We start from the raw sequence: 144,179 nt of genomic DNA, 5'->3' as shown, positions 1-144,179 counted from the left end.
GGTCCAGCACTGGACTCGAGGTGGTGACGGTGGTACTGGTTTTCAATATGGCAGTGACGATAGGGCAGTATCTGCAGTCGGCCAGCGGTCAGCTGCAGTAGACCCAGATTGGTACGCCTGGCAGCTTGACATAAGCAGGGGTTGCATCGCTAATGATGTGGTAGGCCCAGTATAATGGTGGTCCCTGGAATAGATTGTGATGTGGGGGCATTGGTGTGCACAGAGCCCATTGTGGAGACCCTCCTCCACCCCCATGTCAAGCAGAGCACAAGAAAGAGGGAAGAACTCTGTTTTTAGTTATATCTTAATATCTTAAATGGAACTCAAAATGGCGCTGGATTGTGGCAACATATTATACTTGCACTGTATTTATTTGTTAAATACAAGTGACATAAATTGTTTTAATTCAATAAACAGTAAAAAATGAAGAGAATATATACCTATGCCAATGAGATGCAGGTGCACGAGTTGTACGGACACCTCTTTCAGAAAGATAGAATATCCATAATGTTCGGGATTGATGTCACAGTAGGTAACCATTATAGTTAGGGAGGCAAGCACTAGCAATCTTACAATGAAATCACACAATGAAATTCTGCTGAGAAGTACAGGATTAAGAAGTTGCTATTTAATCGAGGATGCAATTGGATAACAATTGGGACAGCATTCATCACATTGTCTGTTTCCATACTTTTATACACGCCTTAGGATTGTGCATCAAGAACCTTCTAGGAGATCCAATATGGCAGCAGTCTGAGTGGTCTGCTGTGCTGGGCTCTGTGCCGTACCCCCAGGCAAGGTGACCTTTACCACCCCCCTCACTCTTATCAACCACCCCCAGGAGAAAAAAAGTATTAATTCAAACTTACTGACTATTTGGAGTTGCTAAATCATCTGGGACTGCTTTATTGCTAGGATGAAGTTGAATAAAGGAAGGGGCCCTAAAGGAGGACAGCAGACAGGGCCTGGTATTGGGGAACGAGCCAGGACAGGTGGTAGAAGTTGTGGTGGGGGATTTCTTTGGGAACAGTGACCACAATTCTGGAAGTTTTAGAATAATCGTAGACAAAGATGAGAGTGGTCCTAAGGGAAGAGTACTACACTGGGCCAAGGCCAATTATATCAAAATTAGGCAGGAGCTGGGAAATGTGGATTGGACACAGCTAATTGAAGGGAAGTCCACATTTGAGATGTGGGAGGCTTTCAAAGATAGGTTAAAGATAGTGCAGGATAGGCATGTCCCATTGAAGGTAAAGGATAGGAAGGGCAAGATTTGTGAACCGTGGATGACAGGAGAAATTGTACGACTAGCCAAGAGGAAAAGGGAAGCATACATAAGGTCCAGGTAGCTAAGAACAGAATGGGCCCTGGAGGAATATCAGAAGATTAGGACAAGTCTTAAACAAGGAATAAAGCGGGCTAAAGGGGGTCATGAAATAACTTTAGTGAGCAGAATTAAGGAGAATCCCAAAACATTTTATTCTGATATAAGAAGCAAGCAGGTAACTAGAGAAAGGATTGGTCCACTAAAGGATAATGAAGGAAGGCTGTGTGTTGAACCCGAGAGAATGAGTGAGATTCTGAATGATTACTTTGCCTCAGTGCTCACTGAGGAGAGGAACATGATGAATGTTGAGATTAGAGATAGAAGTTTGATTATTCTGGATCACACTGACATAAATAGGGAAGATGTGTTGGGTAGGTTAGAGGTTATTAAGGTGGACGAATCCCCAGGACCAGATGGGATCTATCTTCAGGTTGCTGAGGGAGGTGAGAGAGGAAATAGCTGGGGCCCTGACAGATATTTTTGTGGCATAGTTAAACGCAGGTAAGGTGCCAGAGGACTGGAAGGTTGCTCATGTTGTCCCCTGTACAAGAAGGGTAGTAGGGATATTCCAGGTAGCTATAGACCAGTGAGACTAATATCAGTGGTGGGAAAGTTGCTGGAGAAGGTACTGAGGGATAGGATCTATTTATATTTAGAAAAGAATGGGCTTATCAGTGATAGGCATCATGGTTTTGTGCAGGGAAGATCATGCCTTACCAACTTAATAGAGTTCCTTGAAGAAGTGACCAGGTTGATAGATGAAGGAAGGGCTGTAGATGTCATATACATGGACTTTAGTAAGGCATTTGAAAAGGTTCCCCATAGTAAACTAATTGAGAAAGTGAAGTCACATGGTGCGCAGGGTGTTTGAGCTCGGTGGATAAAGAACTGGTTGAGCAACAGGAAACAGAGTGTAGTAGTTGAAGGGAGTTTCTCAAAATGGAGAAAGGTGACCAGTGGTGTTCCACAGGGGTCAGTGTTGGGGGCCACTGTTGTTTGTGATATACGTAAATGATCTGGAAGTGGGCGCTGTTGGTATGATCAACAAGTTTGCAGATGACACAAAGATTGGTGGAGTAGCAGAAAGCATAAGGGACTGTCAAAGAATACGGGGGATATAGATAGACTGGAGAGTTGGGCAGAAAATGTGAGGTGATGCATTTAGGCAAGACTAATTCTAGAGTGAATTATACAATGAAGGGAGGAGCCTTGGGAAAAGTTGATGGGCAGAGAGATCTGGGAGTGCACTCCGTTGTACCTTGAAGGTTGCTGCACAGATGGATAGAGTGGTCAAGAAGGCATATAGTATGCTTGCCTTCATTGGGTGGGGTATTGAGTATAAGAGCTGGCAAGTCATGTTAAAATTGTACAAGACATTGGTTCAGCCGCATTTAGAGTATTGTATATAGTTCTGGTCGCCACATTACCAACAGGATGTGGACGCTTTGGAGAGGGTGCAGAGAAGGTTTACGAGGATGTTGCCTGGTATGGAAGGTGCTAGCTATGACGAGAGGTTGAGTAGGTTAGGATTGTTTCAATTAGAAAAAAGGAGATTGAGGGGGGACCTGATTGAGGTTTACAAAATCATGAAGGGTATAGACAGGGTAGATAGAGACAAGCTTTTTCCCAGGGTGAAGGATTCAATAACGAGAGGTCAGGCTTTCAAGGTGAGAGGTGGAAAGTTTAAGGGGGATACACATGGCAAGTACTTTACACAGAGGGTGGTGGGTGTCTGGAACACGTTGCCAGCAGAGGTGGTAGAGGCAAGCACGGTAGATTAATTTAAGATGTGTCTGGACAGATGCATGAGTAGGTGGGGAGCAGAGGGATACAGATGCTAAGGAATTGGGCGACAGGTTTAGACAGTACATTTGGATCGGCTCAGGCTTGGAGGGCTGAAAGGCCTGTTCCTGGACTGTAAATTTTCTTTGTTCTTTGTATAAAGGAAAACAATTAATAGTTGAAATAGCAAGAGACTGGGAAGGAATTCACAGGATTTAATGTACAAAGGCTCTCAAAGATAATGTTTTTTCAAGACTTTTCAGGAGTCCTAATTAAGAAGAGAAGGATATTTGATGATGTCAAGAAAAAATTAAGGGACCCGAACATTCAGTACTCCTTCAGGTACCTGGCCATGTTGCGTTTCGCTCATGGGGGGACGGTATATAACTTTGACTCCGCAGAAAAGGCGAAAGACTTTGTGAAGTCTTTGAAATGAAGGACCGGAGTCAGGATGGGGGCTTCATTGCGGACAATGGTATGGTTTTTTTTTATTATCCCTTTTTTACTTCCCTTTCCCCCTTTCCTTTTGTGATTATTGGTTTTATATGTACAGTTTTGTTGTAAAGTTGTAAATTTGGAATTATTTTCAATATTGGTCAGTTGGGCTCCTTTTTCTTACTAGTGTCCTCATGATTTTGTATTGGGGTGGCTATATCTATGGTCAAAATGAGTGGGGGGGGGAGGGGAGGGGGAATAGGCATCCATTGTTAACTTTCAGAATGTAAATAACAGGTTTTCTTCATTTGTGAATTGCCTGGGGCTAGAGCACAGCCTCAGCTAGAGGGAGTTAAGATGGTTGTAAGGATTGAGATGGGTGCCCCCAGTAGGCAAGGGGGAAGATCTCAAATAAATTGGGGTTATTTGGGTGTTTGCTTCAGTTAAATGCATTGTTTTTTTTAAGTTGTAGTTGACTTTATAGGAACAGTTTTTAGGTCTCATAGAATTAATATCTTTGTAGCTCATCACGCTTCAATAAGCTCTCTCCACCTGGGAAACCATAGGCTGTCCTAAATAGCAAGGCTAGTGATTTGTTCAGGTGGGGTGCACCTGGAATATAAAAGGGAGGTATTCTCCTCGTAAAAGAAAGAAGGTCTTATCGAGCCTCAGGAAGGAAAGGGTGACATTGCCCTGCTGCAGGAGATGCATCTAACTGATAAGGAACATCTGAAACTGCAACAGGAGTGTTATGACAGGATATTTTTCTCATCCTTCAGCTCTAAAAGTAGAGCAGTGGCTATACTGAAGAAGGAACCTCCCTTTCCAGGTAATGGAGCAGATTAAGGATGAACATGGACGGTTTATCATTCTTAAACTCCTCATACATGGAGAAGAATACAGTGTTTTGAATGTATATTGTCCCCCCGGCGGACCCTCTTAAATTTCTAATTGATGCACTGGCTAAATTAATGAATCTTGGGTATGCCGTACAACTATAGGAGGGGATTTTAATCACCTAATAGATCCAGAGATTGACAGGCTGCCAAAAGGTCTGGCAGGTACACCCACACAGTCTAAACAGTTGGTGGACATGTGTGAGGAGTTGGGACTAGTGGATGTGTGGAGGTATCCCCACCTTGATGGAAGAGACTTCATGTCCTATTCCTACCCACACAAGTGCCATACACAAATTGATATGTTTTTATGGCAACTGACAGTTTGGACAGAATATTGGCATGCAAAATTGGGAATATAGCTGTTTCGGATCATGCGGCTATCCTGTCTATACCTGACATATGCTTCCTTCTTTTTCTTAACCAAAGCCTCAATTTCTTTAGTCATCCAGCATTCCCTATACCTACCAGACTTTCCTTTCACCCTAACAAGAATATACTTTCTCTGGATTCTCGTTATCTCATTTCTGAAGGCTTCCCATTTTCCAGCCGCCCCTTTACCTGCGAACATCTGCCCCCACTCAGCTTTCGAAAGTTCTTGCCTAATACCGTCAAAATTGGCCTTTCTCCAATTTGGAACTTCAACTTTTAGAACTGGTCTATCATTTTCCATCACTATTTTAAATCTAATAGAATTATGATCGCTGGCCCAAAGTGCTCTCCCACTGACACCTGTCACCTGCCCTGCCTTATTTTTAGATTAGATTAGATTACTTACAGTGTGGAAACAGGCCCTTCGGCCCAACAAGTCCACACCGCCCCACCGAAGCGCAACCCACCCATACCCCTACATTTACCCCTTACCTAACACTACGGGCAATTTAGCACGGCCAATTCACCTGACCTGCACATCTTTGGACTGTGGGAGGAAACCGGAGCACCCGGAGGAAACCCACGCAGACACGGGGAGAACGTGCAAACTCCACACAGTCAGTCGCCTGAGGCGGGAATTGAACCGGGTCTCTGGCGCTGTGAGGCAGCAGTGCTAACCACTGTGCCACCGTGCCGCCCACCAAGAGTAGGCCAAATTCTGCTTCTTCTCTAGTAGGTACATCCACATATTGAATCATAAAATTTTCTTGTACGCACTTAACAAATTCCTCTCCATCTAAACCCTTAACACTATGGCAGTCCCAGTCTATGTTTGGAAAGTTAAAATTCCCTATTATAACCACCCTATTATTCTTACAAATAGCTGAGATCCCCTTACAAGTTTGTTTCTCAATTTCCCTCTGACTTTAAATTTTTTCAAAACAAAGGTTTTCAATAAAAATATTTATTAAAAATTTTTTAAAACAACATTCTAAAGACAGAGGTAATTACACAAATCAGTTTGATCTCAATTTTGAAACAAGTCGAAATGTACAAAAACTAATTTTTTATCTGACATGATTTTCTGGGTCATTGGCCTGAGATTGATGAACCTCTTAAAACTGTCTCACTCTGTGACCTGGGCCATCCATAAGATGAAGACTCAATCAGGTTAAAGAGATGCAATTTAAAATTAACTATTGATTTTATCTGAAAGCTTACAAGTTAACTACATTAAGTAAATTAGGTTGTGCTCAATGAAAAAGATGGAATTGAAATTATTTACATGATATATTGCATACATGTCCAAATTGGATATCATATTTGAATCAAAATATGCACATGTACTTAACTATTGTCAAAATTCCAATTATGGAAAGTTCAGAGCTATTCTTTGTGGATGTTTTGAGAGAAATCACACCAAAACGATTAACTAATGTATTTTAGGTCAAAAATCTTCATTATTCTTCAACCTCTTGGGAAAATAAATATTATCCTTGTTACAACAACGGAGATGGCCTGTTTTGGTCCTTCAAAACTCCAAGGTTGGAATTAATGAAGATGAAATGAAAAGTACATTTGCCTGAGCAGCATTCTTCTATCATGAGATAGTATTGAAATCCACAAGGATAATTTGTTAATTCCCGACAAAAAATATTGTACCAAATATTAATCATATGTATAAATCGAGAAGCTTGAATCAAATCAACCCTTTTCTCAATTGTTATTTTGTGTGTTACATGACATCCTTATTTTGTACTAGATTGATTTAATCCATTCACAGATTTATTAATGATGTTTGTACTTGTAGCTATGAATAAGGAGCAAAATTACTATATTGATCAAGCATATTTTGTAGTTGACTACAATAAAATGCAATGTTTGAAGAAATAGTATATGCTTCAGGATAATATGTTCAGAATAATAAAACTGTAGAGTCTGTGGTGGATTAGCATATTTGTGTTTTCAGTTGTAATTATATTTGAGGCCTTTTATTCAAAAATAAGAATTGCTGCATTTCCCCCTCTGTACCCATATTATAATGGCACAGACAGCTAAATTAATTTTATGATGTAATTCAAGTGTGGTAGCATTTTCTAATCAGGAATGGAATATTTAAATAAGTAAGAAAAAGAAAAGGCTATAAGGACCACAGGACAATATTGAGTGAAGTGCAACATAATTTTCATTTTCCAGGGTTTTTTTTTTAGGTACCTCTATAGCAATAGAATTAGTACTATTATACATTAAATATCATTGATTGAAAAACAATAGAACTGTTGATGTTGTAAATCTGAAACAAAAGAGCAGAAACTCAGCAGGTCTGGCAGCATCTGTGGAGAGAAAGCAGAGTTAACGTTTTTGGTTCTGTTAACTCTCTCCAGGATGAGAGGATTCATTCTGAAGGATCACTGGACCTGAAACACTGACTCTGCTTTCACTGCACAGATGCTGCCAAACCTGCTAAGTTTCTCCAGGAATTTCTGTTTAGGTATTGTTAATTATTATTATCATATGAGTTTCATTGTGGAACAGTAAAAAGTAAATTTGTAAAGCTAACAAGTATAATCTAAATCTCCTAATTCATAAGCAAACACACTTCAGCTATGGCTGTATTACACTATGTCAGATATAGCTGAATTTACTTTCTAACATGGTTGTGGATTGGAGTAGTAGGATGATGGTTGGTGTGCCCAGAATATTCAAACACTCCTAAAAATCTTACTTTCATTTGTTGAAAAAAACTGTTCCTTTTGCAATAACACACTTTGGACAACTTCATGTATTCTATCTGAAACTCTCTCCTCTTGAGCTAATCATTTCCATAATTTGACCACTGAAAACTAATCAATTGTGCTTATTCATTGGTGTATTGCGGTGAATAGTAATGAAGTTATTGACAGATGAATGATACTTAACCAACACATGGACATGGTGCTTTATTGCTTCTTTTCCAGTTAATTTATTTTATTCAAAGGTAGTCTAATGAGAGCAATAATGTTTCATTTTGAACATTATAAAATTCCAATTTAAAACGTTGACCTTTTGAAGGAGTTTTGTCAGTTCTACTAAACTGATATCCAAATATCACCCCAATAAAAAAGTCCTGCGTTCACCACTGCTTCGTAATAATACAATAAAGTTATATTTGATGACGAACATTAGAATACAGACTTGGCAAATTAAATTGTAGCCTATATTTAATTCTTCACTAGTGTATAGTTTTGTGATTTCAATGTTACCGTGTTCAATCAGCAATTTGCAGCACAAAAGGGCATTGTCTCACTCATCACATCTATACCTGCTCTTAATTAGAGCAATCCAAATTTAAACACCTCACTCCGTTTTTTTCCCAACTCCTTGAACATTAACTACAACATTAGGAAAGTATTTCATGGTGTGACAACTCTCACCAAAAGATAAGCCTTCTGACATTTCTTCTGAGTCATTAATCATTTTAAACTGATTGCGCCACAGATCGGCCATGAGCTCATTGCATGATAGACAGGCTCAGGGGCTTAATGGTTTAGTCCTGTTCCTATGACTTCATATTACGAACTCACCAACCAGAGAAAACAATACTTCTGTGGCACTCTGTCAAAGCTCTTCCTAGCTTTAAAAACCTAAAGTCTTCCATTGAACTTCACTGATTTATTGGAATTTGTTTAAGGGGCTATTGTTCAGCAGCTTAGCCTTCCCCTGAAATGCCAGAGCTTCATCTCTGCAACACCTTTGGGAGGTACCAACCACATAGAACATAGAATGTTACAGCGCAATACAGGTCCTTCAGCCCGCGATGTTGCATGACCTGTGAAATTAATCTGATGCCCATCTAACCTACACCATTCCAATATTATTCATATGTATGTCCAATGCTTATTTAAATTGCCTTAACATTGGCGAGTCTACTACTGTTGCAGGCAGACCGTTCCATGCCCCTACTACTCTGAGTAAAGAAACTACCCCTCATATCTGTCCTAAATCTATCACCCCTCAATTTAAAGCTAAGTCCCCTTGTGTTAGCCTTCACCATCCGAGGAAAAAGACTCTCACTGTCAACCTATCTAACCCTCTGATTATCTTACACGTCTCAATTAAGTTATCTCTCAACCTTCTTCTCTCCACTGAAAACAGCCTCAGTTCCCTCAGCTTTTCCTCATAAGACCTTCCCTCCACACCAGGCAACATCCTAGTAAATCTCCTCTGAACCCGTTCCAAAGCTTCCACATCTTTCCTATAATGCGGTGACCAGAACTGTACAAAATACTCCAGGTGTGGTCTTACCCGTGTCTTGTACAGCTGAAGCATGAACCAGAATCTTTGCTTTGGTTATCTTTCTTGGTATTATCTAACTTTCATAGGATCAAAATTCTCTCCAACTGAATTTTACAAAACAAGAAGGGAAAAAAAACACCTTCAAAGTCCTTGGGACATAAGTACTGCAAATAAGGGCCAGCACTGAACAAAAACACACTGGGGCAGGCTTGGTGGGGGGTTAACTTCAGACATTATATCATCACAGAATTGATATTAAAAGGTCTGGAATTTGGGGTGTTACCACAACAAGGACAGAGAATAACCACCATTTAATCTAATTTACCCTCTGTGCCAAATGGGGTGGATTTCAAACAGATCTTGTGACTCAAAACTGACATCCACTAGGTGCTGTGAGCCTTCAGTAGCAGACTTGTACTCCAACACAACCTGCACCATGTTGACCCAGTATATCATCACTCTGTCACAGTTTTAAACCGGTGAATCAACCCTGGGACAACAAAGGAGGCAGCAGTGGCAACAGCACAACACAGCACAGCAAACCTGGGGGCGAGCAGCAGCAGGAGATACTAAGGAGCAGGGTCACTCAGAATAGCAGTGATTAGAGTGGAGTGGAAGACACATGCGGAGCTCCACACGTGACATCACCACTCAATTGGTGTCATAGGCTTGGCTGCTCAGAAACTAGCTCTTGAGAGTGAGAGGTGTCCACAGGTAGATGAAGTATAAAGCAGGACCTCTAGGGTTGTATTACTCCCTGTGCTTGGGATGCCAGAAATAGGGAGATAATGCAGTTGAACATGGTACTGGTATAGGAGCGAGGGCTTCAGATATCTGGAGCACTGGGACCTGTTCAAGAAGATGGGGTTGCACCTAATCTCCAAAGGGAACTAATATCCGTGTGTGTGTGCATGTGTGTGTTGGGGTGGGGGGGGGAGTAGGGGATCGGTTTCTTTGTGCCACTTGAGAGACGTTAAACTTGTGTGGGAGTGGTGGGAATCAGAACAGTAGGTCAGCACGTGCAGTGATGGAAGAGGAGAAGGGTGAAATCAAGTCGAGTGGGAATAACAGATAGGGCTAAGTTAATAATCATAACAAAACTGGTAATCTGAAGTGCAACGAGTATAACAGAGGAGCTTACAGCCTGAATTAGTACATGGGATTATGATGGGGTAGCCATTACAGAAACTTGGTTAAGAGAAGGATAGAGTCAAGAGTTTGGTGCTGGAAAAACACAGTAAGTCAGGCAGCATCCAATCAGCAGGAGAATCGACGTTTCAGGCAAGAACACTTCATCACGATGGGCCTTTCCTGATGAAGGGCTCTTGCCCGAAACATCGATTCTCCTGTTCCTCAGATGCTGCTTGACCTGCTGTGCTATTTCTGCACCACTCAACACCGATCTCCAGCATCTGCAGTTCTCACTTTCTCCTAAGAGAAGGACAGGATTGGCAATTCAATGTTCCAGGGTTTCAATGCTTCAGGCATGATCGAGGGACTTAAAAGAGGTGGGGGAGTTGCATTATTGATTAAAGAGAATTCACAGCTGCACTAAGAGGACATCTTGGAGGACTCATCTAGTGAGGCTACATAGATAGAATGTAGAAATAAGAAAGGTGCAATCACTATGACAGTATAACCCAATCAGCCACTGATTAGCCGATGGGAGGTGTTTACCAATAATTGCTCAATGTTCAGCACCATTCACGACTCCTCAGACAGTGTAGTAGTCCATGTCCAAATGCAACAAGATCTGGACAATATCCAGACTTGGGCCGAGAAATGGCAAGTAACGTTCTCACCACAGAAGTGTCAGGATATGACCATCATCAATAAGAGATAGCCTACCCACTGCCCCTTGATATTCAATGATGTTACCATCACTGAATCCCCCACTATCAACATCCTGGAAGTTGTCATTGATCAGAACTGGACTCACCACATAAATGCAGTGGCTACAAGAGCAGGTCAGTGGGCAGGTAAACTGTGGTGAGTAACTCACCTCCTGACTCCTCAAAGCCTGTTCTCCAGCTACAAGGCACAATTCAGGAGTGTGATGGAATACTCCCTACCTGCCTGAATGAGTCAGTCCCAACAACACTCAAGAAGCTTGATATCATCTAGGACAAAACATTCTCTTTGATTGGCATTACATCCACAACCATCCACTTCCTTCACCACCGATGCTCAGTAGCGGTAGTGTCTACAAGATGCACTGCAGAAATTCACCTAAGATCCTCAGACAGCACCTTCCAAACCCATGAACACTTCCATCTGGAAGGTCAAGGACAGCAGACAGCAGACCACCTTCAATTTCCCCTCCAAGCCACTCACCATCCTGACTTGGAAATTTATCGGCGTACCTTCACTATCACTGGGTCAAAATCCTGGAATTCTCTCCCCGATGGCATTGTGCATCAACACGCAGCAGGTGGACTGCAGCAGTTCAAGAAGGCAGTTCATCACCACCTTCTCAAGAGCCATTTGGGACGGGCAATAAATGCTGGCCAGTCAGCGATACCCACATCTCACAAAATGAATAAATTGAAGAGAGGAACAGATATGTAAGCAGATAATGGTAAAATATAAAAACAACACGATTGTTGCAGTGGGTGATTTTAACTTCACTGGGACTCCCTTAGTGTTGAGGGCTTAGACAGGGCAAGATTTGCTTAATGCATCCAACTGGGATTCTTGACACTGCACAGTACATAGGAAGTCCAGATAGTGTAGGGACTGTATTAACCCTGTATTGGAGAATGAGCCTGACCAGATGATCAAAGTTTAATGAGAAGCATTTTGGGAACAGTGATCAAAATTCCAGAAGTTGTAAGAGTTACGGAAAAGGATAGGACTGGTCCTTGGGTGGAAGTGCTAAATTGGGAGAAGGGTAATTACAACAGCATTAGGTAGGAGCTGGAAAAATTGGATTGGGGGCAGCTGCTGGAAAGTAAATCCACAACTGACATGTGGTAGTCTCCTTAAGCACGTGTCTGACAGCATGAAAAATAAGAACGACAAGATTCAGGAACCTTGGATGACAAGGGATGCTGTAAGATTAGTTAAAAAGGAAAAGTATATATAATGTTTAGGGAACAGAAATCAAACAAGGCCCTTGAGGAATATAAAAGCAGAAAAGAATTTAAAATTAAGTGGGCTAGAAATGTCCTTGGCAAGTGGGATTATGGAGATTCTTAAGGCATTTTATATGTGCATTAGGAGCAAGAGAGTAACTAGGGAAAGCATTGCTCCACTCAAGGACAAATGAGAGATTTTTTATGCGGAGCCCTAAAAAGTGCGTGATGACCTTAATAAGTACTTCACATTGGTATTCAGCAAGGAGAAAGACATGGAGAAAAGTAAGGTTAGAGATTTCTTTGTTACTCTAAGACATGTCAATATGAAGAAGGAAGTGATGTTGGGTATCTTGAATGAAAAATCAAAGATTAGTAGGTGTCTGGAACACGCTGCTAGGGAGGTGGTAGAAACAGACAAGATGGCAAAGTTTAGAAGGCATTACAGGTAAGGACCATGTGCGTGCAGATGGAATTAGTTTAGAATAATATCATGGTCGGCATAGACATGGTGGACCGAACAGCCTGTTCTTGTACTGGACTATTCTATGTAAGAGAAGGTCATAAATTCTGTGTGATTACATGTGGTCATGTCAGGAGCAGTACCAAGCATCCATAAAAATGTGTTAAGGTGACATGGGTGAACTATTAAAGAGAGTTAAAAGCTAGCAGTGACAGCACCAAGTATTCTTAATAAGACACAATGTAACATGTGCTCCAGCTACTGGTGTAGCTGGTTGCCTAGAAACATCAAAAAACAGATTTGAATTAGGCCAATCATTTTAAATTATTCTCCCCCCCAAAATACCAATTTCCAATCAAGTTTGAATTGAGTATATTGACAATCTTAAAAGCCAATGACACAATTAGATACTCTGGGTATAAGACCAGGGAAAAATTGAACAGTTGAGAGAAGAACTGCCAATTCCCAGCATGTAAACAGACTGTCTGAAAAATAGTTCTCTTAAAAGGTACCTTTTCCAATCAGTAAGCTGTGATGCAGAATCTCTAAGAAGAAAAAAAGAAGACACAGGAACATCCAAATAGAAAAACCGAAAGCTGAGATAAGAAGTTGCATTTTGTCAATCTTAATCAGGAGTTTTATCAGACTAGTATTATAGAAGGGAAGGTACCAGATAGGTTAGAGTAAGGAATTGTAAATAGTTAATTATTCTCTGTTATACTTTAAAAAATAAATTTGTTAACTTTTACTTTAAATAGCCCTTAGCCACTCAAAGTTTTACAGATTACTGCACAAGATCAATCTTTTCTGTGTTGCTGGTTTTAAATTAAGCAGGAGGATTTGCCCCATGTCATAACACATGAGATGACAACCTGGTGAAACTATACAACAGGACTACTTGTGTCAAACAGCAGAAGCAGCAAGTGACAGACAAAGTAATTCCATAACCAATGGACAAGATCTAAGGTCTGTAGTTCTGCTACATTTAATTGTGAATGGCAGTGGAAAACTAAACAACTCACTGGAAAATTAAACTCACTGCTCAAAGATTTCCATTTTCAAAATGGGGGAACTCAGTACATTTATACAATAAATAAGGCTGAGCATTCATAGTAATCCTCAACTAGATGGGCCAAGTAGATGATATATCTTGACCTCCTCAAGTGGTCCACAGCATTACAGATGCTCGTCTTTAACCAATTCAATTCACTCTATGTGAAATCAAGAAATGGTTGGAGGCACTGGATAATGCAAAGACTGTGGGTCCTGACAACATTTCAGTAACTGTGCACCTGAGCATGCCATGCCCCTAGCCATGTTGCTTCAGTACATTTACAGCACTGATATCAATCTGAATGTGGAAATTTACCCAGGGATGTCCCATACGCTAAAACAGGACTTACCAAGACCAACCTAACTTTTGCCCTCAGTCTACTCTCAATTATCAGTTATGTAATAGAAGGACTTATCAACAGTTCTATCAACCAGCACTTGCTTAGCAACAACCTGCTCACTAATCCTCAGTTTGAGTTCTGCCAGGGCCACTCAGCTCCTGACCTCGCTTCACCCGTCATTCAAACATGGACAAAAGTGCTTAATTAGAGAGGTGAGCTGAGGTGAGAATGACAATTCTTGACATCAAGGCTGCATGTGACCCAGTGTGATATCAAGGAGCCCTAGAAAAAACTAGAATCAATGGAATTCAGGGGGAGAATATTCTGCTAGTTGGAGTCACACCTGACATACAGGAAGATGGTTGAGATCAGAGGTCAGTCATTTCAACTCTAGGATATCACTGCAAGAGTTCCTAAAGGCAGCATCCTAAGCCCAACCACCTTCAGCTGTTTCATCACTGACTTTCCCTCCATCATAAAGGTCCAAAGTAGGCATGTTCCTCAATGTTCAGCACAATTCCTGACTCCCCAGATACTGAGGGTGTCAATGCCTAAATCTAGCAAGGTAGGACAATATCCAAGCTTGGGCTAACAGGTGCTAAGTAACATTTGTGCCATGCAAGTGCCAGGCAATGAACAGCTCCAACAGACAGATTCAAAGGCATTACCATCACAGAATCTCCTACTATTAATATTCTGAGGTCTCACCAGAGACTGAATTGGACCAACTATATAAATACAGTGGCGACAAGAGCAGGTCAGAAGTTTGGAATCTTGGGCTCATTTTCCACACAATGCAACACATTCACTCCCTCCATCCATTGTTCAGTAACAATCCTGAGACAGCACCTTCAAAACCATAGCACCATCATGTAGAAAGACAAGGGCAGCATATACCTGGAAACACTACTACCTGAAAGCATCCTGCCAAGTTCTCATTATCCTGACTTGGAAATACATAATTTAAGATCTCAGCCTTCTATCCAACTTGCTTAAATCTTTTCATTTGTTCTTTGCTCCATTCCCATCTTCTTACTTTCCACTGCTTTATACTAACTTATAAAATGCTAAGTCTCTAACATCTTTCAGTGGTTAACTTGCATCTTCCAGCTTATAATCCAATAAGGAAACATACATGGTCCTTTACAGCCGAATAAAAATAGCAACTGTCTGTCTACATTCTGGGTGCCATTTGGGGGATTCAGATAGTTGCACCTACAATGTGGCATTTCAATTGCTCCAGAGGAGTATCAACACAGACTGCATGAGATAATTTGCAATTGGCCCAGACTGGGAAGCTATATAGGGAGTGATCTGCCAGTAAATGGGTGCAGGAACACAATAGGAGAAGCCACTCCTGACCACAATCAAAATTTTGTGAGAGCCAGAAACAGCTCATCAGCTAAACCTGAAAACTGCAAGAAAAACTTGCAAATTAAAATGCCTGAAGTCACATAAATAATGAAGTCACCCTGCAGTGGGTGATCAGCAAGACAAAGACCGGAAGCAATCCTAATGCAGCAAGGATAACTAGCTGCATTTACATCCAGGGCATTAATGCGAGGAGAACAATTTTACTCCTGGATCCAAACAATGCCTGGCTTGTCTTTGCTCGTGAGCATTTTCAACAATATATATTGAGAAGAGACAAAAAAGTGTACCATTGGTTCTAACCAAAAGTCACTTCAAAGTTTTTACCTCCAATTTACCTCTGGAAAGAATGTCACTCGTTTTAGAAATAGCTGGATGTGACATACATGCAAGGGAAAATTATACATATCGTTGAATGCTATTAAGAGCAGCACACCCAATGAAGAAAAGCAAAAATGCTACAAGAGTGTGTGAAACCTAGATTTAACGTGCAGCAGCAGTTCAACCTGCTTTGGAAGTCACAGACTTTAACAAAGTCATTGAATCTTGGTCAAATCAAGAGAACTACAGACAAAGGTGCAGAATACTCTAAAAGCATGAAGGACACTTGTGGTCACAAGAACATATTGGATATGCAGGGATGAACTGACCGTCTAGGATGGCAGATATATTATTCAAGAAAGTAGATTCATCATCCCTAAAACATTAAGAGACACACAAGGAATGGAATCGAAGGTGAAAGAGATGTTCTACTGGGCAAACATGAGCAATAAAATCAAGGCTGACAGTAGCCAATGCAGTGTTTTTATAATGAGAACACCCAGTTAACAAGCTAAAGACCTGTTGATGGCACACAAAATCCAGGCAAACTGCTGGGGGTAAGCCTCTTCTTTCTCATGGTAACTATTAATCTTGACACGAAGTGACTATTCAGAATATAGGAAAATGGAAATGCTGACTTTAACAAGTACTAGTCAGGCTGCAGAATTAATGAAAAAAATCAGTCATTATGCCAGTAATGAGGGTCACTGTTCTTCAGTCCACAGCTGTAGAATTCATCCTCTTCATAAAAGGATTGGGAAATGTAACATAATACATCACAACAGCATCACCAGTCTAATGGAAAGGGCTAAAGAGGCATTGAAAATCACCAAACGAGGGCCAATCATACACACATTTAATGTTGTCAACAAATGCCAGTCCAAGTATCAATTTGGGACTTGTGCAGAACAGTTGTTATCTTGATTGTAAGTGTTGCAAGTGAATAACAAGATACAGGTCATTCTGCTGTAACGTGTGTTTTGTTAATGCAAATTCACTGTAACGCAGTTGATGAATTGGGGACACTTGCTAAAGTACAAACTTTTAAAAACATGCTTTGGCTGTAACACGATTACATTGCCAATACTTTAAGTAGTTTCGAAAGCCCAATTTTTCCATAATGAGTGGTTGCACAACAACGCAACCATCGCATTCTAGAACTACCTGTATACTATCATAATCACAGATACATGCACACAACTGGAGAAGCAGTTCTTCCACTGCAGTACAGCCATCAATACGGTCTGAATTCATCAACCTACACAAGACCAACCATAGGTCCCAAACCTCCACAGTATCTCAACAATGGGGAGAAAAGTTACCACATGCTGCAGAGAAGAACATCAGCCCAACGAATAGCCAACAATCAGCACTGGCCTCATTAAGAGACTGACACAACTTAAAGACACATGGCATGTATAGAGATTGATGAGAATAACTGCTAATGCATGACAACAACGGTGTACAATGTGGGTAACTATATGGAAAGAAAGATGTTTGGGAACAAAGTTCAATACTATATTAATGTGTAACCTGGATTGTTGTGGTTATGTGACCTCTACCTTGAGCAGCTCACGACAGGTATCCATCTTACAGCCAGTTTAATAAAGATACAATAAAATCCAAATGGTTGTTCTGACAGTTTGTGACAATTGGAACCTTATCATTATTCTCGGATGGAGGGCTCTGTCAACCACACTGGATTGGAATTCTCACTCAAGAAAAACAAATCAGAAGTGTTCGTGTGCAAGGTTGCATCATCAGAACAGATACAGTGGAGATATAAAAACTTAGAGGTAAAACAGAACTATTACAGGTGGCAGGGTGCAAGATAATGTAGTCAAATGCAGCTTTAGGAGTTCATTGGTCTATAGTGAATATTCATCAATGGCCAATTCCAGAGCTTGAGGAACAAAAGGGAAAAGTCATAGACGGACCAAATGGAAGAGAAAGGGGAAACTGGAAACAAAGTCAATGAAATGTTATGGTTAAGGGTTAGAGCTGGAGATGGCACTAACACAGTCATGAAGGTATCAGAGAAAAATGTGGGATGTGATTGGAGTAGGAGTGGAATACTTAATGTTCTATTTTTTCCTCAAAAAAGGGAGGCACGAATAGTATCAGCAGAAACTAGTAACAACAGTTTTTATTTGGAGGAAGTCAGTGAAGTTGATCAGACTGAAAGAAGGTATAGCCAGGTGTTTAGTAACACGCTGCAAGAGGAGGCCTGTTGAATCTTTTCTGACCATGATGAAGGTGTAGTGGAATTATATGTCCATAGTTTAAAACAAACAGTTATGGCTAGGAAACTGTTGAACTGGCATAGGGCATTAGAAGAGTACATTTGGAATCAATATTGAGTTCAAGAATTTTAGATCATGATCTGTTTCCAATTTGTGTTTTACTTTTTGTTGGCTTGTTTCTTCTGTTATCTCTTTAGGATGGTAATAGTTCTGAAGGAGCGCAGACCCACCACTACAAGATAGTATCAATTAAAGGTTGATGAAGCACTGGTGGTGTAGCCTACTTTCTATTTATATGTTTTGGTGGATTGGTGATGTCATTTCCTGTGGTGGTCATTTCCTGTTCCTTTTCTCAGGGGGTGGTAAGTGGGATTCAAGTGTACCTACTAGAGAAGGTACAAAACTTGACCTAGTCTTGGGAAATAAGGCAGGGTGGGTGACTGAGATGTCAGTGGAGGAGCACTTTGGGGTCAGCGACCATAATTCTATTAGATAGAGTCATAGAGATGTACAGCATGCAAACAGACCCTTCGGTCCAACCCATCCATGCCGACCAGATATCCCAACGCAATCTAGCCCCACCTGCCAGCACCCTGCCCATATCCCTCCAAACCCTGCCAATTCATATACCCATCTAAATGCCTTTTAAATGTTGCAATTGTATTAGCGTCCACCATTTCCTCCGGCATATGCGTATATGCCAGAGGCCTCTGCGTAAAAAAGTTGCCTTTATATCTTTCCCCTCTCACCCTAAACCTATGCCCTCTAGCTCTGGACTGCCCGACTCCAGGGAAAAGACTTTGTCTATTTATCCTATCCATGCCCCTCATAACTTTGTAAACCTCAATAAGGTCACCCCTCAGCCTCCGCGCTCCAGGGAAAACAGCCCCAGCCTGTTCAGCCTCTCCCTATAGCTCAAATCCTCCAACCTTAGCAACATCCTTGTAAATCTTTTCTGAACTCTTTCAAGTTTCACAACATCTTTCCGATAGGAAGGAGACCAGAATTGCACACAATATTCCAACAGTGACCTAACCAATGTCCTGTACAGCCGCAACATGACCTCCCAACTCCTGTACTCATGCTCTGACCAATAAAGGAAAGTATGCCAAACGCCTTCTTTACTATCCTATCTACCTCCAACTCTACTTTCAAGGAGCTATGAACCTGCACTCAAAGGTCTCTTTGTTCAGCAACACTCCCTAGGACCTTACCATTATGTGTATAAGTCCTGCTAAGATTTGCTTTCCCAAAATGCAGCATCTCGCATTTATCTGAAGTAAACTCCATCTGCCACTTCTCTGCCCATTGGCCCATCTAGTCAAGAGCCTGTTGTAATCTAAGGTAACCTTCTTCACTGTCCACTACACCTCCAATTTTGGTGTCATCTGCAAACTTACTAACTGTACGTCTTATGCACGCATCCAAAACATTTATGTAAATGACAAAAAGTAGAGGGCCCAGCACCAATCCTTGTGGCACTCCACTGGACACAGGCCTCCAGTCTGCAAAACAACCCTCTGTCTTCTACCTTTGAGCCAGTTCTGTATCCAAATGGCTAGTTCTCCCTTTATTCCATGAGATCTAACCTTACTAATCAGTCTCTCATGGGGAACCTTGTCGAACGCCTTACTGAAGTCCTTATAGATCACATCTATTGGTCTGCCCTCATCAATCCTCTTTGTTACTTCTTCAAAAAACTCAATCAAATTTGTGAGAAATGATTTCCCAAGCACAAAGCCATGTTGACTATCCCTAATCAGTCCTTGCCTTTCCAAATACATGTACATCCTGTCCCGCAGGATTCCCTCTAACAACTTGCCCACCACTGAGGTCAGGTTCACCGGTCTATAGTTCCCTGGCTTGTCTTTACCACCCTTCTTAAACAGTGACACCACGTTTGCCAACCTCCAGTCTTCTGGCACCTCACCTGTGACTATCGATGATACAAATATCTCAGCAAGAGGCCCAGCAATCACTTCTCTAGCTTCCCACAGAGTTCTCGGGTACACCTGATCAGGTCCTGGGGATTTATCCACTTTTAACTGTTTCAAGACATCCAGCACTTCCTTACATAGAACATAGAAAAATACAGCTCCAGTACAGGCCCTTTGGCCCTCGATGTTGCGCCGATCCAAGCCCACCTAACCTACACTAGCCCACTATCCTCCATATGCCTATCCAATGCCCATTTAAATGCCCATAAAGAGGGAGAGTCCACCACTGCTACTGGCAGAACATTCCATGAACTCACGACTCGCTGAATAAAGAATCTACCCCTAACATCTGTCCTATACCTACCACCCCTTAATTTAAAGCTATGCCCCCTCGTAATAGCTGACTCCATACGTGGAAAAAGCTTCTCATGGTCAACCCTATCTAAACCCCTAATCATCTTGTACACCTCTATCAAGTCACCCCTAAACCTTCTTTTCTCCAATGAAAACAGCCCCAAGTGCCTCAGCCTTTCCTCATACGATCTTCCCACCATACCAGACAACATCCTGGTAAACCTCCTCTGCACACGTTCCAGTGCCTCCACATCCTTCCTATAGTATGGCGACCCAAACTGCACACAATACTCCAAATGTGGCCACACCAGAGTCTTATACAACTGCAACATGGCCTCAGGGCTCCGGAACTCAATTCCTCTACCAATAAAAGCCAGTACGCCATATGCCTTCTTCACCGCACTATTTACCTGGGTGGCAACTTTCAGAGATGTGTGTACATGGACACCAAGATCCCTCTGCTCATCCATACTACCAAGTATCCTACCATTAGCCCAGTACCCCGTCTTTTTGTTACTCTTACCAAAGTGAATCACCTCACACTTAGCTACATTGAACTCCATTTGCCACCTTTCTGCCCAGCTCTGCAACTTATCTATATCCCGCTGTAACCTGACACATCCTTCCTCACTGTCAACAATTCCACCGACTTTCGTATCATCTGCAAACTTGCTCACCCAACCTTCTAGCCCCTCCTCCAGGTCATTTATAAAAATGACAAACAGCAATGGTCCCAAAACAGTAACTGCACTCCAAGATGAACCTTTACCATCAACTACTACCCTCTGTCTTCTTCCAGCCAGCCAATTCCTAATCCAAACCTCCAACTCACCCTCAATGCCAAACCTCCGTATTTTTTTGCAGTAGCCTACCATGGGGAACCTTATCAAATGCCTTACTAAAATCCATATACACCACATCTACCGCTTTACCCTCATCTACCTCCTTAGTCACCTTCTCAAAGAATTCAATAAGGTTTGTGAGGCACGACCTACCCTTCACAAAACCATGCTGACTATCCTAGATCACATTATTCCTATCCAGATGTTCATAAATCCTATTCCTTACAATTCTCTCTAAGACTTTGCCCACAACAGAATTGAGACTCACCGGCCTATAGTTACTAGGGTTTTCCCTACTCCCCTCTTGAACAAGGGAACCACATTTGCTATCCTCCAGTCTACTGGCATTATTCCTGTAGACAACGAGGACATAAAAACCAAGGCCAATGGCTCTGCAATCTCCTCCCTTGCTTCCCAGAGAATCCTAGGATAAATGCCATCAGGCCCAGGGGCCTATCTATTTTCACCCTTTCCAGAATTTCCAACACCTCTTCCCTACATACCTTCTCTGTAATCTGGACATTTTGTAAGATGTCACCATCTATTTCCCTACAGTCTATATCTTCCATATTCTTTTCCACAGTAAATACTGATGCAAAATATTCATTTAGTATCTCCCCCATTTTCTGTGGCTCTACACAAAGGCCGCCTTGCTGATCTTTGAGGGGCCCTATTCTCTCCCTAGTTACCCTTTTGTCCTTAATATATTTGTAAAAACCCTTTGGATTCTCCTTAATTCTATTTGCCAACGCTATCTCATGTCCCCTTTTTGCCCTCCTCTTTTCCCTCTTAAGTACACTCCTACTTCCTTTATACTCTTCTAAGGATTCACTCGATCTATCTTGTCTAAACCTGACATATGCTTCCTTCTTTTTCTTAACCAAACCCTCAATTTCTTTAGTCATCCAGCATTTCCTATACCTACCAGCCTTCCCTTTCACTCTGACAGGAATATACTTTCTCTGGATTCTTGTTATCTGATTTCTGAAGGCTTCCCATTTTCCAGCCATCCCTTTACCTGCGAACAACTGCCTCCAATCAGCTTTCGAAAGTTCTTGCCTAATACCGTCAAAATTAGCCTTTCGCCAATTTAGAACTTCAACTTTTAGATCTGGTCTATCCTTTTCCATCACTATTTTAAAACTAATAGAATTATGGTCGCTGGCCCCAAAGTGCTTCATCCGGAGGCTCACTGAAGATGTTAGCTAGTATGGTGATGAAACGTCTGAAAGCTCAGTGAGCAAACCGACATCCATGGATAATAAATGCTGGCTTTATCACCAACAGTCACAGAACAAGTTTAAAAATTAGACAGCATGGTTGCTATTTTTATAGCATTTGAATTTCAAGTAAAAGTAGCAGCAAGGAAGCCCACATTGGTGAAGACTAGAGAAAAGATGGGCCAAACTTGTAGTGAGGTGACAGGCAGATCAAGATTCTATCACAGCAACCAGGTTTTTGATGTGTTTTAATTGATGCATTGGTAATCATATTCCTGCATGAAAAATGTCACACCACTATTTAAGAACCCCCAAAAAAAAACTGCAGCCTCAACGCTCTTACATCAGTAGTAGGAGACAATGAGAGATCCTGGAATGCTTAACATGGGAATAAAAAATATTTCTAAATTTGCAGATGACAAAGCTAAGTAGGAATATGATGCAAGGGGAAAAAAATCAGCTTGGCTCAGTTGGCTGGATTGTTGGTGGACAGAACAGTGTGATGCCAACAGCGTGGGTTCAATTTCCATCACCGTTTTGAGGTTATATGAAAGACTCTCCTTCTCAACCTTTTCCCTTGCCTGAGGTCTGGTGGCCCTCACATTAAATCACCACCAGTTGCTTTTTCTCAAATAAGAGAACAGCCCCTATGGTCTGGTGAGACTACGGCGACATCATTGTGCAAGAAAGATATAAAATGTTTTCAGCAGGATTTGGACAGTCTTGACGATTGAGCAAGAACATGGCAGATGGAATATTTGGAAAATATTATATTTTGGGAGGAAGAATAAATGTGCAGAGTGTTTCTCAAATGGTGAAATGTTGGAAAGTATAGATGTGTAAAGGGACTTGAATGTACTGATCAGTTAGTCACTGAAGCTAACATTCAAATGTAGCAAGCTTTTGGGAAGGCTAATGGAACATTAGTATTTATCACCACAGAATTTGAATACAGAAGCCTTGCTTCAATTGAATAGAAGTCTGGTTAGATCCACACCTATAGTACTGCATGTAGTTTTCGTTGCCTTACCTCAGAAGAGATATTATCATGGAGGGAGAGCACAGAGGTTCGCTAGACTTGCTCTTGGGTTAGTGGGACTGTTCTATGAAGGGAGATCGTGCATCTTGGCTTTGAAGAATAAGAATTGATCTCAGTCAAACTGACAATATACTTAAAGGGATAGTCAAGGTAGATACAGCTCAGATGTTCCCTTTGGTTGGGGAGTCTAGAACCAGGGCATAATTTAAAAATGAGGCAGATGCCTTTAGGACTGAAATGAGCAAAAATTATTCAAAAGCGTAGACAACCTTTTGAATTCTCTACTCTAGATGGTTGTGGAAGCTCTTTTTTTGAGTATACAAAGTTGATAATTTTTTTTATTACCAATGACGTCAAGGGTTGTGGGGATTGTGTGAGTAAAAAGGATTGAACCGCTTGATCAGCCATAATCATGAATGGCCTGCTCCTATTCCTAAATTTCTGAAAGGGTGGGATTTTGAAATTACAGGGCTTTACTTTTGATTGCTATACAAAGATCCAAAAAACAATAACTCTCAAACTTTGCACTGTAGTCATCACAGCTTTAAATGATTATATTCAGTTGCATTCCATTAATGTTCATCTCTGAACACTCAATCAAGGAAACATTCATATGATCAATGTTGAATACAAAAAGAAAACTATTATTGAAGCAGGTTAAGTAAAGTCCCTAGTCTTCTAACCAGCTTATTCACTCAGAACCCATTTGTAACACAAGTACTCCAGTATATATTTTGAATAAAAACTTACAAACTAACAATGTTTTCAGAAACTTTAAATATTTCAGTCTAAGAAAATTCAGATTCCAAACTGCAACTCATCAGACTAATGTAAATCTACAACCATAGACAATAAGAAAAAAAAGGCTCCCATTACTCGGTTACTTATTAAACTTGGTTGAATGCCATGAATCAAATTAGAAAGAAGCTTGTTTGGCCTGTTACCTATTTGATGGATAAATCCTGGAGGAAAATATCAAGACTGGTTAATATCTGGGATCACTCAAAAAGTATACAATATATACATTAATGGGAACATTGATAAAACCTGACATAGAACTGCCCATTATTCAAGCTACTAATGTCATGGAGCTCCTCAAGAAAGATTGGTTTTAGGGAATGTTTGATTGGAATATGTAATTTCTATATAACCAAAACATCATCGACAACAAGAATGGATTTCAACCAGAGATGCATTAGCCTTATTCTGACTTTTAATTTATGATTAAATGAGCAACTTCAATTATTTTAAAACAACAGAAAGAGCCAGAGCTTTATTTTAAGTATAGCTAATCTTTAATCAACCACACTATGTTTTAAATTAAATAGTGTTTTTTTTTAACAGATAATGCAATGAGTAGATAATGCAGAATATAAGAGTTTGCATAATGTTCTATTGATGTGGAAATTATTTGGTCCAGTAATGCTCAATTGGGCTAAAGCATTACTTTGCTATTTGAAATTAGATACTATAATAAAATTACTTTTGTACTTCCAGTAGCTATTGTCACTGATCATATAAATACCCCATTAATATTGATTCACACCTACACTTCTTTCCATTTATATTGAGTTAACGAGAAATTTACCACATATAGAAAAAAAAATAAACCAAATCAGAATATGGTCTTTATTGTTTGATAAATTATAAATATCTTGATCATTACATGATATGAAACATGCAAAACACAAGTAATTAAAACAATGGCTGTTACTTTAATACTATGTAACTAACCACTTTATTACAGAAACAGCTTCTCAAAATACATTTTAGTGCATTGTATCAACAAACGAGAAATTTAAAATGACTATTTATAAGAATTATTTTAAGACATTTATGACCTACCATTTTTATGACAGTATCAAAATGTCCCTGCAGCAAAGCAGTTCCTTTATTTAGGACACTTGTCCAGTGTTCAGCTTTAGTTTTTAATCACTATATATATATATATATATATGCGCATATATAAAAATTATCCACCAGCCAACAGTGCAAACAACCAGAATTATTTTTCTTCCTGTGCCTGGATCAGAAAATTCAATCAACCTTTCTGCAAATATCTCTGCAAAACTGAATGAAACTTATCACTACGAAATACAAAAATACCAGAAAGGTCAATCTCTTATTGCTAGTATAATTAAAGAGGTTATTTTTGACTAGATCTATGGACTTGAAGTCAATTTTGTTAAAATTTTGCCAAACAAAAATATTTATCCACAAAATACTATGATTCCATATGACGCTGGTGTCAAAAAAAGACAATATAATTATAAATCCAACATTTTGTATTTGCTGTTAAACTTTCTTCCTCATTTAAATTCTGACCCTGTGAGATTCACAGATTTTGGACAGATCATTCAGAATATTATGATGTACTGGAATCCAAAGTCAATACCAGATAGACTCTCAATCCGAGCCCAGTATTATTGCCAAGCATGTGCTAGAGACATGGATGCTGCTTTTAATGCTTATTTATTTAAGCTTCACATATTAGAAATACCTCGGCAGCAAACTGCTTTTATAGGTATATTACGCAATTATTTTATGCCACTATTCGGAAACAAAATGTCAAAATTATTCAAGTAAAAAAAAAATCAACGTTATACGGTTCCACACTTTAAGTACTGATCTTAAGAAAACTACAGTGCTGTAAACAATTAAACTTGCAGGTTAGTTTTGCACTCAACAACCTATGACACTGTCTGCTCCAGTTGCTTAAAAGGTCAATACACAAACTCTTTTTCAGAGTGAACTAAAGTGACTGAGTGGCAGATCTGAAGGGAAACTCAGTTCTTAAATAAATGAAGGAATAGTTTACACGACACCAAAAGAACAAAATTTGCAACATGCTCGTTAGAAAAAAAATCTTAAAATCCTGTTCTTTTTGAAGCATGCCAGTGCAGCACTCCCATATTGATGGAGTTTTGTCGAGCATTATTTTAAAGAAGTGGGTCTTTGTGGTTTCCAGCATTAGTAAAATCAAACTTACTTTGGTGATTGATGTCAGCTGTTTACATTCCACACAGTGGGATCCACTAGCATGAAGCTGAAAATGTGTTGCTGGAAAAGCGCAGCAGGTCAGGCAGCATCCAGGGAACAGGAGAATCGACGTTTCGGGCATAAGCCCTTCAGGAATTCCTGAAGAAGGGCTTATGCCCGAAACGTCGATTCTCCTGTTACCTGGATGCTGCCTGACCTGCTGCGCTTTTCCAGCAACACATTTTCAGCTCTGATCTCCAGCATCTGCAGACTTCACTTTCTCCACTAGCATGAACACAGCACAGAAGCAACATGAAAGCAGTCTTATTTACCTGCACAAAAGTGGCTCTATTTACTGCATTATATATACAGTACCCAAGTTGTTGAACCTCACAAATTCAGAGCTGATCATGTCCTGCAAGAGTTTAGCAAAGGGCAATCCTAAAATAACAGTAGTCATAAATCTCTCCAACATTTTGCCTTCAACTAGTCAGATGTACACACTAAACGTTTGTCAAGGGTGATTAAAATGGTTTTGCATCCTCCACTGAGAATATTGAAAGTTTCTGAAACTTCTAGATTAATGTGTTGATGGGACAGAGGTGATTACCATATACATGAAATTTGAGATCACAAAGGAAATCTTTTTCACCTCCTTCCTTCAGCACCAAGTAAAGGCTCAAAGCACAACAACAAATTCACTTTTGTCTTGATCAAATTAATGAAAACCTGTATTGTACTAGTTTGTGAACCTCCAATGAGTTTGATTAGCTACTTCACTTTGATGTTTCATTACTTACTCAAGTAGGATATTGTAGAATGATTCATAAAAAAAGTGGGGAAAGCCCAAAGCTAACATGTTAGGAATTTCTATTCTATTGGGATACAAGGAAATTTTGCACAATAGTGAAATACTGTTTAAAAGGTGCAATTGTAGCAATTAGAAGTCAGTACTTCAGTTTTTAAAAAACTCCATCGGTCCAAATAGATTTGATATTCTCCGACCCTTGTCCCCTTATGGAGTAAATGCATTCATGAGTTCTGTTTGAGAAAATCTTCCATCTTTATTCGAATCAAACTGCTGAAGTTCTTCAGGTTTAGGGGTTTGGATCCCAAATAAATTGTAGAGATCTTGATAAGAGAGTTGGCTATCGTTAGATTTAAGGAAGAGATCTTGTAGAGCTGCAAGAATAAAAAAAAGACTATGAAATTGAAATACACAAGATTTCTTAAACAGCAATACAAAGGCACTTTAAAAAGGTCTTTCACCACAACATCAAACTATTAGAGAAAGCTTAGTTTGAAGGCATACAGACCATAGGCAACATAGGGTTATGTGCTGGTAAACTGTACGGTTTCAACTAATCCATTCTATAAACAGAAGAGTCCTTACACAATTGATGATCTTAATTCACATCCAAACTCACTAGACTTCGATAAGTCTTTACATGGAAGAATTGTGCACCCAGCTGAAAAGAATCTCATGTGGTCTCAGAAATTATTAGTTATTGACAGATGGAACTCCCTCATACAATTATGTAGCAACTTTTACACAATAAAAATGGGTTAAAGGGATATGGCGAGAGGGCAGAAAAGTGGGGATGAGGAGCGTATCAGCCATGATCGAAGGGCGGAGCAGACTTGATTGGCCAAATGGCCTATTTCTGCTCCTATATCTATGAAAAGGCTCCAAAACAGTTGATAGGAGTGGTATAAAGTAAAATGTGACATCAAGCCATAAAAGATAAATAGGTTAGATGAACAACTTGGTCAAAAAGGTAGGTTTTCTTAAAGAAAGACAGGCAGAGAATGGGAAAGGTTTGAGGAGAAAATAACTGAGTTTAGGGTCTTCTTAGTTGAAGTCACAGTAACCAATGGCGGGGCAAGTAAAATTGGGGATGTTTAAGACATGGGAAATAGAACTGCATAAATTATGTAGTTGTGAAGTTGAAATGGATATGATGGGGGTGTGAGAGGCGATGAAGGGATTTGAAAACAAAAGTGATGATTTAAATGAAGCATTGCTTTTTTGGAACAAATATAGCTCAGTGAACACAAGGGTGATGGACAACTGGAGCCTGATGCAAGTGGGCAGAGTTATGGATGACCTCAAGCTTATGGAGGGTATAATGTTGAAGGCTGGCTTGAACTGCCTTGATCAGTTAAGTCTAAAGTTAACAAAAAGCATTAAATGAAAGTTTCGGCAGCTGAGTTGACACAGGGGCAGAGTCAGGTGACGAGTTAGATTAGATTCCCTACAGTATGGAAACGGGCCCTTCGGCCCACACCAACCCTCCAAAGAGTAACCCACCCAGACCCATTCCCCTACCCTATATTTACCCCTGACTAATGCACCTAACACTATGGGCAATTTAGCATGACCAATTCACCTGACCAGCACATCTTTGTATTGTGGGAGGAAACCGGAGCACCCAGAGTAAACCCGCGCAGACACGGAGAGAATGTGCAAACTCCACACAGAGAGTTGCCTGAGGTGGGAATTGAACCTGGGTCCCTGGTGCTGTGAGGCAGCAGTGCTAACCACTGTGCCACCGTGCCACCCATAAATGCTATGTTATGTTGGTTGAAAAGGATAATATTAGTAATGCAACAGATGTAGTTAAAGATCCACTTGGGGTCAAATGTGGAATCAAGGATCGGATTCACATATGATTGGGAATAGGAAACAGTTAAATTGGGCAAATGATGGCAGAAGGACAAAGGATGGCAGAAGGACAAAGGATGAGTGTTAGTTATGGTAAACATTTGATGATCTAATGCTGATAATGTATTCTTTTCCAGCAATGCAAATTAAAGCAGTATGGTGGATGTCCATTGGGTATCAGTGACTCTTAAATATTTCATTGATGATCGATGGTTGGCATTTGGCTGAATGGATGGGACCAGTTTAAAATATGATGGAGAAAAAGCAGCACTTTCTCTAATCCGCACAGAATTAAATCCCAAGTTTTACTATTTTAGGCACTTTCTATTGCCCTCTAAACCTAATGGCACTAACTCAACTTCAGGATTGTGAAATCACACCGATTTTGATTTTTTAAAACTGCGAGCCATTTTCAATTCAATTTTATGATTCACTGAACAGATAAAAATGCAGATGCAGCATTATAGTACAATGGCTGTTTTCAGCTGCCTCACAATGATGCAGGTTTCAATGCTTTTGTTTTCAGTGCTGTTTTACACTAAACAGAGGTAGAATAAATGACTCTTTGGAAGTTACAAGTTGCCTGGTAATATGCGGAACCTAATTTTAAAGCCCAAGCCATCTTCACTAACTTTTACTTAATTTAGTTCTAGTCTTAAAGCTTGTTCTGCCAAATTTTTAAACAAGTATTATCTACTGAGGTATATTTGTGATCTGGGTTTGAGTACACAAATGAGATACAAACATGCAAACACAACATAAAGAGGAGTAGGGCACTTTGTCTGTTGAGTATTCCAACATTCAGTAAGGTCATATTGGATTTAATTACTCCACATGTCTGCCTACCTGATAACCTTTTCCCTATTTCACAGAATCCCTACAGTGTGGAAACAGACCATTTGACCCAACAAATCCATACTGACCCTCGGAAGAGTAACCCACCCAGACCCATTAATGAATGCATCTAACCTAGACATTCCTGAATACTATGGGCAATTTAGCATGGCCAATTCACCTAACCTGCACATCTATGGATTGTGGGAGGAAACCAGAGCACCCGGAGGAATCCTATGCAGACACGGGGAGACTGTACAAACTCCACATAGACAGTCGCCTAAGACTGGAATTGAGCATAGGTCCTTGGTGCTGTGAGACAGCAGTGCTAACCGCTGAGCCACTGTGCCACTATTTAAAGTGTCTTTTTAATAATATTAAACCAACACAGAAAGGCAGAACAAGTGATTCATCTGCAGTCAAAATTGGAAGTAAATTTAATGGTGATCACATGCCCATGCCCAAACTGGTGATCAAGAGGGCCACCTGAAATTGTTTTGCCAATCCAGTGATGATGTTTGTACCCATGGAGTGTGCTAGTTGCAATGAAGACAAGGATCAAGCAGTAATCCATTAACACCAGGCCCATGATGTGTCCCCAGTAGGGACGAGGAAGTGGTTATCGTGTTCGGTGCTCACAAGTCAGCAATCTGGTCACAACAGTGTGCTTATTGAAGATTCACTAGGGTAGAGGTCACATGACCATATCAGCAAATGAAGGATATCTTCTCCTTGCACCTTCTGCATGCCCTTGGCCACACAATATGATTGCTGTCGACACAGGAACAATTTGGGAACAAAATTTACCAAACAGTTAATGAATCTAATAGGTCTATGCACTTCTTTTACATGTCTTGGTCACTGCATCATTGCTGTAGCTCTCACCTTTCCAGGATTTGTGCATAGACCTTTTGCTGTTAGTATATGACCTGTCTACTTGGCTTCAGACATTTTTAATTATAACTTTGTCTTGTTCAGTTTCAAATTCACCTGATGAGTTCTCACGAGCAATCACACTAGATTTTGATTATGGTCAGCAATGATCATGTTCATTGTGTCCCTACATCTATAAATCAACAGGTCCTCCACTATGGTCTCCACTCCAGGTAGAGCACAAACTATCTCAAGTTTTGTGTGTTGATATTTTTCTGGAGCCATTTGCTTTTTAAACTTTTTTTATTCATTCATGGGATGTGGGCTTCGTTTTTCTGGGCCAGGATTTATTGACCATCCAGCATTGCCCTTGCAAAGATGGTGGAAGCTGCCTTCTTGAGCCGCAGCACTCCATTTGGTGCAGGTACACCCACAATGCCATTAGGGAGGGGACTCCAAGACTTTGATCCAGACTCTGAAGGAACAATTTAATCTAATGGGGCAGCACAGTGGCTCACAATGCTGCCTCACAGCACTAGGGTCCCAGGTTCGATTCCAGCCTCAAGTGACTGTCTGTGTGGAGTTTGCACATTCTCCCAGTGTCTCTGTGGGTTTCCTCTGGGTGCTCCGGTTTCCTCCCACAGTCCAAAGATGTGCAGGTCAGGTGAATTGGCCATGCTAAATTGCCCATTGTGTTAGGTTGCATTAGTCAGAGGGAAATGGGTCTGGGTGGATTATTCTTCAGAGGGTTGGTGTGAACTTGTTGGGCTGAAGGGCCTGTTTCCAAACTGTAGGGAATCTAATCTAATCTAATAATGTATTCCAAGTCAGGATAATGAGTGGAACTTGTAGGTGGCTTCCGTTGACATCAGCTGCCCTTGTTCTTCTGGATACTCGTGATTGTGGGTTTGGAAGATGCCTTCAACGGATCTTTGATGAATTTCTGCAGCACATCTTGTGGATAGTACTGGGTTATTTTCTCCATTGCCAAATTGGGACAAACCTTATCGCTACAAGCAGAGATCACTCCTGTGGAAGCAGACTGTTGAGGACAAAGTCAAGCTTGTTCTTCTCTTGTTCACCATCTGCCACTGGCCCAGTCGAACAGCATGTTTGACCTGATTCTATGAGATTTCATGGAATGTTGAATATTCCCAGAGCAACTACCTCCTGACTATATTATTATGACTTCTTTAGAAGTGGTCCTTCTAATGGTACAGAAGAGATCTAAAAAATGTGATGGCAGTGCCTGCGACACCGAATCATGCCCTGCAGACAACGGTTATGAGTATGTCAGGCTGTTTCTTGACTAGTCTATGATCCAGCTCATCGAATATTGGTCCTAGTCTGCAGATATTAGCACTGAGAAATTTGCAAGGTCAACAGGGCTGAGTTTGCCATTGTTCTTTTCAGTGCCTTAGTCAATACCAGGTGTTCCAACTGCATTCCTTTGAGACTCTTTAGCAGTTTGATACAATGAGGTGGCTTGCTAGGCCATGTCAAAAGGCAAATAATTAATCATACTGCTGTTATATTCGCCAGACCAGTTAACAATGGCAGATTTCCTACCTTAAAAGGACTATGGTGAATGAGATAGGTTTTTTCCTATCAATGTCATTTAAACCCAGGTCCTCATATCATTATTTGGGTCTCTGGATCATGAATCAAGCAACATCAATGCTTTGTTGCCTCTATACTCAGCAGCTCCTCTCCCTACTCTCCATTCATTCCTTTGTACATTTGCAAACCAACTCAGACATTAGTACTTGTGAAACCATGGACTACAGAAAGGGTGAGGTGGAGCTTGGAGAAAATCTCTTATACTTGAATATCGATCATTACACAACAAGTGCATTTATATATTCCACTTTAGGAACCCCTAAGCTAGATTATATGTTACAGAAGACATGGGATTGCTCCACAGGTAAACTAGAGGAGGATAGGAGTGGTAGAATGACTGCCCAGAGATCCATTTTCAATCCCCATTTTAGTATCTTATTGTATTTTGAAAAGTAATCTCCACCTGGACCATGACCCTGTGATGATACATTAGGCCGTTGTGTCAACTGTGGTCACCAACACATTTCATATGATGATCTCTCCCGACCACTGCCTCCAAGCTGATAGTACCCCAACCCTATACAGCTTACTTGTACTTCTTCCCCAAAATCCACAAACAGGAGTGCCCACTGTTTCTGCCTGCACATCCAGAGGATCATTAGCCACCATTTCTACCCATCTCCAGCAAGATGCCAACACCAATGCCCTTCCCCTCCCTTGTTAGGTTTGCAGAGGGACCATTCCCTCCGGGACATCCTGGTCCATTCTTCTTTCATTCTCAACACCTCCCTTTGTAATTGCAGAAGGTGTAACACTTGTCAGTTTACTTCCTCTCTCCTCAGTATCCAAAGGCTTAAACATACCTTCCAGGTGAAGCAGCGCTTTACCTGCAATTCACATGATCTGGTGACTGCTTCACAGAACACCTACTGTCAACACACCATCCTGTTCCCTGCCCAACATCTCTGTCTCAGACTTGCTGCAGTGTTCCAGCAAAGCTAAGTGTAAGCTGGAAGACAAGCGCCGCGCCGCATTTTCTGCTTGGGGACCCTGCAGCCTTCTGGACTCAATATGGAGTTCAATAACCTTAGAGCTTGAGATCACCCATGTTCTTACTCCAATCCCTACACACCAAGCCTTGTTATCATGTAGTCAGAGACAAAGAAAAACACAGATGCGAGAATCCAAAGTTGACAAACAGTTCTTAAGAAGGGCTAGATCCGAAATGTTGATTTCTCCACCTTCTCGTGCTGCCTGGTTTGCTATGTTTTCCCAGCCTCCTGTTTATTATCATATAATCTGCTATTACACACAACCATTAACAGTCCGTGTTGATAGCTATTCATTCTCCTAGCCAGATACTCATCCAATGCTTTGTCTTTCCAACTACTTGTTTCTCTCTTTGGGCTCTATCCCTACCTATCATTTACACCTTACCCTTCCACCCACACCTCCTGCACATAAACTGACATTTTCCTAGCCACCATCAATTCTGAGGATGGGTCACTTGACCCAAAGCATTAACTTTGATTTCTCTTCACAGATGCTGCCAGACCTGCTGAGCTTATCCTGCAATTTCTGCTTTTGTTGTTGTTAAAGATTTTTCTATGTTTGCTCTACTCAGCAATGCAGCTTGGCAGTCAGTGTGGTGGGGCAATTTCAGGTAATTTTTAAAACCTAACCTGCATTGTTCTTAGCCTGGAGAGGTTTAATAATAGCACATGGGGCAAAAAAGGTGGTAAAGCATTCAATTTTCCAATTTCAACATTGATCATTTGGACACATATGTAACCCAATTGTTTAGTCATTCTTCTTCTTTACACTAATCTGTCTGAGCAAACATCTGCACCCACAGTAGGGATTTAAGAATCATTTTTAAAACAAAAGACAAAAAGGCCAGCAGAACAAATCTGAAATTAACAATAAAACAGAAGATTTGTGGCATAGGTGGAGATTTTGACCGATCATTAATGTCAGTCAAAACAAAGAGCTATTTTGCTGATTTCACCTTCTAGATCTTGGTCCATAGCCCTGCAGGTGACAATATTTTAAGTGCCTATCCAATTAGTTTAAGAAATGCATTATTAGCTCCTCTCTTTTATGTAGCCAGTTCCAGACACCCACCATTCTTGTGCATGAAAATGTTTCTCAATTCTTCACTAATTCCACTGCTAATTAATTTACAATTATGTCTCTAGTTCCTGATCTCTCCAAAAATAGAAATAGGTTCCTCCTACCCATCCTGTCTAGTGTTATGACACAGTGTGAACTCTCCAGCTTAATTTAAAACCAGCAACACAGAAAAGATTTATCCCAAGCAGTAATCTGTGAAAATTCAAGAGGCCAAGAACTATTTAAAGTAAAAATTAACAACTTTATTTCTTAAAGTATAACAGAGAATAATTAACTAACTATTTACAACTCCATCCTCTAACCTTTCAGTTACCTTCCCCTTCCACAATACTAGACCGATAAAACTCCCAATTAAGATTTACCAAACAAAACTTATCTCAAAATCAGGCAACATTCGGTTTTTCTGTTTCAAACTTCCTTTGTCTTTTCTTCTTAGGGATTCTGCTTCATAGGTTACTGATCGATAAAGGTACTTTTAAGAGAGCTATTTTTCGGTCAGTCTTTTTGTATGCTGGTAGCTGGGCAGTTCTCCCCTCAACTGTTTAATTTTTTCCGGTCTTATACCCCTAAAGCATCGGAATGCAAGATTGGCTTTTAAGATTGTCAATATACTAAATTCAAACTGAATTGGAGTTTAGTATTTTTCAGGGTACAATTTAAACTGATTGGCCGAAACTGGCTTTGTCGTTTACAGGCAACCAGATAATTTAGCTTTCAACCAAGTGTTACATTGTTATCTTATTGAGAACACTTGGTACTGTCAAGTAACTCTACCAGCTTTTAACTCTCTTAAAGGTGCAATTTCATAACACTTCCCCCCTTAAGAAAAAAATGAACCATCGTAATGAAAAGGTGGCTTCATTTTTTCTCTACTTTTTAAACATATTACCCGAACATACAGATAACTTTAATATATGTGCACCATTATTCTTTCCATAGACGTGTATAGATATAAAACATTAAATAAAGACTAAATCTCATCTTAACTTTCAGGTAAATCCGCAATGATGCATCTGCGATTACATTCTTTCGACCCGCAACATATATGATTTTTATATTACAAGTCTGTAACATTAGACACCAACAAAATAGTCTCATTCTTTTCTTTAAAGTGTTCTAAGAGTGTAAGCGGATTGTGATCAGCGTACACAATTGTCTCCAACACGTTGCTGTGACATACACATTAAAAGGTTGCAAGATCAGTACCAAACTCAATAGTTCCTTTTCAATTGTCGAGTATTTCCTCTGGTGGATGCTGATCTTCTTCAAAACCGACTGGCAGTTCAATCCCATCCGCATCTTCCTATAGGAGTACACCTCCAACTCCTATGTCACTAGCATCAATGGCAACTTTAAAAGGTTTTGAAACATTTGGTACAGCTAAAACTGGTTTGGTGATTAATATGGCATTCAAATGGTCGAATGCCTTCTGGCATTGTTCTGCCCACCGAAACAGTGTGTTCTTCTTCAACAAATCGGTTAACGGTGCCACTACAATGTAGAAGTTTGGAACAAACTTCCGATAGAATCCACTGAGTCCCAAGAATCGAAGCACCTCTTTCTTCGTGGTTGGTCGTGGAAATTCCTCGATGCCTTTGTCTTTGTATTCCGTGAGGTCAACCTTCCATGACGGATGTTATTTCCCAATAAGGTCACCTCTGCTTTCGCGAATTCAGTTTTATTTAAGCTTATCACCAACTTTGCTTCTTGTAGTCATTCAAAGAGCTCTGCCAACTGTACTAGGACTTAAAGATCACTACATCGCCCAAATAGACTGCACAGTTTATTAACCCAGCCACAACTCTGTTCATGACTCTGGAATGTGGAGATTCCAAAGGGCATCACTTTAAACTGATATAGCCCAACTGGGATTACAAATGCAGAAATCTCTTTCGCCGTCTCTGATAAAGGTATCTGCCAGTAACCACACATTAAGTCTAACTTGGTGATGTAACTGGCTTGTCCAACTTTCTTGATATCCAATTCCAATCTAGGAATTGGATATGAATCAGATTTTGTGATGCACTGACATTCCGATAATCCACACAGAATTGTTGAGTCCCACCTGGTTTGGGAACTAAGGTGATTGGCGAATTCCACTCGCTCTGGCTTGGTTCGATGACGTCCTTGTCAAACATGACTTCCACCTCCATCTGGACCTGTCTGGTTTTGAAAGGATTAAGCCAATAGGGGTGTTGTTTTATTGGAGCAGTAATCCTTCCATCTACTTCATGTACAATTGCATTAGTCCTCCCTATCTGATTCTTACATATGTCCTTATACTGCAGTACAAATCTTTCAATTGTATTCTATGCTCCTGAGACAGATAGCTTACTAACCTATCCCACTGCTCAAGAACTTCTTCATTTTAAAATCTATTCTGAGGCACATCAAAATCCACATCATTTGGATTTGATTCCTCACTTTTCAGGGCAGCAACCAACACCTGTTTCTACTGTTCTTTCTCTCCAGGATAATATGATTTCAATAAGTTCACATGACATACCCGATACCCCCGCCCCGCCCCACAACTCCCCCCCCCACCCCAATCTGGCATCTTTACTAAATAGTTCATCTGACTCAGCTTTTTCTCAATTTGATAGGGATCACTAAACCTGGCTTTAAAGGGATTTCCTATCACTGGTAACAGTACTAACATGGTATCCCTCGGGAAAACGTTGATTGTCAGAGCTTTTATCTGCCACCTGCTTCATTCTACATTGTGCCCTCTTTAGGTCTGTTTTGCTAACTCAACTACTCGATTTAATCTGTCCTTCATCTCCAATACATCTGACTGTGCTCCTGTCAATTTTTCTTTAATTTCAAAGGGCTTCTCACTTAATGACTGAATATTAACTCAACGGGAGTGAACAGAGTTGATTTATTTGGGGCATCGCTAATGGTAAACAACACAAATGGGATATCTTTACCCCAGTCATTCAGGTAGGCCTGACAGTATGCTCTCAACATGATTTTCAAGGTCTGGTGTCACCTTTCTAAAGCTCCCTGGGATTCAGGATGATAAACACTGGACTTAAAGTGCTATATACCTAAGCTATCCATAACCTCCTTAAACAGCCTAACAGTAAAATTTGACCCTTGATCCGACTGAATCCTCTGGGTAGCCCATACCGTGTGAAGAAAGTTACTAACTTTTCTACCACCCTTTTTTCCTTGATACTCCGTATTGGAATTGCCTCCGGAAATTTGGTATTCACATCCATTATGGTTACCAAGTACTAGTTCCCACTTTTAGTTCTCGGGAGGGGACCTACACAATCAATTATAACCCACATGAAAGGGTCTTCAAATGCAAGAATCGGCAACAAAGGTGATGGTTTTAATACCACTTGTGGCTTACCTATCATTTGGCACGTATGACACGGATGGCAAAAGTTAACCACATCCCTGTGCATTCCAGGCCAATAAAAATGTTTTTGTACCTTAGCCTGAGTCTTTTGTACCCCTAAGTGACCTCCTACAGGTGCTACCCGTAACACTTCCTGTCTGTATGCTACCGGCAACACAGTCTGGTGCACTTGGGCCCATTTCTCCTCTGTACTAACCTGCCGTGGTCTCCATTTCAGTTTTAGGATTTTACCTTTCAGATAATAATCCTCCGGAATAATTGCTGCCTCTGTTTCAGAGTACGCATCCACATATATATCTTTTATTCTCTTAGCCTTTCAGGACTAAGCACTTCTGGCTGACCCTCTGCCTGTTCAGGTTTTTTTCTTCACCATTATCTCAAACAGGGTATCTGCTAATTGAACCTCAACTCCTTCAACTTTTTCTTTACTTTTTGCTTAGTGCTGTGACTTATGATAGTGGGACCTGGTTACCATACAGTCTGGGAAAATATACCAGGATATTTCTGTTTAACTCTTCAGTTTCTTGGTCTTCCTTGGTTTTCTCCAAAATAAGGGGTATCACTTCCACCTTGGATCCTGCCAAATCATTCCAATGACAAACTGAATTCCTGGAACTGACACTTTGTCAATCGCTCCCATGTAACTTCTCCAGTCTTAAGTTGGCACTCCAACCTGATCTTACATACAGGAATGCTAAATTTCTGTCCATTTATCCTACAAATTGCCACACTCTCAGTAACATATGAGAAAGACTTCATGTTCGCTCATCTCTTAATATCAGCGATTGGTTAGATCCTGTATTTCTTAAAATTATAACTTCTTGCCCTTCTCCCCCTGTTCTTTCCGAGTAAACTTTACCCAAAGAGGCAAATTCTTTGTAGAGATCAGGTACCAACCCCATACCCAGCCCCTGCCTAGGCTGTGCACTCTCCTGTAGTTCCTCGGCTGTGGATGGGGTCTCCTCTACTATCTTCACTAATGCCACTGGCTTAGCTTCTTTTACCACATCTTTTCCTACAGCACCTTTCTTTAACAACCAGCACTGTGACTTTATGTGTCCCACTTTCTGGCTGTGAAAACATCTTTTCCCAGTGCCCTTCTGAAATCACCAGCACTGTAATTTTCTATGTCCCACGCTATTATAGTGAAAACACCGGAGGCATTTCTCCTCCTGTCCACCCTCTTGGGCTTCTTTAACCTGTGATAAAAATCTTACCAGTGTGCTCGACTCCTGGTTTCATAATGTAGGACCTCCCTTTCTCTCAACTTCAATCCCTCACAGGACGACATTTTGGTCGGAAGCTTGTCTTATGCAACAAGGTGTACTCGCCCGCTAATTCTGCTGCCCTTCTCACTTCCTGAATTTTCTCTTCCTCCACATCTTACCATCTCTGGAAGTGAGTTTTTAAACTCCTCCAGCAGAATAATCTCTCTTCGAGCCTCAAATGTCCTATTTTCAAAGCACGCACCCATCGATCAAAATGACTATGTTTAATTCTTTCAAACTCAATGTAAACCTGACCTGGTTCCTTCTTTGTGTTTCTGAACTGCTGTCTATATGCCTCTGGTACCAATTCATAAGCACTTAAAATAGCCTGTTTAACCCCTTGATAATCTCTTGACACCTCATCTGACAGCGCAGCAAATACCTCACTAGCTCAGCCTACCAGTTTAATCTGAACTAGCATTACCCATAAATCCTTGGACCACTCCATTTGCCTAGCCATTTTTTCAAATGAAATAAAGAAGGCTTCAACATCTTTCTCATCAAAATATGGCAGAATTTTGACATATTTATCACTACCTATTCATGCTGTATTATTTTCTGACTGCACATTGCAGCAAGGCTGTGAGAACAGAGTAAAAATGTCAGAGTAAATTAACAAGGATGTCACAGGAATGGAGAATTTCACACGAGGCAAGATTCTATAATCTACCACAGAATCAGAAAGCAAGGCACAGAAACAGACCAATGACCCACTTGCTCTAGGACTGAATCAGGGTAAAGCAATTCTATCATAATTCATATAGATTTATAGAAATGCACAGCATGGAAATAGACCCTTCGAAGATTTACAAGGATGTTGCCAGCGTTGGAGGATTTGAGCTATAGGGAGAGGCTGAACAGCCTGGGACTGTTTTCCCTGGAGCGTCGGAGGCTGAGGAGTAACCTTATAGAGGTTTACAAAATTATGAGAGGCATGGATAGGATAAATAGTCTTTTTCCCTGGGTTAGGGGAGTCCAGAACTAGAGGGCATAGGTTTAGTTTGAGAGGGGAAAGATATAGAAGAGACCTAAGGGGCAACTTTTCTATGCAGAGAGTGGCACGTGTATGGAATGAGATGCCAGAGGAAGTGGTGGAGGCTGGTACAATTGCAACATTTAAAAGGCATTTAAGTAGGCACTCTCACTCGTAAGAGAAGCAAACTTTACAACTGGACGGCATGGTGGCTCACTGGTTAGCACTGTTGCCTCAGCACCAAGGACCTGCGTTTGATTCCAGCCTTGGGCCACTGTGTGGAGTTTGCACATTCTCTCAGTGTCTGTGTGGGTTTCCTCCCACAGTCCAAAGATGTGCAGGTTAGGTGAATTGGCCATGCTAAAATGTCCCATAGTGTTCAGCAGTGCGTAGGTTAGGTTCATTAGTCAGGGGACATATAGGGTAATGGGTCTGGTTGGGATACTCTTCGAAGGTGCAGTGTGGACTTGTTGGGCTGAGGGGCCTGTTTCCACACTGTAGGAATTCTAATTCTACAATAATCAACAGATTGGTAGATTAACATAATTTAAATATTGTCCTGTATCTGGGTGAATTGAATCATTATGTAGACAATATGCAAACACTTCGGCAAACAGCTCTAGAGATCATTGATTCTGTATGATCACATCAACTGATACCTCTAAATGTGCATTTAAATTGACATAAAACTTACATCAAATATCACAGCTCGATATCAAGTAAGAATGATATACAACTCACCTTTCAAATTGCTAATTCCAGGTGAAGAAAGATGTTTTAATTTGACATTCCTTTTACTGTTTTTTTTAGGTCCTGCTTTTACTGGAAGTGTGGAAGACAATACAGGTTTCATTGTGGTAACTGAACTTGTATTACCTGTAGAACAAAAGCAGCATTACAAACAGTTCTTTTTTTGTAACTCAAGTCTTCAGGCCTGCGGGGACAAGTTACAGTCTAGAGCATGGAAATGGGCCATTCTACTCACCTGATCCATGAGTACTTATAACTCACAATCTAAATGACCTCTACTCATCCTGCCTTTATATCTCTCTACACTCTTCCTCCCTTGTGTATGCATCAAAGCTTCCGTAAATTTGTTTTCACAATTTTTTGCCTCACCATGCTGTGTGAAGAAATTCCTCAAACTCTTTCTGATCTGCCAATTGTTGCCTTTTACATATAGCAATTTGCTCTACACTCACAAAATAAGTGAAAACAGTTTGCTCATTCATACCCTATTCAGGTCCAACACAACTTTAAAGATTTCATTTTAAGGACCAGATGTTGGCAACACTGGACAATTCAATTTCCAGAGTGAAACTTGGCTCCATAGCAAAGATAAAACTGATGGTCTATTTGTTTATCATGGCGCTCAGAACAGAACATATTCAAGTGCCAATATAATCCAACAAAAGGACATTCACGATACATGAATTCTTTTGCACTATATAAAAGCACTTAAATACAGATTTAAGCATCTTAACATCAACATCACCCTGTTTCACTTTAAGGCTCCATGTTCAGTGGGTAAAGCTGCACTTTGGTTCCACGCTAGCAAAATTCTGCATTCCCTCAATGTGAGTTCTTTGGTCAATGTACCATTCCTTAACCCTTAGGCCACTAACATAGCTCACTTATTTTGTGATGTGGATTCCTAAAACTCCTCTTCCACGCAGTCCTGTGTTCCTGGATTTTTTTCACTTGCTAACATTAAGCCATTCAGGATTATTTTTCTCCTTCCTTGAGATTTTGGAGACTGTAGAACTACACTGCAGCTGGTACAGGGTTCTTGTCTCTGAATGATACTGAAAAAAATTCCTCCCACTCACCAACCTTCTGGATGGTTACGTTTTACTTTCTAAAAAGAGGAGCTTTTGCTTTTGTGTCATAGGGTGCCTTATTAGAGCAACACAGATTTTTTTCCCCCTTTTTCCTGGGTTTCTGAAGTACAGAATAACTAAAGTTTTTTTTAAAACAAAGACTTCAATAAATACACATATAGCCTAGAAATCCAGTATCAGCACCAGAATACAAAATATAAAATAGTTTTAATTTATGTTTTCTTCCCTTCTTAACACAACATAGAAATGTAAATCAAAAGTTATATATGGTTTTGTCTACTTTAAAATCTTAAGTTTCCAAGCCATAAGAAAATAAATACTCATCAAATCACAGTCTCTTCTCCAAAAATATAAAATTACATTTCATTGAAGTAAAATGTCTAAGCATAACATAGGCTTTATGTTAATGGGAAATAGACACTTTAAGAAGTCTGGGGTATATTTTTTAATCTACTAGGTAATATTCATTTAGTTTATTTTAGTAAAAGTCATGACATCCTTTTGTGATTTCTCTATATCAGTTACTTGGAAATCTCTCTTTTCCATTGTTACCGGCTTCAAAGGACTCAATTTCCCGATCTTGTTACTCATCTATTCCATATCATTACTTATACACAGTTGCCTTGTTTCTCCGAACAAAATAAGATATCCCTCATACTTGAACTTCAGTTGCAATTGATCCTACTCTTCGCATGTTGTGCTTTAGAAATTGCTGCCATCTGCCCCCCATCAATCCAGTTTGAGTAACAAAGTTGGACAATGTACGTGAGGCCATTTATGATGGTCAGCAATGATGATCCAAATAAAGCTCCTTGAGATACATCACTTCCTAATTTCTGCCTTTCTCTTAACTTCCACTGTTTTTTTTAAACCATCTTTGCAATCTATTATGTTGCCTGGCCTCTGATTTCACAAATTTTGATCACTAGGAGTTCCCTATTTGACACCTTATTGTAAGTCTGTGCTTAACACATCCATTGTGTTGCTTTCATCTTATGATGAAATGATCCCTGCAGTATAATGTATCCAGAGACTTCAGAGGAAATTTTTAGATTTGTACCTCTAAGTATTTATGATGTTTCTCTTTTGGAGTTTCAATCATAACCATAAAGCTGCACATAAATATCGTATAATCTTGTTATCCTGATGAACTGTCAGTAAAATTGCAACTGGATATTCTGACGCTAAAGGAAAGATAATTTAGCATTTTAATTGAATCTAGTTTGCATGAAAAATATTTCTCCTTTTACATCTGAATTAGGTTCTAGTATTCTAAAAATCAGGTTTTATTTTACTATCAATGTATAGAGAGAACGTAGGGAAATAGATGGTGACATCTTGAAAAATGTCCATATTACAGAAGAGGAAGTGCTGGATGTCTTGAAATGCATAAAGATGGATACATCCCCAGGACCTGATCAGGTGTATACTAGAACTCTGCGGGAAGCTAGGGAGGTGATTGCTGGGCCCTTTGCCGAGATATTTGTATCATCTATAGTCACAGGTGAGGTGCCAGAAGACTGGGGGTTGGCTAACGTGATACCACTATTTAAGAAAGGTGGTAAGGAAAAGCCAGGGAACCATAGACTGGTGAGCTTGACATTGGTGGTGGGCAAGTTGTTGGAGGGAATCTTGAGGCACAGGATGTACATGTATTTGGAAAGGCAAGGATTGATTAGGGATAGTCAACATGACTGTGTGGGGGAAATCATGTCTCACAAACTTCACAGAGTTTCTTCAACAAGAAAGAGTATTTATGAAGACAGAGTTGTAGACATGATCTCAATGGTCTTCAGTCAGGCATCTGACAAGATTCCCCACGGGAGACTGGTTAGCAAGGTTAGATCTCATGGAATACAGAGGGAACTAGCCATTTGGACACAGAACTGGCTCAAAGGTAGAAGACAGATGGTTGTTTTTCAGGTGGAGGGTTGTTTTTTCAGACTGGAGGCCTGTGTGCAGTGGCGTGCCACAAGGATCGGTGCTGGATCCATTACTTTACGTCATTTATTTTAATGATTTGGAAGTGAGCAAAAGAAGTATACTTAGTAAGTTTGCAGATGACACAAAAATTGGAAGCACAGTGGACAGTGAAGAAGGTTACCTCAAATTACAACCGGATCTTGATCAGATGGGCCAATGGGCCGAGAAGTGCCAGATGGAGTTTAATTCAGATAAATGCCAGGTGCTGCATTTTGGGAAAGCAAATCTTAGCAGGACTTATACACTTAATGGTAAGTCCTGGGGAGTGTTGCTGAACAAAGAGACCTTGGAGTGCAGGTTCATAGATCCTTGAAAGTGGTGTCACAGGTAGACAGGATAGTGAAGGTGGTGTATGGTATGCTTGCCTTTATTGGTCAGAGTATTGAGTACAGGTGTTGGGAGGTCATGTTGCGGCTGTATAGGACATTGGTTAAGCCACTGTTGGAATATTGCGTGCAATTCTGGTCTCCTTCCGATCAAAAAGATGTTGTGAAACTTGAAAGGGTTCAGAAAAGATTTATAGGGATGCTGCCACTTTTGGAGGATTTGAGCTATAGGCTATATAGGCTGGGGCTGTTTTACCTGGAGTGTCGGAGGCTGAGGGGTGACCTTATAAAATCATGAGGGGCATAGTTAGGGTAAATAGACAAAGTCTTTTCCCTGGGGTTGGAGAGTCCAGAACGAGAAAGCATAGATTTGGGGTGAGAAGGGAAAAATGTAAAAGAGATCTACGGGGCAACATTTTCATGCAGAGGGTGGTACGTGTATGGCATGAACTGCAAGAGGAAGTGGTGGAGACTAGCACAATTGCAACATTTAAAAAGACATCTGGATGGGTATATGAATAGGAAGGCTTTAGAGAGATATGGGCCGGGGGCCGGGGGAGGGGAGTCAAGTGAGGCTAGATTAGGTTGGGATAGCTGATCGGCATAGAATGGTCTATTTCCATGCTGTACATATATATGATTCTATATCTGCAAAAGGAACTACAGGTCGTTCTACTACAACATGCGTTTCATCAATGCAAATTGGCTGTAACACGACTGACCAATACAGGACGCTGGTTCGAAAACAAACTTTTAAAGTGTATGTTGGCTTTAACACAATTGCATTGCCAACACTAAGTGCTACTTTTACTGCGTGATTTTTATATAGTCAAACATCGCATGATAGAAGATTTGACTGTATTCATAAATACATAACCATGGACCTCAAGGAAAATCAGTGAAGAAAATCCACAACCATAGTCCTTACCCTCTAGCAGAAACAAGTCACTGAAGTCAAGTGAACCGACTTAATCCTCACAAAAGAGGGAAGGAAAGAAACATGAAAATTTACAACTGAACAATGCACACAAATGTAAATTAAAATAAGAACAATTTTGCATGTATTTTTCAAACCTAAATCAAATATTGAGAAGAGTCTGTTCTTAAACATTCACTCAGTTTCCTCTTAATAGAGATGCTGCCTGATCTGCTGTATATTTGTTGTGTGGATTCCAAAATCTAATCACTCCTCCTTCATTACAGCTTACGAGATAGATTTGTCAAAGTAATTGCAGTGTAAATTGAGCTAAGCACACTGATGAGATGGATAGCTTTTTGAACAGTGAAGGAATTAAGGGTTATAGTGAGAGGGCAGGTAAGGCCATGAAAAGATCAGCCACGATCTTATTGAATGGCAGAGCAGGCTCGAAGACCTACTCCTGCTCCTGGTTCTTGCGCTCCTATGTTACATCCTTTTCAAGCAAAGTGTCCCAACCCCAAACGTCCAATTCTAGCTTTGAGCATGCCCAATATTAATCCTTTAACTACCAGCAGTTGTGTGTTCAGAGCTCTGGAATTTCCTCCCCAAAACCTCTCTACCTACCTTTTTTGAGACACTCCTTAAAATTTCCCTCTTTGACCAGTTCTCTCACACACCTTAGTACCTCTTCATAGTTTAGTGTCAAATTTTGTTTGTGGTATCTTGGGATGATTCACCTTGTTAAAGAAGCTATAAAAGTTGCTATTGCTAAAAGCACAGAATTACTGAATTAGTTCAGTTGTTCAAACGATAATCAGTTTAATTGCAATGTTGTTTTCCTGTCAGTTTTTATTTATTTGTGCAACTTTTCCTTTTACCCTTGAATGTATTTGTTCACTTGAAGTTTGTATTAAACTTCAGTGTCTTCTGCCTTTTTCTCGTTACGCATTTCAAGATCAATTTTCCAAAGTTGCATATCAGCATCTGGTTAAATTGAGGATTTCAGTTTGACAATTTATTCTCTCTACCATTTTTTTTGCCATTAATGCTGTTAGTCAATAGGAAATTCAAATCAATAGCAACAATTGTTGTAATATTTTAACCACAATCCAACCTATTCCTAAAAAACTTTCCATTCCTCAGACTGCAAATGCAAAATCATCACACCAGAACAAAAATGCTTAGCCCAAAATGGGTGGAAGAAATTTTCCATACGCAATCAGCATTTTGAATCTAAGTAGCCATAAGAAGCAGATCATTCCTTCAGAATACATTTCGATGAACAAATCCAATTGTCTTTCTATTCTGGATAGATGAACCAAGGTAGACGGAATGATTTTCTGTGTTTACCTTGTTCCCTCTTTCTCATTGAACATCTAAATTCAAGAACTTGGGGAATTACAGAAAAAAAACATGTATTCTATCACCATCCAACTCCACAAAATGTGTCAAAGCATCATTTTAGGGAATGGAACACAGCATGCTACCCTAAGTGTTAACAAATTCATTACACTTTACTTGTTTCAGTCTATTTGCTTTTAAGTATTTTTAAAATCTACGTGGGAACACATTATTACACTTCTGTGGAAGGTGGGTCTACCACTGCACCGCAACAGCATTCATGCTTGCTTTTATATGCAGCTGATTCCTACCTGATGAACCCGTCTGCACTGACAGTATAAATGGCTTAATCAATCCTACATGCTTTCAAAACCTATCAGCTATGAACGTTCCATGTCTTATTTTCAAACATCACCTGCTCTCAATTTAATTAAAGATCAATCTTATAATCTCAGGTTCTGTCATCTGACTCTTGTTATATAGACACCTTTAACCTTAAATTGGTCACATCACTTTACAAAGGATTCAGCTGGGTTCTTTAATTAACCTAGTTGTTCCTTTTCCAAACAAGCTTTTCTTTTGAATGTCAATTGTATGTTCTTTCCTTAAACTAATGTCAATAACAAGGAGGAATCAGTATGCAATTTTCTCATTGCTTAATTGACATTGTATTCTCTTCTAAATAGGGCTTTTATTTCACCCGTATTGAATAGCTGCATTTGTCCATCCTTATACTAGACAGTACAAATGTATGGATGACCAATCCTCATCACTTAATAATACCAGTTCCTTGGGAGACAAGAAAAAAAAAGTTAAGTATTTCAGGAAAGGCACTAGAAAATTAACAAGATTTTACAAGCCATAATTGCACATTACACAAATTCCCTTAAAAAAGGTCCCCTCTGAATATATCCAACATCCATGAAGAACCATTTATTCAGCAGTTGTATTCTTTAAAGTATTTTGTCTGCTAAACCTACTGAATACTCCCGAAAACTATAACATTCTCTATTTCTACTGCCTCACTAGATAGGCTATTCTACTCATTCACTGCCTGTTGTTATGAAATCAGGTCTTAACTGAACATATTTCTGCTAAATGGGACACATGCACGTGCCTGATACCAGACTGAAGCAAATGTTCTATCTGATCTCAACTCAGACTCTGAGAAGAAGAGATAAAACAGTGATGTACTAAAAGAATCCTTGAAAATAAATTCAAACATCGCTGTTGACTCATGGAAGTCCCTGGCATGTGAATAAAATACTCCTGAAATCACTGAATTTCAGTAGATTGGAAATCCATTAATGTGACAAACCTATTGTCAGGGAAAGGGAGACAGGAAGAGGAAAGCAGGAAGCAATAGGTTAATTGCCCTAATACCTGTTGTTGGGAAAATGCTAGAGCTCATTATTAAGGACGTTTAGAAACGTTTAACATAATCAAAAGAGAGGTTAGGCCTTTATTCACTAATGTTTAGAAGATTTGCAGCTATCTTACTGAAATATGTAAGATGCTGAGGAGATTTGATAGGGTGGATGCTGCTAAGATGTTTGCACTCAGAGTCTCAAACAAGGGTACATAGTTACAGATAAGGGGCCACTCGTTTTAAAGTGAGATGCAGAGCATTTTTTTCTCTCAGAGGGTAGTGAATACCTGGAATTTGAGAGAGCTGTAGAGGCTAGATCACTTAAAGTATGTAAAAGGAGATCGATAGTTTAAAAATATTGGGGAGTTGAGCGTTATGCCGAGCTGACATGAAAAAAGTGAGGAGGCAGTTCAGCCGTGATCTTGATGAATGGCAAAGTACACGTGAGGAGTCAAATGGCCTACTCCTCTCCTACTTCTCATGTTATTTGTGTTCTTAATGCTATAGAAATACTCCTCCCTCACCTGAGGCAGTAAGCCTCAGGTTAAACCAACATCTCTAATGATAGTACAGTCCAATGATCTGGAAGGACTGCATTGACTTTTAACTTTTTAACTTCAAAGTTAACTGGACTGAAGTTTAATAAATCCTTTAGATCAGATAAGCTTCATCTCAGTGCATTGAATAATATGGCTAGAAGGATAGTGGATACATTGGTAGTTACCTTTCAAAGTTCTGCAGATTTTTTTTAAAGAGAAAAGGACAAAATAGAAATTTGCAGACCTTTTAGTTTGACAGAGTTCGGAGAATGGTAACATCCATAATAAAGTGTGTGATAGCTTCATATTCAGCACAGACATGGTGGGCCGAATGGCTTGTTCTTGTGTTGTACTATTCTATGTTCTGGATCCAGACATTTAGAAATGAATGGTAAAAATAGACAGACTTAATGTGGATTAATGAAAGGGAAATAACGTGTGATAAATTTTGAGGATATTACTTTAGCTTTGATAAAGAACTAACAGTAGATGTGGTAATATTTACACTTTTGGAAGACTTTTGATAAGGTCCCACGCTGCAAGTTAGTAAATAAAATTAGAATACTTGTGATTGGAGGAAATATAGTTGCTTGAATTGAGAACTGTTTAACAGCCAGAAAGCAGAAAATAACAATACATGGATTATTCTCAAGCCTCAACTAGTGGAATGCTGTGATAATCAGTGCTAGGTTCAGAGTTACTCACAGTCTATGTAAATTTTTTACATGTGGGGGTCAATTGTAGTATTTATAAATTTGCTGACAGCACCAAAGTGGATGGGAACACAGGTTGAGGCTTCAAGATAACCTGAAAAATGTGTTGCTGGAAAAGCGCAGATCAGGTAGCATCAAAGGAGCAGGAGAATCGACATTTCGGGCATAAGCCCTTCTTCAGGAATGAGGAGGGTGTGCCAAGAAGGCTAAGATAAAAGGTAAGGAGGAGGGGCGTTGGGAATGCGACAGGTGGAAGGAGGTTAAGATGAGGGTGATACGCCGGAGAGGGGGTGGGGGCGGAGAGGTCGGGAAGAAGATTGCAGGTCAAGAAGGCAGTGCTGAGTCCGAGGGTTGGGACTGAAATAAGGTGGCGGGAGGGGAAATGAGAAAGCTGGAGAAATCTGCATTCAAGATAACCTGCACAGGCTAAGTGAATGGGCTAGGACATATTCAAATTGTATTCCATCTGACAAGAAAATCAAAGGTATAATATTTTTCAAATGCTGAGGAATTGGCAGCACAGGCGTCCAAAGGGATACAGAAGGATATCTCTGCTTATGAATCACACAAAGCTAGTGTGCAGGTGCAGCAAGCAATTTGGAGGGCATATGGCATGTTGGCCTATACTGCAAGAGGAATTGAGTACAGAAGGAAAGATGCCTTGCTGCAGTTGTTTAGTGGAGAAAGTGAGGACTGCAGATGCTGGAGATCAGAGCTGAAAATGTGTTGCTGAAAATGTGTTCCTGAAGGGCTAATGCCCGAAACGTCGATTCTCCTGTTCCTTGGATGCTGCCTGACCTGCTGCGCTTTTCCAGCAACACATTTTCAGCTCTGCAGTTGTTTAGTGCCTTAATGAGACCTCATCTTGAATGTTCTGTAGTTTTCACTCCCTTACCTAATTTTATCCTTTTTGTTATCATGGAGGGAATCCAATGGAAGTTCATTGGATTTATCCATGGGGTGGCAAGATTGGATTGTTTTACAAAAAGAGATTGAAGTAACTTTGACCTGCATTTTCTAGAGTTTTGAAGAACAAGAGTAACCTCATTGCAACTTATTAAATTTTTTCAGTGAGTGGCAAGGTGGACGTAGATAAGATACATCCCCAAGTGGTCAGTCCAAAAACAGTGGACTTTGATCTCAGGACATAGGGTAGATCATTTAAGACTGAGATCTTTACAGTTCTCTCCATTATTGAGGATGCTTAAGACAGAAATGAATAGATTTCTGGAGACTAATGACAAAGGAATATGGAGGCAATGAAGGCAAATAATGAGGTAGATAGTCATTTGTACAGCACGGAAATAGACCCTTCGGAACAACCCATCCATGCCAACCAGATATTCTAAAATAATCTAATCCCTTTTGCCTGCATTTGGTCCATATCCAGCTAAACCCTTCCTATTCATGTAACCATCCAGACACCTTTTAAATGTTGTATCAGCCGCTGCCATTTCCTCTGGCAGCTTCTTTTATACACACACACACATCCCCTGCATGAAAAGTTGTCTCTTAGGGCCATTTTGTAACTTTCCCCCTCACCTTAAATCTACGCCCTCTAGCTGTGGACTCTCACATCCCAGGGAAAAGACCTTGTTTATTTACTCTATCCATACCTCATAAACCTCTACAAGGTCACCCCCAGCCTCTTCATCCTCTCCCTAAACTCAAACCATTCAACTCCAGCAACATCCTGGTCAATCTTTTCTGCACCCTTTCAAATTTCACAACATCGTTCCTATAGCAGGGAAACCCAAATTGAACACAATGTTCCAAAAACAACCTAACCAATGTCCTGTACAGCTGCAACATGACATCCCAATTCCTATAAAGGCAAGTGTAGCAAATGCCTTCCTCACTAGCCTTTCTGCCTGTAACTCCACCCCTCTTCATTCAGCAACAGTCCCCAGGCACCTACCATTAGGTGTATAAGTCCTGCCTTACCAATATGGAATACCTCACAATTATCTAAATTAAACTTCAGAATCAGTCATGATACAATTAAATGGCAAAGCAAATCTGACGAGTTAAATGGTTTTCTTCTGCTTCTATGCTCGTAATTGGTAATTCAGTGATCCAGTGCAAATTTTAGATCTATCAAAGTAAAAATGCACCAGCTAAGAGCAGAGTAACCTAAGTGTGATCACATTCCTTTTCACTGAAATCTCCAATACCTTTCTGGAATAATTTTCATGCCAAATTAATTATGCAAAATGCAAATACCACTTATAAGACTGAAAGTCTTTAAGTTTGAATATTTACAATAACCTTCCAAACAAAACAAGTATTGATGATGAAAGATGCAGTGATCTAAGATCAAAATTTTCAATTATAATGCATTTTAAGCCAACTAACTTCTTTTTGATTAGACCAAATGTCTATCGATTTGTCTTAAGTTATCAGGCTATGTACCAATCAGCCATCCGTCTTCTAAACTCCAGTGGAAACAAGCCTATCCTATCTATTCTTCTATTAACTTCCTCAGAATCAGCTTCATTATATTTGCATCCTTCCTTAAATAAGGAGATCAAAACTATATACAGTCTTCAAGATATGGTCTGAAGCTATGGGCAATCAGGCTGTAGAATGGGTGTTCACTGTCTCAAACTCAAGTCCAAGAAGTTCAACAATGTTCTGTTGCCATGCTTCTAGCTGAACATGTGATTTATTTGGCACAGTTAAAAGCAAGGTCTCACCTCAGTGCTCATCTTCCTTACTGTCAGTTATGATGTTACACAAATACAGAGTTGAACCAGCATCAACCTCTCAGGCACCTCCGTCTTTGGTATCAGACAGTCAAAACCAGTGCCAAGTGAAATTAGTTTGAGGGTCTCTGCAGCTTTATCCAAGCTCCCTGAGGGGTGCTCAAGAATAGGGAGTGTGTCTTCGGTCCTATGGGGCCCATGTTTCTCAAATAACGCAGCACTTCATGTGTTTACTGAGGCACACACATGCACATTAGAAAAAGAAATTAAATTAAATACACATACATTAAAAGAATAAAACCAAGGATTAGATTTGGTTAGGCAAATATCTTTTCTGTTCAACCAGGACATGTAGTAAATAGGCATACACACTCAAAATAAAGCACAAAGAAACCAGGTTTGAAGCTTCTCAGTGAAGTGGAAGCCATAATGATCTTAGAATCAAAATTGCATTTGGACTTTCAAAAAAAAACTTCAACTTGTCCACATTGTTTATGCTCATGGAATAAAAGGGACAGTGGCAGCCAGGTACAAGATCGGCGGAGTGACAGGAAATTGAGTAGTGCTGAACATCATCTTTTGGACCAGAGGAAAGCATACTTTGATGCTTTCTAGAAGTTAGCGCAAGGACCATTACCTTTATTGATTTATTGTAGTCAATACTGAAGTCACAGATCACACCTCTGCCAGATCTGTGCAAGAGTAGTTTAGTCAATCCCACTCTCTGGCCATTTCTCTATTATCTTGCAATTTAAACTGCCAGACACCCAACTATTACATCAGTCTGTGTGCTTTCAAATTCTGTGAATATCCTCCTCGTATTGCCATATTTCCATAATTGAATTTGCACCCTAGACACCAAAGTCCAAGTGATTAATACAGATCAACAAAGACCATGGTCCTCACACCAACATGTGGGAAACACCAAAATACATTCTCCTTCAGTCCAAAGCAAATGTTCAACTCTACTCAGCTTCCACTCACTCAGCAAATTTTGTATCGTGCTGCCACTGTTCTTTTTATTCCATGGACTTGAACAATGCTGACAAGTCCAAATCTTTTGAAAGCCCATATGCAAAACATCAACCATATTACCTATCAACTTGTTCTACTGTCACATCAAAATGTCAATCAGATTAATTAAACATAATTTGCTCATATGAGCCCAGTTGATGGGATGATAAACATATATACTATATTATCATTCAAGAATTTCAATCTGAAAGTATTGGTAATATTGATTTTCGTTCAGTTTTGTGAGTGACTTTTTTTTAAAAAAAGAGGCTATAAAGTAATTTGGAACAGTGAATTAAAAACATTATTCCCAAGAAAGCATCTGATCCAAGTTAAATACCTTACTTAGAAAACTGTGGAATTAACTACTGAATATTTACAAAGTTCAGTCACAGAAAGACAGACAGACAGAAATCAGAATCAGGCTCATGTTCAAAGGAACAGGTTCATAGCAGCCAAAAGACAGGGTAGTTAGTACAAGCATCTAGAGTGAGAATTTATTTGGTAGAAATCTCCAAGTTGTGAGAATTTTCAAGACGACTCCAGATTATAGAACTAAAAGAAACCCAAACTGATAGGACTGGAAAGAAGCTTCTAGTCCATAAAAACTAGAAACCATTAATTCAGCAAGAAATCTTAAAATTAAAACAAAAGTGATATTTTACCAGGATTAAATATCTATGAAGGATATTGTTGGGAAAAAGTTTGAATCGGTTTTGCTGTTCAGACCGTTCCATAGTTTTTTTTTCCCTCTGTAATAAACTTGTGCCTTCTGTTAAAAGAATACTGGCAGTCTTGTGAGTATATTTAGTGACTAGCTACTATGATAAGCAAGCTGTAAAAAATAAATCTGATTATCTATCAAGTTGGGTTTCACATTGGGAACACAACTCTTAGAGAAACTCAAAGCTCATGGAGGGATCAACCCATCTCTCCTTTACAGCTCCTTTTTCAGTTGGCATAGTGATCACTGGAGGATTGTTTGTCCTCTAAAAATTTTCAGAGCAAGCACATGGGTTTTCTGTACACTAAGTTTCCAACTGCTTTGGCTTCTGAGATTGACTTCTTCAGGACATATTTTTTTATCAACCTTGATCTGTTGGAGACTGCTAAATTAATAGATTCTGGATAAGTATAGAAGGATTGGAATACTACTAATGTAACAGCTCTATACAGCCCTGGTTAAACCACACTTGGAAAAATTGTGTTCAGTTCTGGTTGCCTCATTATAGAAAGGATGTGGAAACTTTAGAGAGCGTACAGAGGAGATTTGTCAGGATACTGCCTGGACTGAAAGGCACATCTTATGAAGAAAGGTTGAAGGAGCTGAGCTTTTCTTAGTGGAGTGAAGAAGTATGAGAAGGTGACTTGATAGAGGTGGACATGATGATGAGAGGCATAGATAGAGTGAATAGTCAAGAGACTTTTTCCCAGAGTAGAAATGGCTATCACAAGGGGGCATAATTTGAAGAAGACCAGAGGAAGGTTTAGGGGAGTTTTGAGGTCAATTGGTTTTACAGAGTTGTGGGTGCGGGGAATGCACTGCCAGTGGTGATGGTAGAGTCAGATACATTAAGAACATTTAAGAAACTCTTGGATAGGCACATGAAAGACAGTAAAATGAAGGGTATGTAGGTTAGTTCGATCTTACAGTAGGATAAAAGGTCAGCACTCCAAGGGCCAAAGGGCTAGTACTTTGCTGTACTCTGTTCTACATAACACCCCTATTTAAAAAAAGGGAGGCAAAAAACAGGTTGATAGGCCGATTAGCCGAATAGGTATTATTGACAAAACGTTGGAATCAATTAAGCAAGTAATAGCAGTGTATTTGGAAAATCATAAACTACTCAAGCAGAGCTTGGCTTCATGAAAAGAAAATCATGTCTGACTAGCATTACAGTTTTTCAAGGAAGTCTCAACCAGCGTTGAAAGGGGAGAACCAGTAGATGTGTGGTGTTGGGACTACTAAAAGGTGTTTCACAAGGTACCTTACAAAAGGTAAAGTTAAGAGGCCATGGGGTTCGGCATGAAACAGCAAGTGGGCATAAGAGGTTCTTTTGTAGGTTAGCAACCTTTAACCAGTGGGAGTCCATAGGAATCAGTGTTGGGACTTCAACTCTTTCCAACGTATATGAAATACTTGGAGGAAGGAAGCAGATGTACTGTAACTAAATTTGCAGATGACAAAAATAGGTGGAAAGGCAAGTTGCAAGATGGGTACAAATAGTTTAGAGGGGTTGATTGATTAAGTGAACAAAAAGATGGCAGTTGGAGTGTAATGTGGGAAAGTGAAAAGTTATTCATTTTGGAACTGAAAACAAAACTGCAGAAAGCTACAACACAAGGCAACCGGGGATTCTTGTGCACAGAACATAGAGCAAGAACAGTCGCACAAGATAATTACAAAGGTTAATGGAATGCTGGCCCTTATTTGAAGGGGCAGGGAAATTTTGTAACTGTCCAAACTGCCAGTGAGACAATATCTGGAACACAAACTAGTTTTGTTCCCTTATTTAAGGAAAGATATCACTTCATTTGAGGCAGTTCAGAGAATGCTGATTAGGATGGTATGAACTGTCCATAAGCCAAGGCTAAACAGGTTAGGATTCAGAAGAGTTGATTCTGTTGAAACATAGAGGATTCTTAAAGGGTTTGACATGATAAATGTTGGGAGGATGTCTCCCTTCAGGGGAATGTCTAGGTCCAGATGGCATAGTCTCAGAATAAAATGGGAATTTCTTCTCTCAGAGGGTTAAGTATCTTTGAAACACCTTTCTACAGAGACCTGTGGAGGCCAGAGTCCTTGTCTATATTTAAGCCTGAGATACATAGATTTTTGATCAGGGAGGGGAATGAAGAGTTTTGAGGAAAGGGCAGTAAAGTGGATTGAAGAATGTGAAATCAGCCATGATCCCATTGAATGGTGGAGCGGGATAGAACGGGGTACTTGTGTTCCGATTTCTTAAAAACTTATGGTCTTACAGCACCTTTTGTTCCGACTAAACCTGCACATACTGCCTGGCCTTCTGGATGGCTTTGTCTTTCTGTGAACTGGACTTGTATTACGAGGCAACAGCAATTTTTTCTTCTTTCTTCTACCCATGTTTTGAATGTGCACGGAACTGCTCATCTCCAGAACTACTCAAAGGCTCTAAACCGCCATGAAAAAGTGCATCTGTCAACACCTGAGCACCACTGTCAACAATTCTGAAACTTTATCACATTGCCCTTATCTAATATTTATCAAACGTTGTTCTTTGATTCATCCACATTTGTCCAAGCAGCTATTGTATCCTAACTATTTCTGGAAGCTTTTCTATCATTCAGGTTAAACTGATTGGTTAGCAATTACTGGGTTCATCCTTAAAAAACAGTTTAAACATCTGTAATCCAATAGTCCTACCATCCAAGGAGGATGAAAACATTATTGCTAGATGTAGTTTGCTTGCTGAGCTGGAAGGTTCGTTTTCAGATGTTTCTTCACCATAGTAGGTAACATCATCAGCGAGCCTTTGGACGAAGCATTGGTGGCATGGTGGGTTTGTATTTACATGCTTAGGTTTCCTTGGGTTGATGATATAATTCCCTGTAGCAGTGTCATTCCCTGTGGTGGCATCATTTCCTGTTCTTTTTCTCAGGGGGTGGTAAATGGGATCCATTACCACCCGCCCTCCCCCAAGAAAAACAGGAAATGACATCACCACAGAAAATGACATCACCAATTCAAGGAAATCTAAACACACAAAGAAAAAGCAGGCCATGCCACTAGTACTTCATTCGGTGGCTCACCGATGATATTACCTCGTATGGTGATGAAACGTCTGAAAATGAACCTTCCAGCTCAGCGAGCAAACCTACATCCAGAACCTCAACCTGAGCTACAATTCTTCTTAAAAGCATGGTGCTATTACTTCTTCAATTTCTATCTTCACTTCTCTCAGCATTCTTTGGTGCACCCCAACCAGTCTTGGTGGCTTACCAAAGTAATATAGCCAGCCAGATATATCAGAAATATACACATAGACAAAGAAGAAACCATGGTCTCATTCGATGTAACGGCACTGTTCACCTCTATCGACAAAACTCTAGCCAGAGAAACAATAGCCAACCTGCTGGACATACAGAACAGACAACAGGATGGTGAACCTATCAACAAAGACGGCATACTCAAACTACTGGACCCGTGCCTCACAACACACTTCACATTCAACAACCAAATATACGAACAAATCAACGGCACACCCACGGGCTCACCCATCTCTGGACTCATAGCAGAAGTGGTAATGCAAAGATTAGAACAAACAGTCTTACTGCAAATTCAACCCAAACTCTGGGTCAGATATGTGGATGACACTTTTCTAATCATTAAAAACACAGAAACAGAGAACACACACCGGATCATCAACGCCACACTCACAGGAATCCGATTCACTAGAGAGGAAGAAAAGGACAACCAACTCCCATTCCTAGACGTGATGGTACAGAGAACACCGAACGGAGAATTCACTACAAAGGTATACAGAAAAGCCACACACACAGACCAAGTCCTGAACTACGAAAGCAACCACCCAACACACACAAAAGAAGTTGCATCAAGGCACTATTCAAAAGGGCCACAACACACTGCAGCACACCAGAACTGCAAAAAGAGGAACACCACCTCTACAATGTATTCGCCAAAAACAGATACCCGCGAAATTTCATCAACAGATGCCTAAGGGAAAGACAACGGAACAAAGACATGCCGCAATCCAAAGGACTAGCCGCACTACCATCCATCAAGAGCATTTCCGAACAGACAGCCAGACTACTGCGACCACTAGGACTTATAACAGCACACAAACCAACAGCCACTCTCAGACAACAACTCACCAGAATGAAGGACCCGATATCCAGCATGAGCAAAACCAATGTAGTGTACAAAATCCCATGCAAGGACTGCACAAAACACTACATAGGACTAACAGGAAGACAGCTAACGATCCATATCCATGAACACCAACTAGCCACAAAACTACACGACCAGCTATCCTTAGTAGCCACACACGCAGATGACAAGCAACATGAATTCAACTGGGACAACACTACTATTATAGACAAGCCAAACAGAGAACAGCCAGGGAATTCCTAGAGTCGTGGCACTCATCCACAGATTCAATCAATAAGCACACCGACCTGGACCCAATATACCAACCACTGCAACGGACAGCTGGAACTGACAACCGGAAGCGGCAGATTCAAACTACTACAAATGCCGGAGGAAAGATCACAGAAGCGCTTCACAGGAGGCTCCCAAGCACTGAGGATGTCACCTAGACAGGGGATGAAACATCTGCAACACAAATTCCCAGCTCGGCGAACAGAACCACAACAATGAGCACCCGAGCTACAAATCTTCTCACAAACATTGAATCTTACTTAGCTTCCCTAAATGCCTTGATCCAGGATGTTTCAGGAGTAAGATGTCCCCCCCTTTTCTGAACAGCACTTTCTCAAGTCTCTTGCCACACCTGCAGCTCACCCACCTTATCTACCAGGCTGTGTGTTTGCATCTAGATTAGATCCGGGCCCAACAAGTCCACACCGACCCTCCGAAGAGCAACCTACCCTGACCCATTCCCCTACATTCACCCCTGACTAAGCACCTAACACTACAGGCAATTTAGCATAGCCAATTCACCTAACCTGTACATCTTTGGACTGTGGGAGGAAACCGGAGCACCCAGAGGAAACCCACGCAGACATGGGGAAAATGTGCAAACTCCACACAGACAGTTGCCCGAGGCAGGAACTGAACCCAGGTCCCTGGCGCTGAGGCAGCAGTGCTAACCACTGAGCCACCGTGCTGCCCTCTATGTATTGCAAAACTCAATTACATCTTAGTGCTTTCTCTAAACCTTACTCCAGAAAATGTATTTCCCTTGCTCCAGCAACAGATCTCATCTAATCCTTTGTGCGCTTAATTTCTCTTCTCTAATGCTACATCCTGGTCCCTATCCAAGTGCTTAGTTTAAATTCTCTCCCACAGCACTAACAAACCACTCCACAAGAACACTGACCCTGTCTTTGTTAACATGCAAATTGATTATGGCTTGTTCAAGTTCCACCTTGTCCAGAACCAGTCACAATACTCCAGGACTATAAGCCTATCCTCAAGCACCAACTTTCCAGCCACACATTCACCAGTTTTATCATCCTATTTTGCTATTTCTAGCATGGGGCACAAGCAGCCAATGTCAAATTACAAGTCATAAAATTCCAAACTCATATTGCATGTTTCTCCAAGTCAAGAACATTTTGTACTTAAAGTGAACATATTTAATAACTATAATCTAATCAACTTAACTTCCTTTCATATATTTATGGTTTAAAAACCAGAAATCAACTCAATTCAAAACAATTGCACGCTTTCAACTATATCTGATGCAATCTAATATTTAGTGCAGTTCTGGTACGTTAAGAACCACTGTAATTTAAACCAATGGCTGCCATTATTGAAATCATAACACAAACCAATATATTCAGCAAGCTGAAAATGCTCCAATAACAGCACCATTTCAAAAACATGCACACACAACTACAGTGAAGGAAAACAATTTTTCCCCTCAACAATATCGAACCTCTCAGATGCACAAATATACTGTAAATCGAAGCATTATATACTGTACTTAGAGAATATTCTTATTACACTTCTAAAAATGATTGACAAACAGAAACCTGTGATACATACACAGCTGAATTGGTAGTAAAGTCACAATCAATAAGTTATAAATTTTGGTATACACTATAGTGATTTTATACCTCAATATCTTACAGCTGACATAAAATGTCTTGCAAAAGGAAAATTCAAATTAAAAATTAGATAGTGATACATCAACTTAGTAGTTTGGCATTCCCATAATTTAAATAATGCAAAAATTGCCATTAGCTTCTAAATTAAAGCAAATTGCAATTTAAGTTGACAAAATAATAATACACGTTCAAGGTTTGCATCAGGATTTGTAGCTCGCGAGCCAGTTGTCATAATTGTGGGTATGTGCACCGAGCTGGGAAGTTGATTTGCAGACATTTCGTCCTCTGTCTAGCTGACATCTTCAATGCTTTGAAGCCTCCTGTAAAGTGATGTTGTGTTGTGTCTTCTGGAATTTATTTGGTTCCGTTCCTGCTACTTTCGGTTGCTCATTGTAGTGGCCAGTATATTGAGTCTAGGTCTATGTGCTTGTTGATGGAGTCCGTGGATGAGCGCCATGCTTCTAGAAATTCTCTGGCTGTCCTCTGATTGGCTTGTCCTCTGATGGTTGTTATCGCAGTCGAATTTGTGGTCCATATCATGTGTATATGGCTGCTAGGGACAGCTGGTCGTGGCATTTAATGGAGAGCTGGTGTTCGTGGATGCAGGTTGCTAGGTGTCTGCCTGTTTGTCCTATATAATGTTTGGATGGCACTCATCCACGGACTCCATCAACAAGCACATAGATCGAGACCCAATATACCAGCTACTACAGTGAACAACCTGAGCCAGCAACCGGAACCAAATAAATTCCAGAAGTTGGAGTACAGAAGCACTTCACAGAAGGCTCTAAAGCACTGAAGATGTCACCTAGACAGGGGACAAAACACCTGCAAATCAACTTCATAGCTCGACAAACATACCCACAACTACGATTAATACACGTGCCAGTATCAAAAACGTAAAAAAACAACTGAAATCAACGTAAACAACTGAAACTGAACTATGTAATGTAGAAAATGTGCCATTCGCCTTCCTTAATTTCCCTAGAAATACCTCCATGGCTGCTCGAAAGCCTGTATGATTAGATTCCCTACAGTGCGGAAACAGGCCCTCCAGCCCAACAAGTCCACACCGACCCTCCGAAGAGTAACCCACCCAAATCCATTCACCAACTCCCCTACTAATGCACTTATCACTATGGGCAATTTAGCATGGCCATGTCACCTGACCCACACATCTTTGGACTGTGGGAGGAAACTGGAGCACCCAGAGGAAACCCATGCAGACACGGGGAGAATGTGCAAACTCCACACAGACAGTCGCCAGAGGTTGGAATCGAACCCGGGTCCCTGGTGCTGCGAGGCAGCAGTGCTAACCACTGAGCCACTGTGCCGTATGAAACATCTTACAACTTCAGCCAAAACAGTAAAAATGATTGCCTTGATTACTATCAGATAGCCTGTAAATATAAATCAAGCCTACAACTAACAACAGGAGGAAGAGACATACCAATTATCAAATTATTTACCAACCAGATGATGGCACTATATTAATATTCAGAAAAAGAATCCGGAGATAGAGAAAAATAGAATTTACAAATCTGGTTGGGCTGTTCATAGAAGTAGCTCGAAAGGGATGCTGCCATAAAATTAATACAAATTGTACTAAGTTATAAAAGTAGCATAATTTCGGTAATGATTACTTCCACTACTTCATTTCAATCCTATGCAACTCTAAGAATGTAGACTGCTCCCTTTAATGGAAAGCACATCATAAGAGGTATCAGAGATTAAAGAAAGAACAGTGTGCAACAGATTTTAAAAAAAAACATCACCACTGACACCTGCTGGTGTTTTTGCAGTTGAAGCAACCATATTTTTTTTTGCTTTGAAACAAACCTAAGATCAATTTAGGAGAAAGTGAGGTCTGCAGATGCTGGAGATCAAAGTTGAAACTTTATTGCTGGAACAGCACAGCAGGTCAGGCAGCATCCCGGGAACAGGAGATTCGACGTTTCGGGCACAGGCCCTTCTTCAGGAATGAGCAGAGAGTGTTCAGCAGGAGAAGATAAAAGGTAGGGAGGAGGGACTTGGAGGAGGGGCGTTGGAAATTTGATAGGTGGAAAGAGGTCAAGGTGAGGGTGATAGGTCGGAGTAGGATGGAGGCGGAGAGGTCAAGAAGAAGACTGCAGGTCAGGAAGGCGGTGCCGGGCTGGAGGGATCCGGCTGAGACAAGGTGGGGGGAGGGGGGATGAAGAAACTGGTGAAGTCCAAGTTCATCCCCTGCGGTTGGAGGGTTCCCAGTCGGAAGATAAGACGCTCCTCCTCCGACCGTCGGGTTGTTGTGGTTTGGCGGTGGATGAGTCCAATGACCTGCATATCCTCGGTGGAGTGGGAGGGGGAGTTGAAATGCTGTGCTACAGGTTGGTTGGGTTGGTTCGTCCGGGTGGCCCAGAGGTGCTCTCTGAATCGCTCCGCAAGTAGGCGGCCTGTCTCCCCAATATAGAGGAGGCCACACCGGCTGCAGCGGATGCAGTAGATGATGTGGGTGGAGGTGCAGGTGAATCTGTGGCGGATATGGAAGTTTCCTTTGGGGCCTTGGAGAGAAGTGAGGGGGGAGGTGTGGGCGCAAGTGTTGCACCTCCTGCGGTTGCAAGGGAAGGTGCCGGGAGTGGAGGTTGGGTCGGTGGGGGGTGTGGATCTGACAAGGGAGTCGCGGAGGGAGTGGTCTCTACGGAAAGCTGATAGGGGAGGGGAGGGAAATATATCCTTGGTGCTGGGGTCTGTTTGGAGGTGGCGGAAGTGACGGCGGATGATGCGCTGTACATGGAGATTGGTGGGGTGGTAGGTGATGACCAGTGGGGTTCTGTCCTGGGGGCGGTTGGAGCGGCGGGGCTCAAGGGCGGAGGAGCGGGAAGTGGAGGAGATGCCGAGACGAAGGAATTGGGAGAATGGGATGGCGTTTTTACAGGGGGCAGGATGGGAGGAGGTGTAGTCCAGGTAGCTGTGGGAGTTGGCGCTACCTTGTGCTCCCACGAGGAGGTTGAACAGTTCATCCACTACACTAACACCTTCCACCCCAACCTCAAATTCACCTGGACAGTCTCGGACTCCTCCCTCCCCTTCCTAGACCTTTCTGTTTCTATCTCAGGCGACCGAATCAACATGGACATCTACTACAAACCAACTGACTCCCACAGCTACCTGGACTACACCTCCTCCCATCCTGCCCCCTGTAAAAACGCCATCCCATTCTCCCAATTCCTTCGTCTCCGCCGCATCTGCTCCCAGGAGGACCAGTTCAAAATACGTACAACACAGATGGCCTCCTTCTTCAAGGACCGCAATTTCCCCCCCGACGTGGTCGACGGTGCCCTCCACCGCATCTCCTCCACTTCCCGCTCCTCCGCCCTTGAGCCCCGCCCCTCCAACCGCCACCAGGACAGAACCCCACTGGTCCTCACCTACCACCCCACCAATCTCCATGTACAGCGCATCATCCGCCGTCACTTCCGCCACCTCCAAACAGACCCCAGCACCAAGGATATATTTCCCTCCCCTCCCCTATCAGCTTTCCGTAGAGACCACTCCCTCCGCGACTCCCTTGTCAGATCCACACCCCCCACCGACCCAACCTCCACTCCCGGCACCTTCCCTTGCAACCGCAGGAGGTGCAACACTTGCGCCCACACCTCCCCCCTCACTTCTCTCCAAGGCCCCAAAGGAAACTTCCATATCCGCCACAGATTCACCTGCACCTCCACCCACATCATCTACTGCATCCGCTGCAGCCGGTGTGGCCTCCTCTATATTGGGGAGACAGGCCGCCTACTTGCGGAGCGATTCAGAGAGCACCTCTGGGCCACCCGGACGAACCAACCCAACCAACCTGTAGCACAGCATTTCAACTCCCCCTCCCACTCCACCGAGGATATGCAGGTCATTGGACTCATCCACCGCCAAACCACAACAACCCGACGGTCGGAGGAGGAGCGTCTTATCTTCCGACTGGGAACCCTCCAACCGCAGGGGATGAACTTGGACTTCACCAGTTTCTTCATCCCCCCTCCCCCCACCTTGTCTCAGCCGGATCCCTCCAGCCCGGCACCGCCTTCCTGACCTGCAGTCTTCTTCTTGACCTCTCCGCCTCCATCCTACTCCGACCTATCACCCTCACCTTGACCTCTTTCCACCTATCAAATTTCCAACGCCCCTCCTCCAAGTCCCTCCTCCCTACCTTTTATCTTCTCCTGCTGAACACTCTCTGCTCATTCCTGAAGAAGGGCCTGTGCCCGAAACGTCGAATCTCCTGTTCCCGGGATGCTGCCTGACCTGCTGTGCTGTTCCAGCAATAAAGTTTCAACTAAGATCAATTTAGAATGATTTTATACATACTCTAAAAACCAAGTTCAACTGTCTTCCCTTCCATAACCACTCTCCCTTAACTTCCCTCACCCATTTCCTTAATTCTTCATCCACTACATTCCTATTCCATTTTTTCTTGCAATTAATTCTGTTTTTTCCCAATTTTATGACCTTCCCCTTTTTATGTTCTTCTCCCCGTGTCTGGCTGCCATCCTCTGATCCTTCATTGTCTCCTCCTGCTCCACCCTCAGCTCCCCTCATTCTAAAATATTAAATGAGAATACCTTGACAATTCTCAACCTACACCAAGGGAAAACTGGAAAATCCAAAGTATGAATTGCTGTTACACTATGAAGCCTTGGTCTTTCTTAAGTAAACAAGGGAGACGTTAGAAGCTTTTGTATAATGATGGGCAAAGACCCTGTGCTCCCTTGAGTGTCAGTGAGGGAAGTTGCAGCAAAATGTTTAATTACTTCGATGTACAGTAGCTCCTTGCGTGCTACTTCAAATAATTGTCTCTGTAAAGAGGTAAGTGTACATCCAGGCAAATCAGTCCTCATACAGTGTCAGGATAGAATGCTTATAGATACTAACACTTTATATTTGTACTATCCAGATTAAGGCAGAAGTAAACACACAGTTACCAGAAATCAGGGAAAAGTGAAATTTAAGCCCAAATTCACCCCTCTTTCTTTCATCCAATCTCAGTCAAGGACAGTATTACTCCAAACATCCCAGTTCACTTGTATTTTAACTTGTTCTATCCATTTTACACAGTCCTTGTCTATACGTTTCTTTAAAACTTATCCTTCTAAAGATCCTTTTCTACCTGTTCCAGCACAGACTGATATTTTTTCACAAGTTCAAAACATTATTTAAATAATAAACAAGTTAATATTTATACATTGGAATCTACATTTAAAGCTCATGCATCAATTGTATTCTAAAACATGTGATAGGAAGTAGCATTATTCTATGACAAAGGTTAAACAACATACTTTCAAAAAAAAAACAATTCAGCATTAGAAAGGAGTAGATATATAAATTGGTGAATAATACAGCTTTAAGTCTCTTTTCTTAGCATAAGTTTGACAAGCCACACACTTGTGTTTTTTTAAAAGAATAAAAGGTGGATTGATTACAAATCCTATTGCAATATCTTTAATGTTTAGAATGGCGTTTTGGCAAGAAAATAAATTACTGTTTCTCTCTATTTTGAGATAGAAATGCATTCAAAGTTTTCTTTAAAATAATTTTATTAATAATAGTTAGTCACTTTAATATTGTTCAAAAGAATCCTAGGGTCAAGCAATTTCAGGTTAGCCCTTAGACTTGTTCACAATCATATCTTCTGGTGCTTTCATGATACTCCCCACATCAGATGCGCCAGAGTGACCCAACAGAGAAGGAAACTCTCAGATATAGAAAAAGGGTCAAAAATAAAACTGCCTTTTAAGAAAAACACTGAATATAAATATGCTGATCAAATATTCCTAAAACTGAAGAGTTTTAAGAAAATATATATTATTCTCTTTATTTTTATCATTTATCTATTTCCTTACCTTGACCACTGATTGCATTTGTATCACCTACATTTTCTGGTTTGCTAGTCAAGGCATTCACCATAACCTTCAACCTCTCCCTAAGGTTTGACACTTGACTGCTATGATTCTGCCGAGAGAAAAAGAAACACAATGTTAGCAAAAGCTATTTAAGACTATCAGCAATTAACTGACATGAATCATTAATTTTTGGAAGCTGTTTAAGGAATTCATGAAGTGTCGTGATAAAAACGTGCACTTTGAAGCAGAATACAATACTTTGGAATCTCACCTACACAGGTAAATTGGGCTATTATAGGATACCTAATCTCAGGGTGACCCTGATGTCAAATCAATATTCAGCATATTCTTCTTCTTGGACCTTGAAAACTCTGAAAAGTACTGCAGAAAGTCACAAAGGCTTTTTATATAGAAACTATCAAACCCATGACGACCACCATCTGGAAGGACAAGAGAAGCAGACTTATGAAAATACCACCACCTGAAAAAGGTCCTCACCAATGTGGCTTAGAAATGAATCACGGTTCCTTCACTGTTGCTCAGTTAAAATCTTGGAACTCCTTCCCTAACATCATTTTGGATCTATCTACACCAAATGAACTACAGTAATTTAAGAAGGCAGCTCATCACCACCTTCTTTCGGGCTACATAGCTAGCAAGGCCCACATTCCTTTAATGACTATTTTTAAAAGTGGTAAAAGAAACAAAGGCATCAGAAGTTATAAAAAATGAACACATCTGGGTGGGGAAATCCAAAAATCCTGGAAGATCCCAGAAAAACTTGTGTGCAGGATCTTCAACATTATTTTAATTACATTTCCCACCAATAGCCAGCCAAACTGAAACAGCAGCAAGGACAGACCACAATTAGCAGCAGGTTTGCAAAATACGGCCATGCAGCCCATTCCTGCTTCTTCTAGTTTGTAAGCAGTCTTATGAAAAGTACTCAGCTGCTCAATTTGGTTGCTATAGTCTCCATTTAACAGTCAGCCAACATTAATTATAAACGAGGATTTCAAATGCACGGTGGGAGCCTGATTTAAATATCAAATGAACTCTCCACATCTTGAGAGGTATGCAAACATGCAAAGCCAACTTAATGCCATAAAAGTGGCAGCAAACACAAATGTAGGAGGTTGGGGTTTCAATTTTTTTTTTAAAGTTGAGGGAGGGATAATTTTACTATTATAACCATAAATTGTAATTTTACTACAATAAAACTTGAAAAATATCTTACGTATATAGAGGTGTAGCATTTGCTGTAATCACAGTAGAATCTATTCCACAATAGTTGAAACCTCAAATGTATATAATATATATTACACACAGACACACAAACATATATATCTCTGAACTACAGTGATATTCCTTCAGGAAAGCAAAAAGTCTTAGGCTATAAAAGCATCATCTACACCATAAGCTTTGTAAAATTGTCTTTGGTGGAACAGCAATAGCAAGTCGTAGGGAACCTGTGAAGCTGGAGGATCCAGCAGCAGACAGACAGAACCTGTGATTGGAGGAGCAGTTATTTTCAATTTGATTCTCTCCCATACTTGTTGCTCCACAAATTACAGCTCTTATGGTCACTTCCTGCTCTCATTGACTGATAGAATTACGATGATTCTTATTTCAAAACCCATACCGTGAACTAGCTTCGAAGGCTGGAACATATATTTAAAATGGAAAATTTGCAAAACATCAATGCCAGAATTCCACTAAATGGTGGAAATTGCTCATCCTTGATAATATTGTGCTCTACCATTTTGTCCTGTGGAAAATCGGTACTTCATCCGTCTGTAGAAATGCAATCTCTGAATGGGTACCCAGAATTTAGAGAAGTTTCCCAATTAAACGTTAGTGAAACGAAGGACTACTTTTAAGAATTAACTATCTGTAAAAAAGTGCAAAATGTCATTCTTTAATTTAATGGGTCATTGCTGGGGGTGGCACGGTGGCTCAGTGGTTAGCACTGCCGCCTCACAGCGCCAGGAACCCGGGTTCAATTCCAGCCTTGGGTGATTGTGTGGAGTTTGCACATTCTCCCCATGTCTGTGCAGGCTTCCTCCAGGTGCTCCGTATCCTCCCACAGTCCAAAGATGTGCAAGTTAGTCAACACATCCCATAATCTTGACTCTTAAAGCAACTTATCAGCGGCACGGTGGCTCAGTGGTCAGTACTGCTGCCTCACAATGTCACAAACACAGGTTAGATTCAGGCGACTGTCTTTATGGAGTTTGCACATTCTCCCTGAGTCTGCATGGGTTTCCTCTAGGTGGCTCAGTTTCCTCCCACAGTCAGAAAACGTGCAGGCTAGATGAACTGGCTATGCTAAGTTGTCCCATAATGTTCAGGGACGTGTAGGTTAGGTGCATTAATCATGGGAAATGTAGAGTAATAGGGTAGGGGAATGGGTCTGGGTGGGTTACTCTTCGGAGGGTCAGTATGGACCTGTTGGGCCAAAATCGCCTGCTTCCACACTGTCGGGATTCTATGATGATTCTATAAACCACACTCTCTAATCTTCCCTATGTATACAAGCTTAGAATATCTTCATCTCTGCTTGTTGCTATACTAAATATTTTAGTGAAGTACAGTACAAAAGATGTTCTAGGAAGTTAAGGTACTATAATAATGAAATAAAGAGAGAACTTTATATACACGTTGAAGCTACGTACACATAGCAAGCTAGTATACTGGTTGATTTCAATTATCTCAAAATAAATTAAGCTGGAATAAAGATAATATACCAGTTTATGGTTGGGTTTTCTTTTAGGAATACATCCAAAACTGTCCCCAAGATCTGCAGTTTACCTAGACATTAAGAAACACTACTTAATTTTGCTCAGTTATGCTGGTAGAATAAAGAGGAAATAATCACAACAGAAATGCATTCAATACAAAAATAGAAAAGTCCTTCATCGCCGACAAAGCTCTTGGAATGTTCTATGTGGCAAAAGGCTCCTTATAAATGCAGGATTTCAGTTCCTTTTTCTGAAGAATCAAACAAAAGGTAAAGCGCAGTCTCCATGATAACAGGGAAAAAAAAGTTAGCAAAGCAAACATCAGACCAGCAGTGATTTTTTTTTAAAACAAAGAGGCTAAGGTTTTTTATAAAACCAAAAGATGAAAAATCATGCATGAAATACAGTCCTCTCGTTTATGTTTGAAATAAGATTTAAAAAGACCAGTCAAAGAGTTAAGAAACTTCATTTATGAGGATAGAGTACGTAGGAAGAAACTATTCACACCGATAAGAGGATTGAGAGTTTGTGAGAAGATTTGTAGCTCGGGTGCTCGTTGTTGTGGTTCTGTTCGCCGAGCTGGGAATTTGTGTTGCAGACGTTTGTCCCCTGTCTAGGTGACATCCTCAGTGCTTGGGAGCCTCCTGTGAAACGCTTCTGTGTTGTTTCCTCCGGCATTTATACTGGTTTGTATCTGCCGCTTCCGGTTGTCTGTTCCAGCTGTCTGCTGCAGTGACCGGTATATTGGGTCCAGGTCGATGTGTTTGTTGATAGAATCTGTGGATGAGTGCCATGCCTCTAGGAATTCCCTGGCTGTTCTCTGTTTGGCTTGTCCTATAATAGTAGTGTTGTCCCAGTCGAACTCATGTTGCTTGTCATCTGTGTGTGTGGCTATGAAGGATAGCTGGTCGTGTCGTTTCGTGGCTAGTTGGTGTTCATGGATATGGATCGTTAGCTGTCTTCCTGTGTGTCCTATTTAGTGTTTTGTGCAGTCCTTGCATGGGATTTTGTACACTACGTTGGTTTTGCTCATGCTGGGTATCGGGTCCTTTGTCCTGGTGAGTTGTTGTCGGAGAATGGCTGTTGGTTTGTGAGCGGTTATGAGTCCTAGTGGTCGTAGTAGTCTGGCTGTCAGTTCAGAAATATTCTTAATGTATGGTAACGTGGCTAGTCCTTGGGGTTGTGGCATGTCCTCATTCTGTTGTCTTTCCCTTAGGCATCTGTTGATGAAATTGCAAGGGTATTGGTTTTTGCCAAATACATTGTAGAGGTGTTCTTCTTCCGCTTTTTGCAGTTCAAGTGTGCTGCAGTGTGTTGTGGCCCTTTTGAACAGTGTCTTGATGCAACTTCTTTTGTGTGTGTTGGGTGGTTGCTTTCGTAGTTCAGGACTTGGTCTGTGTGTGTGGCTTTCCTATATACCTTTGTGGTGAATTCTCTGTTAGGTGTTCTCTGTACCATCACGTCTAGGAATGGGAGTTGGTTGTCCTTTTTGAGGATTGAGAACCAGAGGACACAGATTTCAAATGTTTTGCAAAAGAATCAAATAAGAAACCAAACAAAAACTTCTTCAGTGCCTTGCTTGATGACAACATGGAATACACAACCTGAAAATGTGGAGACAACTTGAGTTCAGGAATTCAAGAGGGCATTAGGTGATTATTTAAATAGAAACAAAGTGTAGGTTTACAGGAAAAAGGTATGGATTAATACAAAGCCAAAATCATCAGAGAGCGAGTACCAACACAATGGGCAGAATGGTCTCATTTCTGCACAGTAACAATTTTGTGATTCTATAATAACAATTAGGAAAAACAAGACAAATTAATTCAGCTAATATCAAAATAAATATTTTTTAAAAGTGTATCACAAAGTTAAAAAATAGGTTACAGAAGATCAGATTTATAAACTGATAAGGGGATAATTTAGATCAAGACTGCTATATGGATGAGAAATTAATAACAATATAAAAGATAAAAACTGGTGTTAGGAAAAAGGTATCAAGGTATACAGGTATATGGTGTTAGGCCACAGATCGGCACAATATGGTGGAACAGGCCTGAGGGCCTGAATGGTCAACTCCTGTTCCCATGTTCTGAAATAGAGGAATATCAAACCCCTCAAAATGCTTCAATCCATCTTAAATTTCCAATTCATATTAACTGGAGGAAAACCAAGGCTACACCCCCATTCAAGGAAGGAGAAGGAACAACCAGGTAATAACGGGTCAATTAGATAGACATTTGGCTCAGAAATGATTATCATCCAAAAATTGAAATCAAATTAGTTGGCATATAGACTTATGCTGAATAATCAACAGCACTCATAAAAATTTATATTTCAGAATGAAAATCAGCATGGATTTTATGTTTTAAAAGCTTAAGCAATTAGACCAAATACAGAAGTCAAGTAAATTATACAAAAGGTGGGGAAAAAGTTGGTGGCATACGAAAATTAATGCGTAGATTGTAAAGAAACATTAGACAGCCCCAAATGTAGTAAAGGGAGACTTCATATGTTACACAAGCCTTTAGTTGCATTTCAAGCATTCATCTTCTTTTGGATAAGACATTCCATGATTTGAATTTGCCTAGTCAAATGTATATGCACCACAAGGTCAGTCTTCTACTTTTTCAGATTCTCAAACCAGTTTCTTTTTGAAAAAGTGATCTTAACATTTTTTTTGGTAAATCTGCAACATTACAATACTCAAAATTTATAGACAGCTCATCAAGAATGGTTTGCCTAGAGTCAACAGATGTGCACAAATACTTATTTCACCTCGAAAGGGCTTTAAATCCATTCCGATTCAAACTCAAACAAGCCATGTGGATTTTATGGGTAAGTGCAGGACTTGCACACCAAAAGAACACTTTGGGAAATCAGCCACAAAGGTCATTAACAAATATTTTGGAACACAGACAGGTTTATCCAAATTCCTAATAAACATGCCTGTCTCAAAGTTCTACACAAGGTTTTAATTCATCAAAGCAATCTCAGATTCACAATCACCAATGCTTTGCATCAATAAGACAATAAGTTAGACACATCAAGGCACATTATGGTTTTTCTGAAGATGGGATAAACAAATCAGATTTCTGCTGGATAGTCAGCTAACAGATCTTGTTCTGGTATTGGAGACTAAAGCTTAATACCATAATTAAGAAATATGCAGTTGATAAATTCAAGTGTAGAGACAAAAATACTGAGCCCAATTAACATTACTTCTGGAAATTGAGATTGGTTCTTTTAAATATTCTCTTGCTTTAAAATACCGCCATTAAATTATTTTTTGGTCAGCATCCATGTTCAGTTATTTTTTTTCTCAGCCAAGTCTTTGAAATCTCAAATTTAGATATATTTGAGAGACACAGGTGGTGCAATAAATCTAGTTTCATTTTGTATTTGACCTTCAGCATAGCTATCTAGAAGTTAACAGCCTATTGCTGCTGGGCAAGCAATAAATGTCAACTGGATGTAGTTGAGAAGCCTTTGTGGAAACAACTACTGGCAGTAATTCCCTCTTATGAGCTACAAGTGTTCTAATTAGCATATCTACAAGCAGCATAGCTTGACATTTCCAAAGTCCATTAAGTGTATTTGTTCTGCTAGCTCATTATACTTTTTTAATAAATTGATGCTGGAAAAGCCACCTTAAATAGCTTACATAAATGTCAAGTTAGCTGTTCTTGTTAAAATGCGTGATGACTATTTGGTTTGTTTTGTAACTAAAATTACTGTGAACTGTGACAATTTTAAAAGATGGACAAGAGATAAAGCATATCCTCTCCCAACTATAACAAATTAAACTACTGGTTTGAAAGCGTACCAACAGAAACACCTAATGGCCCAGGTCAAACTAAGGTTTATCTGATCTACTGAAGGCACTGTTCAAAATGAAAGATACTTATAGAGAAATATACCTCAGAAGATAAAGATAATTGAATTTACATGTGTAAATAATCCCACAGAAAATCAACTACTGATAGAAAAACCTCCGTTCATTATGTGAAAATATATTTTAAACATTTCAAAGCATCAGAATATTAAACAAGCCTTCAGTTTTACTGAATTCAATTATCAGTTAATTCCTTTTATGAAATAATCAAATTCACTCAAAGCAGGAAATTAACAACCACTTGGTAATCTGCAAACTTCTGTCACTAACATAAATAATCTCTAATTAACTCAAGCACCTTATTTCCACAGGAAATTAACTATTCAGTGCCTTTAAAGAAAAGGCTAGATTAGCAAAGATCACAACTTTGCTCCAAATCCTAGACTGCAAGATCAGTCTGCTTTCATAGTCACAATGGCACAGGAGGTGGTCGTTTGGTCAGCCTTACTATTCCTGGCATAAATTAGAAGAGACTAATACCAAAAAGAAATTTACTTACGTTTAATCCTGAAGGTTTCTGTACTTTGACAGTAATCTGGTGATCTGAATCCACTATCTCTTGAGAGTTATTCATCTGAGCCACCTGCAATTCACAACAAAAGGCTCATTAATGCACCAGTTATTGGTGTCAAGGTGAACAGTGACAAACTCACTGAAAATCCAATAAAATATTACCTACGCATAGCTACATTTTGGATAAATTAATTCATCACATTACTTCAAATGCATTAACTATCTGCTAACATCAAGCCAGAGTCTTGTTTTAAAATTGGATGAACAAAACAGAAAAATGAATATGAGATTGGTTTTAAATTGGACACATAAAAATATTTCCAGACATGGGGTGGGTCACCATTCTTCATTATTTCTAAGGAATACACTGTCTATCTGCCAACAAGCTTCATTCATAATATTATCGCCAAACATCATGATCTTCCAACCAACCATTCATCCTAAACCAACATCAGCTCATCAATAATTCTGTTATTTGCATTTTATTGCACATTTTCACTGCAAATCTTGTTCTTTTTTATGAAAAGGATTATGAAATCTCACCTTGACCAAACACAAACCTCTTTCAATCATACAATTCCACGCATCCAATATTTGTTCATCAAACTCCAGCATCTTATAGAAGACCACTCATTCACTTTATCACCTGATAGCTGTGGTCTAAGTAGGTCCCATTTATTGAAACTCCCTCCCTAAAGCTGGTCGCTGGTCTCTCTCTTTTTAGATATTTTCTGACCATCCTGTTCAGAGATATCATCAGACAACTCTGAAGTAAGTGGGGCTTTAACCTAGGGCCTCCAGACCCAGAGGTAAGGACACTATACCACAACAGCCACCCAAACTTTTTGAAGTTTCTTCCCTTTGACCAGAATCATGCTCTCACAGCTTGAAATCAGCTTCCTTTATACCACTAAAGCACTTTGAAACATTTCATTGCGTTAAAGGAGTTTATATACATCAAATAAAAGTTGTCATCCATTCGCATTTTGAATTTATTTGAACACTTACTATCAGCACTAAAATTCAGATACTTGGAAATATTAAAAGTGGCAATACTGAAATATACATGTAATTTCTTTCTTAAATATACTGAAAATATTAACATTAAAAAAACTGTTTTTCATCATTAATATCACCATTGGAATTTTTCTTTTAATAAATGAGTACATATGACTCAAATTGGTGGGAATGAATTGGCTAGAATTCATTGCAAAAGAGTCAGTTCTCAGACATTAAATCAAAGAATATTAAACAAAGTTTGAGGTAATCAACGGGTCTCTGATCTTGGGTACCAGCATTAGTTTTGCACACATGCTACTAAATCAGCATTCAGGCTCCCTAATTTGTTTTTAAAAATGACAGTGGCTTTCTAGTCCACAGCACTTGTAATTGTACAGCCTTCTTTCAGCAAACATTTTGTGTCAGCTGTTTAGGTCCAATGAAGGTAGCTTAAAATACATCATAATTTCAAGCAGGAAACTATACGCTTATTTGCAGGCTGCCTTGAAGTTACCGAATAGTTGCTTATCCAGTAAGCTGTCGTGAGCATATTATGTTTTACCTTGCACTTAATCTAGATGATTATGACCAAAATTAATTTGATACTAGCATCTATTCCAAAAGAAAAATATTCACGTCATAGCTGAAACAATACTCATCTTAAGGTTTACAAATCTAGTGCTATAATAGTTAAGGTGCAGCACCAGAGCTAAATGAAATTCCAATCTAATCGTCCAATAGCTTTTTATAGCCATTTGTGGGCTACTGTGTTTAAATTTGCTCCGTATTATTGTTCACTGAAGACAAATAACAATTAGGGTTTAATGCAAGTTTTCATTTATAAACAAACAATTTTAAAAGCTTAAAAAATAATGCACTAAGTCGATGAGTGATGGTTCCTTGAATTACAAATACATTTGGTGAGATCTTCTCCAACATTTCAATGGAAGGATCCATCAATTCTGGAGTTTACCTGTTCTGCAACTTCATATATTCTACCCCAGTACAGAATCATGGATTCTTTGGTTAACAAACCAACCTCACAATCTTTGATATTTGAAACAGATTTGTTATTAACTGCTAGTTAACCAATAGTTATTAAATATGATGGGTTCAGAATAAAGGCTAGTTTATGATTTAAATTATTCTAAATTATAGACTTTATTTTAAGAAAGCATACAATCTTGCATTCAGAAGGCATACCTCGTTAACAAGCCTCAATACAAATAACCTGAAACAACAGTTCTCATTCAGAATTCAAAATGATTATACTTACTACGGTGCCATTTACATTCTCGATTTTAGTCACATTACTAGTAATTAGTAATTTTTTTTCCAGTAGCGTAACTCTCTGGCTGAGATTACCAACTTCAAAATCTATGTGATGCAGCTTTTCATCATTGTGTGCATGGTAAAATAGGAGGGTGGCATTCACCTCATCTACTTCATCATGCAGGTCCAAGATATCCTGAAACAGAAAAGTAAGAAATGCAATCAAAATCAGTTATGGATAGGATATTTAAAAATGTATTGCTTTAAAACATAAATTTCATTTATGTTAAAATGTACATTTTCTAGATTGACCGCACCACTTCTACTCTCAAATAACAAAAAAGATCTAGAACACCACCTGCAAAACAGACTGAGCCTCACCTGGAAGTAGAAATAACCTTTGCCAACAGACAGGGTTTCAGAGGACAGTAAATGATCCATACAGGTCCTATCACTGGCCTTTCGCACCGAGGCCAACTTCCGAAAAGGTCTGAAGGCAGGTACCATTTTTGTTGACTCGGCCTGTGCTTCTGACAGGATGGCACACAGGTTCACTGAAGCTCTGAAAACATCTGTTTTGTGAAAGCCTAACAATTATTCAATTTGATGACCAGCAACTAATAGTCCTGTGTTCACTTTGGAGATCAAATCAGCCCCCCACAATATAATCAACAATCGGGTTCCCACAGGAAGCAGTGTTCACACCAATTCTCTTCACATACATAGCAGTATCCTCCCTCCAAATTCTCATACTTCATATATGCTGGCAAATTAGACCTAGCTTTAAGGACTTTGAGAAAATGATCTATGTTTTCTGGAAATCAATAATAGAATATAGAAGCTTCGACCAAACACGACAAAGACTGTTGCTTTAGCCTTCCATTTGGACAACTTGAAGACAGAAAGGATTTCATGCACAGCTCTACGGCCGAAAACTCCTTGCCTACAGTAAGTAGTCGTAGTGTACCTAGGATGCAGACAGTTCAGTACTGAATTTTGATTTGTGCTGACAAAGCACACATATTATGTTACAACAAAATAGTGACAAATTTAAAAAAAGGCAAACAAACATCAAAACATAATAAAGTTAATTATCACTCTGTATGCCATTTTGAGATATTACATGTAACTTGACATCATATAGAAAAGCACTGATGTGAAAGAGACAAATTGACAGTCAACAAATCTGCTGTGATTGCACTGAAAACTTCCATGGGATGGAGGTTAGCTGCCATCATGATTAAATGGTGGGCTTAGGGAAAAAAAAGACACTTCAAGGAACCTACCAAAGCCTTAGTCACAAAGAATGAACATTTTGATGAAGAAAAAAAAAGTCAGTGCAGTTTAAATAGAAATGGAGAAATAAGTACTCGACATTGCTGCACAGTGGGGTTTTTTTGGGTGTTGAAATGTTAGCATGGATACAGGATTGGGAAACAAAGTTGGGAGAAATGGGTAACTTTCAGGTTGGTAAACTAAGTGGTGGAGTCCTAACAGACCTGGCGTTACATGATTGTTTAATAATTTGTTGATAATACAAATCTATTTAAACAAAGTGGAGGATGACTCCATGAGTCCGCAAACAAGTCCAGATTGGTTATATAAGAGGCCAAAAATTTGCTATATGCAGTATAATTTGGGAAATGTGAGATTGTCCACATTGGTAGGAAGAATAAGGAAGTAAAGTATTATTTAAATGAAGATAGCTAGGTATTGGTCAGGAAATAGAATTAAAGACAACAATCAGTTCAGCCATGACATTATTGAATGATGGTCCAAGCTTGATGGACCGAAGGGACACTACTTATCTGAATGGTCTTTGCAAAGGGTCAGTGGCTAGAACGTCTAGGCCACAAGGTATCAGTATCTTAACTTTCCTATGGAGCCTGCTTTCAGATCAAGGATCACCAGATCTCATGGGCAAGTTGTTTTTTTAATTATTCAAGAAAATTGCAATTTTTTTATGACTAATGCAAACATTTCGAAGTCCTTTTTCAACTATTCTTAAAAAACTATTACAGATCCTGAACAATTTAAAGAAAATATCAATTTTGCTTTGCATTACTTCCAACTCAAAGGTCAGCACATCAAAATTCAAATGAGTACAATTTCAGTCAAACAAAAACAAATGATGGATCGGTCTGATAAGGCACTGCTGGCAGGAGGACTGCATCCAGATCACGGTATAAGGAATCTGCCTAAAATTATTCAAGTGATAATGGCGCCAGAAGGCCATGAATGTAGATGCACAGATATTGGCCAATATTTCTTTCAAAATAATGCCTCAGAATATTTTACATCTGCATCATGTCTGATGTGAAATATAGAATCTGTGACAATGCAATATCCCATTGGTGGATGGAACTATTAGCCTGCGATGCTGTGCTCAAGACTGGGAAAGAGCTTGATGCAGTTACAACCCTTTTAAAGGCAAACATGCTACCACCTAAGGTAACAAATGTGGAGAGTGAAAGATCTTCAGGCAGCTGATGTCTCTGTGGGTAAGGGCCTGTATTTGAATCTAAAAAGCCAACATGTCTACTACCTGTTCTCATTTCGTTCCACACTCCCTTTTTCATTTTGTTTAATGTACTAGAAAGCTTATTTTCCAAACCTATGAGCCCTGGCTTTAGATTCACCAGCCTGGGGAAAACATCCTATCAACATCCAACTTCCCATGTCTTGTTCCAAATAAAAATCAGCTCTCAACACACTAATGAATACGAAATCAGTTTCTTCATTCTCAATTGCCAAAGACACAATCCCAGGTATCAGTCTGGTGAACATCTGTTGCGCTCCCTCTATGAAGAGTTTACCTTCCTTAGATAAGTAGTCAAAACTGTATAAATATTCAGATGTGGTCTCTCACCAAGGCTCTATACATTTGTTGCAAGATATCTTTACTTCTGTATACAAATCCCTTTACAGTGAAGGCCAAACACTATCTGCTTTTCTTACTGCTTATGGCACATGTATGCCAGCTCAAAGTAACTCATCAATAGGGACACTGTTGGACAAACATTTCCCAAGCTTCCAAAATTGAAAAATACTGCCTTTTATTTCTTTCCCTACCAAAGTAGATAACTTAATACATTCACAATAATGTTCCACTTGTCACATCATTCACCCAATCTTTAGTCTGCACAAATCCCCTTGAGTCTTAATGGCATCCTCAACTTACACAGCAATAGTACTTTAGGAGGACTTCAGTGGTTGCAAAATACATGGAGATATCCTGATAAAGAGGCTGCATATGTGCATGCAAGTGTGACAAATACCAAATATGTGCATGTTGTTCCAGAAAAATATTGGACAGGATCACAGGGAGAACTCCCTGAAGAATGCCATAGAGATAGTGCAGTAGTACTGTCATTGGACGAGTAATTCATACTCTTGGCACATGGGTTCAAACTCATCCTAACTGTTAAATTAAAATTCAATTACTAAATCTGGAATCAAAAGCAGTAGCCGCAGTGTAATTAAACTATCAATTGTCGTACAAACCTTGTAGGGAAGGAAATTTGCCATCCTTACCCAATTTGCCTATGCGAGACTCCAGACACACTGCAATGTGACTGATTCTTAACTGACCTCTGAAATGGCTTGGTTTGGTCTCACAACTGAAACAATCCTTGAGATCCTCTAAAGTTTTTGCATGTTAAAATCTGAAACTTGTGATTTAAACCATTCAATTAATAAGTACGAGTCAAATTTTCTTTCAAGAGTTAATGGTTTCCCATTAGGTTACAATAATAGGTTATGCGATTTCAGTATGACAGTATTCCCACCAACCTTCACTCCTCCATCAGAACTAAATGATTGCAGAAGATCATGGCATAGAAATCAGGGACAATGCTGTGTTTACTTTTTTGCCAACCAGAACTATAAGGACCCATTGTAACACTTCTCTTAGTGTAACCTAAGTTACCTAAATCAACAGATGAGAAACTGATCCTAGCTGTTTCTTTTCCAGTAGCATTTAATACAATGGAATGACAGACCTATTAGAATATTAAGCTCCATTTGCAAATTATTTTCTATTCCTAAACTACCAAAACACTTCTTTACATTTGTTATGCAAAGGAGTAAACAAACAACATTTCAGTATTCTTTTTGTTGATCATCCTATTTGCATGATCATTCAACATCACTAGAAATTATGTTCAATAAAGTTGTTGTTAACTGAGAAAATTATAGATGACTGTCAAACAATAATATTTCAACGTGTTCAGAAGAGAATAAAATTATAAATTTACTCATATGAGTTATATAACGGTTGCAGTAGTTCTGCCAACTCATTAATATTTCAGTCTCATCAAATTTGGGTTGGACCGAAGGGTCTTTTCCATGCTGTACAACTCTATGAAATTATAGATGTAAAATTAGGTACGTACACACTTTTCTAGGATATTGCAATTATCATAAGAGATGTTCTTGCAGTATGAAACATTTTGACCTTCATTCCTTTTCATTGCAGCACTCACCTTATTTTGCTGAAGAGTCTCCACTACCTTCTTTTGATCCTCAAAAGCAGTCTGTATTGTATCAACATCATGTTGGACACTGGTTAGAGTGCTTCCAATTGTTGCGACACTCTTGGGGTGGGGTGGGGGAGAGAAAAGGAAATTCAATGCAATTCAAAAATTATTTCTCTTCCGCAATTATGTATTAGTGCAAACTTTTATTTTGTATAAATCAAAAACATTTGCCTTTAGAAGTTAGTGTATTAATACAACCAGATCAATTTATTTTGATATCAATTCTCTGGATAGGAGCATCACGACTTGGACAGAATTTACTGCCTATCCTTGCTGCCTTTGACATGACAATTGTAGTCTCTCTCTTTAAACCGGTGCAAGCCATTTGAATACAGAACTGACTCAAAGGAAGAAGACTGAGGGTGGTGATGGAGGGTTGCTTTTTAGACTGGAAGCCTGTGACAAGTAGTGTTTCACAAGGATTGGTGCTTGGTCCACTGCTTTTCATCATTTTGATAAATCATTTGGATGTGAACATATGAGGTATAGTTAGTAAATTTGCAGATGACACTAAAATTGGAGGTGTAGTGTACAGCTAAGAAGATTACCTCAGGGTACAATGGGATCTTGATCAGATGGGCCAATGGGCCAAGGTGTAGGGGATGGAGTTCAATTTAGATAAACGTGAAGTGCTGCATTTTCGAAAGGCAAATCAGGGCAGGACTTATCCACTTAATGGTAAGGTCCTGGGAGTGTTGCTGGACAAAGAGACCTTGGAGTACAGGTTCATAGCGCCTTGAAAGTGGAGTTGCAGGTAGATAGGATAGTGAAGGAGGCATTTGGTATGCTTTCTTTTATTGGTCAGTGCATTGAGTATAGGAGTTGGGAGGTCATGTTGCAGCTGTAAAGGACATTGGTTAGGCCACTTTTGGAATATTGCATGCAATTCTGATCTCCTTCATATCGAAGGATGTTGTGAAACTTGAAAGGGTTCAGAAAAGTTTTACAAGGGTGTTGCCAGAATTGAAGGGTTTGAGCCAAAAGGAGAGGCTGAAGAGATTGGGTCCATTCTCCCTGGAGTGTTGGAGCCTGACGGGTGACCTTCTAGAGGTTTATAATATCATCAGGGGCATGGATAGGGTAAACAGAAAAGTGTTCTGCCTCGGAACACTTCAACCCCATGGCATCAATGTGGATTTCACCAGTTTCCTCATTTCCCCCTCCCCCACCTCACTCCAGCTCCAACCTACCAACTCAGCACTGCCCTCATGACTTGTCCTACCTGCCTATCTTCCTTCCCACCTATCCACTCCACCCTCCTCTCTGACCTATCACCTCCATCCCCACCCCCATTCACATATTGTACTCTATGCTACTTTCTCCGCACCCTACCCCCCTCTTATTTCTCTCTCCACTCTGCAGGCACCCTGCCCCTGTATTCCTGATGAAGGGCTTTTGCCCGAAACGTTGATTTTCCTGCTCCTTGGATGCTGCCTGACCTGCTGTGCTTTTCCAGCACAACTCTAATCTAGGCTCTGTTTTCCAGTATCTGCAGTCCTTGTTTTTACCTAAATAGAAAATGTCTTTTGCCTGGGGTGAGGAGAGTCCAACTAGAGGGCATAGGTTTAAGATGAAAGGGGAAAGATTTAAAAGGGAGCTGAGAGGCAATTTCTTCACACAGAGGCTGCTGTATGTATGGAATGAGCTACCAGAGGAAGTAGCGGAGGCTGATACAATTACAACATTTAAAAGGCATCTGGATGGTTATATGAAAAGTAAGGGTTTACAATGATATGGGCCAAATGCTGGCAAATGGGACTAAGTCAAATTGTGGCATATGGTCAGTGTGGATGAGTTGGACCGAAGGGTCTGTTTCTGTGCTGTATATCTCTATGACTCTAAGGAGTGTGGTGAAAATTTTCCCTCAATGCTGTTTGGTCAAGACTGGATCTTAAGACCTTAAGAGATAGAAACAGAAGCATGTGACATGGTCCTCTAGCCTGCTGTTCCATTCAAGAAGGTGAATTTTACATCATATCATTTCCTGTTATTCTCTCTGCACAAAAAATGACATGGATTTTCATGCCTTCACCTGCGTTGAGACAGTTGAACTTAAAAGTGGTGGCAAGACTCAATTGCAGGATTCCTCTCCCCATTCCCACATGTGGCATTTTATGGCAACTGAACAAACTTGTAGGTAGAAGAGGCTGCACTCAGCAACTGGCCTTTGCCTATTCCATCACAGGAGTAGTCATAGGGCCATACAGCATGGAAAAAGTCTGTTTGGTCCAATTCATCCACACTGAACCTCAATCATCCGAATATTGGATTATCTGAATGAGATCTCGAGGTCCCGATAGTAACATTACGTCAAAGACATGTTTCGTGTCTTTTGTTTACAGTGATTAAACAGGCACTGTTTCCAATTGACTGACCTCCCGCCCTCTCTCTCTCCACACACTTTCGCTGGAGTTCTACAGAGGGGTGTATCCTAAATCCTCCTTCCCCAGATAGTCTCGCCAACATTGTCCTATACAGGGCAAAGGTGGAACCTGTCAAAAGATTATAGTAAAAAGGTGTGTGTGTGTGTTTAGTTCAATTTAGATAAACGTGAAGTGCTGCATGTTCGAAAGGCAAATCAGGGCAGGACTTATCCACTTAATGGTAAGGTCCTGTGGAGTGTTGCTGAACAAAGAGACCTTGGAGTACAGCACACCCAGAAAGGCAGCAGCAGCAGCCTTGTTGTTAGTGTCCAATCTGGCTGCCCCAGAGAGGGCGCGGAGGCGGGCAGGGAGGCACTGTTGGGTGGGGCTGGGGCACTGTTTAATGTCCAATGGTATTGGACAGTCTGGGGGATGGGCAGGGGATGGTCTTGGGTGGGCGAGGGCTGCATTGGGTGCGGGCTGGTGTTGAGGGGGAGGGTGGGCAGGGAGCGATGTTGGATGGGGCGGGGGTGAAGGGGCGAGGGGGGGCAGGGGCCATATTGGACAGAGCTTTGGGGGGAGGAGGGGAACGAGGGTGGTGTTGAATGGGGTTTGTGGGGCGGGCAGGTTGGGGGGGGGGGGGCTCATGCGATGCTGCTGCTGCCTCGTCTCCTGAACAGGGAACAGACTTAAAAAAGCTCTGAGCCCCAGAGGAAAGGCATTTAAATCGATTATCCAAACGAAATAGTGCCCATCCATCTCATTCGGATAATCGAGGTTCCTCTGCACCCCAATGTGACCTAGTCCCATTTGCCAGCATTTTGCCCATATCCCTCTAAACCTTTCCTATTCATGTACCTATCTAGATGCCTTTTAAAATGTTGTAATTGTACCCGTCTGCACCACTTTCTCTGGCCGCTCCTTCCAAACACACACCACCCATTGCGTAAAAAAATTACCCCTTGGGTCCTTTTTAACTCTTTTCTCTCTCATTTTAAACTTATGCCCTCTAGTTTTGGACTCACCCACCCTAACAAAGACTTTGGCTCTTCACCATATCCATGCCCATCATTACTTTATAAGCCTCTTGTCAGGTCATCCCTCAGCCTCCGACACTCCAGGGGAAGAAAAGCCCCAGCCTATTCAACCTCTCCTTATAACTCAAACTCTCAGTCCCAGCAACATCGTTGTAAATCTTTTCTGAGCCCTCTCAGGGATAACAACATTTTTTCCTATAGAAGGATGACATCAGCTTATTCTATGTTTCATTTTTCTCTTTGGCTTTGCTGGTTTATTCTTGTCTGATTTCTTTCCTTATTCTTCATGATGCATTCAGATGGTTGCCTCATCTGGACACAACCTTTGTTTCTGCACTATACGCCTTACCTCTCTGCTGCTGTTGTATCATGAAATCATTTGGTAGTTAATCTCCCCTGGTCTCCAACCCTATCTTGGACCACATATTTTATTTTTCCTGCCCCCTTCACTCTTTCACTAGCTTAAAAATTCTTTCCATTCATTTACAGCATGTAGATGTCAAAGGCTAGGCTGGATCTACACCCCATCCCTAACTGCCCCGGATTCTGTGCTTCTTTCTTGAACCACTGCAGTCCACATGGAAGGAGCAGTGATATAGTCTCAAATTAAGATGGTGTGTAGCTTGATGGGAAACTTGCAGGTGGTCCCAGAGTACTGGAGAACAGCTAATGTGGTACTGATATTTAAGAATTAAAGAGATAAGCCACAAAACCAGACACCAGTGAATCTCATGTCAGTGGTAGGGGAACTATTGGAGAAAATTCTGAAGAACAGCCCCTATCTTCACTTGGAAAAGCGAGGCGCAATCAGGGATAGACAGCATGACATTGTCAGAGGGAGGTCATGCCGAACAAGTTTGACTGAATTTTCTGAGGTGACGATCAGGTGTGTAGCAAAGGGTATCGCAGTTGATGCAGTTCATATGAATTTCAGCAAAGCCTTTGACACAGCCCCACATAGGAGTCATCTCAAGAACACAAATGCACATGAGATACAGGATAACTTGATAAAGTGTCTTCAAAAGTGGCTCAGTTGTATGTGACGGGGGTGACGACAGAAGGCTGCTTCAGTAAAATTTTAGATCCACCACTCCACCATTTTCATGGAGTCACGTCTTTTTCAGAAAGAAATGGGCTTGTCTAGTTTTGGGAATCTTTTGACAAGCAAGTTTTAAAAGGTTTTATCCATGCATTCTCATATCCTTCATGACCCTTCCACTCTCCTCATTTCCCTCTGCCCACTCACCCAGTATGCACCATTTGCAGAATCAACAAAGCATAAGAGAATTAGTTGAAAGTTGTGTAAAAGCAGCCATTTAAAAATCTCCTTGGAAAATACTATTGCCTTACAACCTTATAGAAGTGCCTATCAGATCAAAGTCACATGATCAATATCAAAAGAATAACCCAAATTCACACTTTTTAATCTTGCCCAAATAAACAAGACAATACTGAAAAATCATGAATAAACAGTAACAGAGGAGTCTCAAAGATGTAGACTTTAATATAGGAAGTATGACTGAGAAATTTGTAAACAATACAAAATCTGGCTGGGTAGCTGATAGTGAAGTGGATGGCCATTAATTGCACAATGATATCAATGAATTCTACAACTCTGTTTAGTTGAGTTGGAGGAAAAGGGCCCATTGAATTTCAATCTGGAAAAGTAAACAATTTTGCATCAAGGAAGACAAAAATAGCAAAAGAATAAACAATAAATGGGAGAATATTGAGAGGGGTACAAGAAAGCCAAGTCATGTAAGATGAGGCAACAAAGAAGGAAAGTGGGGTGCTTTTCCTTGACTGCACCAAGTACTGAATGCAAAGGTTGGGGTGTTCTACAGGAATTAAGGCACGGCTTAGGCCATTTCTATATCTTTGTACACAGAACAATGGGAGGCATTCAAATGAGGTAAGTTTTTTTGGGGGGGTGGGGGGAAGGAGGATGAGTACAGGCCCAAAATGTTACCTTAACGGTGAAATGTAGGAGAAAAAGTGCTGAGAATTCTGAATATCTAGGAGTATTCAGTACAGGATAAAAAGATGTCATTTATATGGACTTTCATAAGGTGCCAAACTAATAAAGAAAGCAAAATCTCGTGAGATTTAAGATATCTTGGCAAGATGGATCTAAGATTGGATTAAGGATAGGAGACAGTGATGGAGCCCAAGTGTGTACTGACAGATCATAGGGATCAGTGCTAGGTCCCTTCTTATTTGTGATATTCATAAATGAAATAGTAGAGAATGTGGAAGGGATGATAACTAAGTTTGCAGATGACACAAAATTTGGCCAGGTACTTGATAAAGATAGCTTCAAACATCAGATGTGAAAAAGACGACTATGGCACATTAGAGCATTTTCAGTCAACTATGGCAATCCACAGCAATCTACAGAATCATACCTTCTGGAGTTGTTCCACAGTGACTGGAAGGTTGATCAAGTCAGATGCTGATTTAACATTGGCTTTGAGATGGGCAACAGCTAAATTCAGTTGGCTAATCTGTTTACAAAACAAGAATGCACATTAAAATTTGAAAATCCAATGAGGTCAAGTAAACAACTTTAAAGGCCAATACAAAATTTCAGCTACATCTGAAATATGACTAACCTTGTGCTAGAATGTCTCTGACAAGCCATCGCATCCAACTCACTTTTATTCATTCCACATATCTTAATAAATTTCTGTAAGCAGTTTATTCCCATATTAAAAAAAAGGATGAACCAGCAGTAAAATGCAATAGAAACTTACACATTCTAACCATCCTCACTGAAGACTCCAAACCCACATCCCCTCCTCCCATCCTCAAATTTCTCCTTTAAAATCAGATTCATTTAAATTTGAGCTTTGCTTTATTGCATTAACTTGCACTGCCATCTTAAGCAGTGTCTCGCTCCCTCAACCAAAGTCACTGATTCTTTATGCCAATAAATATCAGCATTTATTTCTAAATTGTTAATTCCAAAATATTTTCTGCTGCACCTACTACTTACACATGCTGCTAGTGTATTCATCAACACAGAAGTCTTTCATGGTTTATTACCTACCACCCAGCAACTACAGATACCCTTGCTGAAACAACTGAGTCATCAGCAAACTTGGACACCATTCACAATTTCTAAAACTATATTATGCATGCATACAGTAAAAATCTAATATAGTTCCTAGGACTGACATCATACATAACATTTTACCAGTTACAGAAACTTCCTATATCTATGACCGCCTTCTTTCTAGACTCTCTTTCTATTTCAATATTTCTTGGAGTTCAATGTCATATAATTTTTAAGCAAATTTCCTCAGCATGACTTGAAGTAATGTTATGGACCCTATTCATTGCATATTTAATAGAGAATGCTATAGAAAAATTGTAAGATAAAAAAAGGCACTAGACTTTAGATGCCCAATATGATGGTGTTTATTTACTTGTATTTAAATGATGAATAATTTAATCATGCATGAGGAGTCTTTTTTCAGCTGAAGCAAAATCATACTTTCCAATTTATATCCATCTCCTTTTAACCATTTTCCTATTTTCTTGGCAAAATGCTGCTTTTCTTTTTTCACAGAAATAGGTTCAAGTAATTTTCAACATTAATATGAATAATTTCAGTATCTCTTCTGTTTGAATGATTACTGCTCACAAGGACCTCTACATAATACCTGATTGTGCTATATTAAATAGGTCACCCATAAAAACTGAGGTTAATCTACCTCCTCTGTGAGCAACAGAGGCAAATTATTTTACTTCATAACTCTGCCATTAGTTCACACTCATCTTTTATCAACACCTTCCACTCGCTGTACAGACAAGTACGTTAATAGAATTTTTAAAAATTATCTCAACAGATTTTCTAGTCTCCTCTGCATGTGATACCAGGTAAGCAGAACACATCCAAAATGCATGCCCTATATAATAGCCTACCAACTTTGCTGCTGCTTGTGCTTTCTGAATGCAGTCCATAATGCCAGTCTGAAGACATCGCATACAAATTGCTGTCAGCCAACAACAGGATCCAAACATTCACACTAGTGCTTATGAGCAATTTCTTAAACAAAAAGGCACCACTGGATAAAAATGAAGAATGATAGTTATGCAAGTCCCAACCTCCCGTTTCGAATAAGGTGGGCAGTTTAATCTCCTTATTTAAGCAAGGATGCAAATGTGTTGGAGGCAATTCAAAGGTAGTTTACTAGATTTTAACCTGAAACTATTATGTTTCTTTTTGACCCATACGTTATGGGTCTTTCCATTGCAGTTTAGAAAAGTGAGGGCTGCATTGATTGAAATGCACAAGATCCTAAGTGATTTTGACAAGATCAATGTAGAAAGGATCCTCTTATCCTGAGTCCAGAGCTAGGCGGCATTTCAACATCTGTACTGTGCTCTCAGAACAGAAACAAGGACAAATTGTTTCTCTGAGGCTTTTGAGATGTTGGAACTCTGCCTCGGTAGGTCCGAAAGAAATGGTGACAGAAAGGGATACATTCTGGTTAGGCAGGGGAAATCAAGGGTTAGTAGGGTAAATGGGAGTAAGAAATTTGAAACAAACAGATCAGTTATCATTTTGAAAGGCACAGGAGGCTGAAGGACAATGTTCCTTCTAAGCTGTGCAACCACATAGCCACTCGGAGGAGCTGCGCAAGCTGAGTGACACATGGACACATTGATGCCTGATTAAGAAGTCACTAATTTGCACAGAGTTCAGAGGCAGACTCAGCAGTACGAACATAACTCAAGGGGACAATGATCTATATCTTTATTAATATCCATAATCTCAACAGCTGACTTTGGCTTCCCACTGTAAACCGCTAGGAAACACAAAGAGCAGTAGATTTAACATCACAACTCTTCATCCCTCATTACATTGCTTTACACCCACAGAATGTGAATTCTGCTGCAGCACAACACAAAGATTGTTTTTGGACTTGCTATTGGCCTTCGTTTTTATATACTCTTTTTGTACCTTTATTTTAATACTTGAATTTGTCTCAAGTTTTAACTTGCGACTATTTGTCTGGTTATTTTTGTTCAAAAATTTCTACAATTACAACCATATCATTAATGCACACTTTTTTTCTACAAATCATTAATTTCATTTCCGATGTTTGACAATTTATAGTATACTCGCAATGAAATTCATGAATTTTCTAAACAAACTAACTGAATTTATTTCTCTATTTAATTCTTTAGTGAATACCATTCTAACATCACTAACTCTGTTGTTCCCCTTCCCTTCTCTACATCTGAAACTCAGCATTAATTGCTGATTTTAACAGATCTACAATCATGTTAATTACTATTTTATACTTCAGTTCAATTTAACATTCAGCTATTGCGTTTCAGATACATTTTCTAGACTGACTTTTTTAAAGAACGAGAACCTTGGATTGATCATTTCTGAGCTTTACACATCAAAATTATATTACTTGGTGCTTATTCTCTAACGCTCTGAACAACACCCTTCCACCCAGATTAATTTAAGCCCTTTCCTGCACATTTTACAAGTCTATATAAATTACAAAACAGGGAAAAAGATTCAGCAGCAAGGGAAGCATTTGGCCTCTGCTTTAGTTAACCAAGATCAAACATCCAATAGCTGGTTTAATAATCCACATGTTATGCCCTAAGTATAGAATACAAGCACACTAACATGCTACATATCTTATCTCAGCAATGCATAAAATCAATAATTATTTATTGATGATTTTTAATCTCATCAGATTTTCAGACTTTTTAAACTGTACAATAACTTTAAAAGGATAGAGTGGCAAAATTAAATTACTTGAGTACATAATAACACCTGCTCTAGAAGAGGATAGTGAAGATCAATCCAAATGTAGAAGCATATTAGGATATTTTCTAATCAACCTATTCATAAATATCATTACACACCTCTAGACCAGATGAGACTTGAACCAGGCCTCCTGGTTCAGAGGTAAGGAAACTACCACTGGACAATAAGAGCCCAAATAATAATACTATATATTTTCAAATCAACCTGTTAAAAAAAATGCTACTACATACTTCTGGAGCAGATGGAATTTAAACCTAGGCCTCAGTGCTCCAAGACCACTACAACTGTAACACAAGAGCCCTGAGCACCAAAGTGCAAGTGTCATATTTCCACAAAAACAGCAATCTTTTGAATCACAGAATCCCTACAGTGTGAAAGAGGGTCATTCAGCCCATCAAGGCCACATTAACACTCCCAAGAGCATCCGAACTAGAAATCTCACCCCTCTCTCCCACCGACCCTAACCCTGTAACCTTTCGTTTTCCCATGGCTAATCCACCTAGCCTGCACATCCCTGGCCAGTATGGGCAAATGATCACAGCCAAACCACCTAACTTGTGTATCTTTGGACTGTGGGAAGAAACCAGACCACCTGGAGGAAACCCATACAGAAAGGGGAAGAACATGCAAACTCCATACAGACAGTCAGACAATCACCTAATGGTGGAATCAAACTCAGGTCCCTCGTACTGTAAAACAGCAGTGTTAACTACTGAGCCACTATGCCAAACCGCATTTATATTTTTTTCTATTCCTTATTTTGATTCCAAATACAAGATCAGGGAAGGTATAGGAATATTTTATTTTTTAAAAAATGTCAAATTTAAAACCTTTTAAAATCAGAACAAGTGAACAAATGAACAGTTTCACTAAATTATTTAAAACTGAAATTCACGATGAATCATTCCAAGTCCATGATGCTCACCATTTGATTCTTATTTGCAAACCAAATAAAAATGAGATGGATCTGAGGCACAGAACACTGAAACATGGTTGATTTCTGTTAACTGACTACAGCAACAATAAAAATACAATATGGAGTCAGTATCTTTAAGCAGAAGAGGTAGTTGTGAGGGAACTATCTGGCTGATTATTGGAGGACGAACAAGCATGCAAGGATAGGATTAGCTTCCGTTGTTCTAGTTGAATAACTTGTCAATGTTAAATGCAAAACATTATTTGAAAAAGGCAATCAGAATTGTACTGAAGGCTTTCTGGCACCTGTAGCACTAGTAATGGACAAGAGAGGTTGGTAAAAAGAAACCTGACAGATAATAATAAAAGTTAAAACATTAGTCTACTGATGTTTAAACAAGAATTATAAAGTTTACTGCCAAATCTAACATTTTAATACCTGATCCATTTGAATGGTCAAATTAATACTAGCTCAACTGCAAGAACAATTTAGCTAGTCCTACTCTGCCACCCTTTTTCTGCAGCCCCACAAATATTTTTTCTGCAAGCACCCAATCCTCTTTTGGAAAATCATGATTGAATCTGCCTCAACCACACCTTAAGATTGTTGTTTCAGGTCATAATCTTTCAGACTGTAAGATGCTTTGCCTCATGCTGCCTTTGAATCTTTTCAATTACTTTGTTTCTCAACCCTACTGCCAAAACAACCGTCTCTCTCTCTCTACACCATCTCAGCCTCCTAATGTGCATTCCATAATTTTCAAACATCACTTTGTTATTCCACTGTACATAAGTTGGTGAGTTTATTCATATAATCTGCAGGAGTGAACACATCTAGGCACTGCGCCTTTTTCGAATTAAACAAAACCCTAAAGAACAATCGTTCTCGAGTGCATCTTCTATTGCACTTCCGTGACCAGAGTTGATCAGCCAATCAGATTGCAACTTTTTCTCATACAGTGCAAATTGTTGCTCCCATTGAATTATCACGCTCTTGCATCTGTGCCGAGACATGCATAACAGCATATTTGTTTTCAGAAATAAGTGATACTTTTGCCAGAAACCTAACCTTTTAAAAAGCAGAATAAGTAAAGCAAGCCTTGCAAGCGAAACACTGCGATAGGGTTAGGGTTGAAATGCACCACAATGAGTGCGAAATTAGGAACTTTCATTGTCCTGGGCCTTAATTATTGGATACAAGGAGTAACCGTTAAGTGAGGTGGTAATGGCTAATGATTAAAGCAGAAAGATAGATTTTGGGAACTATAGAAATAAAATCGGCATCGCAAAGAGATACAACCAAGGTGCACGACCTAAAATGCATTGTGTCATAGTGGGAAGCATCCCTGCGTCTAGGCCAGACCTTCATGCTCAAACTCCACTGTACAGTCTTGATGACTGAGGAAAAGGCTTAATGTAGCCAAACTGGATGAGTATCAAATTCTTGCAATGCATACCAATTACAGGTGATAACATTGGGAGAGGTTCCTGATTAGGCATGTGACAGAAATAATGTTGGAGCCGCTGCCACGACCGTATGTAGATACACTGCACCATTTTCATAAAAAGGGTCAGAGACAGCCTAATCTGACTCATTCCCATAGCACAGGAAAAAGGCATTTGTGCCAACCATGCCTCCTCTTATACTGCCCTCAACAACCTAATGTGAAACATATTTCCTTTGGATCCTTTATACTAGTCTCTCGGCTTGCTTTCTCTCCCTCTTGCTTCTCAATGTTTAATACCTCCTCAACAAAAACCTGAAAGAGCTGCAGATGCTGCAAATCAGAAACAAACACAGAAATTCAGAACTCTGAGAAAGGGACATCGGACGCAAAATGTTAATCGATTTCTCTCCACAGATGCTGCCAGACCTGCTGAGCTTTTTCAACAACTTCTGTTTTTGTTTCTAATACCTCCTTAATGATTAGCATCTCCCTCAGCAGACATCGCTTCTCCTGTTAACATACCTGAGCAAACCCATCTTTTTTTTTTGCTGATGTCAGGCAACCTACTGACGAGCAACATATAAACATGGAACATTACAGCGCAGTACAGGCCCTTCGGCCCTCGATGTTGCGCCGACCTGTCATACCAATCTGAAGCCCATCTAACCTGCACTATTCCATGTACGTCCATATGCTTGTCCAATTACGACTTAAAATGTACTTAAACTTGGCGAAGCTACTACCGTTGCAGGCAAAGCATTCCATACCCTTACTACTCTCTGAGTAAAGAAACTACCTCTGACATCTGTCCTATATCTATCACCCCTCGATTTAAAGCTATGCCCCCTCGTGCTCGCCATCACCATTCTTGGAAAAAGGCTCTCCCTGTCCACCCTATCTAACCCTTTGATTATCTTATATGTCTCTATTAACTCACCTTTCAACCTTCTTCTAACGAAAACAACCTCAAGTCCCTCAGCCTTTCCTCATAAGACCTTCCCTCCATACCAGGCAACATCCTAGTAAATCTCCTCTGCACCCTTTCCAAAGCTTCCACATCCTTCTTATAAAGCGGTGACCAGAACTGTACATAATACTCCAAGTGCGGCCGCACTAGAGTTTTGAACCTCGGATGCTGCCTGAACTGCTGTGCTCTTCCAGCACCATTGATCCAGAATCTGGTTTCCAGCACCTGCAGTCATTGTTTTTACCCTTTTGTACAGCTGTAGCCTAACCGCATGGTTCCAGAGCTTGATCTCTCTGTTAATAAAAGCTAAAACACTGTATGCCTTTGTAACAACCCTGTCAACCTGGGTGGCAACTTTCAAGGATCTGTACCTGGACACCGAGATCTCTCTGCTCATCTACACTACCAAGGATCTTAACATTAACCCAGTACTTTGCATTTCGGTTACTCCAACCAAAGTGAATCACCTCACACTTGTCCGCATTAACTCCATTTGCCACCTCTCAGCCTAGCTCTGCAGCTTATCTATGTCTCTCTGTAGCTGAAAATGTGTTGCTGGAAAAGCACAGCAGGTCAGGCAGCATCCAGAGAACAGGAGAATCGACGTTTCGGGCATAAGCCCTTCTTCAGGAATGAAGAAAGTTTGTCCAGCAGGCTAAGATAAAAGGTAGGGAGGAGGGACTTGGGGAGGGGCGTCGGAAATGCGATAGGTGGAAAGAGGTCAAGGTGAGGGTGATAGGTCAGACTGGGGTGGGGGCGGAGAGGTCAGGAAGAAGATTGCAGGTTAGGAAGGCGGTGCTGAGTTCGATGGATTTGACTGAGACAAGGTGGGGGGAGGGGAAATGAGGAAACTGGTGAAATCCGAGTTCATCCCTTGTGGTTGGAGGGTTCCTAGGAGGAAGATGAGGCGCTCTTCCTCCAACCGTCATGTTGTTGTGGTCTGGCGATGGAGGAGTCCAAAGACCTGCATATCCTTGGTGGAGTGGGAGGGGGAGTTGAAGTGTTGAGCCACAGGGTGGTTGGGTTGGTTGGTCCGGGTGTCCCAGAGGTGTTCTCTGAAACGCTCTGCAAGTAGGCGGCCTGTCTCCCCAATATAGAGGAGGCCACATCGGGTGCAGAGAATGCAATAGATGATGTGTGTGGAGGTGCAGGTGAATCTGTGGCAGATATGGAAGTTTCCTTTGGGGCCTTGGAGGGAGGTGAGGGGGGAGGTGTGGGCGCAAGTCTTGCACTCCTGCGGTTGCAGGGGAAGGTGCCGGGAGTGGAGGTTGGGTTGGTGGGGGGTGTGGATCTGACGAGGGAGTCACGGAGGGAGTGGTCTTTACGGAATGCTGATAGGGGAGGGGAGAGAAATATATCCTTGGTGGTGGGGTCAGTTTGGAGGTGGCGGAAATGACGGCGGATGATGCGCTGTACATGGAGATTGGTGGGGTGGTAGGTGAGGACCAGTGGGGTTCTGTCCTGATGGCGGTTGGAGGGGCGGGGCTCAAGGGCGGAGGAGCGGGAAGTGGAAGAGATGCGGTGGAGGGCATCGTCGACCACGTCGGGGGGGGAAATTGCGGTCCTTGAAGAAGGAGGCCATCTGGGTTGTACGTTTTTGGAACTGGTCCTCCTGGGAGCAGATGCGGCGGAGACGAAGGAATTGGGAGAATGGGATGGCGTTTTTACAGGGGGCAGGGTGGGATGAGGTGTAGTCCAGGTAGCTGTGGGAGTCGGTCGGGTTGTAGTAGATGTCCGTGTTGATTCGGTGGCCTGAGATAGAAATAGAAAGGTCAAGGAAGGGGAGGGAGGAATCCGAGACTGTCCAGGTGAATTTGAGGTCGGGGTGGAAGGTGTTGGTGAAGTGGATGAACTGTTCAACCTCCTCGTGGGAGCACGAGGCGGCGCCGATACAGTCATCGATGTAGCGGAGGTAAAGGTGGGGGGTAGGGCCAGTGTAGTTGCGGAAGATGGACTGTTCCACATATCCTACGAAGAGGCAGGCATAGCTGGGGCCCATGAGGGTGCCCATGGCTACTCCTTTCGTTTGGAGGAAGTGGGAGGATTGGAAAGAGAAGTTGTTCAGGGGGAGGACCAGTTCAGGTCAGGTGAAGGAGGGTGTCAGTGGAAGGGTACTGGTTGGTACAGCGGGAAAGGAAGAAGCAGAGGGCTTTGAGTCCTTCGTGATGGGGGATGGAAGTGTACAGGGACTGGATGTCCATGGTGAAGATAAGGCGTTGGGGACCGTGGAAGCGAAAATCATGGAGGAGGTGGAGGGCATGGGTGGTGTCCCGAACGTAGGTGGGGAGTTCTTGGACTAAGGGGGACAGGACCATGTCGAGGTATGCGGAGATGAGTTCGGTGGGGCAGGAACAGGCGGAGACAATGGGTCGGCCGGGGCAGTCAGGTTTGTGGATTTTGGGCAGGAGGTAGAAGCGGGCGGTGCGGGGTTGTGGGACTATGAGGTTGGAGGCAGTGGATGGGAGATCCCCCGAGGTGATGAGGTTATGGATGGTCTGGGAGATGATGGTTTGGTGGTGGGGGGTGGGGTCATGGTCAAGGGGGCAGTAGGAGGAGGTATCTGCGAGCTGGCGTTTGGCCTCAGCGGTGTAAAGGTCGGTGCGCCAAACTACTGCGCCTCCCTTGTCTGCTGGTTTGATAGTGAGGTTGGGGTTGCAACGGAGGGAGTGGAGGGCTGCGTGTTCCGAGGGTGAGAGGTTGGAGTGGGTGAGAGGGGTCGGGGAGTTCAGGTGGCGGTTAATATCGCGGCGGCAGTTGGCTATGAAGAGGTCGAGGGCAGGTAGGAGGCCAGCACGGGGTGTCCAGGTGGATGGGGTGCGTTGGAGGCGTGAGAAGGGGTCGTCAGAGGGTGGGCGAGAGTCTTGGTTGAAGAAGTAGGCACGGAGGCGAAGGCGGCGGAAGAATTGTTCGATGTCACGCCGTGTGTTGAACTCATTAATCCGAGAGCATAGAGGAATGAAGGTGAGGCCTCTGCTGAGGACTGATCTTTCATCCTCAGAGAGGGGTAGGTCTGGAGGGATGGTGAAAACACGGCAGGGCTGGGAGCTAGGACCAGGTGTGGGGCTGGAGCTGGGTGTGGGGGCGGGGTTAGGCCTGGGGGCGGGGACGGAGATCAGCGTGGGGGCGGGGTTGGGCATGGTATTGGAGATCGACGAAGAGGCGGGGTTAGACGTGGTGACGGATATAGGCGTGGGGGTGGGGTTAGGCATGCAGTCGGAGATCGGCGAAGGGGCGGGGTTAGGCGTGGTGACAGAGATCGTCGTGTGGGGGGGTTTAGGCGTGGTGACGGAACTTGGCGGGGGTCGGGGTTAGGCGTGGAGATCAGCATGGGGGCGGAGACACATGCGGCGTTGTGGTTGTGTAGGTTAGTAACATCACTGGGGGCGGAAGTGGCTGCGGCGACCACAGAGACAGAGTTATTCCCCATAGCCGCGGAGGTCGCGAATCTGTTGGTGATTGTCTTCATGGCGAACATGGAGGAGGTTGTCTGAGCGGCGATCTACTGGGAGCAACTACACTGGCCCTGCCCCCACATTTTCCTCCGCTACATCGATGACTGTATCGGCGCCGCCTCGTGCTCCCACGAGGAGGTTGAACAGTTCATCCACTTCACCAACACCTTCCACCCCGACCTCAAATTCACCTGGACAGTCTCAGATTCCTCCCTGCCCTTCCTCGACCTTTCTATTTCTATCTCAGGCCACCGAATCAACACGGACATCTACTACAAACCGACTGACTCCCACAGCTACCTGGACTACACCTCATCCCACCCTGTCCCCTGTAAAAACGCCATCCCATTCTCCCAATTCCTTCGTCTCCGCCGCATCTGCTCCCAGGAGGACCAGTTCCAAAAACGTACAACCCAGATGGCCTCCTTCTTCAAGGACCGCAATATCCCCCCCGACGTGGTCGACGATACCCTCCACCGCATCTCTTCCACTTCCCGCTCCACCGCCCTTGAGCCCCGCCCCTCCAACCGCCACCAGGACAGAACCCCACTGGTCCTCACCTACTACCCCACCAATCTCCATGTACAGCGCATCATCCGCCGTCATTTCCGCCATCTCCAAACTGACCCCACCACCAAGGATATATTTCCCTCCCCTCCCCTATCAGCATTCCGTAAAGACCACTCCCTCCGTGACTCCCTCGTCAGATCCACACCCCCCACCAACCCAACCTCCACTCCCGGCACCTTCCCATGCAACCGCAGGAGGTGCAAGACTTGCGCCCACACCTTCCCCCTCACCTCCCTCCAAGGCCCCAAAGGAAACTTCCATATCCGCCACAGATTCACCTGCACCTCCACACACATCATCTATTGCATCCTCTGCACCCGATGTGGCCTCCTCTATATTGGGGAGACAGGCCGCCTACTTGCGGAGCGTTTCAGAGAACACCTCTGGGACACCTGGACCAACCAACCCAACCACCCTGTGGCTCAACACTTCAACTCCCCCTCCCACTCCACCAAGGATATGCAGGTCTTTGGACTCCTCCATCACCAGACCACAACAACACGACAGTTGGAGGAAGAGCGTCTCATCTTCCGCCTAAGAATACTCCAACCACAAGGGATGAACTCGGATTTCACCAGTTTCCTCATTTCCCCTCCCCCCACCTTGTCTCAGTCAAATCCATCGAACTCAGCACCGCCTTCCTAACCTGCAATCTTCTTCCTGACCTCTCCGCCCCCATCCCAGTCTGACCTATCACCCTCACCTTGACCTCTTTCCACCTATCACATTTCCGACGCCCCTCCCCCAAGTCCCTCCTCTCTACCTTTTATCTTAGCCTGCTGGACAAACTTTCTTCATTCCTGAAGAAGGGCTTATGCCCGAAACGTCGATTCTCCTGTTCCCTGGATGCTGCCTGACCTGCTGCGCTTTTCCAGCAACACATTTTCAGCTCTGATCTCCAGCATCTGCAGACCTCACTTTCTCCTATGTCTCCCTGTAACCTACTACATCCTTCGGCACTATCCACAACGACACCGACCTTAGTGTCGTCTGCAAATTTACTAACCCACCCTTCTACGCCCTCATCCAGGTCATTCATAAAAATGATGAACAGCAGTGGACCCAACACCAACCCTTGCAGTACACCACTGGTAACTGGACTCCAGGATGAACATTTCCCATCAACCACCACCCTCTGTCTTCTTTCAGCAAGCCAATTACTGATCCAAACTGCTATGTCTCCCACAATCCCATTCTTCCGCATTTTGTACAATAGCCTACTGTGGGGAACATATACATCACATCAACCGGTTTACTCTCATCTATCTGTTTGGTCACCTTCTCAAAGAACTCAATAAGGTTTGTGAGGCACTACCTACCCTTCACAAAACCATGCTGACTATCCCAAATCAAATTATTCTTTTTCAGATGATTATAAATCTTTTCTCTTATAGCCTTTTCCAACACCTTACCAACAACTGAAGTAAGGCTCACTGGTCTATAATTACCAGGATTGTCTCTACTCCCCTTCTTGAACAGGGGAACCACATTTGCTATCCTCCAGTCTTCTGGCACTATTCCTGTAGACAATGACGATTCAAAAATCAATGCCAAAGGCTTGGCAATCTCCTCCCTGGCTTCCCAGAGGATCCTAGGATAAATCCCATCCGGCCCAGGGGACATCTATTTTCACACTCTGCAGGATTTCTAATACCTCCTCCTTGTGAACCTCAATCCCACCTAGTCTAGTAACCTGTATCTCAGTATTCTCCTCGACATCACTGTCGTTTTCTAAAGTGAATACTGTTGAAAAGTATTCATTTAGTGCTTCCCCTATCTCCTCTGACTCCACACACAACTTCCCACTACTATCCTTGATTGCCCCAAATCTTACTCTCGTCATTCTTTTATTCCTTAAATACCTATAGAAAGCCTTAGGGTTTACCCTGATCCTATCCGCCAACAACTTCTCATGTTTCCTCCTGGCTCTTCTGAGCTCTCTCTTTAGGAATTTCCTGGCTACCTTGTACCCCTCAAGTGCCCTAACTGAGCCTTCACATCTCATCCTAACATAAGCCTTCTCCTTCATCTTGACCAGAGATTCCACTTCCTTCGTAAACCATGGCTCCCGCGCTCTACAGCTTCCTCCCTGCCTGACAGGTACATACTTATCTAGGACACTCAGTAGCTTTTCCTTGAATAAGCTCCACATCTCTAATGTGCCTATCCCCTGCAGTTTCCTTCTCCATACTATGCTTCCTAAATCTTGCCTAATTGCATCGTAATTGCCTTTTCCCCCAGCTGTAACTCTTGCCCAGTGGTATACACCTATCCCTTTCTATCACTAAACATAACAGAATTGTGATTGCTATCACCAAAGTGCTCACCTACTTCCAAGTCTAACACCTGGCCGGGCTCATTACGCAGTACCAAATCTAATGTGGCTTCACCCCTTGTTAGCCTGTCGACATACTGTGTCAGGAAGCCCTCCTGCACATACTGGACAAAAACTGACCCATCTATAGTACTCGTACTATAGTGTTCCCAGTCAATATTTGGAAAGTTGAAGTCCCCCATGATAACTACCCCGTCTCTTTCACTCCTATCGAGAATCATCTTTGCTATCCTTTCCTCTACATCTCTGGAACTATTTGGAGGCCTATAGAAAACTCCCAACAGGGTGACCTCTCCTTTCCTGTTTCTAACTTCAGCCCATACTACCTCAGTTGACAAGTCCCCAAACATCCTTTCTGCAACTGTAATACTGTCCTTGACCAACAATGCCACACCTCCCCCCCCTCTTTTACCATCTTCTCTGTTCTTACTGAAACATCTTAATCCTGGAACCTGCAACAACCATTCCTGTCCCTGCTCTATCCATGTCTCCGAAATGGCCACAACATCGAAGGTACCAACCCATGCTGCAAGTTCACCCACCTTATTCCAGATGCTGCTGGCATTGAAGTAGACACACTTCAAACCAACCTATTGCTTGCCGGTGCCATCTTGTGTCCCTGACACTTGATTTTGGACCTCCCTACTCTCAACCTTTTCTATACTCGAACTACAATTTTGGTTCCCATCCCCCTGCTGGATTAGTTTCAACGCACCCCAATAGCCTTAGCAAATTTCTCCCCCAGGATATTGGTACCCCTCTGGTTCAGATGAAGACCATCCTGCTTGTAGAGGTCCCACCTACCCCAGAAAGAGCCCCAATTATCCAAGAATCCAAAACTCTTCCTCCTGCACCATCCCTGTAGCCACGTGTTCAACTAATCTCTCTCCCTATTCCTCGCCTCACTAGCACATGGCACGGGCAACAAACCAGAGACAACAACTCTGTTCATCCTAGCTCTAAGCTTCCATCCTAGCTCCCTGAATTTCTGCCTTAAATCCCCATCTCTCTTCCTACCTATGTCGTTGGTGCCTATGTGGACCACGACTTGGGGCTGCTCCCCTCCCCCTTAAGGATCCCAAAAACACGATCAGAGACATCATGGACTCTGGCACCTGGGAGGCAACACATCAACCACGAGTCTCTCTCGTCCCCACAGAACCTCCGATCTGTCCCCCATGACTACTGCTCTGCTCCTCTTCCCCTTTCCCTACTGAGCAGCAGGGACAGACTCTGTGCCAGAGCCCTGCACCACACTGCTTTTCCCTGGTAAGTCATCCCCCCCAACAGTATCCAAGACGGTGTACTTATTGTTGAGGGGAATGGCAACAGGGGATCCCTGCACTGTCAGCCGGTTCCCTTTCTGTCCCCTGACTGCAACCCATTTGCCTTTGTCTTGTACCTGAGGAGTGACTACCTCCCTGTAACTCCTCTCAATAACCTCCGCTGCCTCCCGAATAATCCAAAGTTCATCCAGCTCCAGTTCCCTAACGCGGTTTTCGAGGAGCTGGAGTTGGGTGCACTTCCTGCAGTGACACTAGTGGTGACCCTTACCTCCCACATTCTGCAGGAGGAACATTCAACTGCCCTAACCTCCATTCCTACTATTCTAAATTCCCAAAGAGATTGATGAAAAAATAAGGAATGAAAAAAAACTCGTTACCTTACCAATCTGGCTTCCAGGTCCTTTTGTTTTGGTTAGAGGAGGAGGATGGGTGGGAGACACTACCCAAGTTGTGTTTCGGGTAACGCAACCACACAAATATATGTCTTCCCAGAAGTCCTTCGCTCCTCCCTCGCCGCTCTGGCAATATGAGGCGCGACTCCCGAGGTAAGTCCCTTTTAATGCGGGAAAACTCACCCTTCCCAGCAGCCCTCACTTCACCTCTCCTCGCCGCTCTGGCAAAATGGAGGCCCGACTCCCGAGATAAGTCCCTTTTAATGCGGGAAATCTCACCCTTCCCAGCAGCCCTCACTTCATCTCTCCTTCTCTCCTCGCCGCTCTGGCAAAACAGATCAAGCCCTCAAACCATATAGAACATGATTAACCAGGTTAGAAGTGGTGGAATGACAGAATTGCCTTAAAAGTAATCAAGACCACACCGACCCTCCGAAGCGCATCCTACCCAGACGCAACACCCCCATCCCATCCCCGTAACCCTGCATTTCCCATGGCTAATTCACCTAGCCTGCACATCCCTGGGCACAATGGACAATTTCGCATAGCCAATCCACATAACCTTCATATCTTTGGACCATGGGATGAAACTAAAGCACCCAGAGGAAACTCGCTCCACACTGTAGGGATTATATGATCAGTTAGAGACAAAGTGATTTGTTAAAAAAGCTTCCCATTGACCTTGCATTTGAAGATGATAGAGCACCAGGCAGTTGGAATAGATTACTGATAAGGAGAGGGCCTTTGAACGTATAGATAACCACAGAACAGGTGAAACAAAGTCATTCAGGAAAAGCTAGAACAAGATGGACTGTATGAGTCACAAAATTACAGAGTCATGGAGATGTACAGCACAGAGACAGAGCCTTTGGTCTAATTCGTCCATGCTAACCAGAAATCCTAAATAAATCTAGTCCCGTTTCCCAGCACTTAGCCCATATCCCTCTAAACCCTTACTATTCATATACCCAACCAGATGCCTTTTAATTGCTGTAATTGTGCCAGCCTCCACCACTTCCTCTGGTAACTCATTCCATACACGCACCACCCTCTGCGTGGAAACGTTGATGCTTAGGTCTCTTAAATCTTTCTGCTCTCACCCTAAACCTATGCCCTCTGGTTCTGGACTCCCACACTCCAGGGAAAAAGCCTTGTATATTTATCCTACCCATGCCCCTGATGATTTTATAAACCTCTATAAAGCCTCCGATGCTCCAGGGAAAATAACCTAGCCTATTCAGCCTCTCCCTATAGCTCAAATCCTCCAACCTTGGCAGTATCCTTGTAAATCTTTTCTGAACCCTTTCAAGTTTCACAACAACCTTCCAATAGGAAGGAGACCAGAACTGCAAGCAGTATTCCAAAAGTGGCCTAACCAATGCTCTGTACAGTCACAACATGACCTCCCAACTCCTGTACTCAATACACTGACCAATGAGGAAAGCATACTAAATGCCTTCTTCACTATCCTATCCAGCTGCTACTCCCCTTTCAAGGAACTATGAACCTGCACTCCAAGGTCTCTATGTTCAGCAAAACTCCCTGGGACCTTACCATTAAATATAAAAGTCCTGCTAAGATTTGCTTTTCCAAAATGCATAACCTCAAATTATTCTAAACTAAACTCCATCTGCCACTCCTCAGCTCTTGGGCCTATCTGATCAAGATCCCATTGTAATCTGAGGTAACCTTCTTCGCTGTCCACTACATCTCTAATTTTGGTGTCATCTGCAAACTATACCTATGTTCACATCCAAATCATTTATATAAATGATGAAAAGCAATGGATTCAGCACTGACCCTGTGACACTCCACTGGTCATAGGCCTCTGGTCTGCAAAGCAACCCTCCACCACTACCCTCTGTCGTCTACTTTCAAACCAGTTCCATATCCAAGTGGCAAGTTCTCCCTTCATTCAATGATATCTAACCTTGCCACCCAGTCAAACGCCTTCCTGAGGTCCATATAGATCATGTCTACCACTCTGCCCTTATCAATCCTCTTTGTTACTTCTTCAAAAAACTCAATCAAGTTCGTGAGACATGATTTCTTGCAAGAACTCTTAAGGAATACTACATTGGACAAACAGGCAGAAAACTAGCCACCAGGTTACAGGAATATCAAATATCCACAAAAGACATGACCCACTCTCACTAATATCTTTACACACAGATGAGAAAGACACCACTTTAGCTGGGACAACACAACCATCCTAGGACAAGCCAAACAGAAACACGCGCGAGAATTCCTAGAAGCATGGCAATCCAACTGGAACTCTATCAACAAACACATTGACTTGGATCTCATTTACCACCCCCTGAGAAAATGGACAGGAAATGACATCACCAACCCAAGGAAACCTAAACACAAGAAGTGGGCCATACCACCAGTGCTTCACCGGAGGTTCACTGATGATGTTACCTAGTATGGTGACAAAACGTCTGAAAACAAACCTTCCAGCTCAGCGAGCAAACTTAAATCCACAACCTCCAGTCTTCTGGCACCTCACCTATGACTTGCAATGATACAAGTATCTCAGCAAGGGAGAAAGTGAGGACTGCAGACGCTGGAGATCAGAGAAGAGTGTGGTGCTGGACTTTTCCAGCTGCTGTGCTTTTCCAGCACCACACTCTTGACTATGTCAGGAAGGGGCTCAGCAATTACTTCCCTTGCTTCCCACAGAATTCAAGGGTACACCTGGTCAGGTCCTGGGTATTCATTTCAAGACATCCAGCACCATCTCCTCTGTAATAAGGACATTTTTCAAGGTGTCACCCATCTATTTCCCCACATTCTATAGCTTCTCTTCCCATTTCCCTAGCCCCGTATCAGTCAAAGCAAACACTCAGAGACACTGCTATACCTCCATCTTTATTCCAGGTCCTTGAGGGAGAGAGAACGATCGCCCAAGTGCACAGAGACATGAGTTCTCTGTCTTCTCTCAAACAGCAAATTCTTAAGGAATTATAGAGTCACTTTCAAGGAGCAGCATCCAAGTAAGGCAACATCTACACTGATTGTAAAGGTCAATAACGGTTACTCAATCAGTGAGCATCAACAGTAAAGATTAAGCCATCTGGCATTATGTAACAGATGTTCTTAACCTTGTTAACCGGCATTACATAATGAATGCTATTCATCTTGTTAACCCACTCTCCTTGCCTCCAGCACCACATTGTTTACTGCAAGTTCTTGTATGGTCAAAGTCATGCTTAGCTGAGCCTTTGTCACACAACTCAAAACTTCACTCTTTCCCAATCTGCTCATACCTTACACACTTTCTCATTCCTTCCTTTTATCATTTCATGATAACCATCTTGATGGCACTACCAGCTTTCATAAGACTCTGACAGCCAGTATTTATTCAAGTTATTGACACACAGTATACAATCATTATAACAACAAAGATTACTAGTCTGTGCAGTAAATAGAAGTTCTAAGATCCTCCATTTGGGAAATACCTCACCACTAAAGTTATTAAGTCCACAGCCATTAGTGACCACTCCATCCCCTCCAAGTCGAGTGGAAACAAGCCAGTTCTTCAAAATCTCCTTCAGTAAAGTCCGACCTGAAAATAAAATGCAGTCTGCCCTTCTGCATCACTCCTCAAGAAATCTGAATTCCTAGAAAAGGGCAATTAAATACTTAACAAAACTGACAAGACTTCCTTTGTTGCAGAGATGCTTCAGATGGAGGATACCAGCACATCCGAGTGCGCAGTGCAGAAGCTACAACTGGAGGCTAGGCGAATGCAGCATTCTTTGCTGCTTCTGCTCCCGCTCTGCTGTTAAATGTAACAAAGCCAACTGGCTGTTGTGATGTAGCTTGATCAGCAAACCTTCACATCCCTTAAATGACCGAAAGGCAAGGTAAAGCTCATGTGGTTTAATGTACATTGGAAGGCCACTGACAACATGTGTACAGACTTTCTCTTCATTGTTGTTAGTTTCTTCACTTTTCATGCTCGTGACTGAGGAGCTGATTGAATCCATTGGATCAGGCTGTGGAGGAGTGGGCAGTGGTCTGAAGGCATGCTTTACCCGTGAATGGAGAAACTCTAGAGAAGATGTTAGCTGCTGAAAGTATCTCTGTATTTCCTCTCTCATTCCTTCCTTGCAAAGGTGGTTATCAGTATGAAGACTGTCCCACATTTAACTATACTAAATTGTGTCTGCCTATTTCAACATTCTCCATAAAATTTAAATTGTACTGCCTAAACAATTCAGGTAAAGGGCTTTAGCCCGAAACGTCGATTTTACTGCTCCTCGGATGCTGCCTGAACTGCTGTGCTCGTCCAGCACCACTAATCCAGAATCCATACCTAAACAATTCAGTCAATTATAAACAACAATCAATGGTCCTAAAATCAAACCCTCAGTTACCTCATTCAGGTTATTCAAACTTTATTTTCCTTTAACAAATTGAGACTTTGCTAATGTGAAAGCTGTCAAGAAAAGTATTTCAAAAGTCTGAAACAGCAAGTTAACAAAATGTTTCCTGTGCTTTAGTAATTGAAGAGGCAGCTTCAGTTCAGATTTAAATCTCAAATATTTGTGGAAAACATATGCAGAATATATTAAAATATGTTCTCCACATGAAACTTCCGAAATAGCACAGTCAGAATTAGAGTGGCAACTTTGGTAGAGATAAACATTCTTTGGATTTGCAATGTGAAGGGGACCAATGAAGTTTTAACAATAATTGAAAGAATTTAAACAACTCAGTCTCAAGTTCTAATATTCTCTAGAAAATCTTAAAACACCAAACTGATAATGCACTCTTCTTTTTGGGAACACATTGCATTAAAAACCCAGTAAAGATATTATTATACAATACTCTCATCCTGGCTAAAGTATGACCACTGACCCAATTGTTTTTTGAAACAGGTATTGTAGAATTTGAAACAAATCAGGGGCTCAAGGCACTCAATCAATTTGTTTTAAGGTTACAAGTTTGATCATTTTAAAAAGGATAATGTTATACAATTTCAATGTCAAAACAAAATCTGCCCCATGACATAGCACACAAAATACATTGAAATGAGACTCTGACTCAAACAAGGCAAAACATTTACTTAAAAGGATCTTCTAAATCAGTATTTTAACAAATCAAAATTTTTAAACATCAAACACACTCAGTATGGCACAATTTACATTGAAACTTCCTTTTCTGACCCAAGTATTAGTACAATCTTAGTTTCAGGGTTTCTCGGTTTTTGTTTAAGAGCCTCTGGTCAGAAATCTTGCCGTTTTAATATGGGGGAAAAACGCGCAAAATTAAGACCGGTGATGATCCATGAAATGGAAAACAAGGAGCCAAAAAGGTGGAGGAGGTGACCCTAAAAGATCCACACCAGAGTTAGACAAAAAAAAAATCACATCCACAGACTCCGAATCAACCGTCAGGAAAAATAAACACAAGCATGTGTCCAAGATTCCCAAAGCTGCGCGAAACCCACAATGCCTGGCACACACACAGAAAAAGATCACTAAAACATCCTCACCTTGTTGGAAACTGGACTAAGGAACACCACCCCACTACCAGACAAGGCCATAAGGAAAGACAGACCAGCCGTACCCTCTCAATGAAATCACACCCATAAAAAACCTCACAGCAGTGCACAAGCCACTGCAGTCCAAACCACTCTCTTCCCCAAGAACAAAGACTCATACAGCCTCAAATTTTGCCATTAACAGACTTAAACCCCTTCTCTTACTCTATATGTCCGGGGACTCGAACCCCTGTTTGTCAGCACATTTACGAAACTGTGTCTCTCGAATGAACTAATTACCATTCAAGGAGTCCGTAGAATAGAAAGCGATTGAACATACAGGAATATTGAGAGGGAGCAAGTTTTGAAACCTTACCCTTTGGGCCCATCCATCTAGAGATACCGGTGTTCCGGGCAATCGCTGACACTGTCCAATCGTAACTATTCATTTGGACACCACCTGGCTCGACATATTATTGTCCCATTTCCCTAGCCCGGTATCAGTCAATGCAAACACTCAGACACAGTACGGCTTTGCCTCCTTCATCTTTATTCCAGGTCCTGGAGGGAGAGAGAACGATCGCCCATGTGCACAGAGACATGAGTTCTCAGTCTTATCTCAAACAGCAAATTCTTAAGGAATTATAGAGTAATTTACAGGGGGCAGCATCCAAATAAGGCAACATCTATATTGATTGGGTGACCATTATTGACCTTTACAATCAGCGAGCATCAACAGTAAAGATTAAGCCATCTGACATTGTGTAATGAATGTTCTTAACCTTGTTAACCAGCATTACATAAATGGATGCTTTTCATCTTGTTAACCCACTACCCTTACCTCCAGCACCTCATTGACCATATAAGAACTTGCAGTAAACAAAGTCATGCTAGCTGAGCCTTGGTCACACAACCCAAAACTTAATTCTTTCCCTACCTGCTTATACTACATAAACTTTCTCACTTCCATGTACTTCTTTACAGTAAACACTGATGCAGAATACTTTTTTAATATTTCCCCCATTTCCTGTGGTTCCACACATAGGCTGCCTTTCTGATCTTTGAGTGGCTCTATTCTCTTCCTAGTTACCTTCTGTCCTTAATGTACAAAGAAGATCCCTTTGGATTCACCTTAACCCAATTTGCCAAAGCTATCTCATGCCCCTTTTTCACCTTCCTGACTTCCCTCTTCAGTATACACCTACTGCCTTTATACTTTAACTGTGAACATCTGTCCCAAATCAGCTTCTGAAAGTTCCTGGCTAATACTGTCAAAATTAGTGTTCTTCCAATTTAGAACTCCAACTTTTAGGTCCAGTCTATCCTTTTCCATCATCTTAGAGGTGAGGAGAAGAGAACCACAAACAGGATTCACTGTAACTTAGCAGTAATCTATTACAGCAGTAATTATGACTGGCTTCATATAAAAGCCATACTTCAGAAACACAAGGAAGATTCACCGTCATCTGCACTATAATCTCCGAACAGTCCAGAGACACATTCGAAAATAAAAGCAGAAAATTTATTAGAACCATGAACTGCTGTCTTCAATTTTAGTTGAAAAAGCCACCAGGATGGAAGACGTCCATTTATAACTGAAAACCCATCAGTATAATATTAAGGGAAGCAAGTGATCAACTTACTCAAATGCACCAATCTTCTGCACAAATCTCTTCACAATCACACTTTTCAATTTTGTGTAACTTCCTCGAAATCTACAAACCCTTTTAATTCAAAGCATGGTGGATAGAGGGGAGCAGGTCGACGTAGCATACTTGGATTTCCAGAAGGCATTTAATAAGGTGCCGCATTAAAGACTCATCCATAAATTAAGAATGTATGATGTTGCAAGCATGTATAAAAGACTGGGAACCAATAGAAAGTAGAGATGGGATAAATGGGTGTTTCTCTGGTTGTGGTGAGCGGGGCGTTGCAGGGGTCGGTGTTGGGCCTGCAACTGCTCATGAAATATATATATAAACGATTTGGAAGAGAAGACTTGCAGTTAACAATGAGGTGCTGGGGACAAGGGTAGTAAGTTAACAAGGTGAAAAGCATCCATTTATATAATGTCAGTTAACAAGGTTAAGAACATCTACTGTATCCAAGTTTGCTGATGACACTAAATTGAGTTGGAAAGGCAAATTGTGCAGGGTTGTGGAGGTTCTGCAGAGAGATTTAGATATGTTAAGTGAATGCACAAGGGTCTGGCAGATGGAGTACAATGTTGGTAAATGTGAGGTTATCCACTTTGGAAGTAAAAATAGTCGGTCAGAATATTATTTAAATGGTGAAAGATTGCAGCATGCTGTTGTGCAGAGGAACTTCGGAGTGCTCGTACATGAATCTTTAAAAGCTGATTTGCAGGTGTAACAGGTAATCAGTAAGGCAAATGGAATATTGGCTTTCATTGCTAGAGGGATTGAGTTTAAGAGTACGGAGGTTTTGCTGCATTGTACGAAGTGTTGGTGAGGCTGCATGTGGAGTATTGCACACAGTTATGGTCTCCTTACTTGGGGAAAGATGTACTGGCTTTGGAGGCGGTGCAGAGGAGGTTGACCAGATTGATTCCGGAGATGAGGTGTTTACCCAGTGAAGAAGTTGAGCCACCTGGGACTGTACTCGTTAGAATTTGGAAGATTGAGAGGGGACCTTATAGAAACATATAAAATTATGAAAGGTACGGATAACATAAAGGCAGGTAAGCTGTTTCCACTGGTGGATGAGACTAGGGGTAGGGGACATGGCCTCAAAATTAGGGAAAGTAGATTTAGGACAAATGAGGAACTGCTTTTTCCAGAGAATCTGTGGAATTCTCTACCCAAGGAAGCAGCTTTGTTAAATATATTCAAGACATAATTGGATGAGTTTTTGCATGGAAGGGGAATTAAGGATAATACAGTTAGGAGGAGCTGAGATGATGGGTGGATCAGCCATGATTTTAACGAATGGCGGAGCAAGCTCATCAGGTCAAGTGGCCTACTCTTGCTTCTATTACTATGAAATCATTCATTCTGGTCTCTTAACCAGAATTGAAATCTTAACCAATTTTAAAGGTACTAAACAGGACAACTGCCTTTGCTAAAGTGCTGTTCAGATATGTTATTACATTCTGTGTGACATTGCTACTCTAATTTCATTACCTACCAAATTAGCCAATAGGGTGATTAATGTGCTACATTTCAAGACGAGTGATGGGATTTTAGATGTATTGCAATTTTCTTGAATTTTGCTGGGAAATGACTGGGGACTTTACAAAGCATTTAATTTTTGATGTATTTGAAATGATTCAATCTTCTAGAGTCCTAACAGTGAAACATTTTGCGCTTCTTTGTTCAATTTTCCAGTTAAGCTTTAATCCTTACAAAACTGAAAGGATCATAATGCTTTAAATTTGGCGCTTTTTGTTTTAAGAAATATACCAGAAATGAGATTTGATGTAATTTATTCCATGTAACTCCTCCTACCACAACTGCTTTTTTTCCACATAGTATATAGATATCTATTGACTAAATACTCTACCACCAGGTATTAAAATTCACTTGGAAAAGGAAAAAAATGCCTGCACGGCAAATAGACTGGAAGTAATCAATAACTGGACACATTCCAATATTGAACTGCAAAACTACTTTTAAAAGTAACAAATTAAGATGCCAGAGAATAGTAGAAAAAGTTTCAAATGTTGACATCAAATCTCATTTCTGGTATATTTCTTAAAACAAAAAGCACCAAATTTAAAGCATTATGATCCTTTCAGTTTCGTAAGGATTAAAGCTTAACTGGAAAATTGAACAAAGAAGCGCAAAATGTTTCACTGTTAGGACTCTAGAAGATTGAATCATTTCAAATACATCAAAAATTAAATGCTTTGTAAAGTCCCCAGTCATTTCCCAGCAAAATTCAAGAAAATTGCAATACATCTAAAATCCCATCACTCGTCTTGAAATGTAGCACATTAATCACCCTATTGGCTAATTTGGTAGGTAATGAAATTAGAGTAGCAATGTCACACAGAATGTAATAACATATCTGAACAGCACTTTAGCAAAGGCAGTTGTCCTGTTTAGTACCTTTAAAATTGGTTAAGATTTCAATTTTGTCCAGGAGATGGGAATATAAACTATAAAGATAACATTTTGTTTTTCTCAGCATTTCTATCTTCAAAAACCACAAAGGAAATAAATGGATCGTTTGTAACAATTGCTTTGGGATATTTGATATTTTAGGTACTAATTACAAATTGATGTTGTAGAGTTCTGGCAAAGCTTTAAAATGTAAAATCAAACTATATTCAATTCTCCTATATAAACATTTGTTTCATTAACTTTATTGCCTTGATATTGACTGGGCAGCTTTATCTATGGTGACACTAGTTTTAGCTGGGTGAACTAAATGTTAGCAGAAAATGCTTTATATACTCTCACAGAATATAAGTAAATGCATATATTTTATGTATATTTACCAAATTTAATATTTAATTTGTGTGTATATCTACCATTAGTCAGTAACCAAAGTACCTGCAATGATCAAAAACACTCAAACTCTGCTTTTCACACGACCATCTTTCCAGCATACAAATAGAACATGCACAACGTTAATATAAGTATCAAGATTATATGCCTAATTATAACATTCATTTCTTATTTTAATTTCCTCTTAAATCTAATTAGCCATATGGTTAAGAACTACTGAATAAGGTTCCATGTAACTGTCACATAATAAACTTAAGAGATAGAAAGAGAGAAATGTTTCAGATCGATGACATTTCATCAGAATAGCTGAGGTGACAGAAACAGTTAAATATTTTGAGTCAACCTCTTCAGATGTTGTCTGATCTGATCATTTTTAACATGATTTGTTTGTTTCAGACCTCCAGCACTTTGCTTGTTCAGATAACTGAATGCTGTACTTCTAACCTGAAGTACAATAAATGGGATGATAATAACCGAACAACAAATTCCACCAGCCCATTTGTTTTCTATTGTGCAAATATTTTGAATAATAAGATTTTCCATTGCTTACTTGCTTATTCAGCTCTGTGATGTTGGTCCATATTTTGCTAATCCCTCTGTCTCCAGCGTCTAAGTTGGCAAGATCTTTTTGGACTGCAAGGAGGTCTTCATTTAGCTTTGGAATGTCACTAAACGAAGTCTTTTGACTAGATTCCACTATAAAGAATTTAAAAAATCTAATTTTAGGACAAAAACACAAAAAGCACAAACATGTAATTGAAATGGACTTGCTTAAATCAATTCACATTCCTAGCTTTGCATAAGCTGTGCATTTAAAAAAAACATATGATGCAATGGGCTAAATGTGGAGGTGCAGCTTCACATCAAACAATGGGGATGAAAATCTCCCTGTTCTTTTGAATGTTTGGGTGGTATCAACTTATGCCAAAAGTAACAGCACCAGTGTAAAAGTGCCAAGTAGGAAGTAACAGTCAATTCTGTTAAATGGGTACATGCCATTTATGTAGGAAATATAAAAATGCCACAGAGGATATTTTTCTGAAGTTGATGCTGAGAAATATAGTTCCGATAGTAGAAGAATCATGTTCTGTAACGTGGTGGAAGGTGTAGAAGTGCTGATCAAGGTGTTTCAGCCAAAATTGATATTTGCTAATCACAATGAAAATTTAGAAGTGTTCCTCCTAGGAACAAGCTAAACCTCATAGCAATAGTCAATCAATCAATCATCCATGGATTTGCACAGCAATAGGCACTATCAAACAGTTCAAAGTTTGTGAGAAGAGCTTGGGTGCTCATTGTTGTGGTTCTGTTCGCCGAGCTGGGAATTTGTGTTGCAGGCGTTTCGTCCCCTGTCTAGGTGACATCCTCAGTGCTTGGGAGCCTCCTGTGAAGCGCTTCTGTGATCTTTCCTCCGCCATTTGTAGTGGTTTGAATCTGCCGCTTCCGGTTGTCAGCTCCAGCTGTCCGTTGCAGTGGTCGTTATATTGGGTCCAGGTCGATGTGCTTATTGATTGAATCTGTGGATCAGTGGATAAGCACAATCAATAAGCACATCGACCTGGACCCAATATAACGACCACTGCAACGGACAGCTGGAACTGACAACCGGAAGCGGCAGATTCAAACCACTACAAATGGCGGAGGAAAGATCACAGAAGCGCTTCACAGGAGGCTCCCAATCACTGAGGATGTCACCTAGACAGGGGACGAAACGCCTGCAACACAAATTCCCAGCTCGGCGAACAGAACCACAACAACTATCAAACAGTTTTACAAGTAAGGTGGGAAATGAGCAGAATAGGGTGTGCATATTTAATTGTGTCCTCTTTCTGAAAATATCAAAAAATTATATAGCATAGAAGAGAGCCATTCAATCCACCATGACACTGCATAAACTCAAATGGAAATACTACTGATTGGAACAGGGGAGTCATACTTTCTTCATAGTCCTGTTATTTTATTCCCTCCCCCTTTGACCTTTATTCCAATTCTCTTTTAGGTAATTGAACTACAAACATTCATTTAGTATCTCAAAAGGTTTTTAAATTAATAAATCAGTTGTATTTCTTGATCTCCCCTTGTTTTTATATCACCAGGTACATTGAAAAGCAAAAGGCTAAGGAGAGGTGGCCTAATGGTATATCGCTAGTCTATTAATCCAGAAATTAAGCTAATGTTCTGGGCATCTGGGTTCGGATCCTGCCATGATAGATTGCAGAATTTGAATTCAATAAAACAAGAAATCTGGAACTAAGAATCTACTAATGATCATGAAAGCATTGTCAAAAGAAAAAAACGAATCTGGCTCACTAATGTACTTCAGGGACAGAAATTTAATCTCAAACCTTGTCTGGTCTACATGCGACTCCAGACCCATGTGTGGTCAACTCTCAACTGCTCTGATACGACTTAGCAATCCACTCAGTTGTATCAATTGATACAAAGTCTCACACGAAGTGCAGTGGTTCAAGAAGGCAGCTCACAACCACCTCAATGGCAACTAGGAACAGGCAATAAGTGCTGGCCAGCCAGCAATGCCCACATCCCAGGAGTGAATTCCGAAAAAAGATGGGAATTTGAGAAGTCAGTTGGAGTTTCACAGTAGTGAAAGCTTAGGAAGTATTTTTTTACAGGACAAGTTTGCATGAGAGTTGAATGATAAATATATTCAAAGTGTTTTATATAAGTCAGTTGGCAAAGACATTTACATTATATTTCATTCATCAGTCAGTTAAATCAACAGGAGACACATGAAGAAGAATGTGTTTCTGTCATAATCCGGTGCCAAAGATTAAAGAATGGAATAACTTCAGTTGGAGTAGTAATGTCTTGTTGAAAAGCACACTCAAAAACAGTCACAGATGAAAGGAGGGGGGAGCCCTACAATCCACATCTCCTGATAAAATTGGATCACTCAGTTCAAATACTGACAAACTCTAGACCTAAATTATACAATAAATATGTCAGAGAGATACCGACTCAAAGGATATTCCAAAAAATTTCCACAATAACAAAGCTTAGCTTGTTAAAACTGAAAAAAAATTGCCAATTTGAAATGGCAAAGCACTGGTGAAAAACAGATCTTATGCCAATAATCTAGACTTTGAACTCAAATATGTACAAAATATTTTTACAGCTAAACACTGGATGGCAAAATGCATGCCTTCTGCTCAACTATTAATATCTCTTCTACACACCAAAAGAACATTGTTAGTTCTGTTTGTTCCCTATTAGGTTTATTGATCAGATTGTGTGTATTGATTACCTCCCATCCACAACCAAAGCTTAATGCAGGAACTCAAATCGGGCCATGACCAGTTTCCTGGAAGGAACAACAATTCGAAAATATTTTAAAAGAACAACTCCACTTTTGCTCTTTGCATTAGTGGAGATATACCACAATGCACAGTTAATAGATGTACAACTGAAATTTTTGCAAGAAAAAAAAGACTAAAATATCAATAGAATAAATTCCTTGCATCAATCTTGCAATTTGATATCCCACTTGTTCTATCTTGAGCAATGCAATAACTAAAGCTGCAGCAATTGTGATTCGGAATTCAAGGTTGTGTACAAAAGCCAGCCTGATTAAATTAATGAGACGAAGGATCAGAATCACCAATGTTGAACATTTATCCAAGAATGACTAAGACTGTTCTGTATTGCTTCTCTGCTATTACATCACTGGCCAGCCAGCTCTCCTTAACGCTGCTTCCTAAGTGATTTTTCATTGCACCTTCCAGGAGGTGGCACGTTTTTGACTGCTGTTCCATTGACAAAATCAAGCAGCAGCACAATCTTCCTCATCAGTGTCTTGATTCTTCAGTTGTATTACATCTCTTCATGGGATGCAAGCAATTCCACCACATTTGCTATATCTACTTCAAAAACCAGGCTTCCTCTCCAAGGTATGATTTTACATTGAAATTCAGGAACAGTGTTGACATTCTTCTTGCCGGGTGACACACGGAGACCATAATTTCAGCCACACAAACATGACAACACGACTTGATCACATGATTCAGTGATATTTTAGATGTATGAAAATCCCATAGCCGATGGAGTATTCTCCCAGCAGTTGTCCAAATATGTTAGAAAGTATGGCTCAGATAGTTGACTTTGAACATTGCTATTGCTCTCTGATCCATGAGCTGTCGCAGAGATGTCATGGTAGATTAGCTCAGTTAGCAACATGGCATTTTGCAATGCAGAGTGATGCCAGCATTGTATGCTCAATTCCTTCACTGGCTAAAGTTACAATGAAGGACTTTTCCTTCTCAACCGCTCCCCTTGCCTGGGATATGACAACCCTCAGGTTAAACTACTAGTCAGTAATCTCTCTAATGAGCAATCAGCCAATGGTCGAATAGGGCTATAGCAACTTTACTTAGTCCCACATTGTGGTTGCTACTAAGAATTCTGGAGTCCACTCCTACAAGAGGCTTCTTTCCCCTACTATAAGCTCCTGAACTAAGGGTAGTTGTACATTTTGCACAAATGTTGTCCTTCATAAATTAGTGCTACACCTCCACCTAGTTTCCTATTCCTCTTGAATATCATTTATCGCTAAATATTCAGAACCCAATCCATGCCATCTTGCAGTCATTTCTCTAATGATTATCAGATCACATTTACTTCAATGTGAACTATTAAATCTAGTCATCTGTAGAGGGAGGAACAGAGTTACCGTTGAATCCAACAGGAGTCTTCTTCAAAATTGAAGAGTTCTGAAGTCCAGTCATAATGGACATGAAATTTTAACTCTGTTTCTCCCTCCACAGATGGTGCCAGATGTGCCGAGTTTCTCCAGCATTCTGTTTGTTTCGAATTTCCACCATCTGCACTATTTTGCTTTTATTGCACTATTGCTTTTAATTCTATGTGCATTCAGATACAGAGTCTTTTGCCACTTTTGTAACATTTAGCCATGCAGATCAACATTCATTTTTTTAAAACTTGTCCCTTCCTATCATTCTCTGACCCTCAGTTTCCATATTACTACTTTCTTCATTTGTCTAGTCCTGCCTCTTTGATATGCTACATCTTTCTTTATTTGATCCCAGTTTACAACCTTTTCCACATCCCGAGTCACTTTTTCTTGCAAGAACACTGGTTCCAGCATGGGTCAAGTATAGATAGCCCTACATTTCTGACCCCACTTTCTAGAATACTGGCATCAATATCCCACGCACCAAAATACACTTTTCTCACACATTTGTCACCCTACATCAATTTGGGTAAAAATCCTGAAATTATAACCTTTATGGTTCTGTATTTCAATTTAGTGCCTTGCTCCTCATTTTCATTTTGCAGAATTTCTTACCAAGTTCTATGTATGACTAGTTCTACATGGATCAAAACCACTGGATCCTCCACCTTCCATTTCAAGTCCCTTTCCAACCCTGAACAGATGTCCTGAACCATGGCAATGGGCAGATAAAGTCGGCTGAACACTCGCTATGTTGCAGAACATAGTGTCAATCTCCCTTGCTCTACACCGCATGACATTCTTGTTACTCCCCCCACTTATATACCTTGCTGTACTATGGTGCCATGGTCTGTTTGTTCATTCACCATGTAACCCCATTCTCAGCCAGAAGAATATCAAACCTATGACACAATTGCAAAGGTTGACAATCCTGCACTCTGGGCCTCCTTACCTACCTCACTCATAGTCACACTCTCACATTCCTGACCAAATCAGAAGACCCAATGCTGAGAAAATCACCTGGCACAAAGAATCCAAGTAACCTTTCTCCTCACTAATGCACCACACTGCCAACAGTTCATTTTCCAATTCAAAGCTCTGAGCTGAAGCTGATCAAATGTCATACACTTATTGAGACAAGTTTGCTCTGCATTACAAAGCATTCAGGAGCTTCCACATGCTGCACTCTAAATATATCACCAAGCTGCTACCCTTCATGAGTTTTAATTAAGTATAAATTATATTATACACAATGTTGTTTTTGCTTTCTTTCAAAAAAAACCCTCTAAATTGGATAATATGTAAAAACCTCAAGTAGAAAATATTTTAACCATTAACCAGAGATCCAAACTCTCCCAAGAACCAATTCAAATCTATTGCAATGAATCAAGCTCCCTCTCTGACAGCCTGTTTGAAGGTCATAGAGATGTACAGCACGGAAACAGATCCTTCGGTCCAACCCGTCCATGCCAACCAGATATCCTAACCCAATTTAGTCATACTGCCAGAACCTGGCCCATATCCCTCCAAACCCTTCCTATTCATATACCCATCCAAATGCCTCTTAAATGTTGCAACTGGACCAGCCTCCACCACTTCCTCTGGCAGCTCATTCTATACCTGTACCACCCTCTGTGTGAAAATGTTGCCCCTTAGGTCTCTTTTATATCTTTCCCCTCTCACCCTAAACCTATGCCCTCTAGTTCTGGACTCCCCGACCCCAGGGAAAAGACTTTGCCTGTTTATCCTATCCATGCCCCTCATAATTTTGTAAATCTCTATAAGGTCACCCCTCAACCTCAGAGGCTCCAGAGAAAACAGCCCCAGCCGATTCAACCTCTCCCTGTAGCTCAGATCCTCCAACCCTGGCAACATCTTTGTAAATCTTTTCTGAACCCTTTCAAATTTCACAACATCTTTCCGATAGGAAGACCAGAATTGTATGCAATATTCCAACAGTGGCCTAACCAATGTCCTGTACAGCCACAACATGACCTCCCAACTCCTGTACTCAATACTCTGACCATTAAAAGAAATCATACCAAATGCCTTCTTCACCATCCTATCTACCTGCGACTCCACTTTCAAGGAGCTATGAATCTGCACTCCAAGGTCTCTTTGCTCAGCAACACTCCCTAGGACCTTACCATTAAGTGTATAAATACTGCTAAGATTTGCTTTCCCAAAATGCAGCACCTCGCATGTATCTGAATTAAACTCCATCTGCCACTTCTCAGCCCACTGGCCCATCTGGTCAAGATCCTGTTGTAATCTGAGGTAACCCTCTTCGCTGTCCACTACACCTCCAATTTTAGTGGCATCTGCAAACTTACTAACTGTACCTCTTATGCTCGCATCCAAATCATTTATGTAAATGACAAAAAGTAGAGGGCCCAGCACCGATCCTTGTGGCACTCCACTGGTCACAGCCGTCCAGTCTGAAAGACTACTCTCCACCACCATCCTTTGTCTTCTAACTTTGAGCTAGTTCTGTATCCAAATGGCTAGTTCTCCCTGTATTCTATGAGATCAAACCTTGCTAATCAGTCTCCCATGGGGAACCTTGAAGAATGCCTTACTGAAGTCCATATAGATCTACGGTCCACATCTACCATTCTGCCCTCATCAATCCTCTTTGTTACCTCTTCAAAAAAGTCAATCAAGTTTGAGAGACATGATTTCCCATGCACAAAGCCATGTTGACAATCCTGAACCAGTCCATGCCTTTCCAAATACATGTACATCCTGTCCCGCAGGATTCCTTCCAACAACTTGCCCACCACCGAGGTCAGGCTCACTAGTCTCTCGTTTCCTGGCTTGTCCTTACCACCCTTCTTAAACAGTGGCACTACATTTGTCAACCCCCAGTCTTCCGACACCTCACCTGTGACTATCGATGATACAAATATCTCAGCAAGAGGCCCAGCAATCACTTCTCTAGCTTCCCACAGAGTTCTCGGGTACACCTGATCAGGTCCTGGGGATTTATCCACTTTTAACCGTTTCAAGGCATCCAGCACTTCCTCCTCTGTAATCTGTACATTTTGCAAGATGTCACCATCTATTTCCCGATAGTCTATATCTTCCATATCCTTTTCCACAGTAAATACAGATGCAAAATACTCATTTACTATCTCCCCCATTTTCTGCGGCTCCACACAAAGATCACCTTGCTGATCTTTAAGGGGCCCTATTCTCTCCATTGTTACCCTTTTGTCCTTAACGTATTTGTAAAAACCGTTTGGATTCTCCTTAATTCTATTTGCCAAAGCTATCTCATATCCCCTTTTTGCCCTCTTAAGTACACTTCTACTTGTGCGAAGATTTGTAGCTCGGGTGCTCGTTGTTGTGGTTCTGTTCGCCGAGCTGGAAGTTTTTGTTGCAAACGTTTCGTCCCCTGGCTAGGCGACATCATCAGTGCTTGGGAGCCTCCTGCGAAGCGCTTCTTTGATGTTTTCTCCGGTGTTTATAGTGGTCTGTCCCTAGATAAATCTGATTACATCCAAAAAGCACAACAACTACTTGAAGATACCAACACCTACCAAAAGAGGGAGTTTGACCCCACCCCACAACTCGCCAATAGGATAAATAACACACTAAGGAATCTACAAAAAAACGGACAGATAACCAGAGCTGACCTACAAAGAATGAAACCGGAAAGCAACAACACCCCCAGATTCTATGGATTACCTAAAGTACACAAACCAGACATCCCACTCAGACCCATAGTATCACTACCAGGGACACCATCATACAAACTGGCCAAAGAACTACAACAGAAACTGCAACACCTGGTCAGCGGATCCAAACACTCTATACAATCAACACAGGAATTCTTGGACATCATCAGAAATATACACATAGACAAAGAAGAAACCATGATATCATTCGACGTGACGGCACTGTTCACTTCGATTGACAAAACCCTAGCCAGAGAAACAATAGCCAACCTACTGGACATACAGAACAGAAAACAGGACGCTGAACCTATCAACAAAGACGGCATACTTAAACTACTGGACTTGTGCCTCACAACACACTTCACATTCAACAACCAGATTTACGAACAAATCAACGGAACACCCATGGGATCACCAATCTCGGGACTCATAGCAGAGGCAGTTATGCAAAGGTTAGAACAAACAGTCCTACCACAAATTCAACCCAAACTCTGGGTCAGATATGTCGATGACACGTTTGTAATCATTAAAAACACGGAAATAGAAAAAACACACCGGATCATCAACGCCACACACACAGGAATCCGATTCACGAGACAAGAAGAAAAGGATAGCCAACTCCCATTCCTAGACGTGATGGTACAGAGAACACCAGACGGAGAATTCACTACAAGAGTATACAGGAAAGCCACACACACAGACCAAGTCCTAAACTATGAAAGTAACCACCCCAACACACACAAACGAAGCTGCATCAGGACACTATTCAAAAGGGCCACAACACACTGCAGTACACCAGAACTGCAAAAAGAAGAAGAGGAACACCTATACAAGGTATTCGCCAAAAACGGATACCCGCGCAACTTCATCAACAGATGCCTAAGAGAAAGACCACAGAACGAGGACACACCACAACCAAAAGGACTAGCCATACATCAGGAGCATCTCGGAACTGACTGCCAGACTACTGCGACTCCTCGGACTCATAACGGCACACAAACCAACAGCCACGCTCAGACAACAACTCACCAGAACGAAGGACCCGATACCCAACATGAGCAAGACGAATGTAGTGTACAAAATACCATGCAAGGACTGCACTAAACACTACATAGGACAAACAGGAAGACAGCTAACAATCCGCATACATGAACATCAACTAGCCACGAAACGACATGACCAGCTATCCTTAGTAGCCACACATGCAGACAACAAGCAACATGAATTCGACTGGGACAACACTACTATCATAGGGCAAGCCAGACAGAGAACAGTCAGGGAATTCCTAGAGGCATGGCATTCATCCACAAACTCCATCAACAAACACATCGACCTGGACCCAATATACCAACCACTACAGCGGACAGCTGAAACTGACAACCGGAAGCGGCAGGGACAGACTACTATAAACACCGGAGGAAACATCAAAGAAGCGCTTCGCAGGAGGCTCCCAAGCACTGATGATGTCGCCTAGCCAGGGGACGAAACGTTTGCAACAAAAACTTCCACCTCGGCAAACAGAACCACAACAACACTTCTACTTCCTATATACTCTTTTAAGGATTTACTCAATCTACCTTGTCTATACCTTACATATGCTTCCCTCTTTTCCTTAACCAAACCCTCAATTTCTTTAGACATCCAGCAGTCCCTATACCTACCAGCCTTCCCTTTCACCCTGACAGGAATATACTTTCTCTGGATTCTCGTTATCTCATTTCTGAAGGCTTTTCATTTTCCAGCCGTCCCTTTACCTACGAACATCTGCCCCCAATCAGCTTTCGAAAGTTCTTGCCTAATACAATCAAAATTGGCCTTTCTCCAATTTAGAACTTCAACTTTTCGATTTGGTCTATCCTTTTCCATCACTATTTTAAAACGAATAGAATTATGGTCGCTGGCCCCAAAGTGCTCTCCCACTGACACCTCAGTCACCTGCCCTGCCTTATTTCCCAAGAGTAGGTCAAGTTTTGCACCTTCTCTAGTAGGTACATCCACATACTGAATCAGAAAATTGTCTTGTACGCACTTAACAAACTCCTCTCCATCTAAACATTTAACACTATGGCAGTCCAAGTCTATGTTTGGAAAATTAAAATCCCCTACCATAACTACTCTATTATTCTTACAGATAGCTGAGATCTCCTTACAAGTTTGTTTCTCAATTTCCCACTGACTATTAGGGGGTCTATAATACAATCCCAATAAGGTGATCACCCCTTTCTTATTTCTCAGTTCCACCCAAATAACATCCCTGGATGTATTTCCGGGAATATCCTCCCTCAGCACAGTTGATTTTTCAAAAGTTGATTGGGGACAGATATTCACAGGTAAAGGGACAGCTGGAAAATGGGAGGCCTTCCGAAATGAGATAACGTGAGTCCAGAGACAGTATATTCCTGTTAGGGTGAAAGGAAAAGCTGGTAGATTCAGGGAATGCTGGATGACGAGAGAAATTGAGGGTTTGGTTAAGGAAAAAAAAGGAAGCTTATGTCAGGTGTGGACAGGATAGATTGAGTGAACCCTTAGAAGAGTATAATGGCAGTAGGAGTATACTTCAGAGAGAAATCAGGAGGGCAAAAAGGGGACATCAGACAGCTTTGGCAAATAGAGTTAAGAAGAATCCAAAGGATTCTTACAAATGCATTAAGGACAAAGGATAACAAGGGAAAGAATAGGGCCCCGCCAAGATCAGCAAGGTAAGCTTTGGTGGAGCCGCAGGAGATGGGGGAGATGCTAAATGAGTATTTTCATCAGTGTTTACTATGGAGTAGGACATGGAAAATATAGAATGTAGGGAAATAGATGGTGACATCTTGAAAAATGTTCATATTACAGAGGAGGTAGTGCTGGATGTCTTGAAATACATGACAGTGGATAAAACCCCAGGACCTATTCAAGCGTACCCTAGAACTCTGTGGGATGTTCAGGAAGCGATTGCTGGGCCTCTTGCTGAGATATTTGTATCATTTGTTATACAGCATTTAAAATTTAAAAAAAAACTTCTCCCATCAAAACCTCAGTCGTGCATTGGAAGGTCAGACTAGTTTTTCAGATTTATCTGTTGAAGCAGCTTTAACATATTAGTGTTTTAACTCTAAAGATGAAGACACATTGTGTAAAGAGGAACTACATTTTAAGCATACATTAATCATGCTTCCATAATTCACACAATAGCCTGGACAATGGTTAGGCAATATCTCTGATGTAGAGTTGTCAAAAGAGGTGTCAGAGGAATGCAATTCTCTGCATTGTAAGTTGTCAATTTAGCCACATTGTTGGATAGGTTAGCTTTCACAGGGATAAGAATCATAAGACCAAAATTATTAGCACTGTTTTCACAAATGTCCAACGTCAGCTCCAACAACATATCTGGAAAGGTCTTCGGAGAGCTCTCTGCCTGCAATTTACTCTGCTGAATGACCTAAATCAAATCGGTCGGAAAAACCATTCAGCACATTACTGACTATTTTTAATCCAACCATCGTATGCAAACTTTGTGCACCAGCACTTTAATACTAATAAAGTATTAATCAGAGTTTCTTAAACATCATACATAAATGTGTATCTGAACAATGCCCTTCCCTCAATCTTTAACTTTCCAATGCAATATAGGATTGACTGCAAGTTACATCTGTTGAAAACATTGTTAGTCACAATACATGATCAGAAATAAGACCCAGAACTGACACTTAGTTCAGGGATTAAAGGTCACAGCTGTGTAATTAAAATCAATACTTTCTGTTTCTATTATCTAGCCAATTCACGACCAGGTTTACAACTCCTTTACTTATCCTATAAATAATCCACAACATCATTCCGAAAAGAAAAATCACCAAATTAGATTTGAGTATCACTGTTAAGAAGGCATTTTTCGTGAAAGATTGCCTTACATTCATCATGATAATTTGCAAGAATACCAAAACAAAAGGAAAATATCATTTATACTGTTGCCTGTAGGAAGAGACTGCTGGCTAGCAAGTGGATTGATTTGTGGAGGCACGGCCATGGGGAATATACCAGTTAACTGATAATTGAAAGTTATCTCCCAAGCTTTTATATTTTAAACTGGACAGTTTAGCTCGGATTTGTCAAGGCATTGCCCTGAGAAATGAAGAACGACCGTCACCTATGTTAGTGAGTTGAAACAGGCAATGCATATACATCTGTCTGTCTGCAAAAGTCAAGACTCAACTTGCATATCTAACTTCCAGTATGAGAACTACCGATCCAACTGATAATATATAAGTGAAATAACTGCTCAGATATTATCTCTAAGTGTTAGGCTTGAGGTATCCAAAAGAACTACTAGCATACAATACAATTGAAAACATGAGATTTTATGTACAGCCTAGAGTCTATTAAGTCACCAGTGTTAAACTCATAATATTTTAAAATCTGTCCATTGAACAAATCCTGAGTCTGCCCACAGGCTACATACAAGTAATCAACAGTCAATTGTACAGGATAGATGAATTTTCACTCAATGCACTTATTCAGAACTTTTCTAACAAAAACTTCTTTATTGCTGATAATATCCTTACAGATCAGATGCACAGATTTAATGCCAAAACACGTAAAACTCCTTCTATATCATGAAGTTATTCATCTTAGCCACAATCGCAATAAAGTTTACTGAGACTTTTCCCACTTCACACTTGAAATACCAACATTGACTGTATTTGAAAAATTAATATACTACTTGCATGTAAGTGAACAATACCATATTCAAATGGCCCACATTTTAAGGAAAGCTTTGTAGCTGTATAGAAAACCTGCACAACACAACACAATTGTTGTATTATTTTACCTTATATCATACTTACAAGTTCTGAACTTTTCCTTCAGTGCATCCAGATCTTCTTTGAGGGCAACTTGCATCCAGACCAAACCAACACATGCCACTACGCAAGCAGCAAGCATAACAAATGCACATAGTGGATAACAAATTTTGCAACATCTTACGTAGCCTCCCCTGTAACAAAGAACAAAGGACTGTGATGAAATAGACTATTTGCATTGCAAATAAAACATGATAATTTCACCACAACTTTAATAAAATTCAGCGAAAGACAAAAATTGAAAAGCAGAAGTATCACCATACCATTCCCACATAAGCCTTGATTATGATCGGCATATTTATGTTTTATCCACTGTTGCTAACCTGTGAACATTTTTGTTCAACCAACAAATATGGAAAGCAGCATTTAGTAAGGTTTTTTAAAATTAGATTCCCTACAGTGAGAAAACAGGTTCTTCGGCCCAACAAGGAGGCTTTGAGCTATACGGAGTGGGTTTCCAGGATCTGCAGTCCGCACTTTTGCCTTGGCTAGAGCTGTTTTCCCTGGAGCATCGGAGGCTGAGGGGTGACCTCATAGAGGTTTATAAAATCATGAGGTGCATGGAAAGGACAAATAGATAAAGTCTGTTCCCTGCGGTGGGGGAGTCCAGAGCTAGAAGACTTAGGTTTAGGGTGAGAGGGGAAAGATATGAAAGAGACCTAAGGGGCAATTTTTTCATGCAGAGGGTGGTACATGTATGAAATGAGCTACCAGAGGAAGTGGTGAAGGTTGGTACAATTGCAATATTTAAAAGGCAAAAGGTAAAAAGGCTTTTGCCCGAAACGTCGATTTTGCCTGTCCTCAGATGCTGCCTGAATTGCTGTGCTCTTCCAGCACCACTAATCCAGAATATTTAAAAGGCATCTGGATGGGTATATGAATAGGAAGGGTTTGGAGGGATATGGGCCAGGTGCTGGCATGTGGGACTAGATTGGGTTGAGATATCTGGTCAGCATGGATGAATTGGACTGAAGGATCTGTTCCTGTGCTGTACATCTCTATGACACTAAGTCCACACCAACCCTCCAAAGAGTAACCCACCCAGACCCACTTCCTTCTGACTAATGCACCTAACACTATGGGCAATTTTGCATGGCCAATTCCCCATGACCTGCACATCTTTGGACTGTGGAAGGAAACCAGAGCACCCGGAACAAACCCATGCAGACACAGGGAGAATGGGCTGGAATTGAACCTGGGACACTGGTGCTGTGAGGCAGCAGTGCTAACCACTGAGCCACCATACCACCCCGTATCTGGTTTTACTAGATACCAAAATGTGTGCGCATGAGAGGCTCCTAATAACCAAAACATATACAGGCTCCCAAGATGTCAGAAGAATTACTCTTTTTTTTTTGTCTGTGTCAATGTCATTTGCCTGGAAATGAAATAACACATTCTTTCCACATTCCAGGCCGTGTTCGATATCAGGATCGAACGTGTCAAGCTTCCCAAATGATGACAAGATGCCAGAAATGCTTACCCCCAACTCAAAGACAACTGTTGAGAGCAAATTTCTTCATGGGTGTAATTTTCTCTCGTCGTTACTGAAATATCTCCATAGACCAGTATCCTGTCACCACGTCACCCTCCATTTACACATGCTTAGTGATAGACACTGGTCTGGCATCCCTCGAGCCTGCTCTCAAAATGAACAGAACCTCTGACACTCCTATTTACATCTGTCAGCCAGGGATCCTGATTGGACCAGATTAACAGCCCAAGAGTATGAGGTCCACCTGACTGATCTTATTTAATGCATGTCTTTGTAGACAAATGTGTTTTAGCCAATTGAGTAGCTGATTATAATTTCATGGACAAGAATATGGAAGTTGCGGTAGACAATATTTAAAAATGTTTATTGTGATCACAGTTGTCAACTTCCATCAACAGTACTGCAAACATATCAGAAACACTGCCTTTGCTCGATCTGCGTTCCTCTGACTTTGCCCAATATAACTCATTTTCTCAATTTACTTTCAGTAACCCTACTTCAGGACTGAACTGAGTTCTGAAGGGTCAATGGACCCAAAACATTAACTGATTTCTCTCCACAGATGCTGCTTGTCAAACCTGCTGAGTTTCTTTTCCCAGCAATTTCTGTATTTGTTGGATTTCCCGCATCCGCAATTTTGTTTTTGTGTCGAGCTTTAACAGAGACCTTGTCTGTTATTATCACAACTAATTCGCAACTAACAACGGATCCGTCGAAACATGCGATTTTATTTTTAATACTGGAGGACGTTAATAATGCTCAATTTTCAAGAATGATTTGTGAACGAAACTCGCCAAAGGCAGGTCACTGTGACATCCTAATGCAGCCTCACCTCGGCTGCTCGCTATAAAATTGCACGGCGCTCCTTCTTCCTCCAACACTAACTGAAGTTTGCCAAACACTTGTGCTTTTTGTATGCAGGCAGAACGATCTTTACTGTACTTTAGAAAGGGAGCCGGGCTTCTCGGCGCTCTCTCTTACTTTGTAAACAGGGAGCCGGAAGCTGGCTGCGCGAACTCGTCAAACTCGGAGGTGGATTCGGAGTCGGAGGCCGTGGCCTCGGTCCGCAGCAGCAGCTGGTGCCCGGAGCCTTTCTTCGACTTCTTCTTCTTGCCATCGCCGGTGAGACCGATAAGGGCGTTCAGCTCCTTCCGCTTCTTCATCTTCTTCTGCGGCGTCGCCGCCTTATACTGAACATCGAGCTGCCCGTGTTTGCTCTCCAGCTTGCAGAGGTTTGTAGGCCAACATATAAACCGACAGGATGAGGCTGGCTGGCTATCCCTCGGTAAAGATCGACACACACCAACCCAACGGTACCAACACCAACAGCAGCCAAACTCCACCTCGTCACAAACCTCTTCTTGATTGGTCAATACGAAAGGCGCTCCAAGCTGCGTCCAACCCCAGTGACCTTGTGACGTAGTACGGAGGAAGAGCGCCTTGGCCGGCTGAGCTATGCCGGGTCGACGATCCACTGGAAGGTAGTGCGGCTGCGCTTCGCCGGGCCCGTGGCAACATTGAGTGTTAGTGCGTCTGCGCTCTGCCGGGTCCGTGATAACATTGGGCGTTAGTGCGGCTGCGCTCTGCCGGGTCCGTGATAACAGTGGGCGTTAGTGCGGCTGCGCTCTGCCGGGTCCGTGATAACAGTGGGCGTTAGTGCGGCTGCGCTCTGCCGGGTCCGTGATAACCGTGGGCGTTAGTGCGGCTGCGCTCTGCTGGGTCCGTGATAACACTGGGCGTTAGTGCGGCTGCGCTCTGCTGGGTCCGTGATAACATTGGGCGTTAGTGCGGCTGCGCTCTGCTGGGTCCGTGATAACAGTGGGCGTTAGTGCGGCTGCCGTAAAAACAACGACTGCAGATGCTGGAAACTAGATTCTGTATTAGTGGTGCTGGAAGAGCACAGCAGGTTAGGCAGCATCCACTGCTCCTCGGATGCTGCCTGAACTGCTGTGCTCTTCCAGCACCACTAATACAGAATGTGCTGTGTCCATGATCCATCGGAAGTGAGTGCGGTTGCGTCGTTCCAGATTCTTGATCCGTTGGACGTTAGTGCTGTGAGAAATAAAGCTCACACACTTCAATAATTGCAGTCCGAGACAAAATCTGAATCAGTAGTGTCCTTTATTTTACTCTTGCAAGAGGGTGTGATGTCCAGTGTCTACAAGGCAAGGGACACACACACCAAATTCAATTAACACATGATATTTATATAATTTGGTTTTTTTTTCATTGCTCTTCCCCTGTTTACATCTTCCACTTCCCTAAGACCGGCAACCATTGCTCCTGTTTATCTCTTGCCTTATCCGGCCTTGTCTGTGACAAAATGCTTATATCTGGCCTCACAAGGCCGTTTGACCTCATCCTGCCGTGGGTCATTGTTAGGCATATTCTTTCTTCACCATTATCTACTCCCTCCATCTGTACCTTCCCTTACCATACTGATCCTTATGACCCTTTTAACTGGGGTTTGTTCCTGTGTTTCTGTAAGTGGGAAACAGATGTTTATACCTACTGTTTGTACAGGCATATCAAGCTTAAATTCCTCCCCTCACAGCATCTTATCTATTCGCCTGTAATATCTACCATTGTTTTGCAGTCATGTTTCATTCTTGCATACAATTTTAGCTAATACAAAAACAATTATGTATTTCCTCCACATAGTTTCCATTCTTGTTGACTCAGCTCTTGGCTAAAACAATTACACACTGGTGTGAGTTCATTTACTTTGTATAAGTAATTAGAATTGCAGAAGTAACACTACTTTTCCTATATCCCACAATGCGGTTGCGCCATGCTGGGTCCGTGAGCCATTGGATATTAGTGCAAAGTTAAAAATCGCACAACACCAGGTTATAGTCCAACAGGTTTAATTGGAAGCACACTAGCTTTCGGAGCGATGCTCCTTCATCAGGTGATTGAATCAGGTGATTTTTAACTTTGTACACTCCAGTCCAACACCCATCTCCAAATCATGGATATTACTGCGGTTGTGCCATGCTGGGTCCGTGAGCCATTGGATATTAATGCGGTTGTGCCATGCTGGGTCCGTGAGCCATTGGATATTAGTGCGGTTGCGCCATGCTGGGTCCGTGAGCCATTGGATATTAGTGCGGTTGCGCCATGCTGGGTCCGTGAGCCATTGGATATTAGTGCGGTTGCGCCATGCTGGGTCCGTGAGCCATTGGATATTAGTGCGGTTGCGCCATGCTAGAACCATGATCAATTGGAAGTTAGTGTGGTTGCGTTTTGCTGGACCCATGGCCAACTGGAAGTTACTGCGGTTGCGCCATGCCGGGTCCGTGGTCCATTGAAAGTTACTGCGGTTGCGCCATGCCGGGTCCGTGGTCCATTGAAAGTTACTGCGGTTGCGCCATGCCGGGTCCGTGGTCCATTTGAAGTTACTGTGGTTGCGCCATGCCGGGTCCGTGGTCAATTGGAAGTTACTGCGGTTGCACCATGCCGGGTCCGTGGTCAATTGGAAGTTACTGCGGTTGCACCATGCCGGGTCCGTGGTCCAGTGACAGTTACTGCGGTTGCGCCATGCCGGAGCAACGGGAAATATTACAATAGTCCAACATAGTCCACTACCTCCGACGCTCCGAAAGCTAACGTGCTACCTGTTGGACTATAACCTGGTGTTGTGTGATTTTTAACTTTATACACCCCAGTCCAACACCGGCATCTCCAAATCAAGGTATAGTCCAACAGGTTTAATTGGAAGCACATGAGCTTTTGGAGTGCATCAGGTGATAGTGGAGGATGCAATCCTAAGGCACAGAATTTATAGCAAAAATTTACAGTGTGATGTAACTGAAATTATACATAGAAAAATACCTTGATTGCCTGTTGAGGCTTTCATCTGTTTGAATACCATGATACTTTCACTTCTTTCATGTGTAAATGACAAGAGCTTTTTAAAAAAGTTGCATTCTCAGGTTAGCTGTTAACAATGGGTGATAGCTTATCAATATGCTGAAGGTGGATTAGTGGTGCTGGAAGAGCACAGCAGTTCAGGCAGCATCCAAGGAGCTTCGAAATCGACGTTTTGGGCAAAAGCCCTTCATCAGGAATAAAGGCAGTGAGCCTGAAGCATGGAGAGATAAGCTAGAGGAGGGTGGGGGTGGGGAGAAAGTAGCATAAAGTACAATGGGTGAGTGGGGGAGGGGATGAAGGTGATACGTCAGGGAGGAGAGGGTGGAGTGGAGAGGTGGAAAATGAGATAGGCAGGTAGGACAAGTCCAAACAGGTCATGGGGACAGCGCTGAGCTAGAAGTTTGGAACTAGGGTGAGGTGGGGGAAGGGGAAATGAGGAAACTGTTGAAGTCCACATTGATGCCCTGGGGTTGAAGTTAGATTACATTACAGTGTGGAAACAGGCCCTTCGGCCCAACAAGTCCACACCGACCCGCCGAAGCGTAACCCACCCATACCCCTACATTTACCCCTTACCTAACACTACGGGCAATTTAGCATGGCCAATTCACCTGACCTGCACATCTTTGGACTGTGGGAGGAAACCGGAGCACCCGGAGGAAACCCACGCAGACACGGAGAGAACGTGCAAACTCCACACAGTCAGTCGCCTGAGGCGGGAATTGAACCCGGGTCTCTGGCACTGTGAGGCAGCAGTGCTAACCACTGTGCCACCGTGGTCCACCCCTAGTGTTCCGAGGCAGAAGATGAGGTGTTCTTCCTCCAGGCGTCTGGTGGTGAGGAAGCGGCGGTGAAGGAGGCCCAGGACCTCCATGTCCTCGGCAGAGTGTAACTTTGTACATCCCTATCCAACACTGGCATCTCTAAATCATGACTCTAAATGATGAAAGACTTAAACTAAATTTGTTTAGTATGACATTCCATGATACTGTAATTATGTTGCTAGAAATCTGTGTCTTATGATTCTGCTCCACAACCACCTGATGAAGAAGCAGCGCTTTGAAAATTAGTGATTTCAGTTAAACCTGTTGGACTATAACCAGGTGTTGTGTGATTTTTAACCATGTTGATATCAGTCATTTCTCCATTTTCCCCAATAGAATCGAGAAGGTTTCCTTATGAACTATTATCATTCACACTTGCACATACACAACATGGGTGCGGGGGAAACATAAGCACTACTACAGCTAGGTGGTAGTGTGGGGGTGAAAAAAATAAACAGAGAGTGTCAGAGGTTCTGTTCACTTTGAGAGCTGGCTCTGGGGGAGTTGGATCAGTGTTGAGGACCCTCCATATGTAAATAAAGGGTGACTTGGTGATGGGATACATGACTCTATGGAGTTATTTCACTATGGGTCCGGAATTGCTCTGCATGGTTTCCTGCATCTCAGGAATTACCTTGGATATGACAAACAAAGAAAGATTGGCACCCCAATTTGCTGACAGGGATCCCGAGGTTCTGTTTGACTAAGTGGTGCAGAGGAAGGCTGGCATTTTTCCTCTGGATTGGCAGAGGAGACTGTGTGCCGTAGTCCCTGCCAGTCTGTCCCGAGATCAACACCTAGGTCAGTGCCATCACCATGGTTCAGAGAGATATGCAGGATGAGCAATGATCTTTTTTTTAAAGAAAAGAACTATTATCATTGATTGTAAAAACCAATACACTTGTTAAAATCAGGAATAACTGGATGCAAACTTGGAACAGGTGTTAGTTGAGTGATTTGTTTTTGTTTAAAAAGCCTCTTACGCTGCAGTGCTAATCTTACAAAGGGACACTTCTAGAGGAGTTGTCAGCAGTAAGCATGATCTGTCCTTCTCGCTCCAAAGATGTACCCAGATCTGCTGAATTTTCTGCTGACCAGACATTCCTTAATCCAGCGTTGATGGGAATTCAAGGTTTGCAGATGACTCAATACTGGGTGAAAGTGTGAGGTGTGCGGGTGATGCAGAGATATTGCAATGTGATTTAGACAGGCTGTGAGTGGGCAGATGCAGTATAATGTGGATAAATATCAGCTTATCCACTTTGGTAGCAAAAATAGGAAGGCAGATTATTGTTTAGAACATAGAATAATACAGCACAGAACAGGCCCTTCAGCCCACGATGTTGTGCCGAACATTTGTCCTAGCTTAAGCACCTATCCATGTACCTATCCAATTGCCGCTTAAAGGTCACCAATGATTCTGACTCTGCCACTCCCACAGGCAGCGCATTCCATGCCCCCACCACTCTCTGGGTAAAGAACCTACCCCTGACATCCCCCTATACCTTCCACCCTTCACCTTAAATTTATGTCCCCTTGTAACACTCTGTTGTACCCGGGGAAAAAGTCTCTGACTGTCTACTCTATCTATTCCCCTGATCATCTTATAAATCTCTATCAAGACATCCCTCATCCTTCGCCTTTCCAATGAGAAAAGGCCTAGCACTCTCAACCTATCCTCGTACGACCTATTCTCCATTCCAGACAACATCCTGGTAAATCTCCTCTGCACCCTCTCCAAAGCTTCCACATCTTTCCTAAAGTGAGGTGACCAGAACTGCACACAGTACTCCAAATGTGGCCTTAACAAGCTCCTGTACAGTTGCAACATCACCTCACGACTCTTGAATTCAATCCCTCTGCTAATGAACGCTAATACACCATAGGCCTTCTTACAAACTCTATCCACCTGAGTGGCAACTTTCAAAGAGCTATGAACATAGACCCAAAGATCCCTCTGCTCCTCCACCTTACGAAGAGCCCTACCGTTAACCCTGTATTCCGCATTCTTATTTGTCCTTCCAAAATGGACAACCTCACACTTGACAGGGTTGAACTCCATCTGCCACTCCTCAGCCCAGCTCTGCATCATATCTAAGTCCCTTTGCAGCCGACAACAGCCCTCCTCACTATCCACAACTCCACCAATCTTCGTATCATCTGCAAATTTGCTGACCCACCCTTCGACTCCCTCTTCCAAGTCATTAATAAAAATTACAAACAGCAGAGCACCCAGAACTGATCCCTGCGGAACTCCACTTGTAACTGGGCTCCAGGCTGAATATTTACCATCTACCACCACTCTCTGACTTCGACCAGTTAGCCAGTTCTCTATCCAACTGGCCAAATTTCCCACTGTCCCATGCCTCCTGACTTTCCGCATAAGCCTACCATGGGGAACCTTATCAAATGCCTTACTAAAATCCATGTACACTACATCCACTGCTCTACCCTCATCCACATGCTTGGTCACCTCCTCAAAGAATTCAATAAGACTTGTAAGGCAAGACCTACCCCTCACAAATCCTGTTTGGATGGCTGTAAATTGAGAGAGGGGAATGTTCAGTGAGACCTGGGTCTCCTTGCACATGCGTTTCTGAAAGTAATCATGCAGGTGCAATAAGAACTTAAGACCTAGAAACATCTGGCCCTTCAAGCCTGCATGCCATTCAATAAGATCTTTTTATGGCCTCAGCTCCACTTACCCACCCTCTCACCATAACCCTTAATTCCTTTTCTGTTCAAAAAATTATCTACCTTACCTTTAAAAACATTTACTGAGGAAGCCTCAACCACTTCAGTGGGCAGGGAATTCCATAGACTCACAACCTTCTGGATGAAGAAGTTCCTTGTCAATTCAGTTCTAAATCTGCTCCCCCCCAATTTTGAGGCTGTGTGCTCTTATCCTACTTTTCCCACCCCCCACCCCCACTGTGGAAACATCCTCTCTACTTCCATCTTATTTATTCCCTTCAAAATGTTATATGTTTCTGTAAGATCCCTCCTCATTCTCCTAATATAAGCAGTAAAGAAAACAAATTGTTGGCCTTCATAACGAGGATTTGAGCACAAGAATAAGGATTTATACAGGGCACTGGTGAGGCCACACCTTGAATATTAACGTGCAGGTTTTGTCTCCTTATCTGAGGAAGGTGTTCTTGCTATAGAGGGAGTGCAGCAAAGATTTACCAAATTGATTTCTGGGATGGTGGGACTGACATACAAAGAGAGATTGAGTCAGTTAGGATTGTACTCATTGGAGCTGAGAAGGATGAAGGGGGTTCTCATAGAAACCTATAAAATTCTCATGGGTCTAGACAAGTTAGAGCATGAAGGGCGTTCCCAATGGTGAGGAATTTCATAATCGGGGTCAGAGTTTACGGAGATGGGATTAATCTTTTGTGACTGAGATGAGAAATTTCTTTGCCCAAAGACTATGGGATTCACTACCACAGGAAGTGGTTGAGGCCAAAACATTGTGTATTCAGAAAGGAGATAGATATGCCTCTTGGGGGCTAAAGAGAAGGGATGGGATTAGGGTTTTCAGCTTGATAACCAATTATACTCATGAGGAATGGAGGAGCAGGCTTGAGAAGTTAAATAGCCTTTTCCTGCTCCTATCATCTACATTGTGCAAGCAGAATTGTCATTGTGGCAGTCTCTAAAGGAATTGCCCAGAAAACAGATTTTTCTACAGAGAATTCCTCAATGCATGGAACCCTATTAAAGTCTGCATTTAAGTCAGAGGCTTCAGAGGAGTCTGATGAAATTAAGTAAAATAGTCACTCAGGAAAAGTTAGCCAATTAAATATAGTGCTTTCCCAGCAACACACTCTCGACTCTGATCTACAGTCCTCACTTTCTCCTGTTAAACATATTGTCTAACTCCTGAGTACCTATTCAACAGAACCAATACTTGCTTTACACACCCCACAACTGCACATTCTCCTTCTCATATTGCACCCTGACACCCTATCCAGCTGGCACTCTGTTTATCTGCCACCCTAACCAGTTGGCACACAATTCTCTGGCACCTTAGTACTTTATCAGTTGGCAACCTCCTCTCACTCTCAAAACCCACCCACCACCACTACCACATTCCCGATACCCTAAACTCACACTTACTTTGGGTGCTGACTTTTTGACAGCAGCTATCAAAGTAGCTTTCTGTGAATCCAGACACCACTCTGATCTCTACTTTAAATAGTACAGACTAACCGCATGGAGCAGCATGGTGGCTCAGTGGTTAGCACTGCTGCCTCACAGCGCCAGAGACCCGGGTTCAATTCCCACCTCAGGCAATTGTCTGTGTGGAGTTTGCACGTTCTCCCCATGTCTGTGTGGGTTTCCTCTGGGTGCTCCGGTTTCCTCCCACAGTCCAAAAATGTGCAGGTTAGGTGAATTGGCCATGGTAAGTTGCCCACAGTGTTAAATGTAGGGGAATGGGTCTAGGTGGGTTGCTCTTCAGAGGGTCAGTGTGGACTTGTTGGGCCGAAGGGCCTGTTTCCACACTATAAGTAATCTAATCTAAGCAAAAAAATCAGAATGTGATTTGCCTTCTCTGTGACATTACTGCATTGTGAAAGAACTGTCAGACTGGAAATACAACTGCATATTTCTGTAAGAGCCCTGATCAGAATCTCCTGCCAGAAATGAAGAACTCATCCCTTTTGCTCAGAAAATCTGGCCCAATTTCTTTTTCAAATTTCGAGCATCTCCATGATTTTGAGCATGTCTGAGGAACTCCTTTGTATCTGTTCTTAGGTTTGGTGAAGGTAGTCATCCCCATATTCACACCTTTAACATGTTATTCACTCTGGCTGTCTGCCTCTCTTCAACCAGAACTGCTGCCTAGAACGGAAGCACACTGTGGCTGCTGTTATGCTTAATCACCCTTAGGCGACAGGGCCTGAGGTGTATTGTCATGGACTATAGTATTCACATTTTACTTCATAAATTTTTTTATGGTGTGCATTTCTAAACTGAGTAGTCAAAACTGTGGCAGATGAAAGTCTGCACAACTCACCTCAGTTTATCCATACATAGAAATTCACAATGGTTCTTTGATTTCTATGATTTTTGTTTTAAAAATGGCTACATTCTTTACTCATCTAAAATAAATGACTATCTAAATCCATTTGTCACATTTTTGTCCATTTACTTTATCATTGTCTCTTTGTAAATTCATGCTCCATCAACCCAACTTAGTGTGCCACCAATCGTTGTGTCATCATAAAATGGAAGCGTGTCTTAATCTATTGTGCAAATTATTCCAGATTTTATTATAAGAATGATGGTAACATTTTAGATGAACTTCATGAGAGCAATTTGGGCAGCAACACTTCCGTATCTGCAGTTATGCAGGTAAACACAGATGGGATGTGGGCATCACTGCCTAGGCCACAATCTATCACCTTCAGTAGCAGATAGTATATCAGTTCCTTGAAGCACTTGTTATCCATGGACTTTAGACACATCCACATTGCTGTTGGGAACATACTTCCATAGACTTTAGCCCAGTGATAGTGAAGGAATGGCAATATAATTCCAAGTCAGAATGGTATACCTCCTACGTTTACATCCAAAACATTTATATAAATGAAGAAAAGTAGTGGACCCAGCACCGATCCTTGTGACAGTCCACTGGTCACAGGCCTCCAGTCTGAAAAACAACCATCCACCACCATCCTCCGTCTTCTACCTTCAAGCCAGTTTTGTATGCAAATTGTTGGTTCATATACCACCTAGGTCCTGGAGGAACGCTGTCTCATTTTTATTGTACCAGCTGTATATAGTAGAATAATAAAGTTACACTATTCGACTTTTTAGTTCTCCCTGTATCTCATGGAATACAGGAAGAAAGTCCCAAGCACGTTCTGCCGATTGTCCCTCAAGGTGGCACTAGACACAAGTTGGGAAGATGCTGTGAAAGGAACCTTGGTGAGGTTTTATTATCCATCTGTAGATGCTACACACATCTGCCACTACTTGTCAGGGTGAAGGGGGGTAGATGGGGTACCAATCAACAGGTTGCTTTTCAGACGCCACAAGCCAACTTATGCTGGAGGTTTGTTAAGACTGAACATTTAGATATGTGAAGTTGCAGTGTGATGTACATATTAGTTACCCACTAACCATAGCAGAAAATGCTACAATTGGCATCTTCAGGTGTAAGTCAATATTTAGTCTTAATTACCAACATATAACCTCTATGATGCTGAACATCTTTTTTTTTAAAGAGTGGAGTGTCAATTCTTTAGGTTTCAATTATTGTTGATGATTTTAAGACATACACTGTTTTACTTTTTGTCTCTTTACCACATTTATTTCCCTTTCTCTATTTCACTGTCAATGCAGCATTTTACATGAAAATTGAATATTTTAATTCATGCTGCATGTCTCAGCGACACTTCTTCAGTCCTATTAATTACCAGCTCACAAACACTTCAGATTGCTAAAAAAAACCCTGTTATCAAGTTGTCTCAGAAGCCAGCAAATGGTCTGTTGGGAGCTGTAAGCATAATGAACAAAGAGGAATATTCTTTGACCACTTACCAGAAAATCCAGGCCATCAATATAAAGTGAATATTTCCGAGTCTATCATAGGTTTTTGTGGAGTATGACTGATCAGTTCCTTCCTATTCAAGTTAACTGTTTTAACATTATTCGCTGACCATTCTGACACTGGACCAATCTCCTAGCCAAATCAATAGTTTGAATTATACTTCATGAGTTTTAATATTAGCTAATAATCTCTTAAGTAAAATCCCACTGAATGTCTTGTGAGAATCCATAGAGATTATAAATTCTTAGTAGCGATTACATCCTCCTACAAATATATATTCCAATTTCTAATCTGCTTCAAACTCTCTTAAGTTCTCCATCATTTTATCCTAACTTGTAAATTTCTATAACTTCCTCCCAATAAATGTAGGACTTACAGTTTTATGATTTACTGATTTTACACTTTTCCCAACCATTTGCATTTTCCAACCTGAAGGGACAATTCTGAGGAGCTTTGGAATATTCCTTATCTCTATATTTTCCAGTGCTTCCTCATATTGCAGGCCCCGACCTTCAGAATCAACACAGGACCACAATTGTGCACAGCCTCTGCTAATGAACCGTTCTCGCTGCCAGCAAGGCAGAACTAAATGCAGTATCCAAAGTGGCTATCTGACGAGGACATTATAAAGTTTCATCACATTCCTTGTCTGATCTATAATCTTCTGATTTTACCACAGGTCAATTGCCTATTTACTTTGTTGATTGCAGATCTGCATTCATGATGTATGTTCATTAGTTTTACTAATCATGAAATTCTCATTGTCTATGTTCCTTTCTAGGTGTAGCATTAAAATCTTTTCTGCATTAAATTTAATCTGCCGTTGTTCTGCTCAATTGGATTTTTTCTGATTTATTATGTAATTTCTGACCTTTTTCTTATGGTTCCACTATCCTAATTTGACGTCAGCAGCAAATTTGATGGTATGTACTGATGCTCTGAGATAATCTATTTAAAATTAGAAACCAGTATTGAGCACTGAGGCATCCACTCAGTTATTCCTTTTCTGAATCAATTTTGATTGTTGCTAACTAAATTCCGATTGAATAGGTAATCCTAAGTTTATATTAGATTACTTACAGTGTGGAAATAGGCCCTTCGGCCCAATAAGTCCACACCGACCATCCGAAGAGCAACCCACCCAGACCCATTCATTTACCCCTTCACTTAACACTACAGGCAATTTAGCATGGCTAATTCACCTAACCTGCACATTTTGGACTGTGGGAGGAAACCGGAGCACCCAGAGGACACCCACGCAGACACTGGGAGAATGTGCAAACTCCACACAGACATTTGCCTGAGGCGGCAATTGAACCTGCGTCTCTGGCGCTGTGAGGCAGCAGTGCTAACCACTGTGCCACTGTGCCGCCCACATGGCAATATTTAGTTCCATTATTTTACATCGAGTGGAAATAAGAAAATGGGTCTGAGTTGCTCGTGTCAGATTGAATACACTTTTTGCATATTGATACATCATTAGCCTGGTTCCAATCTGCTGGTGACTTCCCAGACTCCATTCTAACCATTGTGACTATGTCACAGATATAAAAAGTTACAGAAGCGCAGAAAGTAGGAGGAGGGGTAGACCATTTGGCCCTTTGAGCCTGCTCCACTGCTCATTATGATGAGCTACTTGTGGAGCGTTTCAGGAAACACCTCTGGGACACCCGGACTAACCAACCCAACCACCCTGTAGCTCAACATTTCAATTCCCCCTCCCACTCCACCAAGGATATGCAGGTCTTTGGACTCCTCCATCATCAGACCACAACAAAACGACGGTTGGAGGAAGAACGCCTCATCTTCCGCCTAGGAACCCTCCAACCACAAGGGATGAACTCGGATTTCACCAGTTTCCTCATTTCCCCTCCCCCCACCCTGTCTCAGTCAAATCCATCGAATTCAACACCGCCTTCCTAACCTGCAATCTTCTTCCCGACCTCTCCGCCCCCACCCCAGTCTGACCTATCACCCCCACCTTGACCTCTTTCCACCTATCACATTTCCGACGCCCCTCCCCCAAGTCCCTCCTCCCTACCTTTTATCTTAGCCTGCTGGACAAACTTTCCTCATTCCTGAAGAAGGGCTTATGCCCGAAACGTCGATTCTTCTGTTCCCTGGATGCTGCCTGACCTGCTGCGCTTTTCCAGCAACATATTTCCAGCTCTGATCTCCAGCATCTACAGACCTCACTTTCTCCCCACTGCTCATTATTATCACCCAACTTAGCATCCAATTCCCACTTTCATCTCACACACTTTGATCTCTTTAGCCTAAGAACTGTTTATAACTCCTCCTGCCAAGTTTCTCTCAATATTCTGGAAACATAGATTTCTGAGTATTTATATTAGGAAGTTTGCAGCTTTAAATATTGTCTCTTATTTGTAGGGGAACTCATGAATTTACAAAACATCAGTTAAAATATACTGCATCGAACTTGACTATTTGACCCATCTATTCTCTCCAGATATTTCTGTTCAACATGAGTCTCCTCCCATTCCTTGTATCTCATCTTGATTTTTCAGCATATCCTTCTACACTGTCACATACTTGTCTTATTCCTTTTGAGAGCAACTTGTCTCAATCTCTTGCTAAAATAACGAATTCCAAGTTCTCACCAGTCAAAAATAACTTCTATTTATAGCCTTTGGTTTATGATTCTCCCACATGTTGGAACATTCTAATTCACCATTTCCGACCCATCCATAATTTTAAAAACATCTGTCATTGTTGCCTCTATGTTTTATGCCTCCTAAAGAAATAAGCCCCACTCTGGTGAATTCTTCTGGTTATTTGTAATCACTCAGCTCAGGTATAAAGTTTTTTTTTCACATTCTCCAGTATATGCATGTCTGTTATATGGTATGGAAATCAGAGTGCAAAGGAGCAAAAGACTATTTACGTTTAGCACAGTTTCCCAACCTTGAAGTTCAAATCCCCCTTGTCCTCACTTTGAACCCCACCAGCATCCGCAACCAATGTATCATCCTTAAACACTCCTGCCGACTCCAAATAGACCCCACCACCCAGAACATCTTTCCCTCCCCACGCCTCTCTGCCTTCTGCAAGGACTGTTCCCTTCTCCACTGTTTGGTTCACGCCACATTCCCCACCAACTCCCCTCAAATTACCCTCAAACTGCCACACACACACACACACACAAATCTGGCCCAGAACCCTGCCCCGCAACCATAAAAGGTGCAAAACTTGCCAGCACACCACCTCTGTCCTCTGTCACCTCCATCTAGGGCCCCGAACAGTCCTTCCAGGTGAAACTGAGTACACCTGCCTCTCCTCCGACCTAGTTTACTGCATCTGCTGCTCCCGATGTGGTCTTCTCTACATTGGTGAGACCAAACGTAAATTAAGGCAACGTTTTGCCAATCATCTCGGCTGGGCCCATAATGACCAGCCTCAGTTCCTGGTCACTGCCAATTTCAATTCCCCTTCCCATTCTCTCTCTGACATGTCCATCCTCGGCCTCCTCAATTGCCACAGCAAATCAGACTGCAAATTGGAGGAACAACACCTTTTCTTCTACCTGGGCAGCCTACAGCCTGAAGGACTCAACATTGAGTTTTTCAATTTCAAATAACCTTCCCACCCATCACCTTACTCCCTTTCCAGCCCAATCTTCTGTCTTCCATTCCTCTCACCAACCCTTCCTTACAGCTCCCAACCTTCTGTCTTCCATTCCTCTCACCAACACTTCCTTACAGCTCCCAACCGGATTCATCCCTCCCATCGACCTACCAGGTCGTACCCACCACCTGTTTTCACCTGTCACTACCTCACCATTCTGCCCCTTCCTCCAACCAAAAAGCCCATTCATCTTTATCTGCATCTCCCCGTACCCCCACCTCCATTCCTGAAGAAGGGTTATACCCAAAACATTGACTTCTCCACCTCCTGATGCTGCCTGGCTAGCTGTGTTCTTCCAGCCTCCTGCTTGTCTATTTTGGATTCCAACATTTGCATTTTTTTTCTAGAAATAAATCCCTCAGTTTACTGAGCTTTTTAGGATCTGACCCGTGATGCTACTTTTCATGTTTATTTACCTGTGTCCCTCAGTTTCTTTGCCTAGCAGTTTCATACTTTCTAAACTGCATGTGATGTTTTTATTTCTCATAGCAAAGAGAATCGTTTCACATTTACCTTTATTAAAGCTCATGATTTTACATCAAACATTTTTTCATTCAAAAGGACATCTTATATATGTGAAGTTTTAAAGTCTGCAGTTTGTTAAAAGGGGATTGAATTTGCAACGCCAGACATTGCAAAGCAGCCTTTATCTTGTTATGTCATTTTAGTATTGGATATAAAAGTCAAATTAAGATGAGTGTATTTGGCTGAGTGTCCTTGTTTGTCTGATATTACCTTAACAAGGTGTCATGGAACATTTTTTCTACTTTACAAGTTGCTTGCATATTCAAATTCCTGCCCCTCTACTTACTGTCTTTGTTACCATCCTTTTTCTCCACTTGCCTTTCTTACAGTCTTTCTTCTTCTCCTTCATGACCATATACTTACGAAACATTTCCCCTGTGGCATCCATTCTATCTCTCCCATTGCACTAAATTCTCTACTGACGTCCCTTTACATATTCTCTCAATCACCTTATTCTTGCATTCTATCACACTTTGACTCTTATTCCCACATGTCTCTTTCTATCCATTATCCCTCCACAACTGCTGCAACACAAGAACAAGAACACACCAATCAAATGTGCACGCTGCATTCATGAAGTTCAGGAGTAACAGATCTGATTGTCGCTTCTATAGAACAAAGGCACTCCTTTCTCAGTCTCAGTATTTATAGACAGCACTCGGAGTGCTAATGTGGGGAAGTGGACCTTGATCATGAATTAGTCATCAATCTTCAAAGAACTTGGACATGCATGCAGAAAGTGTCTACTTGTACCGATTGTATCAGCAATTACTGGGCTGTTATGTTAAATTTCCTATTGGGAAGAATGACAGCTTACCATTTTCCTTTCAGTCCTTCAATGGATTTTTGCATGTGTTCATCCTTCATCTTTTATTTTCCATTTGTCTGTTTTTTTTTGTTGTTCCATTCTTCCATGCATCTTCCCTCTAATTTTATAGATTAACATGTAAATTTCTGAATACGAACATGAGAAATAGGACCAGAAATAGGCAGTAGAGCTGTTTGAGCCTGCTTCATCATACAATAAAATCCTCGTTAATTTCCTATTTCTGTTTCACTTCCAGAATTATCCCTTGATTCCTATTATACCCATTCATCTATATCCATTGACCCCTGTCTTCAACAGACTCAGTGATTGAGGATCCAAAGCTCTTGCAGGTAGAGACTATCAAAGACTTACAAGCCCTTGTGATGCAACTTGTCCTTGTTCTCAGTTCTTATTGGCTTTATTCTGAGACAATGACCTTTAACTCCAGACTTCCCAGCGAGTGTAAATGTTATTTAAGCATCTAGCCTGTCAGGACCTTTTTGTATTTTTTATGTTTTTTTAATATGTGTGTATATCAATTGGGAAAATCTGGCAAGTTTGGAAAAATGTAATTCCCGATGTCAAGAAAAAAAGTCCAATTTTCCATAAAAGGTTTCAATAGCAAAATGAGAATCTTGCTAATGAGTTCTGAGGGGCCTTATTGCATGTATGAACATCTTACTGTTAAATAATCTCACTTCATTTATAGCAGAGAGAAACCAGACAATTACCGAAATGAAAGTCTCAGCAAGTTTCTGGTGTCTGCAACTCACTGAACAATTTCCCTGAACAACATCTCCTCCGAACCTCCATCTTGGACAGCATTCCCCAGCACTTCAGGGCATGGTCCATGGATAGTGCTTACATCCTTTGTTCACAGAGGTTAGCATAGCACAGTCAAGGGTGCAGATATATTGTTGTACAGCACCGTGCTATCTAACGCATGTACCACAAGCTTATGTGGCAAACTGTGCTCCAACTAAATGGCTATGTCTCAAAATTCAAGTGAAGTATTCCTCAGCCAAGTCAAGGAGGAACTGTCACCAGATTTGGGAGTGTCATCACAGTTAGTCTGGGCATTGATCCAATCTCAATCCAGATGTTTAAACATAGTTAATCAGCCATTTTGAGCATTCAGGGTCAGAGGTTCCATATCATTACAGCCCAAGGAGTAGACCATGGTCAGTCCTGTAGATCCAGTGCAACTGTTTTAGGAATTAGAAGTATGCCAGTCAGCAAGCTACACAGAGATCATCAGAGGTCTGTTCACTCATTGGTCAGGGGTGGGAGGAGGGCTATGGACAGTCCTGGAGGTCTGTTCCCTGAAAGTCACAGTGAGTTGTCAGGGGCCACTGCTGTGGCAAGCAAGTTGGTGAACTGAAGGCTGTCATGGAGGCCTTGTGCAAGCAGCTGACCAGCAAAGCGAGATCAGCTTGAGCAGTCCAACTCTGTAATTATTTTCTATGTCTTTTGCTGTGCAAAACAGTTTTCTGTCAAAGTGTTTGAATGCACACAGAAATGATAGGAAGACACCCAGCATCCTGCACATGTATCCTGATTAATTCAAAGTCCAAGATGTAAATAGAAAGTGAGCAGAGTTTATAACCTTTGGAATAATTTGTCAATTGTTTTACAGAGTTTTATTAGGTATGAGATATTGGATGTATTCTCAATTTGTATTTAAAGGTATGTTGTTATTTAGGAATGATTTCGTAAATTATTTAAAAAAAAAATGAACTGCAGTTGCTGGAAATCGGAAACAAAACAGTGTTGCTAGAAAATATCAGCAGGTCAATTCCAGTTCTGAAGAAGGGTTACTGGACCTGAAACGTTAACTCTGATCTCCCTCCACAGAGGCTGCCAGACCTGCTGACCTTTTCCAGTAATTTCTGTTTTTGTTTCATTAATTATTTGCTTTAAGTACTCAACTATTAGTTAGCTATAGTGTAATGTAAGTGAAAAGGAGGAAAACTTCAAGTGATGGCAAAAGAAAATGCTGGAAATCGACAAGATTTCATTCTGCACCTGGAAGAAAATGTTTTACCTTTAAGTTTGTAAAGCTTATTCACTTAAGGCTACTATTTAAAACAGAACTCAAGGTAAGTTGATAAAAATCTAGATTTAATTTGTAAGCTTTCACAAATATAAACAATTCATTTTCCAAAATCATAATATTGTTTTCAATGTAACAGCTAATTCATCATTTGGCTGAACAGCTAATCAGTCCCATTCATTATGATGCCTGATCATCACTGACAAACAAAGGCTATCACAGTAACTACAGTGCTTTAGTTTGACTTTGTGCTATAATCAAAATAAGCACTAATAGCTAAAGACGTAGTGCTCTTATCTTACAATTAACTCTTTTTTTCATTAATTATTGAATATCAAGATGTTGAACCGTCTTTTCAATTATCGTTTCATTATTTTCATTTCTACCTGGTTCAGTCACATTTTCTTCAGCTTCCACATGTTCTCTACATTTTGGATTTTTGTAAAAATTGTAACATGTTAATGGCATTTCTGCCAATCATCTCCTGTTTTCACTTAAGCAGCAAAGATAAAATGAATACACCAGTTGGTGGGCAGGGACCTGGAAGTCGTACTGGACTGAAATCTTTAACTATGTTTCTCTCTTCATTGAGATGCCAAATCGCCTGGGTTTCTCCAGCATTTTCTGTTTTTTTATTGCAGATTTTCAGCATCTGCAATATTTTGCTTTTGTAAGAGTAATTTGATAGCAGATGTATGCCATTATCAAATAAATCTATCAATGCCTGGTCAATTGCCCCTTGAAAGGCCTCACAGTACCCACAAGTCTACCTTATCTCCACAGACAAAACCTAATAAACTTACTCTGCCTACTCTATGTGCTGGCAGACATTTTTCATCATTATTGAATACCTGGCATTTAGTTGAAGATAGTACACCATTCACGTTGAGTTCCGGTGGGTTGCAGGGTCTGCCTGAAAGTCAATATTCCCCCTAGCAAACAACCTTCATCTACTGTTTTCTGTGGCTGTCTTGTCGACAACAGTCCCATCAATCCTTTTATTTGACAATCGATATCTCCTGTTTTTGTCTTCAGCCTCTGACCTCTGTATTGTTATGCTCACTATTGCTATCTGCTGTCCCTCACGTTGAAGCAAACTGGTGAGTTGTGATGATTTGGAGATGAGTTGTGAACTCTCTTCTTCTCTGTCTCTCTCTCTCTCCCCCTCTCCTGTGATGATACTATGGCTTTACGAGGTGTGTTCTGTCCTGCTGTTTTTATGAAGAAACATTGAGTCAGAGGTCACAAACAGCCTGTTCAAATCCAG

The 144,179-nt window shown here is 41.3% G+C and overlaps 1 protein-coding gene across 1 annotated transcript; it reads right to left on the bottom strand.

Annotated features, from left to right (window-relative positions):
* Nucleotides 1-24,960: 24,960 nt before the first annotated feature.
* On the bottom strand, nt 24,961-125,947 carry efcab14 (EF-hand calcium binding domain 14). Its single transcript, XM_043699330.2, has 10 exons — nt 125,601-125,947; nt 123,110-123,258; nt 110,446-110,591; nt 85,173-85,271; nt 79,314-79,424; nt 74,834-75,025; nt 72,545-72,628; nt 65,410-65,518; nt 40,742-40,876; nt 24,961-27,506 (listed from the first exon to the last, which is right to left on the bottom strand). The coding sequence occupies exons 1-10, from the start codon at nt 125,780-125,782 to the stop codon at nt 27,340-27,342; spliced, it is 1,374 nt and encodes a 457-aa protein (XP_043555265.1). The 5' UTR covers nt 125,783-125,947; the 3' UTR covers nt 24,961-27,339.
* Nucleotides 125,948-144,179: the final 18,232 nt, after the last annotated feature.

The sequence above is a fragment of the Chiloscyllium plagiosum genome, unplaced genomic scaffold (assembly GCF_037043375.1).
Source record: "Chiloscyllium plagiosum isolate Xiang-an unplaced genomic scaffold, Cpla_swu_hap1 HiC_scaffold_9, whole genome shotgun sequence".
Lineage (NCBI taxonomy): Eukaryota > Metazoa > Chordata > Chondrichthyes > Orectolobiformes > Hemiscylliidae > Chiloscyllium > Chiloscyllium plagiosum.
This window is presented reverse-complemented; position numbering and strand designations above follow the sequence as displayed.

Bases quoted from the DNA above. Each gene is read 5' to 3' on its own strand.
- efcab14 (XM_043699330.2), bottom strand. From the start codon at position 125,782: ATGAAGAAGCGGAAGGAGCTGAACGCCCTTATCGGTCTCACCGGCGAT. The intron at 79,425-85,172 runs GTATGATTCTGT...CCCCACCCCAAG, and splicing joins CTGTGGAACAACTCCAGAAG to AGTGTCGCAACAATTGGAAG. The intron at 40,877-65,409 runs GTAAGGAAATAG...TTTGTTCTACAG, and splicing joins AAATGCAATCAGTGGTCAAG to GTAATACAAGTTCAGTTACC.